At 35.6% G+C, this 144,179-nt stretch overlaps 2 protein-coding genes and 1 long non-coding RNA gene across 6 annotated transcripts; 2 read left to right on the top strand and 1 right to left on the bottom strand.

The window, feature by feature from the left end:
* Positions 1-46,852: 46,852 nt before the first annotated feature.
* Positions 46,853-48,263, bottom strand: LOC142340109 (uncharacterized). Its single transcript, XR_012759051.1, has 3 exons — positions 48,077-48,263; positions 47,870-47,947; positions 46,853-47,107 (listed from the first exon to the last, which is right to left on the bottom strand). It is a non-coding gene; the product is annotated as an uncharacterized LOC142340109 (long non-coding RNA).
* A 12,536-nt stretch (positions 48,264-60,799) lies between these two features.
* Positions 60,800-123,953, top strand: LOC142339483 (netrin receptor UNC5C-like). 4 transcript variants are annotated; one of them, XM_075389528.1, is made up of 15 exons: positions 60,800-61,352; positions 97,077-97,271; positions 97,623-97,757; positions 100,340-100,510; positions 107,680-107,796; positions 110,415-110,657; positions 111,021-111,317; positions 111,972-112,019; positions 115,951-116,413; positions 116,831-117,075; positions 117,437-117,758; positions 118,091-118,391; positions 118,620-118,832; positions 119,213-119,394; positions 123,102-123,953. In XM_075389528.1, the coding sequence occupies exons 1-15, from the start codon at positions 61,205-61,207 to the stop codon at positions 123,274-123,276; spliced, it is 3,255 nt and encodes a 1,084-aa protein (XP_075245643.1). In that variant the 5' UTR covers positions 60,800-61,204; the 3' UTR covers positions 123,277-123,953. The 4 variants fall into 4 exon arrangements, with proteins under 4 accessions (XP_075245643.1, XP_075245642.1, XP_075245645.1 ...); XM_075389527.1 differs by having other exon boundaries at positions 115,951-116,422; XM_075389530.1 differs by lacking the exon at positions 111,972-112,019 and having other exon boundaries at positions 115,951-116,422.
* LOC142339482 (uncharacterized) lies at positions 81,741-95,209 on the top strand. The gene is made up of 2 exons (XM_075389526.1): positions 81,741-82,421; positions 92,316-95,209. Exon 2 carries the CDS (start codon positions 92,316-92,318, stop codon positions 94,680-94,682), a length of 2,367 nt encoding a protein of 788 aa, XP_075245641.1. The 5' UTR covers positions 81,741-82,421; the 3' UTR covers positions 94,683-95,209.
* Positions 123,954-144,179: the final 20,226 nt, after the last annotated feature.

Genomic DNA, 144,179 nt, shown 5'->3' with positions numbered 1-144,179 from the left:
AGTTTAACTTAATTGTTACAAGAAATCTATGCATCCACTTTTTCCGTATTACTTGTGATATTGAATTAAGCTTGTTAGATGTTGTAAAAAACACATAATTCATAATTCATTGACTTCTCTGCAATTTTAATACAGAAGTTATTCCGAATATTTGCTGCTTCGAAAATTTCAAAAAATTGAAATTCATTCTGTTTTGCTTAATTTTTATTTGGGTCAATTTGGATTTTTAATTCTTGGCTTTTTGCTAGTTGCAATTTTTCTACCATTTTAACGTCAATTTAAACGTTTCGCCACAAATATCTCCACTGATATTTTCTTTGAAATCAAAGAGAAAATGATTTTCGCATCTGATATTTTTGGTAAAACGAGTGGAGCGTTGAATAACAATTTTAATCTAAATTCTCGACAATGTGCCCCTCAAATAGTAAGCGTTGAAACGTAGTTGTCTTTGCAATTCAACTCATTTCGCACTTAATTGCGGAAACTAATATCTACCAGGGAATGCTTAACGTTCAAAACATTGTTTAGCTCGAGCATATGGGTGAAAATACATTGCACTCGCCAGCATCAATAAATGCCCTCACAATGTTCTTCTGAAAACTTTTTGAAGCTGCATGGCAATTTCTATTTGTTTTGATTTTTGCCTACAGTCAGTTGCAATAATTAAAAAGTACCAAGAAAAGTTGCAAGTATGTTGAGAAGCTGTCGCATCCCTAATGAAATTTCTTGATTTTCTCGCCTCTTTTCCTTTTTGTCCAGAACAGAACTCCTCTGTAATAGTCAGCTGTTAAGTTAAGTGACATTTTAATTTTATTTAATTAATAGCAATCCGTTTGACGTTTTTGTTTAAGAAGTTTGATTTATTTAAGACTAATTTTGAATACAATGGTGAGTTATAGTTGTTTTCTATTGATATTTTAGCAGTTTTTGCATTTTTTCTGATTTTTGCTTTTGAAAATAATAGATGCAGATAAGAGATGACACTTGAATGCTAGTAAGGGCTGTTGGCACTGAAAAACTATATACAAATTTGTAATTTTTCAACAGATTGTCGTTACTCGCCTTCAATTAAGTATTGTTGAGTTATCTCTCCGTCAGGTTGTGGTTTGTTAGGGCAGCAGAGGTGTTCATCGGTTCTCGCAATTGTCTGAGAGTTTCGCGGTTTTTCACTGTATGCTCAGTTTATTTTTTTTTTCAAGCAGTTGGAAGTCGTATAGTGAATGAAAATTGTCTGGATTGCATGGTGTTTGGTAATTGCTGCTCTGGAGAAAAAAAAAACTCGTGAAAAAAATTAATCAGATATTTTAGCAGATTTCATCAGCTGTTTATCTGATTATCTCATGTTGTTTTTTTCGTTATTTTTGTTTCGAATTGATTATGATTAATGAATTGATTAATGAAAAGGATCATTTTAATGAACATCTGGCTGGGGCTTGTGTGAATGTGTACTTCAAATCGGTTCCCGTGTCTTCCGGTTATGTTTTTTGGATCTTTTTCGTTTGTGCCCCCAGCTTATTGCGTGCATTTTATTTGCTGCCCTCAAAGACGCGTGTCAAATTTTTGCATAATTAATTACTATGAAATGACAGGTGCTCTGTAGCTAGCAGAAACGAAAATGTCTTTTTCTTTAATTCGTCGATAATAATTTTATAACGACAATATGACTTCAGGCTCACTTCAAAACTGCTTTTTTTATCATTACGTCACGCAATTTCAACTGAATTGCGTGAGTGATGTCATTGCTCTCACTTGAATAACTTGCCTCACTCTCCAATTAATTTTTCCTCTCTCTCTCTAAAATTGATTTTTGCTGACTTTTATTGGAAGAGATAGGGTCAACAGATTATATCTTTTGCTAATTGAAAACTAGTTGAGGGTAGCTGATAGAAACAACGAAATAACAAAATTTTTATCAAAATCAAAATACGAAATCTAAGCGTTAGTTAAAAACTGGAATTTCTCCTAAAAACTGTAAATTCGATAAGGTTTTGAGGATGATTTGAAAGAATTTTAAACAGCAGCAGATTCGTTTTTTCGGAATGTTTTTACTCAACTGGCTCAACTGGTTTTTCATTGAATTTTCTGAGTTGCAGTTTTTTTTCATAAGATAGGTGAAATCACTTCAGTCACATTCCTAAACATTTATATCATTACATTTGTTCATATAGGAAATAACTTTCTCCCCATGAAGGAAATAGCAACTCTATTACGGATATTCACCTTGTATTCAACAATATTAGCTTTATTTAAAACCAATTAAGAGCTTTACACATTTAGTGAAGTTTTAAGAGCAAGTTGCCAGCACACACCAGGAGGCGAACGAGGTCACCTTTCATGTTCTAAAGAGGAACTGAAATGACAGTTATTATGTGGAGAAGCTAGTTAATAAACTATATTAACCAACGACCGGTTAGATTAAAATGCGATCAAATTGTTCTTTACGCGCGTGCATATAACACCGGAGTGAAGAAGGAGGAGAGGGGAGGGGAGTTGTGGAAAAGTTTTACTGACTTTTGGCGTTCGGGGGGTGGGGGGGGGGGGGGGGTGATTTGGTATAGGACATGGGGGTAATTTTTATATCCCATAGAGTGAGAGGCATGTTTGGGGGTTGAGAAATTTGAAAGAGCAGATTATAATTGGCATTTATTGGGTATTAAAAGTCAGAATATGTTGGGGGTAGTTTAATAAAGGACTAATAAGACTCGAGGGGTTTAAATGGAGTCCCAGTTATTGCAAAATATCTCCAAATTAAATTATCTGATACATGTAGCAAAGTGAAGATTATTGACTAGAAGCTCTTCTTCTGCAGAAGTGAACTCACACTTTGCGTTGGTAGTTTCAAGTTTGAGAAAATATGTTTTGTCTTATATCAACTCCAAACGGTCGTATGGTGATGGCAATATTGATCGAAAGGCGGTTTAGCCAACAAACAAGAAAAATTTTGCCGTAAGCTTAGTTTTCATTCGTGACAAATCTGAATAGTCAAATTATCACTAGTTTGTCAAACCTTTAACTTCTGTGCCGTCAGGTTGTCGGCTTAAATTATTGATTTTTTCATTGTCGGCTAAAAGAGCTGTCGGTCAATTGGGCAATCACACGGTCGCAGCTACTATTCGAGACTTTAGGCTCATATTTTGGCGCCAAGTATACTATTCCCCTGTCCGCCATGACAAAGATGTGAGTGGAAACGCTTCTGGTTTTCCCTAGTGCAAAATTCTTTCCAGTTAAACAATTAAGTGCATATTTTTTGTATTAGAAGTGTCTGCAATGGTAAGAGGAAGGCTGCACCTTGAACTGGTTATAAATCCCTATAATGGTTGACAAAACAGAGATATTGAGGGGTTGTTTTGACCAGCCGGACAGATTAACCCTATTTGACACGCTAGTTGTGAGCATTGTGTGCATAATTGCGTCGGGTGATTCATTCTTATGGTGATTCAAATTTTTGAAAGAGGATAAATAATTAATTGTTCCGGACCTTCTTGAGCGGGGGGGGGGGGGGAGGAACTATAGCCTCAAATGGGTTTTTTGTTCAGAAAATTTTGACCGATCGATATATTCATCATTTCTCTACGATGATCTTTTCTCTATCGGTAAATCATTTTCTAGAGGGAGTTATCGATGTTTAAAATTTGTGAATATGAAAAACAATTGCGTTGTTTTTATTCACATTTTTGGGAACTTTTTTGAGCTAAATTTTCATGTATCTAGTTTTTTTCACGAAATATTATAGTACTTTAAACTTTTAAAAATGTTTGATTTTTAAATAAACAACGGCTTATTGAAATTTGCCACAGTTTTTCTCTTAATTTGGTCAACCTGTAGCTAAGCGTGAGCAAAGAAAGAATACTTCTTCTTCCTTTTCTCTCTACCGAATTTAAATATAAATTTTTTAGCAGTTTGACACGTTAAGTTATGGTCTTCTGGCTTTGATACTACCAGATTTTACAATTTTTTCCTTTTAGGCATTTGATTTGCCCATTTTTCACGTTTTCTTCTCTTTTGTCACACTATCACATTTTTTACAGTTGAAATAACACATGTTGGCGTTCAAAACAAAACACAATTGAACATATTGAAATTTTTGAAGATATGGATTATGGTTTTAACGGCTTCGATACCACTTTCTTGGAGAATTAAATTGATTTTTTTATTTTTGTTTTTAACTGTCGTTTTTATTTTGTTTTTTTATTCATGTTATTTTTCCTGGATGATGAAAGATTTCACTGGTTTTCATGGAAGATAAGATGAGCCGATATTCTCATTTTAGTAGATAGGTGACGGCTTTCAAAAAATTGTTTTCAGAGATAGAAGACATTTTTTGAGTAATTGATTAATTGTTTGCGTCTATTTGTGTCCTAGTCTCACTAATTAGAGTTCATATATGACATCTCTGGTGTCAAGAACAGGTGCACAAAAGACTGGTGGTGTCTGAAAAACTAATTCTTTTAACAATTTTTTTTTACTTTATTGGATTCGACACGGATTTTTCCTAAAGCAATTTTTGATTTTTGTCATAATTGACGTTTTTTTTGTAGACATAAGACAAATTCTTAATCACTACATGTCTCAAATGCTTTTCGTGGACAAATATGTGAACCTATTGAACTATTTCTTTTTGTAGCTAATGGTTTTCTTGACTTTGAAAATAATTGTTTTCGAAAAACACAAAGTTTTTCTTGATTTTGCCACTTGTTCGCTTTTTGTCATATTTTGACCTGATCTTATTATTGGGAGGTCACATATCATATTTTTTCCGTTTGAAGACGGCGCATTAGATCATATTTTGAGGGGCAAAATGAGGCGCTTAAGGCTTCCACGGCGTTGTTGTCTTTAATTATTGTTCTTTTTGTAAACGCATAAAAAATGAATAGTGACAGGTCTTAATGTCTTGCTATAAAAATACAGGTAATCATAAATCTCTGGGATGTTTTCAGTTGATTTCGAGTGGTTTTTCTTACTTTGAATTTGTTCTAAGGAAAAATAAGCGGATTTTTTGAACTTCAATGTTATTTTTCAACCTAATTTTGTTTTTTTTTTGTCTAACGGTCACCGAGCCTTTTTATGGACTGGTCGCACATTTTTGATAGTGAAGTTAATTTGTTTATTTTCAGCTTCATCTGACGCTATTTTGACTTTTTTAATAGGTTTTTTTTTAAATCGACATGAATTTTTTGATGTGATTATTGTTTGTTGTTGTTGTTCGATTTTGCTCTTCGTCTTCACTTGGTTTCTTAATAATAGCCGATCTCATCAATCTAACGGGGCATTGTTTACTCTATTGAGTTATTTGCTTTGGAGGCAATCTTTCAGTTCATACACCATTTTTTGAAAAGATACTTGTGTTATTGGGGGTTTTCTAACCGTTCCTGTTTTGGCAGACAGTAATGCCAAAATTGTCTATGAGCGGAGTCGCATCTTTATGTGAGATCGCACAATAACGAGCTTCTTTGTTTAATCAATTTTTGAACGGAAGTCTAGCTATGTTCTGCTCCAACGGTTTTGATCCTTCGCCTTAAACGATTTCAAAGCATCTCAGCACTATCACAGAAATTCTGTATCAAAGAGTTCTCTTCAGCTTTGAAAATGGATAAAAACTTGCATTCGAGAAGTTGCATCAGTTGATTTCAAACAAAATTATTATAAGTTTTTGATGTTATTACTCTCGAAATCTAACTCCAAAATTAATTGTTGAAAAAGTGTGAAATTTTGTAAAATGGTGTGTTGTGACAAATGCGCATATTTTCCAACTTTTTTCAGGTGTTGAATTTTGTAAGGAATGATGAGAAAGTGTTTGAATTTTCATATATTTGTGCGGAATTTATAGAAGAATTGCCCTGAAAAAAATATTTTTATTCTTCTAACTGTGAGATAAAAATGTTCCGTTTATCCTTTTAGAGCCTAAAAATTTCAACAGATGGATGGTCTTTCCGGATCGAGAACTCTGATCAAATTTCAATTTAAGGAAAAAAAACAAAAATTAACCACACGTAACTGAACGCTCACTGTTACTTTAGCGTTGAAAAATAGGCAAAAACCAGAAATGCAAGTGTGACGCAAGGCTCCTACTAACAAAAATTTAAGAAGGAATTTTTCATTTAATTGCCTGTAAACTTCAACAGGGAGTACGTAAAAACAACAGCAAAAAACAATAATTTGATCACCATCTAATCGTGGTTTCAGCAAAACCTAATTATTGAGATTCTTAAAAATTTTACTCAAAATGTTGATGGATTCGAATGCACCGTTGTCGGATCAAAATTGACTGCGATCGGAAACTATTTCGCGCGATTGATCAAAAGAAGATCTGCGAGCTCGACATTAGAATGAAAAACCACCCTCTGGCTGAGATCAGAAGTTGTTTTGAAGAGAAAGATAATATAATCAGAGCTGTGATCAAACACACTCACTACAAGTATGGAGTTTGTACTTCGTTGAGATCAGAGTTGGATCAGACGACATAGCGAAACAAACAAAATTCATGTTATTCAGACCAAAGATCTTCGCTCGGCCACCTTCTTCAGTCTGCTTTATATTTTGATTATCAAAAATTGAAATTAGCTGAACTTTGGGGAAAATGTGTATCCAAGTTTTTCAATTTTTCATCATCAGATTTATTCAATCATATAACCAAAAACTAATAATTTTGACTAAGGCTCACCTCTGGTCTGCCTTTCTCGACAATTGCGACCTCTAACGATACTTTTGATGTATTTTTTTCTTATTTTCCTTTCCAGTAAAATCATGCGTCTTCTGTTCATCAGTGCCGTATAAATTTCGTTTCCGACATTTTCTGTGCAAAGTAATCTTGTGCGGCTTATTTTAATTGCACATGAAAGTTTAATTGTTCTGAAAATTTTCCTCGATGGCAATGAAACTTTGTTAAAATCAAGCAATGGTGACACACTTTTTGTTGACATTTGACAGCTTCAATCAATTAGTTGATAGCGACACTTGAGCGTTCTAAAACTGTTTTTCTTCTGTCTCGAAGAAACTGCATCATTTTTGAACTTGATCTACCCAAGCCGAGGTGTGCGCTCGAAACCGCCCTGGAGCAGACCATTTCTGGCGCCCGTCTGCCTATTATAGCGCTTGTGTCTGATCAGGGGTTTTTCGGTCTGGAGCGGTCTGATAGGAGGCACTTTTGGTCTGGGACGGTCTGGACCAGTACGACTTCGAGCGCACGCCTCGACCTGGGTATCGGCCACCCAGCAAAGACTTCATTGGACAGGGGGAAGAAGTTAGCATCTTCTCATTAAAAATCTGCTTTACGGGAGGCTACTTTACAATTTGTCAATAAAAACAAATGCATAGTATGCTGCATGCTCCACATTTGCAGTTGTTGATGATTGCATGGATTGCCACAACTAGCTCGCATGGTTTTGAGTCCTTTTTCGCACTTTCTGTGGAACACATAACCATCAAAAATTTTTATTTGAAACGTTCAGGGCTATGTTTTTTATTCGCTTGTCGACAGCAATTTGAGGATTGATAGAGTTTCAACAATTCCGGTTCTCTAAATGAAGGAGGTTTTATTTTAAAAAACGATCATATAGCGTAACATCCAAAGTGCATTTGGGTCAGCTTCAAAACATTGGGCTAAGTATTTAAATACAGCGGCAATAGGAAATGTTTTCAACCACGTAAAGTTGCATCTGTAATGAAAGAGACATTATTTATGATTTTACCCTGCTCATTTTTCTGCTGGATTGAGAAGAGCGTCAGTTGAATTTTTGCCCAAAACTTCTCGGATTCTGCTCTCATAACGCTTTCCAACAACCGTCAGGCAAGACCACATTTTGAATAATGCGTTGCTAATAACATCTTCCACCTAATTTAACTCCGATACCAACTAGTATGTAATGCCAAGTCAATTTTAGTACTGACAAACCTTATTACAAGTCTCATTCCATTACTGATTCAGAGCTATAATCATGTCAGTTTTTACACATAGCAGTATAAATCCAAGATTTGGGCAAGACTTGCGAATCTAAATCAAAGTCCGGCAAAGGCTTGACAAGTCTGAATTCAAGTCTTGGCCCAGATTTGGCAAGCCTAAATCCAACACTAAGTCTATATCGACCAACAAAGGTGCAAAAAACGCAAAAAAGGATAAGAAATCGTCCAAAAAAGGCGAGAAAAAAATCAAAAAAATAGTCAGCAGACCATCCAAAATAGGTCCGAAAACGCGAAAATTAGCCTCGGCAATTCGTTCAAAGTAAGTTGAATGACTTTTTGGCTTCTATACAATAAGCTCTGAAAACACTCATTCGAAACTAATAGAGGGCAATGAGGGCTGATGCACCAGTTGATAATAGGGCACCGTCATTGCCGAATTACTTCCATTTTCATCATTGGGTACGATGGCCCTGTTTCGGGATTTATTCCAACAATAAATTGTCACTGGATCCACATTTGCAATATTTTGCGTCTTTGTTTTTTTTTCCTTTGTTGCTCGGGACCTCTTTGTAATTTTTTCCTGTAGAAATGTCAGACATGATCTGAAATATACTTCAAATTTAGCCAGTTTTTGTGAAATTGGGGGCTGAAAACAGCAAAACTGGGCTGAAACATCTGAAAAACAACTGAAAACGACAAGTAACCGCCTGAAAAACCATCAAATTAACCAACTATAGATCAAAAACACCCTGGGAGCTAATTTACTGTTTGGTATGCAACTATGGCTTCTTTTATAGCACCCCGGCTAAGTGGACAAAATTAATGCCAAAATCAAAATCCCGGCACGTAACGATATTTTCTGGAAAATCACTTTTTCACGCGAAATTTTTGGAAAAGTTGGTTTTGACTTAGGAATCAACTTGCAATTATCAAAGTGTTGGCCATGATCTGTCAGGTTTGTAATTCAATATCGCACGAAATTTTTCTCAAAAAAATTGAAGCTTACGGTTTTTCAGGAGTGCAGTTGAATTATTTGCTTCATTTCTTAAAAACAGACAGCAGTGTGTTAAGATAAATGATGTTTACTCAGAATGGTTGGAAACAAATCATGGTGTTCCACAGGGAACGATTTTAGAGCCACTAGTTTTTCTTCTCTATATTAATGCTTTTCGAGAAAAGGTACAAGGAAACTTCAACATAATTCAATTTGCTGATGACACAAGTTTCCATTTTAGCAGAAACAATGTCAGCGAACTGGAAAAATGTGTTTCTGAAATATTGGAGAAAACAGATAATTATCTAAAGCAAAACAAATTAACCATGAATACCGGTAAAACTGAAATTCTTTGCGTCTCGAAGGAACATGAAAATTTTGATCCAATAGTTTTTCGGGGACAAGAAATTAAACCACAAAGTCACTGCAGATACTTGGGTATAATAATTGATTCTAAACTAAATTTTCATGTAAAACTCAACAAAGTCCTATCAAATATGGCCACAGCGATTAGATCCATATACCTTTTACGTTATCAGTTAGCTCTGGAAGCACGATTGATGCTATTCAAATCCCTAGTCCTTTCTCATTTAACATTCAGTGCTCTATTTTTTCAGAACTTGAATTTCTTTGCAATGCAGCGAATTAATCGACAAATCAATTGGGGTATTAAAGTTTGCTATATAAGAAAAAAGTTTGAGAGATCTACAGATCTCTTAGTAAAATCTGACATTTTGCCTGCAGAACATTTAATAAGCCAGATGAGTGTTTCAAAACTTAGGAATGATATTTCATTATTGAAAACAAACGGCACTAAGAGTTTTTTTCTAAGTGGTAATATCTTAGTAAAAAAAACAACCGAACTGAACAGCTAATTCTCTTAAGGTCGAGCAGTCGATCAATACAAAAAAGAAGCATCCAAAAATGGAATAAACTTCCGCGTGAAGTCCGGACTATCAGATCACGCTCAAAGTTCAAACGCATGTTAAAACAGCATCTGCTCCAACAATTAAAACTTGTACCGTTGGAAAGGAATGTTGGTGGCTTCAAAAGTTATTTTTACCGTTAGAAAACGGAACCACTAATTTTGATTTTTAACAGTGTACTAATTTTGTTTATATAATTTTAAACTTGTAATATTTAACCCCTGGGTTATATTTTCAATTTACTTGTTTAAAAAAATTAGACTTGCCCATTACTGAGAAACAAAACCAGAGATGCATACAAACTTTCCTAATTCTGATTGTCTTAAGTTTGGTCCGGGATTGAACTTAAGAAGGCAGTGTGCTCATGATTGCTCTGACTTCCTGAACTCATGCCTACATTATGATACGTTGACCATTTCATTAATTACAATTGACTCTCTTTTAAATAGTTTTTTAGCAATATGGAAGGAAACAGCCGGGCTGAGTTTGCAAAAATTTAGAATAGATTCCAATACTTATTTTAAAGGTCCCATAAGCTGCCAAACATAGTCATCATGGTTGTGTTTAAGTTATTCTTGTTTTTGGTAAGCATTGTTGCTGCTTAGAAAATTTACGTAAAAAACCTTATAACGCACTGTTGTAAGGCGACGGGTGGGATGAGTTGTCTTTGCTTTGGGGCGATTTTGGTGAAAACCTAGGTTCTCCTAATTGTTCTCGTTAAACGGCACGATTGCATCTAAGCTTCATTTTTTGGCCTGGACCTTTTTCCAGTAAAACTGTTACAATGATGCACGGCACTGTAAAGGAATTTGTCTTAAATTTATCTGAATATTTTATGGGGTGTTATGGAACAATAAGCTTCATTCCAAAAGGCCGCTCTTTCACCGCTTTCTCCCAACACAATACTCAACAAAACGCAAATTTTGCGATATTTGGATTTATCATCTCCATGTTCAGCAGTGCGCAGAATCCATTTTAGGAAGCCAGCAGACTAATCGGGTTCTGATTTTCTGCTGAGATTATCCGATATTTTTCCCCAATTTTCCGATGAAAAGTTTCGACCAAATCAATTGTGTTTCATTTGGGGCATCATTTCAGGCTGAATATCGTCAATAATTGTTTGAGTTTTTGGAAATTATAAGATTTTACTGACCGGCGGATATCCGAAGAGACTTATGTCTCATTGAGTGCATAGCCAGGACATTGAAGGAGACCCAATGCATGTCAAAAAAACTTATCTACTAAGTTCTGATTTTCAAAAACGGTAAGAAAAATAAAATTTTTGTGAAGATGTGTAAATGATGGCGGTCAATTTTTGCTGTTATTTCAATAATTAGGGTGTTTTCAGCTGAATAAATTTGAACCCATCTGAGCTGCCGTTGAAATGGATTTTTCTTTTTCTCAATGGAATAGTTTGCTCAGTAAAAATTATTAAGTTGTGTGTCAACTTTCTTGTCTGACGAAAAGTTCATCTTTTTTAAACAAGTCAAGCTATGAAAAGATTTGTCTGCGAGCTGCAGAAATTGTCTCAAAAAATTTCTGATCTTTAGAATTCTTTTAACTTGAGCAATTTAAATTTGCTTGTTTTTCGTGTAAGGGAACGGAATTTTTGTTTGAAAAACAAATGTAAACGTTTTTTGGCAATTTAAAAACTTCGTTCAATGCTGCTCTTGATCAACCGTAAACTAATAGACCATAAATTATAAGACCTGTTGCAAAATCGTCTTAGAAAAGTAGTATTTGATTTTTGGTAATTTGGTATCTTGCTTTGCACCAAACTCAGCAAAAGTTGCTCCTCCTTTTGGTCTCTTGCACTAAAAGATTTGTAATTTTATTTTCGGTCTATATTAAAGCGCAAAAATTCGTTTATATTCTGTACCCTCTCAGATAAACCATCTTTCTTCAAGTTTTCACTCCCTCTGGAACTCATTAAGCTGCATTTTTTTGTCGTTAAATGTCAGTTTATGCTTCTCAAGCAGGCTCTGAGTTTGGGTAATTCCACAACATTATCAGTAGAGTAAAATGTAGCATCATCTGCAAACAGACACAATTTATATATTTTACAATTGTTTAGGGGGTCATTAACGTATAAAAGGATAATTATTGGAACCAAGACTAACCCGTAGTTCGCTTTAGTTCGACTGAATATTGAAATTTTTGAGGGATATAATTGTTGTTCATATCAAACTGTTTTTGATTTTCAAAAAAAAAATCAATAAATTCAAAACATTCCTGAGGAAGCCGCTTTTTGTGAGGAAACTAATCGTTCTTTAAGGCAAATGGTATCAAAAACTTTTTAACGTTAAGTTTCAGTCTAGGGACTCCCTTAAAGTTTGGGTAAAAGAGATCAAATCGTTCGTGCACGAATTGTCATGCTGATTTTGATTCTTATCAATTATTTTGTTATTTTTGCTTGAAGACATCATCTTCTTCAGTAGTTTTAATTCATAAACCTTCGATAACACGTTAAAGGGACTGATGTGTTGGTAGCAACTGTGGTAAGCCTTTAGACCATTTTAAACCAACCTTTTATGGACAAAGATGTACATCGAGGAAAAAACTAAATGCTCTACAATCATTAAACAAATCTGTTAAAGGATGTACAAAAAACTGAGAAAGAAACCTTGATCATTTTGTTACTAAAGCCAAGATTATCCAACGATGTTTCGTTTTTCAGTAATTTTTCAGCCGCTGAAACCTATTTTCTTTGAAATTTATACTGAGACACCTTAAAATTACTTCCCTAAAAATTCGGTAAAAGAGTTCAGTGTTTGTGCAAAATTTCTCATGCTGAAAATGTTTTTTTCCACATATTTTAATAAATGCATCATCTTCAGTAATTTTCAATAGTTTCACTGACTGAAGGGTTGGTAACAACAGAGGTCAGCCTTTGAACTGTTTTGAACCAAAAATTTTTCTCAAAATTCCATAGCTTTGTTAACGAATATCAAAATAAAGAGAAAGAAGTTTTCCCATTTTCCTACTAAAGCCAGCATGGCCAGACGATGTTTCGTTTTTCAGTGACCTTTTATTTCGTGAAATGACTTTTCAATAATAGGTGACGTAACAGAGCTGAATATCTTTTACCTACTAGGACTATAAATTGTTTCGCTGAACCGTGAAGCTAAGGTGTTGCCTGTGTCAGCAAAATAATCATAAAAATCTTGGGATTTTTTTGCAAATCAACAAATTTTTTGCGAGTGCAAAGTCTACTGAACTCAGCAAAATGGCTTCCGCTAGTTTCTTCCTATTTTTCTTCTATTTGGATTACCGTCACAACCAGGATATTATTTTGTGCTATATCTCTGCACAAAATGTTGTGTTGTCGCCGAAATCTTTGTGTTCAATTTTTGGGGAACGTTTTTTTTGAAATACAGCAGTTTTGCAACTTGCGTAATTTTTTCTTCTTGATTAATTTTGAAAAGCACACAGCAAACACTGCTGCCATGCTACTATCAATTTTCGATTTGTTCTTTTTGTTATCAGAATTCTCTATCTATTATTGCCCGCCATAGTTAGTTCATGTAGATGTCAATTCTTTGAAGACGCTTTGTGGTATAGACTTTTTGAGGTGTATATATTGGCTATTGACAATTTTCACAGGAAGTATAGTGAGTTTTGCCATTATTTTGTTCAATTTTTCGCAAAAGTTTAATTTCACTGATTTTTTTTTATATTTTATCAGGCGTCCAACCAAATTTTTACTAAATTTGCGGATGGATAGTTTAGTTTTAACAACACGGTAAAATTTTTAAAGTCAGTAAAAACCAAAAGATTTGCAGATCTTTTCACTTTTTTGTGCATATTTTTCTACTTTCTATTTGTTTAATTTCTATAACCTGCTACTTTCTGTAAGCATCATTGTAAACTCATAGTTTTTATGCTCTTTGTTTTGTGTAGCCTGTAACAAGAGAATTAACGAAAACTTACTTTTGAAAAAAAAAGCAAAGTTAATGCTATTGGACTTTCAATTTTCTAAATCGTTTTTTCGGTATATCTGTTTGGGACTGAAGAACTCAAAACAATTTCTCAGACGGGAATTAGATCATCTGAAGTTGAATATACAAAAATTGTTGTTTAAAATGTCAGTTTTTTAAAGAAAAATTGCCAAGTTTACGTTTTTCAAATTTTTGATAATTTTTGACAAGAGTTCTTTGCCATTGACGTTATTCATAGTTCATATAACACTTGAAAATTCTATAAAATTGGCTTTGGAAACATGGCGATATATGTTTTGTTAAAGACTATTATTTTTTGATTTTTTGCTCCTTTTTACAAATTAAGGGTTGAATAACTTTTTCAGAAGAGTTTATGGGTGAAACTTAGTAAAGTAAATAGATGGAGATGACAACCAGGTTATCTCGAATGTTCAAACCCACAAATCAAGATGCATTTTTGAAAAGTTTGATTAAATTCCAAATGTTTTTTACGTCAATTTTTTGTTTCAATTTTGATCAAGCCTTTCAATCGGAGACAGTTATATTGTTAATATTATAAAGGTTTTGCAAAGTATAAATTTTTTTAACTAGGACCATCTACAAACTCCGATGACCCGAAAAAATCTTCAAAGTTCAAATTACAACCTTCAATCATAAGTAGTTAACAACAATAAGAAATTCGGAAGCACGGAAGTGCTAACGGAGCATCAGATTTACGAAAAATGTAAACAGTCATATAATTTTAGTGGCAGAAAACATAAGACAAACTTGAGAAAAGCTTCAAAAGCTTCAAAGAAATTTGTGATCGGAAAAATGCTGAAATGACTCAAACTTAGGGCATAATTTTCCTCCAATTTCATCACAATGTTTCGTCAAAACCAATAAATGTTGGTGAGAGATATTCTGGAATCTTGACTTAATTGAAACTAGACCAATGAAAAGCGATGGAACCGTTCAGGTTCCAATAGTTGTATATAAAAAGCTTACATCGCATCAAGTTAAATCACTATATGGATGAAAATTGCGTTTAAAACCGCAAACGGTGGAAAAAATGCTCACTAAAGTCTCCGTGTGGACTACTGTACATAATCAGAATCTTGTAAATGAAGTTGATTAGTTCACTGCATTTCTTCCATAGATCATTGCAACAATGGCTTAGATCATTTGTTTTTCCTTTCGTGGACTATGTTGCAACAATCTGTGCCACGCACAGACTCGCACAAGCCGTCTTGTGAAAAAAAAGAATACTTGAAGGAAGAATGTCCAATATTGGATCATCTACTGTTTTTCTAAGAAAAAAAAGAATTTCCGAACAAAAACATTTTTGAATAGTTTTAATAAAGTTATTGAAATCGAGAACCACCAGTTTTTTATCAGGAGCAGTAGAATATAATTGCTGCACAACTCTCAAATCACAGAATTTGAAATTGGTGGCTACTAAACTATTTATTGCACGAAGATCAATAATTTGATGTCTGGATATTTTTCTTCCCTCACAGTTTCCTGATCTTTTTTAGATAGAGTTTCAAAAAGTTTTGTTTTTTTTTCAAAAATAGAAAATATTTAGTACACATCCACTCATTCTCCCAGATTTTTAAAAATAATTGCGATTTGAACCGGTTTTATCCTTTCATCTTCTGTCGTGAACTGTGCGTAAAAGCAATTAAATAATTTTTTTTTGTTTTTGAATACCTCTCGCTCTTGAATATTTTTTTGCTCTTGCTCTTGAGTATTCTTTAATTTGTTTTATTGTTTTCGTAATCTTGATAAACGTTTCATATCATGATTATGTGAACAACTTTGTTTTTCTTGATTTAAGAAAATGGATCAGCACTCGGTGTCATCCGGTCAAATTGCTGTTTCGAATAAAACATTAGGCTACAAAAACCGCCTCCTACCTTCCAAAATGAACGCTTCTACAGAAAAGGACTGTTTATCTTTCTCTAGTCATATATATATATATATATATATATATATATATATATATATATATATATATATATATATATATATATATATATATTTGATAGAAGATAATTAAGTCGAATGACATACTTAAACTTAGACTTTTTAGACTTACATAAAAAAAAGCGGCAGTTGATTCGACTGGTCGGAAACTGTACTAGGAAATTGGGCCGAATGGTAAATTAGCCAAATAGAATATTCGCCGGAAAAGAGACAATCAATCAGATTTGCGTATCACTTGTTTTCATCCTACAGTTATCTCTACCTATTATTTCTGCTACTTTTGACTTTTTGGGCTAATTTTAACGTCCGCTAATAACTACAATTGTGCTTGGTTTTTTCAAGGCTCCGATTAGCCTCTAATAATTATACAATAATAACCGACCAGTTAACGTTAGTCTGTTTCAGCAAGTGGGTCTAATTGCACCCGTAACATCACAGAGCAATGATAACAGTACTGTCTCGATAGAGTAAATTGTGAAGTACTAGGGCAGGGTGGCAAACAATTGCGAAAACAACCTCTCGAAAACAAACAAACAAACAAACAAACAAAATGATGATACATCAAAGCACATTCGTGTGGACTTTTTAGCTGGAAGACACGTTGCAGCAGAACTCTGTGGCGCTGGTTAAATTATCCTCAGTTGGTGTGTCAGATAACCGAAGGTCCAGGAAAAATAAATGAAATGAGGAAATTTAATTGTGAAAATGGATCTTGTCCATTTGTGTCCCCTCCCTGCAAGGCAATTTGGGAACTCTTTTTAATTAAAGCCTCAATTTTTCGTTTCGCTAGAACTATAGGGGATCCATTTTGTCCCCCAGCTTAATGTGCATGTAACTTTTACGCCCCGCAGGCTCACGTTCTATTTTTACATATGGTAATATGCTATGTAACCATACATAAATTGTAATTGGGGCCGTAAAAACTCTGGGTGGGGGGTTTTGGATACCTGATCCTTCGGCTATCAGATGAGCTGGTGTGTGAGCCGAACAATTTCTGCAAACTTTTGAATCAACCTGCACTAGATGTCAAACTATGCAGATTCAGAAAACGCAAATTTTTGGATCAGTTCTGAACCAGAGCTCGATATTGTCTTTCAGACCTTTCATGTCTTGATGAGTCATGTATTAATCTGTGACAATTACCGTGTTGAACTTTACCCCCCAAAAAATGATGTAAGATTAGGGGGTAATCGGGGGGAATTTTTAGCAAATTCCCTCAAAACTCTTACATCTTTTTGGGGGGTAATGAGGATTAATGGGTGTCCCGCTTTTTCACCCCTATTTATTTAAACCCCTATCATTTAACCCCGATTTATTCACCCCTCTATCATTTAACCCCTCTATCATTTCACCCCGATTTTAATCTTTTGTAAAGTAAGGACTATTTAATTAGCAATATAATCATTTGGCCATACCTTGCGGTTCATGGCCATGTCTCAGCGGCCCGTGGGACTTGATATGAAGCTATCACAACCGAACGTGGGATTAAATTATCTACTTAATTATGACAAAGTATGCCTTTAATGTCGACTCCTAATTGGCGGATGAAATGATAGAGGGGTGAAATGATATAGGGGTTAAATGATAGAGGGGTTAAAAGATACGGGGTTAAAATATGCGGGGTTAAATGAATCGGGGTGAAAAGAAGTAGAACCTATTAATGGGGGGGGGGGTAAAATGGAAGAGTAGGGAGTTAATTCGGGATATCCCCTAGGACGCCCTAATCTTACATTGCTTTAGCCCCCATACTCGAAGACTGACAGTGCTGAACCAGCAATTTTTAAATTTTCTTCATGTGTTTGAGCAATTTTCCCTAATCAGCATTTTAAGAATTATGTATTTTGATTATGTTCTTTCTGACGTTAAAATGTTATGGTTTCCTGAATTTTAAGTCCTATGCTTGAAGTTGTCGTTTCTATCTGTGACAATGGTACATATAGCTGTTTGACTACTTTCACCAAAAAACCTGCAAAGTGATCAAATTTATTTTTTTTTAAAAAAAGTCAAAATAATAGCATATGTTAAAACGGTCCACGATAAATTATCCATTGACAATATACCCATGGTGACAAGATACCCAAAATAAACTCAACATTTTAACCTAAATTTTATCAAATAGAAATTAATAGAACAAATAATAATATTTAGTTAGTCAATTTGGCCATGCCTCGCGGGCCTTGACCATACCTCAGCGGCCAGTGGGACATGATATGAAACTATCATAAACGATCATGAGATTAAATTGCTTGCTTTAGCAAAACATAATTGAAAAGCCGAATGCTTATTTGTAATCGGAATAATCAACGAAAAGATCTAAGGGAATAACTTGGGTATAATATTGTCTCATGCATCGGACTTTTTTAAACTTTAAACTCACCAACAAATCAATGCAGCATTAAATATGGGTTAGACCAAGTCATTTTTCTACATTTCTAAAAGTAAGTTCCATAACAACCCTAAGACTCGACACTCGTTTTGAACTATCATAATGTTGTAGTTCATGACAACAGAGCCAATTTTTTATTGATTTTACCCTGTTGTCAGGTTGAAAGCGCTATAAGGAAGACGGAAATGTTTTTAATAGAACGACTATTCTGAACCATTATTATCTGAGAAATTGAGTTTTTACACAATTGTTCTATACTTCTCCAGAAGAATCTGTACATCGGGTTAAAAAAGTTTGCAAAGATTTTGTTCGAAAATGCTGAATTAGTGGTGAAAACAATTTCTTTGCAATATAACCGTAAAATTAATTAGATAGCGTTGATTTAGCGCTACAAAAGCAAGTTGAGCGATATCTTGGATTTTGTCTGGTAAAACTCAAAACTCTTCCCAAAATTTTGTGCAATTTGTTTCAGAAAAACACGCTGGTCCTTTCGAATGGAACAACTCTATCGGTTGAAGAAAATGACCTGCAGTGCACTTGCATCACTATTTCTTGAAATGAGAGTTCTTTTATTGCTTAAAAAAGCGCGTTCCATTAAAATAAGAAGCGGGTTTGAAGAAGAGCTTGAAATAATTTGCCATGAAGTTCAACTCACTATGAAAAAATTGGGAGACTGTTAATTGAATTGGGTTTAAAAATCAGGGTCTTTCCCATTATAGCCCCCCAGCTTAGTGGGCATGTAACCTATAGCCCCCCCCCCAGATGAAAATTCATAACCACCTCTTTAACACAAAATCGGAAATCGATGTAGGCGAGCCACTGAAATTAATAACCACTTCTTTAACACAAAATCAGAAATCATTGTAGGCAAGCCGCCGGATGGTGACATGGGCTTGCCCATTATAATTGATTTTAGTTGACTTCTCATAACCGCATTTCAGCTGCTACAGAGATAATACGAAATGGCTCCTAAATAATGACGGCGATTGGAAAATTCCAGCATTCGATACTGGAACAAAACAAAAACTTGTAACCAACAATTGTAAGCATAAATGATGAATTTAATTGTATGCTATAACTTGATTTTTGGGGGGGGGCTATAATTTTCTGGGGGGGGGCTATAATGGGAAAGACCCAGAAATCATTTACGGCCCGAAAAATTGGGATAAGAACGCACAATTATCACTAAGTATTTGCAAATTAATTAGCAACAATACCAATTTAGTCTAGGTGCTCAAAGTAGCGCTAAAAAGCATGGAAAGCACTGAAAACAAATAGCAAGCTTATGGGGATTACTTGGATGCAATTCCTAAAATTCAATAAGTATTTGGTTTTTGTTAGTATCCTCAGTACTACTCCCTCAAAAATATCCGCTGAGTTAGTGATAGCCTCTGGGATAGTGGCCTATTTTTGAATTAAATTTTGCCACAGAAGAAGAGACTCTGATAGAAAACAAGCCCTAATGAAGAGCCAATGTTATTCTTGCAGTATCTTAAAAAGAAATGACAAAAACTCTTAATCTTGCAAAACGATAACAATGCTTTGACATATCTTTCAGACAGCCGACCCAAATATTAGCTCAATAGCGCAGAAAATGCTTGCATCAAAATCCGCATTGAATATAGATGTTCTTCAGAGCATTTTTGGCTGCCTTCTTTCATTACTGTTTCTAAAAATTATCTGCTGGTCTTTTAGAGTTAAATTTTAATTTTAAAATTTATTCATATGCTAACGATTTCATATCAATAATAATAAAAATTTTTTGCACCATGACTTGGCAACAAATAAAAGTGATTATTTTTTCGTGAGCTCGTAAACCTACCAATTTGGCCCGGATGTCTTTTAGAATATTAACCGTTCTTTCATTAGGATACAAAAAAATGGGGAAAAGTGTTATTGAAAAGATTTTTTGCTGAAGAACAATTTTCGATTAATAATTCTCCGAGAAATAATTTAACCACAATTTTTGTGAACTAATGTTCAACTTTTTCCTGTTTTTTCTTACCTTTATGCACATAAAAGAATTTGAATCATTATTAGAAAAAATTATACTCTTGCTTTCACTCAATGTGGAAAATAGAAGAAAAAATCAACCTACCGTTTATGAGTTTTCTGCTTTTTGAATTGAAAAATTAATAAATTTGTTTGAAAACTATCCAGCAAGGTTTTAGTTTGTTTTCCAGTAAGTTAATTTAATAGAGAAAATCTATTATCTTTTTAATGAGAAACCTTTTTTCATGTTAAAGCAGAAATTAAATCAATTGTGGGAAAACTGAAAGATTGTGTTAAGATGATGAGGCCTTAATTTTTCGGCTTAAATTGAGGTAAATTAAACCAAGTGAACGTTAGTAACAGAAAGCAGATTTACCATAAACGTTGAGGTAAATTTGTTGTTATGTGTTCAATGGTTGATTTTAATCTATGTCTCTGCTAATCAGTTTTTAAACATATTTTATCTTAAACTTGCTCTCAATGTGGTTTCCTGTGACTAAATTGATATCTCTCCAATTTGCAGTTGCGAGTGCTGGTTTAATACTTAAAAGTAGACCAGTTATATTTTTAAATTTCTAGAAAAATTTGAATGTTTATTTTCAAATAAACAGAGCACTCGGTGTCATCCGGTCAAATTGCTGTTTCGAATAAAACATTAGGCTACAGAAACCGCCTCCTACCTTCCAAAATGAACGCTTCTACAGAAAAGGACTGTTTATCTTTCTCTAGTCATATATATATATATATATATATATATATATATATATATATTTGATAGAAGATAATTAAGTCGAATGACATACTTAAACTTAGACTTTTTAGACTTACATAAAAAAAAGCGGCAGTTGATTCGACTGGTCGGAAACTGTACTAGGAAATTGGGCCGAATGGTAAATTAGCCAAATAGAATATTCGCCGGAAAAGAGACAATCAATCAGATTTGCGTATCACTTGTTTTCATCCTACAGTTATCTCTACCTATTATTTCTGCTACTTTTGACTTTTTGGGCTAATTTTAACGTCCGCTAATAACTACAATTGTGCTTGGTTTTTTCAAGGCTCCGATTAGCCTCTAATAATTATACAATAATAACCGACCAGTTAACGTTAGTCTGTTTCAGCAAGTGGGTCTAATTGCACCCGTAACATCACAGAGCAATGATAACAGTACTGTCTCGATAGAGTAAATTGTGAAGTACTAGGGCAGGGTGGCAAACAATTGCGAAAACAACCTCTCGAAAACAAACAAACAAACAAACAAACAAACAAAATGATGATACATCAAAGCACATTCGTGTGGACTTTTTAGCTGGAAGACACGTTGCAGCAGAACTCTGTGGCGCTGGTTAAATTATCCTCAGTTGGTGTGTCAGATAACCGAAGGTCCAGGAAAAATAAATGAAATGAGGAAATTTAATTGTGAAAATGGATCTTGTCCATTTGTGTCCCCTCCCTGCAAGGCAATTTGGGAACTCTTTTTAATTAAAGCCTCAATTTTTCGTTTCGCTAGAACTATAGGGGATCCATTTTGTCCCCCAGCTTAATGTGCATGTAACTTTTACGCCCCGCAGGCTCACGTTCTATTTTTACATATGGTAATATGCTATGTAACCATACATAAATTGTAATTGGGGCCGTAAAAACTCTGGTTGGGGGGTTTTGGATACCTGATCCTTCGGCTATCAGATGAGCTGGTGTGTGAGCCGAACAATTTCTGCAAACTTTTGAATCAACCTGCACTAGATGTCAAACTATGCAGATTCAGAAAACGCAAATTTTTGGATCAGTTCTGAACCAGAGCTCGATATTGTCTTTCAGACCTTTCATGTCTTGATGAGTCATGTATTAATCTGTGACAATTACCGTGTTGAACTTTACCCCCCAAAAAATGATGTAAGATTAGGGGGTAATCGGGGGGAATTTTTAGCAAATTCCCTCAAAACTCTTACATCTTTTTGGGGGGTAATGAGGATTAATGGGTGTCCCGCTTTTTCACCCCTATTTATTTAAACCCCTATCATTTAACCCCGATTTATTCACCCCTCTATCATTTAACCCCTCTATCATTTCACCCCGATTTTAATCTTTTGTAAAGTAAGGACTAATTAATTAGCAACATAATCATTTGGCCATACCTTGCGGTTCATGGCCATGTCTCAGCGGCCCGTGGGACTTGATATGAAGCTATCACAACCGAACGTGGGATTAAATTATCTACTTAATTATGACAAAGTATGCCTTTAATGTCGACTCCTAATTGGCGGATGAAATGATAGAGGGGTGAAATGATATAGGGGTTAAATGATAGAGGGGTTAAAAGATACGGGGTTAAAATATGCGGGGTTAAATGAATCGGGGTGAAAAGAAGTAGAACCTATTAATGGGGGGGGGGTAAAATGGAAGAGTAGGGAGTTAATTCGGGATATCCCCTAGGACGCCCTAATCTTACATTGCTTTAGCCCCCATACTCGAAGACTGACAGTGCTGAACCAGCAATTTTTAAATTTTCTTCATGTGTTTGAGCAATTTTCCCTAATCAGCATTTTAAGAATTATGTATTTTGATTATGTTCTTTCTGACGTTAAAATGTTATGGTTTCCTGAATTTTAAGTCCTATGCTTGAAGTTGTCGTTTCTATCTGTGACAATGGTACATATAGCTGTTTGACTACTTTCACCAAAAAACCTGCAAAGTGATCAAATTTATTTTTTTTTAAAAAAAAAGTCAAAATAATAGCATATGTTAAAACGGTCCACGATAAATTATCCATTGACAATATACCCATGGTGACAAGATACCCAAAATAAACTCAACATTTTAACCTAAATTTTATCAAATAGAAATTAATAGAACAAATAATAATATTTAGTTAGTCAATTTGGCCATGCCTCGCGGGCCTTGACCATACCTCAGCGGCCAGTGGGACATGATAAGAAACTATCATAAACGATCATGAGATTAAATTGCTTGCTTTAGCAAAACATAATTGAAAAGCCGAATGCTTATTTGTAATCGGAATAATCAACGAAAAGATCTAAGGGAATAACTTGGGTATAATATTGTCTCATGCATCGGACTTTTTTAAACTTTAAACTCACCAACAAATCAATGCAGCATTAAATATGGGTTAGACCAAGTCATTTTTCTACATTTCTAAAAGTAAGTTCCATAACAACCCTAAGACTCGACACTCGTTTTGAACTATCATAATGTTGTAGTTCATGACAACAGAGCCAATTTTTTATTGATTTTACCCTGTTGTCAGGTTGAAAGCGCTATAAGGATGACGGAAATGTTTTTAATAGAACGACTATTCTGAACCATTATTATCTGAGAAATTGAGTTTTTACACAATTGTTCTATACTTCTCCAGAAGAATCTGTACATCGGGTTAAAAAAGTTTGCAAAAATTTTGTTCGAAAATGCTGAATTAGTGGTGAAAACAATTTCTTTGCAATATAACCGTAAAATTAATTAGATAGCGTTGATTTAGCGCTACAAATGCAAGTTGAGCGATATCTTGGATTTTGTCTGGTAAAACTCAAAACTGTTCCCAAAATTTTGTGCAATTTGTTTCAGAAAAACACGCTGGTCCTTTCGAATGGAACAACTCTATCGGTTGAAGAAAATGACCTGCAGTGCACTTGCATCACTATTTCTTGAAATGAGAGTTCTTTTATTGCTTAAAAAAGCGCGTTCCATTAAAATAAGAAGCGGGTTTGAAGAAGAGCTTGAAATAATTTGCCATGAAGTTCAACTCACTATGAAAAAATTGGGAGACTGTTAATTGAATTGGGTTTAAAAATCAGGGTCTTTCCCATTATAGCCCCCCAGCTTAGTGGGCATGTAACCTATAGCCCCCCCCCCCCAGATGAAAATTCATAACCACCTCTTTAACACAAAATCGGAAATCGATGTAGGCGAGCCACTGAAATTAATAACCACTTCTTTAACACAAAATCGGAAATCATTGTAGGCAAGCCGCCGGATGGTGACATGGGCTTGCCCATTATAATTGATTTTAGTTGACTTCTCATAACCGCATTTCAGCTGCTACAGAGATAATACGAAATGGCTCCTAAATAATGACGGCGATTGGAAAATTCCAGCATTCGATACTGGAACAAAACAAAAACTTGTAACCAACAATTGTAAGCATAAATGATGAATTTAATTGTATGCTATAACTTGATTTTGGGGGGGCTATAATTTTCTGGGGGGGGGGGCTATAATGGGAAAGACCCAGAAATCATTTACGGCCCGAAAAATTGGGATAAGAACGCACAATTATCACTAAGTATTTGCAAATTAATTAGCAACAATACCAATTTAGTCTAGGTGCTCAAAGTAGCGCTAAAAAGCATGGAAAGCACTGAAAACAAATAGCAAGCTTATGGGGATTACTTGGATGCAATTCCTAAAATTCAATAAGTATTTGGTTTTTGTTAGTATCCTCAGTACTACTCCCTCAAAAATATCCGCTGAGTTAGTGATAGCCTCTGGGATAGTGGCCTATTTTTGAATTAAATTTTGCCACAGAAGAAGAGACTCTGATAGAAAACAAGCCCTAATGAAGAGCCAATGTTATTCTTGCAGTATCTTAAAAAGAAATGACAAAAACTCTTAATCTTGCAAAACGATAACAATGCTTTGACATATCTTTCAGACAGCCGACCCAAATATTAGCTCAATAGCGCAGAAAATGCTTGCATCAAAATCCGCATTGAATATAGATGTTTTTCAGAGCATTTTTGGCTGCCTTCTTTCATTACTGTTTCTAAAATTTATCTGCTGGTCTTTTAGAGTTAAATTTTAATTTTAAAATTTATTCATATGCTAACGATTTCATATCAATAATAATAAAAATTTTTTGCACCATGACTTGGCAACAAATAAAAGTGATTATTTTTTCGTGAGCTCGTAAACCTACCAATTTGGCCCGGATGTCTTTTAGAATATTAACCGTTCTTTCATTAGGATACAAAAAAATGGGGAAAAGTGTTATTGAAAAGATTTTTTGCTGAAGAACAATTTTCGATTAATAATTCTCCGAGAAATAATTTAACCACAATTTTTGTGAACTAATGTTCAACTTTTTCCTGTTTTTTCTTACCTTTATGCACATAAAAGAATTTGAATCATTATTAGAAAAAATTATACTCTTGCTTTCACTCAATGTGGAAAATAGAAGAAAAAATCAACCTACCGTTTATGAGTTTTCTGCTTTTTGAATTGAAAAATTAATAAATTTGTTTGAAAACTATCCAGCAAGGTTTTAGTTTGTTTTCCAGTAAGTTAATTTAATAGAGAAAATCTATTATCTTTTTAATGAGAAACCTTTTTTAATGTTAAAGCAGAAATTAAATCAATTGTGGGAAAACTGAAAGATTGTGTTAAGATGATGAGGCCTTAATTTTTCGGCTTAAATTGAGGTAAATTAAACCAAGTGAACGTTAGTAACAGAAAGCAGATTTACCATAAACGTTGAGGTAAATTTGTTGTTATGTGTTCAATGGTTGATTTTAATCTATGTCTCTGCTAATCAGTTTTTAAACATATTTTATCTTAAACTTGCTCTCAATGTGGTTTCCTGTGACTAAATTGATATCTCTCCAATTTGCAGTTGCGAGTGCTGGTTTAATACTTAAAAGTAGACCAGTTATATTTTTAAATTTCTAGAAAAATTTGAATGTTTATTTTCTATGCAAGAACTAGAAATTCTTGCCTAGCCGTGAATTTTTCTTCGTTATTTGACTGGTTGATCATCCAATTAGGTTTTCGTATAAAAGTCAGCAGCTATTGAGAGCTATTGTTTTACCTAATTTGAAAATGTTACATGCCGCCTGTCAATCGACATTAGTACAGTAGTACAATGTCATTACATATGCCGCCTGACCAGTTTTATTTGGCACTGGACGTTTGATAGGATGAAAAAAATTTTTACGGAACTTGCTTGAACGTATCATCAAAAATCCTTTGATATCCTTAGAGGAAAACCACTAAGATTAAAAGGTTTTAAGGAATTTACAAAAATATGATTTCCTGAACCTTTCCTAAACCTCGTGCTGTTTTTTTAACAGATGCTACAAGATGCCGAGCAATTATTAAGTTAATTATCTGGGCCGTAAACCATTAATAGGAAAGACTTCGGAGCGAGAAAAAGCCTAATACCTCGAATTGTTTTTCATGGAAGGTAGCGAGAGTGATTCCACTGTTGATTTGAAATTAACTGATTGTAAGAACAATGATCGGTTGTGAACCAAGATTTTATTATTTTAATTCTTCCTCGTTCTAAAAAAAGTTTGGGATTGGGTATCTTAATTATATAAAGATGCATCCATGCATACTTGTCAAGTGGACAAGTTTAGGGTGTGTCTGTCTGTTTTGAAGGATTCTAATTTAACAAGGCATTTCGACCTTTAGCAAGTATGGTTAAAATTACAACTATTTATTTGATATCTTTCGGTCGATATCTGCGTTGCTGTCGCCTTAGTTAGCAGAGAAAGTGCATTAATATCCTGAATCTGATATGCCTGGATCTGTTCAATCTTACCTCCCGCCTGCCACACGAGGGAAAAATCAACTCTGGTAATAAATTTAGAGATCATATCTCCGCTTGTTAATATCCGGCTTTGTCACAATGTTACCCACCACTTACCCAATATAACCACTTGGGCTCTACAATAAACTAGTCGCGCTTTTATCCTCTTGTCGCGCAATTTGAAACCAATTTGATCTTTTTAATCTCGAGTACCGCGACTCCTAGCAAAAGAATTCCCGCTTGCCCAGCTATAAAACCCACACACACTTGTTGTAAAACTCTGTAACTTGGAATGGAATGAAGATTTGTCGACTTCAGATCTGCTGTTTTATATCTACATAACCTCAGCGTCTTTTCCGCCCGGTTGAATTCCTTTCAACATTGTCAAGGTTGGGTTTGATCAATTTTGAATGTGGATTAAGCCAACTTGTTCACGATTTCTCGTAAATCTTTGGAAATCTGTTGATTTGAAAGTTTTTGATGTCAATTGTTTGATTCATTTTGTCTGGTGTCGCGTGAACAAAGTTTAAAATGAAGTGAAATATTGCACTGATTGTTATCTCAAGCAAGTTAGACTTGGCCTAGTCATATCAGGACGCAGCCAAAATAGGCGGACCCTATCAAAGACCGCGCTCGCAAAAGTTAGTTTTGACAATTTATAAGAAACGCTTTCTGCTTTATTAATTAATCGTTACAGTTTGAGAAAAGTTATGCTCATTTCTTAAACGGGGAAAATGGGGATATACCTCCGCAGAGCACCATTCGTGCCCAGCAGAAAGAGACGCCAGTGTAAGCGGGCAAAACAAATTTCTGGATCAAACTTCGGATAACACGTTTAAACAAAATTTTTCAAGAAAAAGAGCTCAGAGATCTATAACGATCTGGCGAAATAGAAGCAGAAAACGAAAACGAAACCAGATCTAAGATTCAGACTGTGGTATCTGATAGCAGTTTACTGCGACAGATCATCAAACGTGTGGTCAAAATTTGCACTGTGATCAAAACTGGTTTTTAAACGCAATCATAATCAGGTACAAAGAAGTCGCAAAAACCACTCGCTGCCTAGGGTTGGGTTCAGCTCATTATCGCTCTCAATGTTCTAATACAGCTCCTAAAACAGCATGGCTAGCATCACATACTAAACGTATTTGTTTATTAAGATCATTAAATTTTTACAAGCGGAAGCTTAACTTTTATCAGTTTGTATTTTTATAGTTTCTTACCTAGTATATATTTAAATGCTGAAGTCGTTTCTGCTAGGTTAGGCAAAGATGGTTGCGAACCCTTTGGTTTAGCTGATCACTGTTTTGAGCTGCTAATGTCTTGAATGCTTCCAATTTTAATCATACTTCACTTTTTGAGAACTTTAGCTGATTCTATTGCGTGTTAATTTCTATCCTAAGCATTAGATTTCGTGTTGTAAGTATTTACATTTAGTTTTAGGACAATGCCGGTGTTGTCTTACTTCTTGAAGATTTGCTCAACAACCTTTATATACGTTTTCTCATGTCCTTTTGTTAATTTTCGGATATCATCGGTTTCGTAATAGGTCTTTTGCTAAGTGGATATCCTGTATTGAAACATCATAAACTTGAGGAAATTTTGCCAACATTGGCGTAAGTGCATAAGAATTTGTTTTAAATGGATATGTTATAATTTCACTCCACTACCATTGCAAAAATTAAAATAAAAGTTAGTATCGCTATCCAGCGCTAGTTGCCCGCAGGCATATTTTGGAACGATGTTTGAAAACAAAAACCTTGTTGATTCGATGTTATGATCGGGCTGATGCTGTTCATCAGGTCCTTAAGATTTAATATTTGGTATTAGTTCTGCAATATTTTCTCGCTCAGCTCATTGAAGTCTGGTGCAATTTTTCTAACCATATTTTTGAACTTTTTTCTCGGTTGTTAATATTAATTGATTATCTACGCTTGTTTACTTTACGAAAGATTTGGTCTCTAATCAACAGTTTGAATCAAAGTTCAAATTTTTTTGTTCCGATAGAGGCACTCTTCTTCAGTTTTGTAGACTGCTTCAACGGGTTTATTGAAGTCCACTTTGATTTCTAAAACTTTTATATTGAAATTCTGTTGGACAACTAACAGTATAATCCACTGAAAAGATTGTGCCAATTGCTTTCAACATCATATTTGTGGTTCATTTTGCATTTTAAGCACCAATTTTTTGTAGTGATCACACATTCCAGACCTTATTAGGGTTAAATTATCCTCAGTTGGTGTGTCAGATAACCGAAGGTCCAGGAAAAATAAATGAAATGAGGAAATTTAATTGTGAAAATGGATCTTGTCCATTTGTGTCCCCTCCCTGCAAGGCAATTTGGGAACTCTTTTTAATTAAAGCCTCAATTTTTCGTTTCGCTAGAACTATAGGGGATCCATTTTGTCCCCCAGCTTAATGTGCATGTAACTTTTACGCCCCGCAGGCTCACGTTCTATTTTTACATATGGTAATATGCTATGTAACCATACATAAATTGTAATTGGGGCCGTAAAAACTCTGGTTGGGGGGTTTTGGATACCTGATCCTTCGGCTATCAGATGAGCTGGTGTGTGAGCCGAACAATTTCTGCAAACTTTTGAATCAACCTGCACTAGATGTCAAACTATGCAGATTCAGAAAACGCAAATTTTTGGATCAGTTCTGAACCAGAGCTCGATATTGTCTTTCAGACCTTTCATGTCTTGATGAGTCATGTATTAATCTGTGACAATTACCGTGTTGAACTTTACCCCCCAAAAAATGATGTAAGATTAGGGGGTAATCGGGGGGAATTTTTAGCAAATTCCCTCAAAACTCTTACATCTTTTTGGGGGGTAATGAGGATTAATGGGTGTCCCGCTTTTTCACCCCTATTTATTTAAACCCCTATCATTTAACCCCGATTTATTCACCCCTCTATCATTTAACCCCTCTATCATTTCACCCCGATTTTAATCTTTTGTAAAGTAAGGACTAATTAATTAGCAACATAATCATTTGGCCATACCTTGCGGTTCATGGCCATGTCTCAGCGGCCCGTGGGACTTGATATGAAGCTATCACAACCGAACGTGGGATTAAATTATCTACTTAATTATGACAAAGTATGCCTTTAATGTCGACTCCTAATTGGCGGATGAAATGATAGAGGGGTGAAATGATATAGGGGTTAAATGATAGAGGGGTTAAAAGATACGGGGTTAAAATATGCGGGGTTAAATGAATCGGGGTGAAAAGAAGTAGAACCTATTAATGGGGGGGGGGTAAAATGGAAGAGTAGGGAGTTAATTCGGGATATCCCCTAGGACGCCCTAATCTTACATTGCTTTAGCCCCCATACTCGAAGACTGACAGTGCTGAACCAGCAATTTTTAAATTTTCTTCATGTGTTTGAGCAATTTTCCCTAATCAGCATTTTAAGAATTATGTATTTTGATTATGTTCTTTCTGACGTTAAAATGTTATGGTTTCCTGAATTTTAAGTCCTATGCTTGAAGTTGTCGTTTCTATCTGTGACAATGGTACATATAGCTGTTTGACTACTTTCACCAAAAAACCTGCAAAGTGATCAAATTTATTTTTTTTTAAAAAAAAAGTCAAAATAATAGCATATGTTAAAACGGTCCACGATAAATTATCCATTGACAATATACCCATGGTGACAAGATACCCAAAATAAACTCAACATTTTAACCTAAATTTTATCAAATAGAAATTAATAGAACAAATAATAATATTTAGTTAGTCAATTTGGCCATGCCTCGCGGGCCTTGACCATACCTCAGCGGCCAGTGGGACATGATAAGAAACTATCATAAACGATCATGAGATTAAATTGCTTGCTTTAGCAAAACATAATTGAAAAGCCGAATGCTTATTTGTAATCGGAATAATCAACGAAAAGATCTAAGGGAATAACTTGGGTATAATATTGTCTCATGCATCGGACTTTTTTAAACTTTAAACTCACCAACAAATCAATGCAGCATTAAATATGGGTTAGACCAAGTCATTTTTCTACATTTCTAAAAGTAAGTTCCATAACAACCCTAAGACTCGACACTCGTTTTGAACTATCATAATGTTGTAGTTCATGACAACAGAGCCAATTTTTTATTGATTTTACCCTGTTGTCAGGTTGAAAGCGCTATAAGGATGACGGAAATGTTTTTAATAGAACGACTATTCTGAACCATTATTATCTGAGAAATTGAGTTTTTACACAATTGTTCTATACTTCTCCAGAAGAATCTGTACATCGGGTTAAAAAAGTTTGCAAAAATTTTGTTCGAAAATGCTGAATTAGTGGTGAAAACAATTTCTTTGCAATATAACCGTAAAATTAATTAGATAGCGTTGATTTAGCGCTACAAAAGCAAGTTGAGCGATATCTTGGATTTTGTCTGGTAAAACTCAAAACTGTTCCCAAAATTTTGTGCAATTTGTTTCAGAAAAACACGCTGGTCCTTTCGAATGGAACAACTCTATCGGTTGAAGAAAATGACCTGCAGTGCACTTGCATCACTATTTCTTGAAATGAGAGTTCTTTTATTGCTTAAAAAAGCGCGTTCCATTAAAATAAGAAGCGGGTTTGAAGAAGAGCTTGAAATAATTTGCCATGAAGTTCAACTCACTATGAAAAAATTGGGAGACTGTTAATTGAATTGGGTTTAAAAATCAGGGTCTTTCCCATTATAGCCCCCCAGCTTAGTGGGCATGTAACCTATAGCCCCCCCCCCCAGATGAAAATTCATAACCACCTCTTTAACACAAAATCGGAAATCGATGTAGGCGAGCCACTGAAATTAATAACCACTTCTTTAACACAAAATCGGAAATCATTGTAGGCAAGCCGCCGGATGGTGACATGGGCTTGCCCATTATAATTGATTTTAGTTGACTTCTCATAACCGCATTTCAGCTGCTACAGAGATAATACGAAATGGCTCCTAAATAATGACGGCGATTGGAAAATTCCAGCATTCGATACTGGAACAAAACAAAAACTTGTAACCAACAATTGTAAGCATAAATGATGAATTTAATTGTATGCTATAACTTGATTTTGGGGGGGCTATAATTTTCTGGGGGGGGGGCTATAATGGGAAAGACCCAGAAATCATTTACGGCCCGAAAAATTGGGATAAGAACGCACAATTATCACTAAGTATTTGCAAATTAATTAGCAACAATACCAATTTAGTCTAGGTGCTCAAAGTAGCGCTAAAAAGCATGGAAAGCACTGAAAACAAATAGCAAGCTTATGGGGATTACTTGGATGCAATTCCTAAAATTCAATAAGTATTTGGTTTTTGTTAGTATCCTCAGTACTACTCCCTCAAAAATATCCGCTGAGTTAGTGATAGCCTCTGGGATAGTGGCCTATTTTTGAATTAAATTTTGCCACAGAAGAAGAGACTCTGATAGAAAACAAGCCCTAATGAAGAGCCAATGTTATTCTTGCAGTATCTTAAAAAGAAATGACAAAAACTCTTAATCTTGCAAAACGATAACAATGCTTTGACATATCTTTCAGACAGCCGACCCAAATATTAGCTCAATAGCGCAGAAAATGCTTGCATCAAAATCCGCATTGAATATAGATGTTTTTCAGAGCATTTTTGGCTGCCTTCTTTCATTACTGTTTCTAAAATTTATCTGCTGGTCTTTTAGAGTTAAATTTTAATTTTAAAATTTATTCATATGCTAACGATTTCATATCAATAATAATAAAAATTTTTTGCACCATGACTTGGCAACAAATAAAAGTGATTATTTTTTCGTGAGCTCGTAAACCTACCAATTTGGCCCGGATGTCTTTTAGAATATTAACCGTTCTTTCATTAGGATACAAAAAAATGGGGAAAAGTGTTATTGAAAAGATTTTTTGCTGAAGAACAATTTTCGATTAATAATTCTCCGAGAAATAATTTAACCACAATTTTTGTGAACTAATGTTCAACTTTTTCCTGTTTTTTCTTACCTTTATGCACATAAAAGAATTTGAATCATTATTAGAAAAAATTATACTCTTGCTTTCACTCAATGTGGAAAATAGAAGAAAAAATCAACCTACCGTTTATGAGTTTTCTGCTTTTTGAATTGAAAAATTAATAAATTTGTTTGAAAACTATCCAGCAAGGTTTTAGTTTGTTTTCCAGTAAGTTAATTTAATAGAGAAAATCTATTATCTTTTTAATGAGAAACCTTTTTTAATGTTAAAGCAGAAATTAAATCAATTGTGGGAAAACTGAAAGATTGTGTTAAGATGATGAGGCCTTAATTTTTCGGCTTAAATTGAGGTAAATTAAACCAAGTGAACGTTAGTAACAGAAAGCAGATTTACCATAAACGTTGAGGTAAATTTGTTGTTATGTGTTCAATGGTTGATTTTAATCCATGTCTCTGCTAATCAGTTTTTAAACATATTTTATCTTAAACTTGCTCTCAATGTGGTTTCCTGTGACTAAATTGATATCTCTCCAATTTGCAGTTGCGAGTGCTGGTTTAATACTTAAAAGTAGACCAGTTATATTTTTAAATTTCTAGAAAAATTTGAATGTTTATTTTCTATGCAAGAACTAGAAATTCTTGCCTAGCCGTGAATTTTTCTTCGTTATTTGACTGGTTGATCATCCAATTAGGTTTTCGTATAAAAGTCAGCAGCTATTGAGAGCTATTGTTTTACCTAATTTGAAAATGTTACATGCCGCCTGTCAATCGACATTAGTACAGTAGTACAATGTCATTACATATGCCGCCTGACCAGTTTTATTTGGCACTGGACGTTTGATAGGATGAAAAAAATTTTTACGGAACTTGCTTGAACGTATCATCAAAAATCCTTTGATATCCTTAGAGGAAAACCACTAAGATTAAAAGGTTTTAAGGAATTTACAAAAATATGATTTCCTGAACCTTTCCTAAACCTCGTGCTGTTTTTTTAACAGATGCTACAAGATGCCGAGCAATTATTAAGTTAATTATCTGGGCCGTAAACCATTAATAGGAAAGACTTCGGAGCGAGAAAAAGCCTAATACCTCGAATTGTTTTTCATGGAAGGTAGCGAGAGTGATTCCACTGTTGATTTGAAATTAACTGATTGTAAGAACAATGATCGGTTGTGAACCAAGATTTTATTATTTTAATTCTTCCTCGTTCTAAAAAAAGTTTGGGATTGGGTATCTTAATTATATAAAGATGCATCCATGCATACTTGTCAAGTGGACAAGTTTAGGGTGTGTCTGTCTGTTTTGAAGGATTCTAATTTAACAAGGCATTTCGACCTTTAGCAAGTATGGTTAAAATTACAACTATTTATTTGATATCTTTCGGTCGATATCTGCGTTGCTGTCGCCTTAGTTAGCAGAGAAAGTGCATTAATATCCTGAATCTGATATGCCTGGATCTGTTCAATCTTACCTCCCGCCTGCCACACGAGGGAAAAATCAACTCTGGTAATAAATTTAGAGATCATATCTCCGCTTGTTAATATCCGGCTTTGTCACAATGTTACCCACCACTTACCCAATATAACCACTTGGGCTCTACAATAAACTAGTCGCGCTTTTATCCTCTTGTCGCGCAATTTGAAACCAATTTGATCTTTTTAATCTCGAGTACCGCGACTCCTAGCAAAAGAATTCCCGCTTGCCCAGCTATAAAACCCACACACACTTGTTGTAAAACTCTGTAACTTGGAATGGAATGAAGATTTGTCGACTTCAGATCTGCTGTTTTATATCTACATAACCTCAGCGTCTTTTCCGCCCGGTTGAATTCCTTTCAACATTGTCAAGGTTGGGTTTGATCAATTTTGAATGTGGATTAAGCCAACTTGTTCACGATTTCTCGTAAATCTTTGGAAATCTGTTGATTTGAAAGTTTTTGATGTCAATTGTTTGATTCATTTTGTCTGGTGTCGCGTGAACAAAGTTTAAAATGAAGTGAAATATTGCACTGATTGTTATCTCAAGCAAGTTAGACTTGGCCTAGTCATATCAGGACGCAGCCAAAATAGGCGGACCCTATCAAAGACCGCGCTCGCAAAAGTTAGTTTTGACAATTTATAAGAAACGCTTTCTGCTTTATTAATTAATCGTTACAGTTTGAGAAAAGTTATGCTCATTTCTTAAACGGGGAAAATGGGGATATACCTCCGCAGAGCACCATTCGTGCCCAGCAGAAAGAGACGCCAGTGTAAGCGGGCAAAACAAATTTCTGGATCAAACTTCGGATAACACGTTTAAACAAAATTTTTCAAGAAAAAGAGCTCAGAGATCTATAACGATCTGGCGAAATAGAAGCAGAAAACGAAAACGAAACCAGATCTAAGATTCAGACTGTGGTATCTGATAGCAGTTTACTGCGACAGATCATCAAACGTGTGGTCAAAATTTGCACTGTGATCAAAACTGGTTTTTAAACGCAATCATAATCAGGTACAAAGAAGTCGCAAAAACCACTCGCTGCCTAGGGTTGGGTTCAGCTCATTATCGCTCTCAATGTTCTAATACAGCTCCTAAAACAGCATGGCTAGCATCACATACTAAACGTATTTGTTTATTAAGATCATTAAATTTTTACAAGCGGAAGCTTAACTTTTATCAGTTTGTATTTTTATAGTTTCTTACCTAGTATATATTTAAATGCTGAAGTCGTTTCTGCTAGGTTAGGCAAAGATGGTTGCGAACCCTTTGGTTTAGCTGATCACTGTTTTGAGCTGCTAATGTCTTGAATGCTTCCAATTTTAATCATACTTCACTTTTTGAGAACTTTAGCTGATTCTATTGCGTGTTAATTTCTATCCTAAGCATTAGATTTCGTGTTGTAAGTATTTACATTTAGTTTTAGGACAATGCCGGTGTTGTCTTACTTCTTGAAGATTTGCTCAACAACCTTTATATACGTTTTCTCATGTCCTTTTGTTAATTTTCGGATATCATCGGTTTCGTAATAGGTCTTTTGCTAAGTGGATATCCTGTATTGAAACATCATAAACTTGAGGAAATTTTGCCAACATTGGCGTAAGTGCATAAGAATTTGTTTTAAATGGATATGTTATAATTTCACTCCACTACCATTGCAAAAATTAAAATAAAAGTTAGTATCGCTATCCAGCGCTAGTTGCCCGCAGGCATATTTTGGAACGATGTTTGAAAACAAAAACCTTGTTGATTCGATGTTATGATCGGGCTGATGCTGTTCATCAGGTCCTTAAGATTTAATATTTGGTATTAGTTCTGCAATATTTTCTCGCTCAGCTCATTGAAGTCTGGTGCAATTTTTCTAACCATATTTTTGAACTTTTTTCTCGGTTGTTAATATTAATTGATTATCTACGCTTGTTTACTTTACGAAAGATTTGGTCTCTAATCAACAGTTTGAATCAAAGTTCAAATTTTTTTGTTCCGATAGAGGCACTCTTCTTCAGTTTTGTAGACTGCTTCAACGGGTTTATTGAAGTCCACTTTGATTTCTAAAACTTTTATATTGAAATTCTGTTGGACAACTAACAGTATAATCCACTGAAAAGATTGTGCCAATTGCTTTCAACATCATATTTGTGGTTCATTTTGCATTTTAAGCACCAATTTTTTGTAGTGATCACACATTCCAGACCTGTCGATCACTGCTATTTTGATTGAGACCAGCCATCAATTATATTTCGCAAAAAATGCAATTTTTCCAAATTATTTTGAGTTTTTTCCAGAGAAGTTTGTAAATTTCTGATCTTTTTCAGTTTTCTCGTGGTAATTGCTGAACCTATGTCTATTCAAATTCCCGCATAGTTATCAGTGTAGCTTACGTCTGGTTTGCGGTCGATCTACTGGTTTCAGTGCTGTATGTAACCATTGGCATTATGGTGAATGTAAGTGCAAACTGCTTGTCATTATCTTGTTTGATTAATTTGTTCTTGTGCATCTAGCTGTTCATTTCTCAAGATCCTTGTAGCTTTCAGATTTTGAAGTTTTTTGCGCATTAACTAAATTTCTCTCAACAAACACAGCATTTTTTTTCTGATATTTTTTGCAAACAGTAAAACAAACTTTTAACAGGTATGCTCTTCCTTCGTTGTACTTCCGAATATAAAGCTCTCATGCCCCTCGGTTTTATCTCTTGGATCCCTCGAAATCCTCCAAGCAATACCTATGACTCGGATCCAACTCTATTGTTACCCCAGGGTATTTTTGGGACCGGTTAACCTTCCTAGCGCTAGTTGAGTTTGTTTTTGCTGTAGAGTTCTCCGAAAGGCTTGCTATGGTGAGAGAGTTATTATAAGGTGTCCCTGGTCTTCAGCGTCCCTCATTTTGTATACAAATACATCTTGTAGCATTGAATACTCAATGATCCCATAGTTCAAATTTCGCGTTTAAGCCACTGGGTTTCTGTTGGTTTTATTTACATTCTCCCCAATTCTCCCCAAATCTTTGCTTCCGTGATGGAAACCTGAATTGTTTGTTCGCTAAAAATCTTTGCTTCATTCGAGTACTAATTTCACGCCTATCAGTTTGTCGGTATGTCTTTCTATGCTCTTGATATTACCAAGTGTGTTTTAATGGATTTAATATGGGCTCTGCTTCTGTTTCTGGTGGTAAGTATAGGTTGAATTTGGTCAGCCTCACTTGATACAACTGTCGCCCTCTAAATCCTTTTTTATGATTTTTTTCACCGTCGCGAGGTGAAAATTTGACAACCTGGTTGCGTAATAATGTATCGGTAAATCTAGTGCTCTTTAGAGCCCCCATAGAATAAAATTATTCTGCGTTATGTACCTGCATCCCATTACCTTTGCAAATAAATGAGTTATGCCGACGGCCGCCGTGTACTTAGTCCAAGAATAGCGCAAAAATTTTTCTGCATCATTTAGAGTGAACATTGCGATTTTTAACCTAATCGTTGTATATCAAAGAGCAGTAAATTTTGTGTTAACTAGTTGTCAAAAGATTAAATTACTGATAAATGCGAGAAGTAATTTTTCTGGAGACAAGGGTAGAAACCCGGAATTTTTCACTCAGGTTGCCAATTTTGCATTGCATTTATTGAAATGAATCAGAACAGCCAATGTCAGAAGTTTGGATATAGACGTTAAAGAGCAGCCCAGCCCGATGAAGTGTTTTTTTGTTGACTCAAAAGAGAGATGCTTTTTTCAAGCAGTGGTACGAAAATTCTGAATTACGGTTGACTTTATTGTGGCACGTAACAAGCAAACAGTTGCATACTCAAAATTCATTTTGTAGTAGTTTTCTTAAACAAGTTTCAGAAAATTAAGTAACCAGTTTTTTGAAAAGGATTTTCATGTACCGGTTTTTCAGGTACATAGATCCGCTATTACAAAAGATACAATCATATATGTGAAAAAAACGATTCCGTTGAGTTTAAACGAAAAACAATTTCACGAGTACAAATCAGGCAAGAAAATAAATTGCTAAAGAACGTTTTTTTATTCTAATCACGGGAACTTCAACAAACAAACAAAGGAACAAACAAGCAATCAAACAAACAAACAAACCTCTAAAGAACAAGCAACCGGTCAAACCAGCAACGCATTGAACCGCTGAATGCTTCTTCGTGTACACTTTGATTTTCTATGCTGCTAGAATAGGACGATCTTTCTACCAAAGTATCTTGTTCTTCTTCAAAAATTCCTCATTTTCAAAAACTATTTACATTCAGAAATTTTGCTGCCCTTAATCAACCAACAGAACCCGATCACTGGCTGGTCTTCTCGCAGTCACAGAGATGATATTAAAAATCACAGTGAAACGTTGCAATAATGAGACGAATTTCTTCGTTGAGCAAATGTCTGGCATATGACAATACTTATCATTTTTAATTGGATTTAAGCAACACTTTTTGTTTGAGAAACTAAAACGGATAGTGAAACAATCAATCAAGAGTTTCCTAACTTTCTTTGTCAACAAGTCACTGTGTGTTCATGCTCAATATTTTGTGGCTGACGCGAACTTGATTATGGTACTGCAATGAGGAGTGCGTCGAGGGTCCGATCACAAGACGGGAGGCACTTCGATGGTATTAAAGCCAAGTTCCACTCAAAATATGATACTGGTGCTGGTAATAGTCTCTACTGGGAGAATAATAGTTTCCAACAGACCACGGAACAGTATTTTGTATCAGTACCAGAATATCACATAGACAGAGAATTAGAAAGAAATCTTTAGACCTCAGTACTACTCATATGCCTATTGATAACTTACCCCAGGCAGTCGTGTATTTTTCGAAACAAAAATTAAGGAATAATCAATCGCGAGTACAATGAGAATACATTCACAAAGCCTACTGAACAAGCGGCATCCAGAAGCATATGACAATTTGAAGTGACATCTGGTGTACTTTCAAAGGTGTTACCTAACTCTGATTGTAACGGCTGATCTCCTTGTGTTTCACGAAGAAAGGTTTACACCGCCCAGTCCGTTCTTAGTGGTTACAAAATCTGTCCGGATGCTTCGTTTATGCAGTTTGCTTTTGTAGCTGTATATCCGCTCTGCTTTACTTACCGTTGCATTAATTAATTTAACTAAATTAGTTTTGGATTTTTTCTTAAGTGAACTGGGTCCACAGATCACACAATACGGGATCTCTATATGTTTACCAGTTCAATCCTTTTGATGAAACAGATCTAAGACAAAAATATATGCCCGAAAAGTGTTCAGAAAAATTGGTTTCTAACTTAATTTTAGGTGTGTGTGTTGCGATTTTCGCAGAGTACTCACGAGTTGAAGATTGGAAATAAAGACGCAGAAAATTGAATTCACTGTTCGAAACTTTTTCGATACAAGACACATTATTAGATAGAACAATGCTCATGACAAATTTTTGGTATCAAGATACAGTATCAATTTAACAATTATACTGCTAAAGTGTTTGGTTTTGGCAAGACGCAGTAACAAATATACTGTTCAAGACTATATTATTTCAACAACTTTATTGCTCAGTTTATTTGCTAGCTCGAGTTGCTAGGCTGACAAAACAACTTGTGAGTTCTTATACCTGTTCAGTTTGTTAACAATTTTTCTGCTGACGTGGCATACGCGGCTGTTTCTTAATTGCTATACACAGTTTCTTCGCTAAGGGGACGGATAATCCAGATAAAAATAGCAGACAGTAATAGTTTTCGTCCTACGCCTTTATTTGGATCTGTTTTGAATCTGCGCTGAATTTTGACTTCCTAAGCAATTTTGTTATTCCTTAAGCTCAGCTCCAACACCGCCGGCCCTGTTTTCCTTCGTGAAAACGTCATCACCAGTTAGTAGTACCGGAGCGAGTTTCACTACTGGCTTCTTGTAGCATCTATCTTTCGTTCGGATTTTCGCTGACGGAATTTGTCCAGATGATGTTTGCGTAAGCTTGTGTTTGTCGGAAGAGCTTTCTATAATCAACAAACTGCTCTGCACCTGATAGATACGGTAAACTAAGGTTCTTGTTGCCAAGCAGGAAATGGTTTGGAGTAATAGCTTCCAAATCGGTAGCCTCAGAACTGACTGGTGTCAGCGGTCTATCATTCAGCGTCTGTTCGACAAGACACATCGTGGACAAGACAGAACATCTTCCGTGACTGATCGACTGCCCAGCACTGCGTGCATTGCCTTCTTGCTTCCCCTAACCAGTCTTTCCAACACTCCTTCAAGATGTGGTGCTGCAGGTGGGTTGAACTTCCATCTGATGACTTGTTAAATCAGATGTCTTTCAATTTGCTCTTTGTCCATGCTGCTATATACTCTGCCAATTCTGTTTCAATTCCAACGAAGTTTGTCCCGTTATCACTAATCGTTTTGACCGGTTTGCCTCTTCGAGCAATGAATCGCGTGATTGCGTTAAGACAACTATCAGTGTCTAGTTTTGGTACAATTTCTATATGTACCGCTCGTAGAGTAAGGCATGTGAATAGACAGCACCAACGCTTTTAGTTTCGACGACCAATCTTTACTGTGAATGGTCCGAAATTGTCCACGCCCACATTCGAGAACACTGTTGATGCGACTAATTGTTCTTCAGGTAGATCTGCCATTACTGATGCCTGTTTTGGGCTCTTCCCTTTCGACATCTAAGGCATTTGTTTTTGATCGATCTCAAAGCATTTCGTATGCCTAGGATCCAGAATTTCTGCTGAACTGTGTTTCTGACATGTTCAGTACATTCGTGATGACTATTCTCATGTTCATATCGCAAGAATAGTTCAACTACATGGTGCTTCAATTTAGCATGATTGGATGCTTGGTTTCGAAATTCAATTGACTTTTACCTATTCTGCCTTGAGCACGAATAAGTCCTTGCTGGTCTACGAATTGTGAAACAGGAGGATTTTGCTGTTTTTTAGAATTTTTTTTTCAATCATGAGAGATTTCATCTCTTCAGCAAACTGTTCTTGCTGCAGCAGTCTGAAGATGCCTGCTTGTGCACCCTCTTTTTCTTCAACACTTAGTGTTTTTGTTGCCGGTTTGTGTTTTTTGAACACACGTTTGTGTTTTCAAAATACGCGCTGTACGTATGCCATTTTATTTACTAGTCGATTGAAATTGCTGAATCGTTCCCACTGAATCATCGACTTCTTCTCTTCAACCTTTGCTGAGAAGACCATCTGGTCGTTTTGTTCGTCTGAAGCAAACGTTAAATTCACCTGTTGAGGCCAATCGTTCTCTTGGAGCTTCAACCAGGACGGCCCAGTGAGCCATTCACTTCTCTCAAAATCGTCCACATTGATAGCTCGTGTCCCGATGTCAGCTGGATTGTTAAAACCACTCACTCACATGATTCCTCTGTGAAACATTAGTTGTATCCAAAATCTCAGCCACTTTGTTTGCAACAAACACCTGTTGCTTGCGGTGGGAGCTATGAATCCATTGCAGAACAGTAGTGGAGTCTGTCCAAAAGTTACAACTGTGAATCTTCGTTTCGTGTTCCTTCACTATCTGTTCTTTAAGTCTCACCGGCATCGCTGCTGCTTGTAGTTCCAAGCGTGGTATGGAAAGGTGTCGCATCGGTGCAACTCTGCACTTTCCGATTACAAATGCTAAGTCTGCTGAGTATTCTTTGGGTTTTGAACGTAGGTATGCCACTGCGCACATTGCGTCTTCAGATGCGTCGGCACACACATGAAGTTCCCATTTGTCCTTGGCTGTGCTGAAGTATTTTCTATCAATGCTGCTTTCTGCTACTTCTGGAAGCTGGTCTCTCCATTTCAGAAACTCCTCTTCTTCGTTAGGTTCCACTGAGTTGTCCCAATGTTGTCCATTTTTGACCAGATGCTCTTCAAGAGTCGTCTCATATGGACACTGAATGGTGCAAACAGTTCAAGAGGATCAAACACTGTAGAAACTAGAGATAGGATCTTCCTTTGGGTGATTGGATCCTCAACTTCTTTGCTTGTACCTCTACAAACCTGTAGACTACCATCGGTAATCGTCCACTGAAGCCCAAACACGGAAGAACCTTCCTTGCCGGGTTCTACTTCAACCTGCTTTGTGTTGCTGATTGATCTCAAGTCCTCTGGGATTGCGCTGGTTACCACATCGTTGTTGGTGATCCACTTCTTCAGTTCAAACCCATGTTTTGAGAGAAGAGTTTGCAGTTGTTTGAAAACTTTGATTGCTTCTTCAGGTGTTTTGACTGACTTAATGAAATCGTCTATGTAGAAATTGTTTTGGATTGTTTTTGCTGCAATTGGGAACTCCTCCTTATCGACGTCCTCGTTATCGATGGCTACTCACTTCAGAGCGTAATTGGGACATGTTGGTGAACTCTTTGCTCTAAAAACCTGACGTTGATACTCGTAAATTTGCACAGGTTCGTTCATCGTTGGTCCCCACAGGAATCTCAAGCATTTTTTACCCAGTTCAGGAAATTGCACTTGCAAAAACTTTGCTTCCATATCTGCGGTTAGGGCTATTGGTCCTTATTGAAATCTGAATATTGTTCCGATCAATCCATGTAATAGATCGGCTCCGGCTAACAACTTGTCATTTAGGCATATATCCTTGTATTTCGCTGCAGCGTTGCCAACACGGCAAACTTTACTCGGTTTGTTGGGGTTTAGTACTGGATGGTGTGGCAAATACCATTCCTTTCCGAAAGTACCGTTGACTTCCAATTTAACTAGGATATTCACAAATCCCTTTTCAATTTTCAATATCTGTATCAATTGACTGTTGATACAATTCTTTTAAATTTGTGTTTGTGTTAGAATCTTTGTTCCAGAGAGTAGAGCTGACCGAGGGGTGATTTCTTTGCAAGATTGGGTACTACTTTACTCCAGAGCATGCCCACTTCGTACCGTTTGCCTGTAAACTCTGCTGTGCTCTCTAGAAACTTCTCAGCTTGCTGTTCTTTCTTTGATTGACTTACATTTATTTCGTAAGCATAAGTTTCTATGTCCCACCAAGATTGGATTTTTTCTGCCACTTTCACATCTTCTATGGAGGTGAAATGACAAACATTTTCACTTTTATTCCTGTCATGGGACCACTGACTACCCATCCTAATTCTGTTAAGACGGCGAAACGCTCACTTCGTGTTCCAATATTATAATCCAAAGGACGTTGAATTTCGTAGGCATCTTGTCCAAGTCAGTTCGTAGGCAGCTTCCATCAGGTTGAATGTTCTGTTAGTGAGAACATTCAGGTGTCTGAAGTTATTCTTCAGTTCCTTGTAATCATATGTTGTGTTTTCCAACGAGATTGATGGGTGTGCAAACGCTTCAATCGAATGCACCTTTGAATGTAGTCCCTTTATTGTGATAGGAACCTTCTCTGTCCTCAAAGTTTGCGTCCAATGTAACCCAGCTATGTTCAAGGTAACGTCCGTGCCTTTTGCTTGTAGTTGATCCTTGACACTTTGGTAGATGAATCATACTGTTGACCCACTATCGAGCAAGGCCTAGGTAGTCAACTTATTACCACCGCTCTGAACCGATACCCTAACTATTTGAAGAAAACTAGTAACTTGGTTACTCTGGTTGATTGTTGCTGCGCTTACGTTAACTGCATGACTACCCTCGTCCCTTTAGTTTTCTGAGTGTAGCAGTCTGTTGTGCTTTTTGATACATCCATTTATAACATAAGCGTTCTTTTCTCACTGCTGCATAGTGTTCGGTGACATTCATACTCTTAAACATTGGACAGTTCCATATTTTACGAGTGACATCCTCTTGTGGACAGTTGTTGTTTTGCATTTGCTTCGTTTCGTTCGCATTCGAACTCGCACTAACATTTGACGACTTTAAGAATCGTTTTTCATTGTTAGCTTGTGGTCGATCGTCTTCCTTTCGTTCGCTTTTGGTTGATGGCATTCCTTCATGGACAAAAACTATTTGAGCTGACCACTTTTCAAGGCGAGTGAGATCAGGTCTATCTTCTTGACACTCGTCAAGGAAAAAAACCACTTTTCTTTCAAGTTTGGGGCCAGTTTTTCAATTGCCGCTTGCAGTGTTGAACTTGAACGCAGGTCGCCCTCAAAATTGTATTGCTTTAGTTTATTAACTAGCTTGCTGATTGTTTTTGAGTAATTAATTATAACCGATGAGTCGTGCATTCGAATTGGTTGTTGTTTGCGCAATATGTTAAGCTGAGCGTCGACAATTAGGTAAGGTCCGCCAAACTTCCGTCCCAGGAGTTCCCACGCTTGAGTATAAAACTCTCCCGAATAGCCCATTCCTGATATAGCTGACTTTGTTTTACCTGTCAACAGAGTTTTCAAGTGGCTCATTTTCTCTCAGTCAGGTATGTCGCGATGGTGAACAGTTGCTTTGAACATATTTGACTACTCTTCGACCACTCTAGGGGGTTTCCGTCGAATCACCTCAACATCAACTTCGGTAGTTGACTGCTACTGCTTGGTTCATTGCGCTTAAACTTGACTTGTTCCCGGGCTGCGCTGGCACACTCTCCAATTGGTGACCGTGACTTAAGTACACCATCGCGATTGAAGCTTACCCTGGGATAATTGTTGTCGATCCTGGTTTTCGCATGCTCGAAACTATAATCCTGCAATTAGGAGAATTTATCCTAGTTATCGAGCCAACCGGAAACATCTTTGTTCTTCGGGGTTTTCCAATTGAATGATGATTTGATTCAAATACTAGGGGCTGTACTATCATCAGAATCAGATGCTCTTGCGTCAAGAGCTTCTTTCTCATATCCTAGTTTCAGTGCACCTTCTTCTTCAAAAAGTTGCATCTCCATTGCTCTTTCCTTTTCAATCCGAATTCAATTTTCTGCAACCTTATATTTGATGCAAAGTCTTTCTCTAAAGCTGCAAGTTTTTTTGCTTTCTTAGCTCGTTTATCAGAGGAGGCCTTTGAATCATTGTCCCTGTTTGGGTTTCCATGTTCAGCAGTTCGTCGATAAACTCCTAAAACAGACTGTGAAGAATCAACGGCAGTTGGTTCTGCATCGCTTGTCAATTGTGCGGTTTGATTCTGTTGATCCGTCATGTTTGTTTCTCCGTGAATGTATGGTAACCAATCTGCGAATAATGTTCGTAACAAATTTAGTCTTTGAGCTTCGTAATGTTCAAACATTTCGGGATCACGAAGAATATTTGCTCGCTTCCGCAGAAGAATGCAAAGGGAGTCGACTCTGTGACGGAGTCACTTCGTTTGTACTTTGCTACTACAGCTTGAATCTCTACAGTACTTTTGTTTATTTGCTTTAGTTAAGCCTTGCTATTCAACTTCTAATGCACATTGCCTAATTGGCGTTCGGTCGTTGAATTGCATTTTGTGCTGTGTTTTATTCGTTGATGCCTTTGGCACTTCACTTGTTGAGTTGGACAGCAGTTTATTCCATTGTCCAGGTTGGCGGACCAAATGTAACGACATCTCTCCTTGTGTTTCACAAAGAAAGTTTTACAAAGTTCATTATGAGTGGTTACAAAATCTGTCCAGATACTTCGTTTATGCAGTTTGCTTTTGTAACTGTATATCCGCTCTGCTGTACTTATATTTGCAGCAGTATATTTGTTACTGTGTCTTGCCAAAACCAAACTCTTGAGCAGAATAACTGTTAAATTGATACTGCGTCTTGATACCAAAAATTTGTCTTGTGCATTATTCTATCTAATATTGTGCCTTGTATCGAAAAGGTCTCGAACAGTGAATTCAATTTTCTGTGTCCTGATATCCAATCTTCAACTCGTGAGTACTCTGCCAAACTCGCAACACACACACACACCTAGAATTAGGTTAGAAACCAATTTTTCATAACACTTCAGCAGAGCTCATGCTTGCGATTATTCTATTTCCGAAATTCTATTTTCGCATAGAGGATGAAATAAGAAATATGCCTCCTCATTCATGCATACAACTTTTAATCAGAACCACACACCCATGTTTCAAATAAAAATTTTTCTTTTATAACTTTAACATAATTGTCAACTAATTAAGAGGTAAAAAAAATTATGCCTGTTTAAGAATGGCAATATGGGTTGACCTGTGCTGCTATCCTGGAACGGAGCTTTTTTGTTCGTCTTATTTGATTTCGTTTTTCAATGGACTTTTTCTTGAACAAAAAACTGTTCAAAAACACCAAGGGGATTATTTTTGCGTTGAAAAATCAGTTGAGGAGCAATCGGAGACGCAAAAAGTCAAAAAGTCAAGACATCATTAAAACAGTAACCTGGGTAGCATTTTTTGGTTAACTGCTGATATATTGTTGTGTTCCTTACTGTTACTAAATTAACCCTTTTGCGAACCCCTCCCTTAGTCAAGCGGACAGCGTATAACAAAGGCATTCATTTGACATAATCAATGGAGGAAACAGGGCTTTTATTTTAAAATTTCTGCTGTTCTGGGTTTTACATAACACAAATCCAATCTTGCAATTCTCCTGAATAGCGCTGATTGGACATCTATCAATGAGCATCTGTAAAATTTGGGTCACTGGATCTAGCTTACTGCTGACTATGCTACTGGCAGTTGAACAAGCAATTTATTTTCTTGTTGCTTCTGGTTGTTCAAAGCGACATTTTTTGTCGCTGCATTTTATTGATCATTTTCATTAGAAGGAAACGGATTTCCATCAGAATCTTTTTGTTACGCGAGCTCCCAAACCAACTGCGTGCACTAAAATGCGGAACAAAAAATTTTTGAACGGAATTACCACTTGTTTGATACGTTTCTCGACGTAATCTTGATCAGTTGTCGTTGTTTTCTGAAGGACTTTTCCTTAAGGATGTTTTATCGGCGTAAATATAGCTGTCTTTTGTCGAGTTTTGGTACGAACATGAAGAAATTCTCTACAGCAAGTTAGGCATTCAAATACCTGTTATCTTTTCAGAATGAACGCTGCACTCTTCGTATAACGAATGAAGAAAGAAACTGCCACTAGGAAGTTTGTTCGCCATAACCGTTGCAGGAAGTTGGCATCAATCAGTTGTGCAGCTTAGTATTTGCTCCGCTCTTGTTGTGATTTTTATGTGAAGAAACTGGCTTTTTCGATTTCCAACTGAAAAATACGCAGACCACTTCTAATGCTGGTTGGGATGGTTTTACCCTAAACGATTTTTCTCTGTTGAAAGATTTTTCTTGTGTTAGCCTTCTGATTAAAAAAGGCTGCTGAGATATCAGAAATTGACAGACCTTGCTAGAGCAAACAGGTTGCTGAAGAATTGAAAATGATTCAGACCAAGGCCTTTGCCTATCTCGAGTCTATCCAAATCTGCAAAACTTTACGTGGAAATTTGAGAAAGCATTTTTTCTGAAAAGCAAAAAAAGTAACTGCTCTGTTCCAGCGGCTCTGTGGAGGCGCTATTGCTACCAACCGATACGCCTGGTATTTTGCTTAAGTTAAAGGGTTTTTAATAGTCAATGTATGCCAAGCGCATGTTATTTTCAGTGGTTTTGACAGAATCAAATTTGTAGTTAGGGAACACCTCACTTTTCCTAATTGATGGAACTATCCTACTTGTTCCAATTTTGACACAACAATTTTAGTTTTGTGTTAAGGATGTCAAACTGGCTCGTTTTATATCGTTAGTTACGGTTTCGCTTCGATCGCATCCACAGTTTGTTAAAGGCCAACGCACAAGAGGATCATGCTCTTGTAATTCAGAAACAATTCGGAGCGTTTTTCCACATGAAGAACTGTCTCCTGACAGCTCCGTAAAATAAGTTTGTCTTGCATGCCCAATTGCTGATTTGCTATCAATTTTTTCCAAATTCCTTTGTTAGGATCAAAACCCACTTGACATTTTTGCCGGTATCTTACTTGGTAGTCTTGTCACAATTGCACTCAATCACAACAATGTTTCTGGCTTCTCCTTGTCACCAAAGAAGAGTCGTTGTTCTGAAAAACTATCAGATGTTATTTATTAATTTCACTTACCAAATATAACTAAGCAGATTGACCAGAATTTTGAGGTTTTAGAGTAAAAAATATGCGTGGATGGTGAGATGTTGAATTGGAAATACGTACTTAGTTACAGTCATCACTGTCTAATATAGAGAATAGTTGTATGTACTACTAATGTGAGGAAATAAGATAAGCATTAGCTCTTACTGCTCGAGCTTTATCAATAAGCATTTAGCCTACGCGCTCAGCTGAGCTTGTTGTTGTTTGCGGCTATTCCTCTGCTGCTGGGCTTGAATAGCCAGCCAGTGGATTGAATCCTCGCAGAGTGGGAAAAAGTGCTTCTACTGCAAATTCAATGCTTTTTATAGTGGTGGTTTATACTTTTTGCCAGCTGGCATAATGTGATTGGTTGATTCACTATGTCGACAGAGACTACAGCAATAGCACAGATATGAGAGCATCAGATAGCACTAAAAATGATTGAGTTTTGTATTGTATGTAGCACTGCTACAGAGGTTACAAGTTTAGTGCTAGCTAATGAAATTGGAACTGGTTTTGATTGAACGATCACACATTGTCCAAAGGAATGCATTATTAGCTTGCATGTTTGCTACTGCAGTTGCCAAAATAGCAAGTTCTGTGCAATCCAGTTGTTGCTACTTCGGCGCTTTCCAATTGTTCACGTTCATTTGATTTTTGACGCTAAAGAGCATCTGCGTTTTGTTGTTTTGCTCCGGGTCAGTTGAATTGTTGAAAATCGAATTTTTGAATACGTAATTTTTTCTGTTGTTCTTTTATCAACGTAATGCCCAAACAGCCACTGCAAGCTTTCGTTATCGATTCTCAGTATTAAAAGAGCACCAAACAAATCAAAGTGGAGCCATTTTGCTTCTAAGACAACAACCCAACACTCTTTTTTGGGAGAGTAATTGAATTCTGTGTGTTCCAATAAATGAATTGCAAATGATGAGTTTCTGTATGTTTTCTGCGGATTTGGGAGCTTTGCAGCAATTCCAGTGTTGCTAACGTTTGTATCCAAAGCACGTTGTTCGTAATAGTTTAGTTGAGCATTAACTTTTGGTTTTAGCATTAAGTTTGTGGATTACCACTCAAAACTTGAAATCTCATAGTTGTTTCTAAATAAGCTCACATGGCAATGCATTCGGTAATTGAAGTATTTCGATAACTAGTTAATTTATTAAAATAACGTCTGCATGATTTTGTCTGAATTATTTTGGCCGGGTGACAGCTTGTTTGGTGATCGCCCGGTGACCAGTTTTTTTGCCATTGTCAGTTCAAATCGCAAGGCTAACTCATTTCTCGTATTTGGCTAATGTCGCCCAAAGGGTATGAATGATTTGTTCCACTGCATATATTCCTTTGCTGTTTCTCTGTTCGGCTTTCAGGATCAGTGCTTAGATTATTTTGTTTGCATCAGAAATGAACCAAGACACCGAGTTTTCAGATAACGGCGCAGAAAATCTGTTTACAAAATTTGCCGTCACTTTAACGAACATCCAAGTGGAGTAATTAATCGCCTCTTGAAGAGGAAAAGATTGGTTTTGATTTTATCAAATTTTATTTAAAAACGGTAAAAAAGTGATTTAAAAAATAAGCACAAACGTCAGCCACAACTTAAAAATGCGTGGAAGCTTCCAAATTAAGACATACAGGTGAAATAAATTCTGCTTATGAGCAAAGAAAAACAGGTATTATTATAAATTTTGCGCTAATTTGTCATCTGAGCTGCTTTACGGCGCTATTTTTTGATTAGGGGAAACAAAAATTCACCCAAGTATGTACCGGAGCAGGCAAATTTCCTTTAATAAAATGAGAGGAGCCTAAGGGCCACAGAGCCCATATTTGTTTGTTTGTTTTTCTAAAACTTAAGCTTTTCTTTAGATGAATTTGTTTTTCATAGCAGTTTCAACTGTCTGTCATAACAATATTTGCTTCTAACAATTATTGACCATCAATTTTCATTACATTTCTATCTGCAGATACAATTGTTTTCGATTCAGCAAAAACAGGTTCTTCTAATCCTAAGCAAAACACAATAAAAAGTTGCTGAATCGACACAACCCTATTTACAGATGACGCAAAAATAAAAAGTTTAGCTGGGCCAGAAGTCTTTGTTAGCAAACAAGGACATTGAAAACAAAAATTTAACAATTGGTTATAAAGAAAGAAAACTAGTTCAAAAACGTTAGAATTTGTGAACACGCTTACACGATATAATATCCCTGAAAAACAATACACAATCATTTCTCATAATTTGTCATTAGATGGTTGGATTTCTTTACAGTTTTCTTCTATAAACTTTTCAATATGCGGTCTCAATTTGAAGAAATTAGTTGCTTTGTTTATTTGTATTTGGATCCTAAAATTGTATCATTTCACAAGAATTACATTGATATTCAAAACTGTAACTCACTTTTTGAACTGAGGAGAGAAGGAGAAAATATAGATTTCTTTCTGCGAGTGCTGCATTTGTATGGAGGTCTTGAATTCTCTTCAAAATTAAACAAAACTGAACGCGTAGTGTCTCAGAACTTGTTCTTTTTAAAAATTGCTGCAGCAAAACTATTGGCTAAGAGAAGAAAATGGTGGGCAGAGACTGTTGTGATTGAAGATAACTGATCAGCAGGTTGCAATGCAAGATTTTCAAAGTGTCTTACATCCAATTTTATGGTTCATTAAACGTTGTTTTGGTCAAAAGAATCCTGCAAATGACAGATCAACAATATTTTAACAGTATTTTAAAAACACAAATCAATGGCAATCAAGATTTAAAAAACTTTTTTCCTATAAGAGTTTTATATTTAAAACCCATGCAATCAAAAGAAAATTTCAATCTTTTTTTTTCAACAGAACTGGATTGTAGTTCAAATTTGGTCTTGTTTTCTTTCATATTACCTTCATGTATTTCTCGACAAACAGTACTCAGATACTACCATAGAAATAAGCACCCGAACGCGAATCAAATGTACTACTTTTTGTTTCGTTTGCATGTACATATACTTGTATGCATAGTAATATCCCTGTATGAGGTGTGCGAATCAAGGGAGCTCAGATGAAACCGACTAGCGTAGAACAAGGGGATAAACCCCGATCATTCTAGAGAACCTGGCAGGACTAACTACTATCTGAAGAGTCTGATCAGTGATCCCCGCCCCGAGTTTTGATAGTCTGGTCAGCGCTCTATGTACGGACTGGGAAGTCTGATCAGAGCCCTGCCCGAAGTCTGGATACTCAGATCACAGTCAGTGTTTGGTCTAGAGTCTGAATCGTTTCGTGGTACGAATTCAATGCGAGCAAAACCTTTTCAGAGCCTAATCGATCTGATCAGAACCTAGTCCACAGTCTGGAATATCTGCTCAGGAACAAGATGTCCGACTGTGACAGCAGTCAAGCACACGGAAAAACCGTAAGTTTTTGCCAAAGACTTTTTCTCAATTTTATTCGACGAGCATCAAAGACCACTCCAAGGACTAAGTGTTGGTAATCTGTGTTGAGCGGAAAATTTTTATTTGTTTGGATCAAATGATTTTTGTCGAAAAAATTTAAAACCATATACATAAAATGCTTTCTATATTTCTGAAAACAATCCATTATATCAATGTTTACTGATAATTCAATGCTTTTAAGTGTCGTTCGGGTTACTCCCAGTGTGTGACCCAAGTGCGTCCTGCATCACCACAGCGCGATCTAATTAAGTGCGCGACCCAAGTAGGTCTGATCAGAGCTTGGGCCGCGCTCTGAGTCGCGCACCTCATCTTGGCATAGGAGTGGGGGGGGCATGGCAAAAACGGAGATCCGTCCTGAATTATTTGGTGTCCCGTTGCCTTTAAACGCACGAAAACGTTTCCGATATCTTTAAATTACAGAGCCGATATTGAAAAGCTGATTTTGGATGAGAAAGAGTCGAAACTGCAAATTATTGTTTTTTGCACATTTGGGTTGCTGCCATTTTTGCTACCAAACCTATGCTAGATTAATGCTCGTAAGACCAAAGGTGAAAAAAAAAATGGGTATATCTGAGTATTAACTAAACAAATGAACTAAAAATATATCTAATCTCGGAAATTATTGAGTTAGGACCAACGCAAAGTTTGTCTTTTATTGAACCATTTCTTCCTCGGTGCCATTTACGCCCTTCTTTACGCATTAACGTGCTGTTATTTTATCCTCTGATTACTTGTCTTTTCAGAGCTGACGTCCTCATTTCCTCTCGCAAAAGTTAATATTTAAGCACCATTGACAATTTTGATCCATGATGCTTCTTGTGGGTCGATGTCGGAGATCGTGTTGAATTGTACTAATTTATCAGTAATCTTTTACACTTCCTTAATTAGGGTTTGACGTGCGGTCTGCGATTGATTAAGCGCGCCAACTGTAAAGTGCTGCTTGCAATTACGCCGTAAATCCGCTTAAATAACGCTATGTTTAAACACAGCTAATTTCTCTCTGCGCTCTGATTGGCTAAAAATGGAGCGGTGAATTTATTTTGTCTATTTTCATATTTTGTCGTCTGAGCGGCTCGAAGTAAATTTAAAAACGCTTTTCTAAATTTATTGGCGCGTCACTTGTAAAAAATTATCTCACTTTGAAAATAAAGCAAAGTTAGAACATTCTCGTGTAATTAATAATTGTTCAAGAACCGCTTTTTTTTTCTCGTTGATCGCAAAAATTAGCCTCGCTTCTTTAGCTTTCTCCCCAAATTGAGCACAATCTTAGCATTACTCGCGCTGTTCTTTATTATTAAAGATTTTCTTTTTCTATGAATTAATGTATGGTTAATTATTTCCTTTTCATTGTTACCGTTAAATTTTGTTGATCTAAAACGTTAATTGGTATGTTTTCATTGTAGGTGGTTGCTCTTTTGGACGGAAGAATTTGAAAAAAGCAATTATTATATTTTAACCAAAAGATGACCCAAAGAGTAAATAGTATCAATATTATCCCTCCATTAATTTTTGAAATGTTTGTTTCCATCCTTGTGGTGTGGCTGAGCTGTTTGGGACATGACCGAGTGGTGTCCGCTGAGGAGCCGCCGATTAACCAGAGACCCAATAGAGGTAAGTTGAACAAACCCTCGGATTATATTTTACTCCTATGCTATTGCTTCCTCCTTTTAACAAACTGCAATTTGAACAGACTGTGTGAGTGTATTCCAAAACATAGGGGGGCTTTTCTCAAAACGCTTTTCTGCGACTTCGTATAAATTTTTTGTTTCCGCCACCAAGTTTTGCCTTTTTCGTGGGTGTGTTATAATATACAACGAAAAACTGGTATTTTTGGCTCAGCAACCCCCCCCCCATTCCTCGCCCCTGCGTTTCTTTTGCTAAACGAACACTTCATTTTATCAACATCAGGCATAAGTACTTTTGTAATTCAATGTTCCACCCACTGTCAATTCTGTCAAATGTTTTCTCATTACATTTTCCATTTAGAAGCATCTGTTTTCCCAAAGATCATCAGAAAAAGGAATTCAATTATAGTAATTTTGTTCACTTTTGTACATTCCGTGGTCAGTATTTTATGTCCCACTTTCCCCTCCCCTCACTTGCTGCAATTACATGTGAACAAACACATACGTTTCTTCATCTTTTTTTTCCTGCAAACAGGTGTTAAAGGGGCCGAGCTCCCAAACATCTATTGTCCTGACATACGGATGCAAATTAACGTACATCAATACCGCACACATGTCTTGTTTAAGAGCAATGCCTTCTATTATGGATTAACAACACATCTATTTGTGTATCCCTCCTTACTCCCAGGAATATAATTGAAATATTGATGATGAAAAATTGATCAAGTGCTTGTTAAAACGTCTGTTCGCGAGTCGGCCTGTCCGGTTGTAAAACGTACAGCGCACAGTCCCTAATTTATGTTTGTCCCAAAATGTAAGGAGTGTTTCCGGATTTAAGCGGCTTTTGCCACATTATTGTGTCCTAATTAGTCATTTTTAGCAAAAGCGGACATTTTCTGATTCATTATGTCAGAATAAATTAAGCTGTTGTGTCAAGATAAACTGTCACATTTCTTATCTGGCAAATTAGGTATGAGAGAATAATTTGAGCCATTATTATGCGTCAATTTTTAAATAACCGTTTTGTGTGTCAGTTTTAGGCATCCGCCCGATAACTAATAACTACAAAAAAGACCAAATTGGACCCTTCAAATCTTTTCCACTTTTTTTAAAAAAAAAATTGTGTGCTGATTGCAAACGGGTTGTGAAATGTTGTGCACCACTCTATCCGCATCAATCAGTCTTTCCATTGTGACTCGATACGACTGCTGCTGCACTCATTTTGGGAAGAAAGTGAATTATCTTCCAAAAATCTTGGAAAGTTCCGAGGCATTTTGAGTCCATTGATTCTGGCAGGTAATAAACGGATTTAAGTTCTTTGTTTCTTTCTGTTTTTGGGAAAATCCATCTCAAAGCCCCCAAAGGATAACTTTTCTGTAAACAGAGAAATTTGCTGATGTTCAAATTCTTATACATTGAAAAATTGGTCTTAAGAGTCTTGATGTAGACTTGGTTTCCTGAAGTAATATCGGAAGCATAGATCCGATATTTTTGTCATGCTTTTGACGTCTCAATTTGCTTTGTTTATAGATACGATAATTGAGACATCTTTTTTTCACGGCCAGAAAGTCTTTCAAAGCCTCGGTCTTTGAATAGATCATTGGTGTCTGTTTCCGATACGTCATAAAGAAGTAATCAATCATTGACATTGAATGCGTCAAACAGCGCAATAATTTTCTACAAATTGGACTGCCGATGCCATTTCAAACCGGCCAAAGATCTCGAATTTCAAAATGACATAATTTTCTCATTGTTTTCAATTTTTACTGAGAGTAAAGCGATTGACAAAAAGAAAGCTATTTCATCTGATCCAGATTATAATAATCCTTGACTCAGTTTTACCATTTTGTGTTCTGATAACTCTTGGCAATCATTTTTGATTATGTTGATGAGGGCGATCTTTTGGCAGTTATGTGAGCATTATTTGTGCTGTGTATTTGTTTCTGGAACCAGCTGCTTTGTAGCGTATATTCTTTCACTTGCAGTGGCAACTAACTGCCCTTTGTGTCTTGACAATGGTATTTTGGTGCTCCAGCTACAAGCCTTTTCCACTTACACAAAGACATTCCCCAATCGCACGTGAATCAAAGAGGTACTATTTTTTGTTTCGTTTGAATGTACATATATTTGTATGCAATGAATATGTGAATAAAGTTTGTTGTGGTTTTGGGAACAGAAAATGAACAATTTCTTATATTAAAAAATTCGGGCTTTGCAATCAGACTAGTAATATCCCAGTATTAGGTGTGCGAATCAAAAGAGCTCACATGAGACCAACTAGGGTAGCGCACATGGATAAACCCCGATCTTTCTGAACAATATGGCAGGACTAACTACTATTTCAAGAGTCTGATCAGTGATCCCTTCCCCGAGTTTTGGTAGTCTGATCGGCGCTCTATGTACGGTCTGGGAAGTCTGATCAGAGCCCTGCCCAGAGTGTGGACAGTCAAATCACAGCCAGGGTTTGGTCTAGAGTTTTGATAGTTTCGTGTTACGATTTCTATGCGAACAAAAGCAATTTCAGAGTCTATTTGATCTGATCAGAAACTAATGCACATTCTGGAATTTCGGCTAAAAACAAGATGTCCGACCGAGACAGCAGTCAACCGCACAGAAAAACCCTAAGTGTTTTTCTAAAAGTTTTTCTCATTTTTATGCGACGAGCATCAAAGACCACTCCAAGGACTAAGTGTTAGTAATTGATGTTGAATTAAAATTTTTTATTTGTTTGGATCAAATGTTTTTTGCCGAAGTAATTCAAAACCATGTACATGAAATGCTTTTTATATTTCTGAAAACAAAACATATGTTCAATCAATGTTTTCTGATACTTCAATGCTTAGAAGTGTCGGTCGGGGTACTCCCAGTGTGTGACCCAAGTGCGTTCTGCACCACCACAGCGCGATCTAATTACGTCTAGCATCTCCAGTGCGCGACCCAAGTAGGTCTGATCAGAGCTTGGGCCGCGCTCTGAGTCGCGCACCTCAACTTGGCATAGGAGTGGGGGGGCATGGCAAAAACGGAGATCCGTCCTGAATTATTTGGACTCCCGTTGCCTTGAAACGCACTAAAACGTTTCGATATCTTTAAATTACATAGAGCCGATATTGAATAGCTGATTTTGGATGAGAAAGGGTCGAAACTGCAAATTATTGTTTTTTGCACATTTGGGTTGCTGCCATTTTTGCTACCAAACCTATGCTAGATTAATGCTCGTAAGACCAAAGGTGAAAAAAAAATGCGTATATCTGAGTATTAACTAAACAAATGAACTAAAAATATATCTAATCTCGGAAATTATTGAGTTAGGACCAACGCAAAGTTTGTCTTTTATTGAACCATTTCTTCCTCGGTGCCATTTATGCCCTTCTTTACGCATTAACGTGCTGTTATTTTATCCTCTGATTACTTGTCTTTTCAGAGCTGACGTCCTCATTTCCTCTCGCAAAAGTTAATATTTAAGCACCATTGACAACTTTGATCCATGATGCTTCTTGTGGGTCGATGTCGGAGATCGTGTTGAATTGTACTAATTTATCAGTAATCTTTTACACTTCCTTAATTAGGTTTGACGTGCGGTCTGCGATTGATTAAGCGCGCCAACTGTAAAGTGCTGCTCGAAATTACGTAGTAAATTCGCTTAAATAACGCTATGTTTAAATACAGCTAATTTCTCTCTGCGCTCTGATTGGCTAAAAATGGAGCGGTGAATTTATTTTGTCTATTTTAATTTTTTGTCGTCTGAGCGGCTCGAAGTAAATTTAAAAACGCTTTTCTAAATTTATTGGCGCGTCACTTGTAAAAAATTATCTCACTTTGAAAATAAAGCAAAGTTAGAACATTCACGTGTAATTAATAATTGTTCAAGAAACGCTTTTATTTTTTTTTCTCGTTGATCGCAAAAATTAGCCTCGCTTCTTTAGCTTTCTCCCCAAATTGAGCACAATCTTAGCATTACTCGCGCTGTTCTTTATTATTAAAGATTTTCCTTTTCTATGAATTAATGTATGGTTAATTATTTCCTTTTCATTGTTACCGTTAAATTTTGTTGATCTAAAACGTTAATTGGTATGTTTTCATTGTAGGTGGTTGCTCTTTTGGACGGAAGAATTTGAAAAAAGCAATTATTATATTTTAACCAAAAGATGACCCAAAGAGTAAATAGTATCAATATTATCCCTCCATTAATTTTTGAAATGTTTGTTTCCATCCTTGTGGTGTGGCTGAGCTGTTTGGGACATGACCGAGTGGTGTCCGCTGAGGAGCCGCCGATTAACCAGAGACCCAATAGAGGTAAGTTGAACAAACCCTCGGATTATATTTTACTCCTATGCTATTGCTTCCTCCTTTTAACAAACTGCAATTTGAACAGACTGTGTGAGTGTATTCCAAAACATAGGGGGGCTTTTCTCAAAACGCTTTTCTGCGACTTCGTATAAATTTTTTGTTTCCGCCACCAAGTTTTGCCTTTTTCGTGGGTGTGTTATAATATACAACGAAAAACTGGTATTTTTGGCTCAGCAACCCCCCATTCCTCACCCCTGGTGTTGAAAAGGCCGAGCTCACAAACATCTATTTTCCTGACATACGGATGCAAATTAACCTACAGTCAATACCGCACACATGTCGTTTAAGAGCAATGCCTTCTATTTTGGATTAACAACAAATCTATTTGTGTATCCCTCCTTACTCCCAGGAAAATAATTGAAATATTGATGATGAAAAATTGATCGAGTGCTTGTTAAAACGTCTGTTCATGAGTCGACCTGTCCGGTTGTAAAACGTAAACCGCACAGTCCCTAATTTATGTTTGTCCCAAAATGTAAGGAGTGTTTCCGGATATAAGCGGCTTTTGCCACATTATTGTGTCCTAATTAGTCATTTTTTAGCAAAAGCGGACATTTTCTGATTCATTATGTCAGAATAAATTAAGCTGTTGTGTCAAGATAAACTGTCACATTTCTTATCTGGCAAATTAGGTATGAGAGAATAATTTGAGCCATTATTATGCGTCAATTTTTAAATAACCGTTTTGTGTGTCAGTTTTAGGCATCCGCCCGATAACTAATAACTACAAAAAAGACCAAATTGGACCCTTCAAATCTTTTCCACTTTTTTTTTTAAAAAAAATGTGTGCTGATTGCAAACGGGTTGTGAAATGTTGTGCACCACTCTATCCGCATCAATCAGTCTTTCCATTGTGACTCGATACGACTGCTGCTGCACTCATTTTGGGAAGAAAGTGAATTATCTTCCAAAAATCTTGGAAAGTTCCGAGGCATTTTGAGCCCATTGATTCTGGCAGGTAATAAACGGATTTAAGTTCTTTGTTTCTTTCTGTTTTTGGGAAAATCCATCTCAAAGCCCCCAAAGGATAACTTTTCTGTAAACAGAGAAATTTGCTGATGTTCAAATTCTTATACATTGAAAAATTGGTCTTAAGAGTCTTGATGTAGACTTGGTTTCCTGAAGTAATATCGGAAGCATAGATCCGATATTTTTGTCATGCTTTTGACGTCTCAATTTGCTTTGTTTATAGATACGATAATTGAGACATCTTTTTTTCACGGCCAGAAAGTCTTTCAAAGCCTCGGTCTTTGAATAGATCATTGGTGTCTGTTTCCGATACGTCATAAAGAAGTAATCAATCATTGACATTGAATGCGTCAAACAGCGCAATAATTTTCTACAAATTGGACTGCCAATGCCATTTCACACCGGCCAAAGATCTCGAATTTCAAAATGACATAATTTTCTCATTGTTTTCAATTTTTACTGAGAGTAAAACGATTGACAAAAAGAAAGCTATTTCATCTGATCCAGATTATAATAATCCTTGACTCAGTTTTACCATTTTGTGTTCTGATAACTCTTGGCAATCATTTTTGATGATGTTGATGAGGGCGATCTTTTGGCAGTTATGTGAGCATTATTTGTGCTGTGTATTTGTTTCTGGAACCAGCTGCTTTGTAGCGTATATTCTTCCACTTGCAGTGGCAACTAACTGCCCTTTGTGTCTTGACAATGGTATTTTGGTGCTCCAGCTACAAGCCTTTTCCACTTACACAAAGACATTCCCCAATCGCACGTGAATCAAAGAGGTACTATTTTTTGTTTCGTTTGAATGTACATATATTTGTATGCAATGAATATGTGAATAAAGTTTGTTGTGGTTTTGGGAACAGAAAATGAACAATTTCTTATATTAAAAAATTCGGGCTTTGCAATCAGACTAGTAATATCCCAGGATTAGGTGTGCGAATCAAAAGAGCTCACATGAGACCAACTAGGGTAGCGCATATGGATAAACCCCGATCTTTCTGAACAATATGGCAGGACTAACTACTATTTCAAGAGTCTGATCAGTGATCCCCTCCCCGAGTTTTGGTAGTCTGATCGGCGCTCTATGTACGGTCTGGGAAGTCTGATCAGAGCCCTGCCCAGAGTGTGGACAGTCAAATCACAGCCAGGGTTTGGTCTAGAGTTTTGATAGTTTCGTGTTACGATTTCAATGCGAACAAAAGCAATTTCAGAGTCTATTTGATCTGATCAGAAACTAATGCACATTCTGGAATTTCGGCTAAAAACAAGATGTCCGACCGAGACAGCAGTCAACCGCACAGAAAAACCCTAAGTGTTTTTCTAAAAGTTTTTCTCATTTTTATGCGACGAGCATCAAAGACCACTCCAAGGACTAAGTGTTAGTAATTGATGTTGAATTAAAATTTTTTATTTGTTTGGATCAAATGTTTTTTGCCGAAGTAATTCAAAACCATGTACATGAAATGCTTTTTATATTTCTGAAAACAAAACATATGTTCAATCAATGTTTTCTGATACTTCAATGCTTAGAAGTGTCGGTCGGGGTACTCCCAGTGTGTGACCCAAGTGCGTTCTGCACCACCACAGCGCGATCTAATTACGTCTAGCATCTCCAGTGCGCGACCCAAGTAGGTCTGATCAGAGCTTGGGCCGCGCTCTGAGTCGCGCACCTCAACTTGGCATAGGAGTGGGGGGGCATGGCAAAAACGGAGATCCGTCCTGAATTATTTGGACTCCCGTTGCCTTGAAACGCCCTAAAACGTTTCCGATATCTTTAAATTACATAGAGCCGATATTGAATAGCTGATTTTGGATGAGAAAGGGTCGAAACTGCAAATTATTGTTTTTTGCACATTTGGGTTGCTGCCATTTTTGCTACCAAACCTATGCTAGATTAATGCTCGTAAAACCAAAGGTGAAAAAAAAAATGGGTATATCTGAGTATTAACTAAACAAATGAACTAAAAATATATCTAATCTCGGAAATTATTGAGTTAGGACCAACGCAAAGTTTGTCTTTTATTGAACCATTTCTTCCTCGGTGCCATTTACGCCCTTCTTTACGCATTAACGTGCTGTTATTTTATCCTCTGATTACTTGTCTTTTCAGAGCTGACGTCCTCATTTCCTCTCGCAAAAGTTAATATTTAAGCACCATTGACAATTTTGATCCATGATGCTTCTTGTGGGTCGATGTCGGAGATCGTGTTGAATTGTACTAATTTATCAGTAATCTTTTACACTTCCTTAATTAGGGTTTGACGTGCGGTCTGCGATTGATTAAGCGCGCCAACTGTAAAGTGCTGCTTGCAATTACGCCGTAAATCCGCTTAAATAACGCTATGTTTAAACACAGCTAATTTCTCTCTGCGCTCTGATTGGCTAAAAATGGAGCGGTGAATTTATTTTGTCTATTTTCATATTTTGTCGTCTGAGCGGCTCGAAGTAAATTTAAAAACGCTTTTCTAAATTTATTGGCGCGTCACTTGTAAAAAATTATCTCACTTTGAAATTAAAGCAAAGTTAGAACATTCTCGTGTATTTAATAATTGTTCAAGAACCGCTTTTATTGTTATTTTCTCGTTGATCGCAAAAATTAGCCTCGCTTCTTTAGCTTTCTCCCCAAATTGAGCACATTTTTAGCATTACTCGCGCTGTTCTTTGTTATTAAAGATTTTCCTTTTCTATGAATTAATGTATGGTTAATTATTTCCTTTCCATTGTTACCGTTAAATTTTGTTGATCTAAAATGTTAATTGGTATGTTTTCATTGTAGGTGGTTGCTCTTTTGGACGAGAGAATTTTGCATAAAGCAATCACTAAATTTTAACCAAAAGATGACCCAAAGAGTAAACAATATCAATATTATCCCTCCATTAATTTTTGAAATGTTTGTTTCCATCTTTGTGGTGTGGCTGAGCTGTTTGGGACATGCCCGATTGGTGTCCGCTGAGGAGCCGCCGATTAACCAAAGACCCAATAGAGGTAAGTTGAACAAACCCTCGGATTATATTTTACTCCTACTACTGCTTCCTCCTTATTCCAAAACATGGGGGGGGGGGGGGGGGGCTTTTCTCAAAACGCTTTTCCGCGACTTCGTATCAACTTTTTGTTTCCATCACCAAGTTTTGCCTTTTTTCGTGGGTGTGTTATAATATACAACGAAAAACTGGTATTTTTGGCTCAGCAACCCCCCCCCCCCCCCATTCCTCGCCCCTGCGTTTCTTTTGCTAAACGAACACTTCATTTTATCAACATCAGGCATAAGTACTTTTGTAATTCAATGTTCCACCCACTGTCAATTCTGTCAAATGTTTTCTCATTACATTTTCCATTTAGAAGCATCTGTTTTCCCAAAGATCATCAGAAAAAGGAATTCAATTATAGTAATTTTGTTCACTTTTGTACATTCCGTGGTCAGTATTTTATGTCCCACTTTCCCCTCCCCTCACTTGCTGCAATTACATGTGAACAAACACATACGTTTCTTCATCTTTTTTTTCCTGCAAACAGGTGTTAAAGGGGCCGAGCTCCCAAACATCTATTGTCCTGACATACGGATGCAAATTAACGTACATCAATACCGCACACATGTCTTGTTTAAGAGCAATGCCTTCTATTATGGATTAACAACACATCTATTTGTGTATCCCTCCTTACTCCCAGGAATATAATTGAAATATTGATGATGAAAAATTGATCAAGTGCTTGTTAAAACGTCTGTTCGCGAGTCGGCCTGTCCGGTTGTAAAACGTACAGCGCACAGTCCCTAATTTATGTTTGTCCCAAAATGTAAGGAGTGTTTCCGGATTTAAGCGGCTTTTGCCACATTATTGTGTCCTAATTAGTCATTTTTAGCAAAAGCGGACATTTTCTGATTCATTATGTCAGAATAAATTAAGCTGTTGTGTCAAGATAAACTGTCACATTTCTTAACTGGCAAATTAGGTATGAGAGAATAATTTGAGCCATTATTATGCGTCAGTTTTTAAATAACCGTTTTATGTGTCAGTTTTAGGCATCCGCCCGATAACTAATAACTACAAAAAGACCAAATTGCACCCTTCAAATCTTTTCCACTTTTTAAAAAAAAAATTGTGTGCTGATTGCAAACGGGTTGTGAAATTTTGTGCACCACTCTATCCGCATCAATCAGTTTTTTCATTGTTACCCGAGACGACTGCTGCTGCACTCATTTTGGGAAGATAGTGAATTATCTTCCAAAAATCTTGGAAAGTTCCGAGGCATTTTGAGTCCATTGATTGTGGCAGGTAATCGAGGTTAGACTAGAAAAAAAAACGGATTGAAGTTCTTTGTTTCTTTCTGTTTTTGGGAAAATGCATCTCAAATCCCCCGAAGAATAACTTTTCTGCAACAGAGAAACTTGCTGAAGTTCAAATTCTTACACATTGAAAATTGGTCTTAAGAGTCTTGATGTAGACTTGGTTTCCTGACGTAATATCGGAAGCATAGATCCGATGTTTTTGTCATGCTTTTGACGTCTCAATTTGCTTTGTTTATGGATACGATAATTGAGACATCTTTTTTTCACGGCCAGAAAGTCTTTCAAAGCCTCGGTCTTTGAATAGATCATTGGTGTCTGTTTCCGATACGTCATAGAGAAGTAATCAATCATTAACATTGAATGCGTCAAACAGTGCAATAATTTTCTACAAATTGGACTGCCATTGCCATTTCAAACCGGCCAAAGATCTCGAAATTCAAAATGACATAATTTTCTCATTGTTTTCAATTTTTACTGAGAGTAAAACGATTGACAAAAAGAAAGCTAATTCATCTGATCCAGATTATAATAATCCTTGACTCAGTTCTACCATTTTGTGTTCTGATAACTCTTGGCAATCATTTTTGATGATGTTGATGAGGGCGATCTTTTGGCAGTTATGTGAGCATTATTTGTGTTGTGTATTTGTTTCTGCAACCAGCTGCTTTGTAGCGTATATTCTTCCACTTGCAGTGGCAGCTAACTGCCCTTTGTGTCTGGACAATGGTATGTTGGTGCTCCAGCTACAAGCCTTTTCCACTTACACAAAGACATTCCCCAATCTTATGCAGCTATTCACTCTATCTCCCTTGCCTCAAATCTGAACAGCATTCCGGTCATGAAAGCGAATTTGCCAGAGATAAAAATGGAACTGTAACAAGAGAGAATTTATCTGCATGTTGCTTTCATGTTCCGACTAAAAGAAGACAAGACAAAGCCATGATTGCATCTATAAGGCCATAAATGCTGCCCTTCTTTCCATAAAACATGCACCTGTTCTGTCTTTTGGTCTAATCTGAAAAAAGCGAGGAAAAACCTCCATTCCGTTTTAGAATTATTCTCTAAGATGGTAGTTTGTTTTTGTTTCCTTCCAAACTAAGGAGGAAAAGCGTTTAAAATGTCTCAGACAAGATGTCGCGCCTGGTTTTGTAAATTTGATGACAAAGTTTTCCTTGATCAGCAATGATCGTTCCTTAGATTCTTTAGTCGAAAGAAAACTCAAGTTTGAAAGAATACAAAGAGATATTTTTACGAAGTTTTATCTTAGAGTTTTTGTAGATATTAATGAGATGCTGCAATTTATTTTTCCATTTTTTGCGAAAATATCAGAGGCGCCTGAATTTTCAGTGCAATGCCCATGACTCATGTTTGTGCCTCCCTTACCTTGTAAAACAATAAATAGTTTATTTGTTTATTACAAAAGGTTAAAGCTCTGATTGGGCCTAGTTAGAATTCCAAACAGATTGCATAAAATATAGAGTCTTGCAACTCCTTGAGGGAATTCAATATTGTAATGAGTTGTGAAAATATTATAATTTGTTCACTATGTCGCCGCACTTAAGGCGTTCTTCTTTTTCGGGTATTTAATATTTTGTTCATATTTTTAATATCTGTTCACGCCTTCCCCACCCCACTGGCTTCATTTCCATAAATTTCCTTTTTTCTTCATGAGTCATCCTGGTTTTCCCTAAAAACCCTTTCAGCACTTTCATCCCTGTTGGCGGCTAAGATGCAAATCTTAACAAGTGAGTTTGCATAAATTTGCAGACAGATTAGAATGAATTATAAAACATCTTTGACTGTTGTACTGCAGCCGTCACAGATTATAAAGATTACTGTGGTTCTCTAATGAAAATTTGGGACACTGAATGCGAATAGGTTATGAATAATCTTATCATTAAAGTGTGTGAAATATGTTGGCTGCTTTTGATTACGCCTTTATTGAGAAAGACAACATTTTTCTCAAAATGATAACATAACGATTAAAAATTTCCCACTATGCAAAATTATTCATGCCTCCTCAAAATTTCTACTGAAATGTTTTGTGAAATCTGTTATTTTAGATTAATATATTCGTGCTTTTTGGTTCAATTTGATACGATCTGGAGTGTCAATTATATATTCAATTTTAAAGGGGACGTCGTTAAATGCAAAAGTTCCGCCTTTTGTCCATTAAGATGCATCAAATTTCACTTAACACCTTTGTGTTAATATAGTTTGGCTATTTCTCAAATTAATTTTTTTAATATTTCAAATATCGGACATAATTATTGTCGTCAAATTGATTTATTGACAAGCCAAAGATGGCCTAAATACCCTTTGAATGCTTAAATCCTTGAAAACGAACAAGCAAATGAGTTGAGACGTTTATTTTGCATTATAGAAATTAAGACTTTTAAAAGGGAGATACATTATACGAAACAATGAGTGCATTTTGTATCGATCTAACCTAATTGTGTTGCATCCAGTTTAATAATTAGAATCGACTGTCAGTGAAAGCGGATTAGAGCATTAGGAAATTGGGGGACAGACAATAAAAATGGGAGACTTTTTATTGATTGGACTCCCGGAGATGGTCCGGCGTTAGTCCAGCCGTGGTTGTAATAACATTATTGATTGCCAATTCCCATTTGTGTCGATTTGTGCAAATTTTGGCCACGGATTTGAGCTAATCTGTTTATTGCATGTCTGAAAGCGAGCTGAATCATCGGCCACTGCTTATTTAGTTTTACAATTGAATAAAAATGGCTCACTTCAGAAATTTGCTGAGGTTCAAAATTGAGCGGTAAAGAAATAAACTACCCCCCCCCCCCCAAAGTTCAAGTTTTTATCCTGATTTTCAAAAATGTCACACAAAATGTCTTTTAAGTTTTAATCCTGAAAAATGTCCCAAAAATTTAAATGTTCACAGACAAAATGAATTTTGAGCCATCTGGGTTTTTTTTGTGTATCTCAGTGACAAACTTCTCAACAATGTGGATAACTTTAAAAATTGCAAGTTTTTAATTAAAACTGTGGTTTCATAATGCTGTAAAACCTGTTTGTAGTGTGTCGATATGTATCTGTGTTGAATTAGTTCACGCCTGAACATTCCAAAATAATCCAGTCAAATTGATCTGGAGAAGTCGTTCACCTTTTGCCATTTCTCTCCTCCATTAAGCTCTCCCTATTTCTCACAGGAACAATCCCCACGAGCTAATGCTTTTTTCTAACTACCTCCAAGCTACTGAAATCAACCCCCTCTCCAACGTATTTTCAACACTGATGTTGTAACTCCCTTTTTTAACATATAAACTATGGAGTCTTCGATGCTTGATTCCACATAATTTTGTGGATCAGTGATTTTTTTTTGTAGTTTTCTTACAATTCATTGTCGTCTATAAACAGGGCATTAAGTTATCAATTTATCATTTAGTTTGCTTCCAGCATTCACTCCCCAATGGGAGACTTTTGAGATGTGTAATTCCCTGACGTCTTTGCTCCTCATCGCTGGCCTTTCACTTGATTGGTCCGAGGAAATCTGGCTGGCCTTTTAGCGGCTGGCGGTTGAGGATTTACGGCTATTATGGACAAATCCCTAATCTAATCTAGATTAGGGATGCTAATTTTATTTGAAGCTGGAAGCAGTAAGCTCTTTTTTGTTGAGATCAATGGTCATTTTTGGGAGTCAAATGATTTGAGCTTACCATCATCGTCAATTTGATTTTACGAGTTCAGATTTGTTGACCAATAAAACTCAACTCAAATCCTTATAGTTTTTGTGATTTTCGATTGTTATGCTTGATATGGGGTTGGACGGAGAAGAGAAGGGAGGGGTGGGGGGGGGGGGCGGGGGTTGGTATGAAGGGCTATTTGTTTTTCAGCCTTTTTAAACTCGTGAAATAATTGTTATCTTCCTTTGAAGCCATTGAAACACCATTGCATTTGGGTTATGATAATAGAAACGAGGTTATGCTTGATATAAGTCAGTATCATTGGTTTTAAGTAAGCCGCGCCTTGATATGAAGTTTACTAGTCATTGTTCGGATTAGTATGCACTGGGGTCCCAATGTCCTAAAGGTAAATTTGTTCACAAGTCTGGTCATGGGCACACTATTGGGCCATGTTTGTAGCGTGTACAGTCTTAGTAGACTCAACTCAGTTGTTGTCCCATATAATTTATTTGTGTGACAACGGGGAGTTTATTAAATATTAATTGTAACACATAAATTATGCATTCTGAACTCAAATTGCCCGATCAGAATGGGTAGTCATAGCCCTGTGTGTATTATTTGCTTGAGAACAAACATTCGTATTTTTCAATTGTTTTGCTGTGAAATTTATGACCCAAGACCAAGCGCAACAGCTTAAGTGGATTAAAAACTATCCACGTGTATATAGCAGTTGACCTAAAAAGTTCGACCCTGCAAATTTTTCGTGTCAGAGTTCTTAGGAAGCAATTCAAAGGCAAATTTTACCCATTAAACTTAGGTTTTCACGGCCGAATTTGACTTTGTACAGGATCATAATCTAGTGGAAAATCTGGGATAACTTGGTCCGATATAAACACAAAAGTGGTACAATTTATCAAACCCATATCTTCTGACTCCAAGGTCAACGCATTGCAATTGTATACTTTAAGCCTAGATTTTAGGTTAGGTGGTAATGATTATTGCACTTACCAGATCTCAATATGTAAGAAATTAATGGTTTGGGGTTAAAATCAGGTTATATGGAGTATTGTTGTTTTTCTAGCCCAATTGCATAATTCGCGATTACCCTCGACACAATTTGAGCTTGTAATAGTTCTAAAATCAATTCAGACACAGCTTGTACTTAATCCTTGTTACCAAAAGGTTGATTTCCTATCAATGGTCGTGAACTATTCAGAAATAGGAAATTGGTCAATTTTGTGCAATATTATGGCAAAGATTTTATTGTATGCCGTTCCAACATTTTTTTAAAAAAAATACATTGAATTAGTTGCACCTCAGTAAAAAATTGTTTCCGAGTGCAGACCAAAAGTTAAAAATGTGAGAATCTTGTAAGATTTAACACCGTCTTAAGAATCTAACAAGATTGACTTTTCGCTTCGGCTCAGGTTTGGTTTTTTCAAAAATAATTTTGCGAAAATTTTTACGTTTTCGAAAACCTGTACACAAACATTTTTTTCGAATCTTCATATGATCAGATCTTAAAATCTTATGATATAGTAAACTTCAATAGTTGGTTGTAAACAGATCAACTGGCAATTATTAATTAGTTTAATGAGGTAATGAAGAGCTGGCCAGGTGATTAATTGGCTAATTGCTGATTGGCAGCGTAAATGGGCCACTAGAACTATTTCGACTGCTTATCACTGTCAAATATGTATTTACACTTGTAGTTCTTGTCAATTGGCTACTCATCATCCAAACAATATCTCTTCATAAAATGTTCGCAAGTTTATTTGTTCACGTTTTGTTTTGTTCGCTTTCGTGATTTGTTTTATGAGCTAGTTATTTGTTGAGCAAAGATAACATGAGAAGAGTTCCCATAGAAAACAGGAATTTTGTTATCGGATGTTTGGAAACCCGCGGGGAGCTTGGGTGCAAATGAAACTAGTATCTCTTCTTGAATTTTCAGTTAGTTTTAAAAACTTGCAGGTTTCTTAAAGGTGTTCAGCCTTTAATTTATTTCCTGCCTCGTGAATAATTTTTATGTCTTTCTTGGCGTGCATGAACAAACTAATGCGAATTTTTCACTTTTAATGGTTTGTATCAATTATGGGGCTGTAGTCATTGCAAATAATTTATTTAGGATAATATATTTAGTTCTCAATCACTTTTGTAAAGGTCGCCAAGAATTCGATTTCTGAAAAGTTGCCATTTGAAATTTTCTCTCTCTGAGAAGAATGCTACATAAGGGGGAGGGTGAGAGGTTGCGCGTGTTGGGGCGGGGGAATTGTGTACCGGGTTTATTTTTGGGTTAAGTTTCTGTTTGGTAGGGGACGGGGGGGGGGGGTATTTGAAGTTGTGATGAGATAAGTAAAACGCTGTGAATGATCCGCAATGATGGTGGTAGTACATGTATGGTTAGAATATCTTTGTGATAGACGATGACCACGACGCAAGGCAGTCTGGTGTGATTTATGAGCTGTACAGCTTCTATTCATTGCTCTCTTACATGTGAGTGGGCTCTTTCTCTCAATTAGCCACCGGAGAGGACCTCTTCTGCTCTACCTGTGCGAGCACTGCTAATTAACTCTCACTTGATTAATTGCATAATTGGCCCTGTTGCCAACTTAATTGCTACCACTCTGCCTTTTCAAATGCACACCTACCCCTGCACCAATAAATCACATTCTTACTCAGCCGAACAACATAGCAATAGACTCAATCACGCATATATTTGTCAATTGTCAAAGTTTAAGACTGCATGCGGAAAGCATTATCCAAAAATAAAATTATCAAAAACACCAAGTCAAGTAAAATGATGTATAAATCAAATTTGAATCATTTAATGGTTTGGTTACAAAAAAATGTTGTCGGTCTTTTTTCAACTCAAATGCTGATCAAAGAAAGATTTCTTAAAGCCACAAAGATTACAAAATCGTTATGACAGAAATATGGTCGAAAATGTAATCATGTTTTCCTATCACCCAAACGAAATTTTATTATTTTCTATCTATAAGATTGTACGGTTATCACGTAAATGGTATATTAAAAATAGTATATCGACTGATCTGCGTTAAAAATAGTTCTGCCAATTCTACCTTCTGCCACTGTGAATCTCTTTGTTTGGTGGTATAATTGTAGCACAGAGGCACTACAGCTTAGTTCGCACTTCTAGCCTCGAGCTACTGAATCGGGGCTCGACTTTCGGTCTCTTGAAAAACGAAGATTCTTAATTCATAAGTGCACTTTAAACAATACAACCAAACAATGCCGCTGTGATATACCTGTTCTGAAAGTAATCAAAAGATTTTCTCTTATTATTCGATCACTTTTTTTCAAGTGCTCGAAGACTATCAAGTTGATATTTTGGATAAAACTTCACAAATGCTTGAAAATTTTATTTTATTATTGGTAACGTCATGATTTAGACTTAAAGTTCCATCGCCTATGTGAAACGTAGTATTTTCATTAACAAGTGGCTTAGTTTTTAAAGCAATTAAAAGCGTATTTATTTGCAATTAAGCAATCAGTCAAACATGCAACCATGTATTTTTCAAAGCGGTGAAAAAAGGTATCAACTGTTAGCTAAACACCATTACATGCTATCAACTCAGACTTTTAAAATATGTATCGTGTTTTATGGAGCCTCTTTAGCCCGTGTTAAATTGTCTCTGATCAATTCTAGTATCGTTGAGAACATTTATGTAGCAATTAACTACATTTTTAAATATGTGGAATGTTTTTCTTCTGATATAATTGTTCTGACGAAAGTTGTCCAGTTTCTCGTAAAAGTCGTCCATCTATGTACAAATTTTTAGTGAGCAGTTAAGAATGCATTGAAGTGTAGAGCTAATTGATTTTCAAAAGTAACTTAGAAGAATTGGAGCTTTTCTGCTAGCACATGGATCCACCAAGTTTCCAATTCCCTAAATTTTATAATTTGGTGGCAGGTTTTACCCTATCAAAATTCGACGCATTATTTTATTTTTTTTTCATTTAAGATAAAGTTAAGTAGTTCAATCATAGTATATAGCTGGAAAGTTTTGGGCTAAATTTAACCCTCAGTCAGCTTTGATTTGTAGCTTTTTTGTGCAAAGAATGTTTGCAACTGAAATAAATGGTATTTACCTCTATGCTGCTGTCAAAATAGAAGATTTAAAGATGATTATTACGCAACTGAGGATGACATTGCGATTAATAGTCTGTTTACATTCTAATGCTGGGAGGATATGATAATTTACTATAAACAAAAATGAGGTACAGCTCTGGAAAAAATAGTTGACACCTCTATTTCTGCTTTAATCTATGCAATCCGAATATGTTAATTATCTGAATACATTACATTCACCATGTGCGGTGTTTGGCCTTCAGTTAATATTGAATGTTTAGTGTTGGTAGTGCTGTGGCCGGACGTCAGATAATCAAACTAATCATCTTGCTTCACTGACGCCAGTGTTGGTGGTGTTTAAAAAGAGACCCTTGAGTTATAGTTACTTTGGCACGATATGCCTGGGCTACCCTTTGCCCACTGTTGTTCCTTGTCAACAGTTGAGAGTTTCGTGAGATTTGCTTCGCAAATCTTCTTTTGCTACCGTGAAAAAGTCATCCATTTCCTAACCATTGAATTACATCTATATAATCAACATTATGACTTGGTGTTTCTCAAAGTTACAGTTTTTGGCACGTGCCTCCTGGTACATACCATTATTGTGCTTGGCCTTGTAATATAGAATTTTCTATTGAAAGTCATGTAAGAAATGAAAAATAAGGTTTTACTTAATTGTTGTTACCATTATACAACGTTTTTCTTGGTAACATTGCACAATTTTATAACAAGTGTTCGTTTTCAAATTTCGCTGCATTTTCAGTATGTAAAAGAACTTTGCGCCGAATGTTATTTGCGTGTATTAGATTTTGATACAAAATATACGATGAAGCACTACGGTCTTCGTAAGTTTGGTCAACTTGAGTTGGACAAACCGGAATTTTCTCTCGTGCATCACGCAGTATAGCTTCTTTACTTTTATTTTTCGCCTGAGAACGAATTTAAAAGTGCATCAAGTCAAACTATTAGGATATTTGTTTTGTATATCCTAATCAAATATCATTTTGGTTTCATTTGTTCTCAATTTATGAAATACTTACCTGCAATCTCAGTTGATAGCTGAAAGTTTTTTATTACTGTAGCTAACACACGGCTCCACCAAGTTTTAAATGCCCTAAATATTATAATTTTGTGACGGGTTTGACCGAATGAAAATTTGGGGCATCATTTTTGTTTTGTGCGTTCTCAAATTAGGATAAAGTTAGGTGCAATCATAGTGCATAGCTCAAAATTGTTGGGTTAATTTTACCCGTCAGTTAGCTTTGATTTGTAGCATTTTAATGCAAAAATGTTTTCAACTGAAACAAACTGAAACAAATGCTGCGTATTTCTCTGCAGCAGTTAAAATAAAGGATTTCCGGTTGACTATTAAAATGAAGCAGAGGATATCATTGCGATTAGTAGTCCGTTCGTTCTCTAATGATCTCACGGACTGAATTATTTTAGAATACTGTCGGATTTACAAAACACTCTGGAAAATAAGAACTTAGTTAAAAGGCTGCATAAATGGGTGAACATTTTGAAGCTCAATTGTGTTATAGGTAAATGGTCCGATCAAGACAGTTATCCTGAAAATTGTTTAACATAATGTAACAGTCACTGCTGATTCAAAGTGAATCATTCTGCAGTTCTCAATCTGTAGCGGAGCTTTAAAATGTATTTATTTGCTGGAACATAATCGTATAGTTAATGTTATAAATATGATTTATAATTTTCACAATGAAGCGTCCAAATTTTTATTAGGTTAACGCCCTCTTTCCACTTTGTTCTTTTTCCACTCTGCTCAATCTCTTATCATCGTTTCATAGCTACGCTTAGTGCCTTATGAGTTGTTATTCAAGCTACACAAGTTAGATAATTTTCCACTAATTGGTTTAAGTAATTTTCTGCTTTGTGAGTCAGGTGTGTATGTGTGTGTTATGGTGGTCTGTTTTGCCTTTGAGCACTTTTTAATGTCTTTTTCAGGAAACGGGACCAGCAAGGAGCAACCAATGGTCTAGATCCTAATCACGTTTACTTTTTGGGGTTCTGTACTTAGGGCTACTCATAAACAATTGTAATAACTGTTTAGAAGCTATTTGCCATTGAACGTTAATTTTATGACTCCTTCTAGGGAAATGTCCTAACTGCTTTGCCCTGCAGTTAGCGATATTAAAAAATAAGTTTTATTTTCAGAGTTTATTTCGTCATACAAAGTACTTGTATTGATTTACGACACGAGTAGATAAGTTGAGATGTTTTAAGCACGTGAACGTTGTTTAGGATATTTATGTTACCAAGTGGCGTGTTTATTTAATTTAACCAAACATACTTGGTTATAAATTTGGATATAACTTGGGAAAATGGAAGCGCAAGTTTAGAAAGGCGTTAAATGGAGCTAATCAGCTGAGAAATGGTTTATGTTACCACTTGCAAATTTCCCAAAAGTACAAAAGGCAATCTCAACTTTGAGCTAAAGATTTGTTTAAAGCAGCACACTTCAGCTGTAAAAAACTTAACAACTTCCCCCAAAATTTTGGGTCCTACAAACTACTTTCTTTCGGCCGAAATGTTTCCTGTTTGTTCACGCAATCTTATGCGCAACATATTTGAGGCTTCTAAAAAGATGACAATTTCTTCAAAATGTGACTAAAATAACGTCCATAAATGTGAAAATTCAGAAATTTTTACGAAAATAGCGTATTTGTTATTAACGTCATAAGGTGCTGAAGAGTCAAATGTTAGTATGTTTAACCTAGCATTTTTTGTATAATATTGTTGTTATAATGCTAAGTTGAGGTTCTGCTAAATTGAATAGTTTGGAGGGGTTTGGGTATTTGGGGGTTTTAATAAGGAGAGTTGCCTTTGGACTTGTATGCAGCTTCTTCATATCTTGCCTTCCTTGTTTTATTGGCTTACAACTTAGGATTACCAACTGCTTGAAAGACCCTCTCACGCAGCTGTTAACTGCTTCTCTTTACTGTCTCCTTTATAAATACTAACTTGCCATGTTATAACCAAGGCGAAATTTATAACACACTTTACAACTAAGCTAGCTACAAGTTCCAGCCATAAAATGTGGTAAATTGCATGTATTTTAAGTTTCACCAAAATTTTTGCCCTCCGAAATTTTGAGTTTCAAGATTGTATCCCACGTAGGGTATAAATTAGCCCCAGGTTTGTTAATAATTTATATCAGGGCCAAATAGTTTCCATTTCCGATGCAATTAATGTCTTCTGAGTTATGCGAACTTGTCGCAACAGTCTCCCCACGAAGAGACAATTTTAGGTTTATCTCAAGTTTCATTTACGACACGTGCCACGGTGTGATCAATTGTGAATAATCTGTGAAAGGATTTAAAACGGGTTTCAGCAAAAATTTTGTTCTAGGAGAGATCAAATTTTCCAACTCGATGACATGAGTTGATATTTATGGAATGGCTATTTCTGGGAACTTATACTGAGTGCGCAAAACTGGGCCCCAATGTGACCTCAAAATTACTAGACTAGACCAACTGGCGTGAAGTGCCACCCTCATTAAATTGAACCACAAAATTCGATAATGTGGAGGCAAATTGTTGCACAGAAAAATAAACAAAATCGCCTGATAATAGAAACAATGCGCCAAAACACGAGTCAAATTATCCGGGAAAAATCGCTTGATGTGATACAAAACTTAGAAACATATACGAGATACTTAGAACAAAAACAATTATGAAGATATATAATTTTCATATCAAGGAAACGCTACTGTGGAAAACTGTGGATATTGGGTCGGTATAATACACAATTGTGGGGAAAAATCAGCACAAAAGACCTCGGATAATTCGGCATTGAAATTAAATCATTAAATAGTGGGAATTTCTTCCTTGTGAAAGCTGAAAGTGAATCTTAACCTTCAATTTCAGCTGAAGAACTAAAGATTTCCTTCACTCAGTTCTTTTCACACACTCTTCACCCAATTAAAATCAATGAGGCGTGATATAAGAGGGGCGCTGTCAATCAGGGCGCATCAAGGTGAATTATAGTTGGGGTAGACACAAATGAGGGCTTTTCTGTCACCCTCCACTGATTTCTCTCCTCCCTTTCACCCCATTTTATAAAGCATCAGTTGTTCACACTACTTTCTATTTTGTTCACACCAGTTCACACCTCTCGTTCACACCTTCACATTGCACTTGTTACTGACATACATGTTTTACACACGTTCACATAGCATAATTTTAGAATGAACAAAAATTGGATTAAGGAACTCTTATGAAAGCCGAAAAAAATTGTGGAAAAATTCTTTGGTTTTGTTGAGATGCATATACGCAGAAAAATTTTTTTGCGGGTCTAAAAATGACCAAAGTCAGTCTCACAAAATTCTTGAGACAATTGAAAATAAATCTTCTTTGAAATAAGTTCTGGAATCATTTAAAGAAAATTAAATTTTATCACAAACAATTGCTGTTTGCTTCCTGAGCTGTATGCTGTATATCACATCATGTGCCTATGCGATGCGCCCATTATAATGCGAAAATAAATCAGCAGTAGCAATTTTGAGCGTTATATCAGACATTTTTTTTACTTTACATTCAACTGAGCCGCCTTGTGTTGCATCATAAAGATGCACCAATTTGGGTTCATTATTGGGGTGCTGGGTTGCCTGAAAAATAATATACTTCAAACAGATTACAGAGACTACAAAGCAGAAAGTATTGTAAAAACTGAGGAAATATCAGATTTATGAACCAGGAAGGTATGACAAAAACATATACACTCCTTGCTAATGTACTGAATTCAAGATAATTTTTGCTCCTTAAATGAGCCTTGATGTTCTGCTGTATCAAGAACCTTGATAATTGAATAGCAAGGTAAGCAATATGAAGTCTAAAATATCAAACATACACATATTATTTCGATAACAATTTCTTCGCACATGTGGCTATAATTGACAACTTAACTTTGTGGGTTTCGGGCCTCGATTTTTGGGCTTTTGTTGTGAAATTTTTCACGAGAATCATTTTAAGCTTTGACTCGAACGAATCTGCCTCTTATTTCTAATCTTACATATGTTTTTATAATATAATTTGAGTTCTCTTGGTTTTCCTATGCTAAAATCTTTTCCAATGGAGAAAATCTGATACGTGAAAATTGTGAAACGTGTACATCATGATTAGCAAAACGAGTAAATATTAGACAATAGAAACATGGAAAAATTTTCACGGTGTGTTCTGTTTTTTTTTATATCGGAGACCTATTTCTATCCATCAGTTTACGGCACAGTAGATAGAAAGACCCAAAATTTTCTTTCCGCCTTCGGGCAAAAGTTCTCCTCAATTATGTTCTTCAAATTGGGTCTTCACAATTGACTCCCATTATTCTCTCTTCCTGCTCCCCTCCATTTTTCGGGTCTTAATTTTGCCCAAGGCGCTGCTTGTGATTTCATAATCGCCCAACTTGTCTGATACTGTTTCCAATACCTTCTGTGACGTAATACAGGCAACAAATTGGACAGTTGAAGATTTTTTTTCAACCTCTACTATGTTTAGTTCCTAATATCTGATATTTTTCATAATTGGGCTATTGAAGAGATGCAATATAAAAGCGTCTTAAAAGTATCTTTAGCTGTTGGGATCAGGTTTCGGAACTTTTACCGGTTGCCCACTGCGACTGTCTCATCTTTTACCTTGTAGTACTGTTTGCAAATTTCAAGGTCACGAAGTTTCTCTTGGAGCTCATCTGAATGTGATCAATAAGATCATGAGAATTGCTTGGGGGGGGGGGTTGGAGGCACATCGTCTTAATTTTTTTAAAACAAAAGCAGCCAACTTTTAATATTTTCCAATGTACGATTTGAAATTAATTATTTTCAAAAAAAAATTTTAAAACAGCAATATTGATTTTTTTAAAAGTGGCCAATGAATTGAAAGTCTTTGAAAGTTTTTTTTATGTACTCAGCGATTTGATTTTGAAATTAAGGAGCAAGAATAGAACAATTTATGGCGCTTTTTTATGGTACTTTTTTTCAAGCTTGACGAAATCTGCTTGTTTTCCTGTCCCAAAATACGCTGACTCAGCTTGGGCAAATAGAAGCGCAGCAGTTTTAAATGACTAAATCACCGTATTTATAGTTCTTTTTTATTCAATTATTTTGAACTTTTTCAAATTTATTATTCTTACTAAATTTCCATTGTTGAGCCGAGACGTATCAGAAAATAGCTCAATAGTTGCTAATGGATTTTGCTATAAAAAACTAATGTTTTATAAATTGCAATGAAGAGCGTAAAAGGTGCAAAACTTCCTGCAATTAATGACCTGAGCAGAATATCTTGTTACATGCCAATGGTTACACGCCAATATACCGAATGCCATTATACATAAAACCAATATACCCAACGCCATTTTACCCAGAACACTTTGATATCTTCGTTCAATAATCCGACTACAAAATAGCCTCGGCTATTAAACGTATTTATTTAATCCCATGTTAATTTAATCCCATGTTCGGTTTTGATAGTTTCATATGAAGTCCCAAGTCCCGGTTAATTTAATCCCATGTTCGGTTTTGATAGTTTCAGCAAGTCCCACGGGCCGCTGAGGCATTGCCATGGCCATTAAGTACGAATAGCGACTTGTAATAGCAACTCCTAATTTGTAGTCGGATTAATAATAATAGTAATAAACTGTTTCCAGAGATTAAGAGAACAAAAATATCTTAATTATGTGTATTTACATCGAGACAAAATCGTTATCAGTCTGGGAGAGCACTATTGGGCCCGAAAGGCCTGTTTTCAAGTGTCTCAAGTGGAAGAGAAATGACCGTGGTAGTTTCTGATAAGAAAAACAGGAAAATTACCGCTGTCGAAAAAGGCTGAATTAATTAATTTTTATTAAACTTAAATAGTAACCCACAATTGTCTATGATATAACTATCAAGGATTTTGTGGCAAAAATCTTTACCTTGAATGTTTGCTTTAGTCCGATTGTTATCTACAAAGTTTGGAAAATATACTAATAAGCAGTTTATCATTTGCCCGACGTTAGGTCTTAGATAAATTGCCATCTTGTTTTTGAGTGGACAAAATTTTCTAGATCTCGTATGACCATTCGTGATTTTAAGAAACTCTTCTTCGGAAAATAAATTTTCTAGACATGAGACTGAATTTTCGCTCCTTATTGTTTTTGGCTGTTTTCAAAGTTTCATAGAGGTGTAGCCTTTCTCCTGCTTGCTGACATGGATTCATAGTTCTTTTTGAAAGTCAAAATTCTTGCAATCATGTTCAGTTTTTCGTCATGTTCAGTGGTTTGAGAATTTTGTACTTTGCACATCCATGAATTAGAACTTCATTTTGAGCGACTGGCTGCACATATTTTTTATGAACTGTCAAATGAATGAAACGAAAAATTAATGAACAAAAATATCAAAATGTATTGGGTATAATGGCATTGGATATAAGGGAATTGGATATATTGTCCTGAAACCCTTGTCGATGATTTTGGTTTCCCAATCATTTTCACTGGTTCTCACCAGTGGTTTCACTCATTCTGCTAGTGTTAGAAGATACAGATTTATGAACAGATATGCTTGGCCCAGCATTAGCGCTTTAGCGTTCCAGAGTCATATTGTCTAGAGGAGCATGGATTATGCTGTGTGTCAAAGCTCCAGTAATTTGCATATAAAGAACTTAATTTGCAGGTGGAATTTTTGTAACCGGGCTGATGTGACTTTCTTTAAATGTTAAGAAGAGTACATTTATTGAAAAACATGACATTTTAGGCGTATTTATTGTTTTAACCGTAATCAATAATTGTATGTTGATTTGACAATTATTTTGAGCACGGCAGTAAAAACTATGGCTTGCTTGTATTTTGTAAACTTTATTACTAAATTAGGCCTATTGTGTCTTGAAATATCCGAAAATAAATATGGATGAATTTAAGTTTGAATTGTTTTGAAATTGTTCAGGCTTGATTGATTACTTTGATTCATCAACTATGTTTCAGTGGTGAGCGTGCTAAAGAATTAGATATCCTTTTTCACTCTGTAAGATATCCTTGATGCTACTACTAATAAGCTACCAACTTCAGATGCATATATAGCAATTATGACTATATTTTAATAATTTGTCTAGCAAATATCTGTTATACATTTTCTTTGCATTGTAAAAGAATATTTGAGCTTTGAAATGTTAATCATTCGTATATGTTCTTACTATCAAGTTCAATATCAGTGAGCCGGTTGTTGTTCTTGTCTAATTTCTAGCAATTTTATGTTTGAATTATGTCTCAACAATTTAAAAGTATATTCTAGCTGGAAAGTCCCAAAACTATTATCATGCTCTTCATTTGTTCTCTCGAACAATTACTTGCTGGATGCTCTGGAGATTCTTCGAAGATTCAATTATTCGAATGGAAGAAAAAACTAGCTGGTTGTATATACCTTCAAGGTCTCACTGGTTTAATAAACAGTCTCTTAGAAAAAATGATTTCAGTTGATGCTATTTCAGTTGAGACAATATCAGGTGATGCTGCGAAAGCCTACAAACCTCCTTCTACATGTTTAGTAGATAAAGGCGCATCTAATTGGGTCCAATGTTTTTTCTTTCTCTCTGATAGTATGCGTTCTAGTTAATTGTCTGGTTTGCATAGATCTAAGTGGAAAAATTAAACTGGCCTTTTCAAGTTTTATATTGAGTCGTTTTTTGTTTTATGCGCAAGATGAGTTTCTAAAATCGTTGAAGCACGGAAGTTGTATTTCAGAGGAAACCGTTAAATGGTTTTATTCATAGTTAGCGGAAACAAAAAGCTTGTTGAATTGTGTCGGAAAAGACGAAATTGTTCTTTTATTGCGTGTGATGGTGTACCAAACTACGTGCTAAAGAACTGAAGTTGAAAGTAAGGGTTTTAATTTGTAGTCCTGCGTAGCGTGACGACAGTTTATAAGGTGCAGTAAATATGGGTTTTTGTGCGTTACCTTTCTCTCTATTGACAGGCTACGTTGATAGTAAATAAGTAATCATCCATTGCCGTTTTTACTTTTCCATTTCTTGATTCTCTATTTTCCCTCTTCCACAACTACACCGTCTAAATTCGAACTTTCGCTCCCTGGGGAACTAATGGTCTGAATAGAAGCGGAGAGTGTGTGCGTACGCGGCATGAATGAAAAGTAAAGTTACAATTACGATGGTAAATATTTGAATACTTCCTTCATGCGGATGTGTTGTGTTGTTTAGAATTGTGCGGGATTAATACCCCCTTAACGGTCGTAATCTAACCATTCCACCGTTTCAATAGATAATTGACAACCTTTTCACTGCCAAAGCTTGTCGCATGCGTTTCATTGTTCTGAGATTAACCTCTTAGCAAATTGTCATATTTTATTTTTAAGACTTACATTAAAGAATGAACAAAAAAACAAAAATAATATCCGAGAAGTTTGCGCGGAATTGCGCTTGCGCAGAAAACGTTGAAGTACTTTTTTTCGAGCAGTTGGAGGTCGGACGGATAAGGCATATTTCAACATACCCTGGTCAAAATGCGCATGTCAAGATAAGCCCCTAATTTGCAAATCAAATCAGTATACCTGGATAAGAGAGTGTAAAGTTAGGCTGCATTACCTACCTTCCTTGTAACATAATTGGGCTTGTGTATATTTTGACAAGGTGTAATTACAATTTGATTAAGAGTCTTTCTTTGCCTATTACAATGTAATATAGTTTGTCGCAAAAATGACTGCTTTCGTTAATGGCGGTAATAAAAATTTGCGGTACGAATTGGCGACCCTTTTTTTGATAAGAATCTAAGATGACTTTGACTTTGTGGATGGTTTTGAGTTTTTTTTGAAAAATCTGGCATATGGCACTGAAATTATATTAAATCATATTTTGCAGTTTAGAGAATCATAATTTTATTGTTTGCTGTATCTGCGTCATAGTTTTAAATATTGTATTGATGTTTCGATGAAATAGCTCTTGGGCGGTGTAGATTTTTAGAAATTTAAGGAAGTCAAGTGTGAACAACCTGTGGATGAATTGACGAAGGAAGCGGAAAGGGTGGGGTAGAGCCAATGAGTGTTTACTTTTCTACCGCTTATCGATTGTTCCGCCTTTTGTTGGAAATATTGAATGGAATAAAACTGCTCTCTTTCTGGGTCAAGTACTTTTTCTTACCTATTGATCACTGATTGTAATTTTAACACGGAAATGCTTCGGCTCTTAAAACGAAACCTGATCTTCATTTTAAGAAAGTTCTCGCTGACTTGATGTGTGGTGACCACAGTATCTATTCTGACTTTCATTTTTTTTCCCGGAAATCTGTTTTGTTCTATAAGAAATCATCATTTTTCTGCTAGTTTGGACTAATAGTTTTGATGTTAAATTTGATACATAACCAGCTCTAGTTTGGCTATTGAGGTCAATTTTCATAGCGATTTGTCATTTTGAAAGCTTTCAAAATGTCATCATAGTGTCATTGATAACACTCAAATTCATCAAATACGTATTCTTATGCTACATTTATGACATCTGTTCAGCTTGCGCACGTATAGGCTAGGCTATGTGTAATAAATACGCTGAGTATTGTTTTTTCCACTTTTGAAAGCAGTGTGTAAGAGGAATGATGCTAAACTGCATTCTTAATCCAAGATAATGCCTCAAAGGAATTATTAGGTAAAATTTTGGCGGTGCTGTTTTGTTACGGTAATAGCATGGTATAAATGGAAATTTGAAGCTGCTCTTAGATTTGTACGTATAAACATACTCCTTGAATAAGGGGTTATTTTTCCTACTTTTTAAGTATTGACGGATAAGCATAATGTAAAGCCAATTGCGTGTGCTAATAAATTCAAAACCCTCTCAACGAAATTTACCCCCCCCCCCGCTAGCCAACTTCACCCCATCACCTATCCCTGCACCGTTGAATATTGAATTAATGCCCTCTTGGGACTGTCTCCAATTACCCTGCTTGCCGAGAACGTAAGCAAGTTTTTTCCCTTATAATAGAGAAAGTGGAAGAAGGAGCCCCTTGTTTCCTAGTATCCATCCTGTCCTTAGTTGCCAGGTCATTATGACACAGTAATTTGATATTTGAGCTTCCGCTCTTCAAAAAAATAGATTTGAAAGCAAATATGTTGGTTGTTCAATTATAGTTGAACGCGGTTCGGAAATTTGCAGGAATCACTTTCAAAAGTATGAGATCTATTCATTTTTTCGCGTGCAAATGAGCGCCATTTTTTAAAAATTGAAACTACAGTTATTCATTTGAAAACGTTTATGAAATTGGCTAAACAATTTAATTATAGCTTTCTAGTTGAGAGATTTAGTGCCCCATTTTTCATTTAGTTTTAGTTTCATTTTTAGATATACTGAATATGAATCAATAAAATGACATATTTTGTCAAAGAGGCAGGTCTTTCTATTGTGATTGTAATATCAGATTCTGTAGACTGCATTGACAAAACAGACTAGGTGAATAAATTATCTGATGATAATTTATTACACCTCAAAACTGATTGTGACGGTCCTTAAAATTTCGAATCAATTAAACTGATTTAAACATGTACACATTATCAGATAGAATATTCTAGATTGATGCAAGCTGTAACTAATATTTGCTTAGTAAATAGAGAGAGCTAATTTGGTAGTAGCAGAAAGTTAACTATTTTGAAACCTCAAATTTTGCTAATTTTGAGAGAATATACTTACTCAATAAGAATATATAGAAGTTGTCGATCCACAGCATCAGAAGACAAACCGCTCAGCTGAAAACCTAAATAATCAAAACCCATTTTGGAAATTGTGCATGCACACACGCAAACAACTTGATTAGTACATTCATGCAGTAAATCTAACTACCTCGTGCAACAAGAAGATAAGAATTCAGCACACCACATGGTGACAGGAAGGAAGACAACTCCAACAGCAGACGATTGGCTAAAAAACAGATCACGGCAGTATCTGGTCAACAAGTCAGCACCTAGAGCAACTTAACCTACTACACCACCCGTGCTAGAGAAAGACGAAAAGGCCGAAATTTCACAGGTGCCATCAAGAAGCAGCTCTCCAAGGGTTCGTTACAAAATTCAGATTTTGCAGTGAATTTTAAAATGCTCTAAACTTGATGAACGCTCAATCACTTTCAATTGTTTGAAATCATCAGTCTGATACCAAACAGTATGATAACAATCACAAATTGGAGCGTGATAACTGATAACTTATAATGATGTTTTTCATATTTCTCCAAAAATATCAAGCTTTTGATTGACCACATTAACCTTAAGTCGGAATCAGAGGCATAAAACATAGTTCTAAGTCAACAACGAACTTGAGCCTGAGATAAGATGTAACTAAGTGCAAGATAGTATAGAAGGCTATGAGTTTGAGAACCTAAGGTACGCAAAAATCTACTAACACAAAAATCAGGTTGATCAAAATTGACATAAAAATCTTAGGAAATTATTCTACTATTTGCCTAAAGTTATGGCAGCTAACCCAAACATTACGTTGAAAGCCTATGGAGGGAAAGAAAACGAAAGTTTTAATGAGTTTGAAAGACTTCTACGGAGCATAATAGGTGTAGCAGCAATTCCAGGTGCACAACAGGCAAACTTTCTCTCTATACACTTGAAAGACGACGCTTTGCGTTACTTTAACAATTCACTAGACGACGCTACAAGAGCTAACTTAGATCTGAGTTTAGCAGCACTTAGAAATAATTTCTGCAACCCTCAACTACAGGAGCTTCATAAAATAAAGTTAGAAGGAATTAGGTTTGACCCGAAGAAAGACACACCAGAAAATTTCTTAGTAACACTGAGAGACATGGCGCTCAGAGCATACCCAGATCCAGAGCCAACGCCAGTGCCACCAGCAAACCCAGCATTAGACGCAGGTGCAGAAGCCGCGCGCATCGCGGCCGCTGACGCACAAAACGCTCAGAATTTGCTTTTTACTCAAACTGAACGGGCAAATCAAATTAAAAGATATTTTAAAAAATGCATGCCAAGTTGGTTAAGAGCAAAACTTTTAGAGCAGCCTGATAATAACACAGTTGACGACTTATGTTTGTTAGCGAGACGACAGCTGACAATTCATAATCTATGCCGAATGGACGACTATACTGAAGGTGCGTTCAATGAGATGAGTAGCACAATCTCAGAAAATTTAGTCAATGCACTCTCCAAACTGACACAATCACAGGAAGCAATGGACAATAAGGTCAGTGAACTGTCCAAACAGTTTGAGGAGCAATCGCAAATAAATCAGCAGAATTTCCGAAGTTCAAACCAAAACTCCGGTAATAATTATCGTGGTTTTTCAAGGGGGAGAGGACGAGTCAGAGGTAGCGAACGCGGCTATCGTGGCAGAAATAACTACAGAGGAAACAATTACCGAGGCCGTGGTTATTATAGAAATAACTACAGTCTGCCGGTTCATCAACAACACTTTCCAGTACAAGTGAATCAACAACCCTTGCAAGAACAGGCAGTAGACCAGACAGTAGTTCAAGTTACTCAACCTGACCCACAGAACCATATAGAGACTACGCAATACGCTAGTGTTTTCTGCTATAAATGCGGATATCCGAATCACTTAGCTAATCAGTGTTCACTCAATAGTCGTGGAAAGCGTAGAGGTGCCGGAAATTTCCCATTTCAACGATCAACAAAAAACTACTAAAGCCACAAGTTCCACTAGAGTCCAACAATAGTTTAGACAAAACTCACTCTAATGAATCATTAGTAAACTGTTTAGAAAGTGATGATAGCGTAAACTTAGAAAAAGAGCTTTGCGCAGTAATACCCCTAGAGGGTGAATTCTTATCGTACGTCCATTTGAATTTTGACAATAAACTTAAAAGAAAAGCACTGATAGACACGGGATCGTGTGCTAATGCGATTCCAGAAAAACTCTTAGGTGAGATGCAAATTAGAAAGGTCAAATTATCATTTGTAGAACCTCGTTATAAAAGTGTAAAAATGGCGTCCGGTTCACCAGTCGTAGTTGATAAAGCCGTGAGATTGACACTTTATATAGCAAATTACCAATTCACAGACGATTTCCTTGTATTGCCCACAATGAACTCTGTCATACTTGGCAACCCCTTTTTTAAGAAAAACTCAATTTGGATTTGCCCTTCGAACAATTTACTGAAACTACCAGATATGACAGTTCAGCTTAATGAAATTCGACCCAAAAACGAAAAACCCAAATTCCTAAAAAAGCTGAAGAAAATTCCAATTTTCCTTAACAAAAAACATGCCATACCACCTTATTCACACGCAGTTCTTGAATGCACACTGAAAGAAAATTCCGATAGTTTTTCAGGATGTAGTGGGGTAGTAATCCCTAATGACGAGTTTGAAAATTCTACTGAAATTGCACTGACATCCTCACTCAGCTCAATTGATGAGCACGGAAAAATAATGATTTCTGCTGTCAACATAACAGAACATTATGTTCACGTTAAGGCGAACACAATGGTCGCCTCCTTTGAGATTTTGAGCCAGTCCCAGGCAGACCAACTTATCCAAATTGATCCGCAATTGATAGCTTTGGCTAAAGTGCAAGACCCAAATAATCTCGAAAACGGAATTAACCAGTTAGTTCAAATGAATTGCTCCGAAAAAATGTCTTCCAGGCCTCCTCCTGAATATGGAAAATTGTGGTTTCCAACACCTGAAACATGCTTTAACCCTGAATCATTACCGCCACTACAGCGTGAGATTTTTGATCAAATAAAACATTTTCAGACACTTGAAAGCATAAACCCTAAATCGAGTCACGATGATCGTGAAAAATTTCTCGAAAATTTTAAGTGGGAACAGTCAATTTTAACACGTGAACAGAAGTCCGAAGTTGAAAACCTCTTGGTGGAATTTTCTGATATATTTGCTAAACACCGTTTTGACGTTGGTTACAATACCGAGCTTAAGATAAAGTTGACTCCGGAACATAATTTACCAGTTTACGTACAAAGTCCACTCACGCCCATACATTTGCGAGATGAACTAGTAGTTGAACTTGCTCTCATGCACTATTACAATCTGATAACAACCTTATCGCATTCTAAATATAGCAGCCCTGTATTTGCACAACGAAAGTCATCCGGTCGCTTGAGAATCTTAATTGACTTGAGGCGTATCAATCACCTGCTAAGGAATGACTATATAAACAGCAATTTCCCGATATCAAATATGAGTGATGCAACAAACCATTTTGCAGGAAAGAAATTTCTGAACAAACTCGATTGCTCACAAGCCTATCATTGTGTGCAAATGGCTGATGACCTTTCAGTCCAACTGCTTTCATTCAACTTTGCATCCAGAACGTACGCCTACAAGTGCTTGGCCCAAGGTCTTAGCAAGTCAGTCACAGGGTTTAGTTCCTTTGTTAGACACTATCTTGATCAGTGTCTAGCCGCAAACATTTGCACACAATACATGGACGATATCGGAAGTGGAGTAGAAAAATTTGAGGAGCTGGTGCCAAACCTCAGGAAAATATTTGAATGTATTAGAAAATCAGGACTTAAGCTATCACCAAATAAATGCCAATTTGGAGTTTAACAAATTACGTTTTTAGGAAAAGTAATTACACCAGCAGGTATCCAACCAGAGCGGGAAAGAATTAAAAAATTTTTGAGTAAACTAACAATGCAAAAAACTGTTAAGCAAGTGAAAAGATTAGTTGGTTTCCTACAGTTTTGGAGAGACTTCATACCTAACCTAGGCGAAAAGCTTCTACCCTTCTATAAACTTTTGAGAAAAAACGTAGAACATCAAATTACCGAGGAGCAGGAAAAAGCATTAGAAATTTTGAAACAAGATCTACAGAAGGCAACTGATTTAACGCTCAGACTAGCAAAACCAGGACTTCAATACGTTCTTTTATGCGACGCAAGTTACTACGGAGCAGGATTTGTTTTAATGATAGAGGATTATATCAAAGATCAGAAAAACAGGCAGAAGAAAACATATGCTCCAGTTGCTTTCGGAACAAAATTGTTTAACGAAGCACAGTTGAAATTTTCAATTTATTATAAAGAGTTTCTTGGACTATACTTTGCCTTAGAGCACTTTTCTCATTTCATCTGGGGTACAGAAAAACCCGTTATTGTGTTAACCGACAACAAAAGTTTAACATCGTTTTTCCAATCAAAGTCAATACCGCCATCTTTATGGAACTTTCTTGATCGACTTTTATCATACAATCTTGTCATAGCACATATACCCGGAAGAGCAAACTATGCAGCTGACTTCTTATCACGTGTTCAAACAGACCCTGATCAAACAATACAATTGAAACTATCAGATCGTATTCCAGTTCAAGAAATTGAGGTCGAAACAATTGCAAAATCACCTGATGTGATGCTTTGCTCAATTGCTAATTTTAGCAACCTATTCGATAATAATCGTGAACAAACAGACCAGAATATCATATCCTGAAAGCAAACTGGATTAGATGATGGATTGCTGTCCCAAGTTGAAAGTCACGTTAACAAGATAAACGATCAGGCGGAAATACCAACAACAGTTCGCATCATTAGTAAACCAACTCAAGTTAATGCAGTTTTGATGAATGACCCCAAGGACAGTTTAAAAAACATATCAGATAAATTAGAGCCGCTAAATTTAGAAGCCGAGCAACAAAAGGATCAAGTCATTAAAAAAGTTATTGAATGGATAAAGAAAAATAAAGTTGACGATTTGAAATATGCCTCCTTTGAACTAAAGAAGTACGGAAAGCAATTCAATCGGCTAAAAATTCAGAGTAACATCCTATACAGAGAATTCTATGATCATTCAGGAAAAGTAGCCTGCTTACAATATTGCCTACCAAAACAGCTGTGGAAAGAAGTGCTTTACCGCCTTCATAATTCAAGGACAGCGGGTCACATAGGCATCTTGCGAACAATCAGAGAATTTAGGGAGAGATTCTATTTCCCAGGTTTTACTGAGTACTTTATTCAAATGATCAAAAATTGCCTCACGTGCATTCAACAAAAAGCAATATCAAACAAATCGCTAAGAACATTTTTGCAGCCAGTCTCTTCTTTACAGTCGTTCCCAGGGGACATGATGCAAATAGATATTGCAGGCCCGTTTAGAGGATCATCACCCTACAAATTTGTCCTAACAGGAATTGACGTTTTTTCAAAGTACCTGTTTGCTACACCCTTAATTTCGGCTAACGCTCAGAAAATAGCACAGGAACTAACCTCAATCTTTTTCAAGCATAGCTACATTCCAAAAACAATAGTATCTGACCTTGGAACTAATTTAGTTGCAGAGTTGATGCATGAGCTCTCCAAACTCTTGGAGGTCAGAATCCGGCATGCCACACTGAAGCATGCGCAAAGTGTAGGCGTTGTTGAAAGATCACACGGAGCATTGAAGAGAATTCTGAAGCTAAACACAAATGAACAATGGTCAAATTGGCAGCTGTACGTACCGCTTGCAACGTATATCCACAACACTTCATATTATTCATCAATAGGGTGCTCACCGACATCAATTTTTCACGGCAGAGAACCAATTAAACCACTTGACGTACGATTCAATAAATCTATCAAAACTTTAGATCTGAAATCAGATTTTGTCACTGAGATACAGGACGCAATGCAAAAATTATTTTCTGAAACGAAAATCAACCTAATTCACAGGTATCATCAATATCGCAGATACTTTGATGAGAAAGCAGCAGCGCAACCGCTAAAATTATTTTCATTTTGCCTAATTCTAAACCCAAAACTTATGAACCAAAATGGTTTTGGAAACAAATCAATGAATGTTTGGATACCCCTTTATAGAGTTGAAAAAGTTTTAACACATTCCAATTATCTAATTCGGAAAGTTGGAACGAATTACACGCAATGTTTACACAGAATTCGACTAAGACCATATGAGCCTCTTGAATCTCCTGTTGATTTACAACAAATTGACCCAAAGCTGTTTGTGCCAGAGCCAGCGTTAGGAAAATATAGACAGGAACCAGAGTTATTTGATGAACAAATACCAAACCTCTTAGATCAAACGTTTGCAGTGGATGCACCAGAACAGGAAGAGCAGGAGGATGATCAACCAGTTTCAACTACACTTAGCTACGAGATAGCAAGACCACCAGGACCACCTGATCAAGCACCAGGAGCAATAGCAATACCGCTTCCTGTACACCCACTTCCACCGCATTTAATTGAACCAGAAAATCGTGAAATCCTTGTTGAACGTCAGGTTGCTCCACAGGATGAAAACATAGAACCTCAGGAACAAGTGAATGTAGAAGGTGCACAAGGAAATGACGAAAGGGAAGCGCAAAATATAAACCTCGATCAGGAAAACGACCATTTAAGACTTCTACATGAGGAGGATTTTCCTTTCGCTAATTTCCCAGAACCATTTGAGATGGATGCAAACACAACAGCGCAATCGAACCAGAGGATTTCACCGAGAGTTAATTTACCAGTAACAACCAGAACTCAGGAAAAACAAAACAAAGGTCAAGTTACACCACTTGAGACACCGATATTAGCCAGAAACACAAAGAAGCGAGTTCAGTTTCTCCGAGATGTTGACAATCATGAAAAATCAGTGAAACCAAAAAACAGAAGTTTCAGAACGGTTGAAGTCCCTATGCTCGAAGAAAACTTCACAATACCAGGAGCCAGATTAACAAACACTGAAAAACGTAAAAACATCATAAAATTTTGTCGAGAAAGCACAGAGAGGTTAGCATATAATAGGGGCCCATCTCGAGCAACAAAACTGGATCTGAAAAGAAGTCAAACAGAATTTGACAGAAATCAAGAACAAGATCTGACGTCTTTGCCAAGTTCAAGCCAAATGTCTCCGAAACAGCCTTCTCCATTGCTAGATTTGGTAGTAGGCGCAACAAGGCGAACACGAGTGCAGAAAGAAAGGCAGAATACAGCTGGTCAAATGAAAGCAATCTTTGGACCCGATTTCAAACTCTTCTATAGTACAGACGATATTCAAAACACAAAACATTCTATCGTTCAATCAGTGTCGCGTGAATCACCACTGGAAGGCCTGGCGAACTTCAGTTGCAACCTATCTAGAAACTCAAAAAGTGAAGAAATTGGAGAAGGCTCTGTCGTTTCGATATTTGACAAAAACAACCAACGCTTTGTTTATAACCTAGTCACAAAATTAACAAAAACTGATAAAGCCTCGTATTCAACCCTGAAAACTTGCTTAGTAGGCCTTAGAAAGCATGTTCAGAACCATAACGTTCAACGAGTGTCAATTCCACAGCTTGAATGTGACAAAAACGGCCTAGATTGGCCAATGGTTTGCAAAATGATCATTGATGTTTTCAAAAATGACAAAATAGAAATCTATCTGCATGTAGGAAAAAGGTTATCTTACCAGAGAAACGTCCATGTAGATGCCGAATGCTCTCACAATTGAATTCTCCACAGAACGCAAGGGAGCAAAGTGAAATCAACAAAAAAGGAAGAAAAAACCGTATTGTGGTCAAAAATGGCACAACAATTTTTGAGTATTTGTTGACATAACTTTAAAAATAAATGAAACAATCTAAAGGACATACTGTCTAAGAAGCCATTAAAGCAAACTAAAGTCAAGCCGTTTTAATCAGGTATCGTGTTGAGTACTAAACAACTGAATAAGTAAAAATTGGGAAAAATGCCAAAAAACAAGTCAAATTCCTGTCGGAAAAACCCAAATAACATGTAAAATATTGATTTCCGCCCCAAAAAAGGGGGGGTTGGGAATCATTACTCACCAAACGGGATCAAATGGTACCACTCTCTATACCCAGTTTTTTCATTCATTTTGCGACTTGACCCTCCCCCTAGGGAGTAGCTAGTGTCAAGAAAAAATATCGAAAATCAAATTTTTGTTTGAGTAGATTGGTCACCAGAGACTTTAAAAGTACAGAAGCAAAAGTATAATGTCCTCAGTTACAGCTACTGTCTATCAAAAGACAATGACTCGATAGGAAAGTTCAACAATTAGCACAAATTTAGAACAACCTGCAAATGAAAGCAAAGTTTTAGTACGCAATTCTGAGTTTATTTCAATACCAGAAGTTTCAATCGCCTCGCAAAACTTTGGCAGCACGCGGGCAGATCTCACCATTAACTCCGAAAGAGTCAAATTCATTCTGTGAGCTAAACATTTCAAAAATTCAAACCATAAGAAAATGTTACGCGTAAAAGAGACAGAATTTCTCGTTAAGCTGCAAAAATAACAAAATGGAACACTCAAAACAGAACATTAGACTTACTGTTCGATAGGGATTTCAGTTATGGGCTCGCAGTGGTAGCCAATTCTATTGCCATTTCTCTTTATTTCGTTGTAAAGAAGCAATGCTCCACCACGATTTTGAGATGTAGCAGAATGATAATATCTCACCCAAACAGAATTCTCATTATGATACTCATAGTATACACACAAGTCCACACCAAGCAGATAAGCAAGGCCAAGACACTAGAACACGTTAACAATGAAAAGTTATTATATTGCAAAAAATTATAGTAAAAAAAAACAGAAAATAACCCACCCAGTGGTCACCAACGGAGTTGGCACTGTCCCTCGATTTACATATTTCAAAAGGAGAACACAGATATTTCAGTTGCTTCAAGCATAGTTTTATGAACTCAGGTTCAAGCATCTTTTCACCACACCTTCTGCGAATAACCTGACAAGGTGATTTTGTCAATTTTCCACCTTAAAACAAGAGTAATGAAACTCATTGTACAAGTTGTTAACCAGAAAGTCACCAAAAACTACCTGATTTTTTTCCAGTAAGAAGGTAGTAAATGCTTGAAAACAAGCATTGCCCAAAATCCTCAGACCTTGGCAAAGGTTTTTCAGGTTTCCCGAGCTCAGTAGATCCCAATACAAAATCTACGGGATCCCTTTCGAAATCAATCCCAAGCTCAGAACATAATTTCCTTTTCACTCCTTCTCTTATTCCATCGATAAAAAAGCGATCATTTTTATGATCTTGCTTATAACAGTAGGGACAGGAGCGACAAAACCTAAACACACAAAACACAATCAGTTTTGATGAAAACAGTTAAAGCACAAACACAAAAAACTTACTCGTCAACTACACGTGTGAGACCTCCTAAGTAACTTGGCATCCGAAAGCCAGCATTCATCAAGGCTTTTCTCAAATAACGTTTTCCCCGTCTATGACGATCAAATTTATAGTGGACTTTGTCAAGTTCACGCTGCACCTGCTCCATCGTAGGCACAACTCCACCAGAAAATAACAAGTCCTTTCCATCAAATTTGAATTCGGAAAACCGTTTAATAAATAACTCTCGTTCATCGTCGAGAAAGTCAATGTTTTTGTCCCAATCATGATGATTATTGAAGGCAATTATTGCCGCCATCAACTTAGGCTCCATTGTATCTTAAAAAAAATTCTTACTTAGTATGAGCGTTCACCAAGATTCTTAGAAAAACAAAACGCAGAAAGTAAAGAAGTCAAATTAAGTAGTTGTCAAAGGTAGTTGAGTCTAAGTAGAGTCTTGAGTTTATTCTTCAAGCAATGAGTTTGTAAACTCCATAACAGAAGGAGAAGAGAGAGCACTTGCAACAGCAAAGAAAGGAAATGATAGCCAGCGCTATCATTAGCCAATCAACCTCTGATCCCTCTGAGGAAGCACAGGAGAAGGGAGACGACTCACTCCACACTTTGTTGCCTCCAACGACAACAAAACTGCCATTTTGGCAACAGTTCACGATGTGGCCACGCCACTCAATTTGCTGACAGCCGAAGCTGACAGCGAACAAAAGAAAGCAAAGTACAACTTTCAACATTTCAACTGAAAACAGCCTTCAGCTAACTTACCTGCAAAACAGACTTAGTTTACCTGAACCTTTCTCAGCAAAAGAGAAAAGTGATGAAAATTAAATCTAAAACAAATCAGAAGGTTAAATAGTTCAAAAATCCATTAATGTTTAGATGAGGCTTGCATCAACCTTGAATATCCTACTAACGAGTATTTTATCAATCAAAGCAGACGACCCGAAGAAAACTTACGACGACGTATTACAAAAAGGAATCTTATTTAATGAAGAATCAAAAATATTATTGGCAGAAAAATTTGTCCCAGTCCAGTTTTTGGTTCCTTTCCCAAAGTACAACTTCAGCGTGAAGCCAGAACTGAAAGCACTTTTACGAAACTTGAATGAGAAATGGAATCTACCATCAGCATCTTGCCCACTGGATTTTTCAACAAACTTTCAGGCCAATACCTCGTCTTTTAATGTAGATTGGTTACTAAGAAAAGTCGAAAATGAAGTAAAAAAATCACAAACAGACGTTGATCTTATTAGAAATGAAACAGCTACATTCCTTAAAAATGAAGACAAACGACCATCAAGAAAAAGAAGGGGAGCCCACGTAGGAGCCCTTGCAATGGCTGGAATTGGGCTCTTTGGATCAGGGATGATGGTCGGAGGATCAGCCAATTGTGGACTGACAGGTATCTTTGGTTCATGCCAAGATCAGGCAAAAGAAAATGCAGCAAACATTGAACATTTGGGCACAGTTACTACAATTCTAGTCGACCACGTATCGAAAATGAAAACAGACAACGACGCAAAATTCTTCATTGTAAGCAATAAATTAGCGGAAATAGAGGAAGCACGAAAACAGATGACAGAAACTTTAAATAAGAACTGGCAAGTTGTACAAGAACAATTGAAGGCCATTGAAAATAATTTTCATATATTGAGAGATTGCACCCAATTGTTGTTTTCAAATCAACAACTGAATTTCAATTTTGACACCACAGCATCACTTCTGTCACTGTTGTACGCTGATGTTAAAAGCTATAGAGCCGCGGTGTACACTTATCGAACAAACATCCTAAATTCGATCTCGACTTTACTTGAACAGCATCTTCCAATGTCGATCGTACCAAAAGCTTCTTTAATGGCTATTTTACAGTCTGTCGCCGACGAGTTAATTCTTTCTGGAAGCAGACTATCTTTAGCCATACCTCCAAATTCCGACATACTCTCCTATTATGACTCCAAACTTCTGCGTGATGTTATTACAGTCAAAGAAGGGTTGCTGTTAACCCTTGCGATTCCGTTAGCTTCACGACAGACAGTTTTTACTACTTATAGCGCAAAAGTTATTCCAATGCCTCAGGACGAACCGAGAATGTCAATTAAATGGGTTATTGAGGACCCATATCTTGCTATCTCGGAGGATCAAATGGAGTCAATGACACTGTCGCAAGTCCAATTTGATAGTTGCTTAGGCTCATCGCGGTATCGCATTTGCCAGGAGCCTTTGGCATCTCAAGCAAATCATCCCTCATGCCTAGCAACGCTATTTTTGAGCTCACCACTGAAAGCTGCCGAAACATGTGACACGGAAGTTCATTACCTACCGACTCAAGTACAGGCAGACAATCTTGGATACGGCATATGGCTCATTACCTCAGCGACAGATGCGTACGAAATGAGAGAATACAGTCTCGCCTCGAAGCACAAGTCATGGAATCGTCTAATTCCAGGTTGTAAGATCTGTATTATGACAGTGGATTGTGACTTTCAAGTAATAATAGGCGACAATATAAAAATTCGATCAGACTTGGAAAGCTGTGACAAGATTACAGCTAAGTTTATAGATGTTCAACTACCAGACCCGCTTGCACATCTGATGGCATCCATTCCAGACGTTGAACAGCTACCATATTTCGAGTCACGCACCGTAGCAGGCGTAGACTTACTCAGAAAAGTTAGAGCAGAATTATTGTTCAGCCCAAAAGTAAAAAATAGTGAAGACCTAGTCACCGTTGCAAAACCTTTCACTTCTGATATGCTTATGTTAAAGCCCACATTAAAATCTCACTTGAGCGAATATGTTCCCATAAAGATATCCTTGTCCTTGACTGTCATTGTGTTCATTCTCAACCTGGCCTTACATGTGCTGTTCATCTGGTTCTATCATAAATTTAAATTTGTTCGTAAATACTTGCCTAAGTTCTTGACTGCTGATCAACAAATTGAAGTGGTTCATAAACCTATCGCCATCATACACAGTAATGACCCAAATGAGATAGAAGCAGTACATAATATACTGAAAGAGAACAATCATGTTTTTTCATGCGCTTTTAACCGATTAAAAGAGTTGAAAAGTCTTGACGAGGACGAACTAGGACCAAGCTCAAATAAGTCTATGACCAGATCCCAAAAAAGTCTATACCCCAGTGCACCAAATGTCACTGCAGAGTCTATTAACAATCTTGATCGATCATATTCTGTTCAAACTGTTAATCATCCGATAAACCCCTATTCAACCGGTGCAGTTTAAAATTTGTAAAATACTCTTGCAGTACAATATACCGCAGAAACGATGGACTAACAATTGGCAATCAATTGACAAATCAGGTGGAACCAACTATGATACGATCAACTTTCTATGGCCGTAGGAACAGCATCATCAATAAATTCTCAATTATTTATTCTTGGACTTGAATATTCAAATTTGGATCTCGGATACAATATTTTTTACTCGGAATTCTATTGGCCCTTTTGGCTCTTCTTTTCTATTTCGACTGATAACAACTGGACTGGAACAAAGTGGCAAAACTCGTAAAGAAAACTCAATTTTGACCGTCAAAGAAAAATTGTAGTAAGAAAACTTTTGTGCCCGGAAGTTTCCTGAAGTGGGGGAGTGTGACGGTCCTTAAAATTTCGAATCAATTAAACTGATTTAAACATGTACACATTATCAGATAGAATATTCTAGATTGATGCAAGCTGTAACTAATATTTGCTTAGTAAATAGAGAGAGCTAATTTGGTAGTAGCAGAAAGTTAACTATTTTGAAACCTCAAATTTTGCTAATTTTGAGAGAATATACTTACTCAATAAGAATATATAGAAGTTGTCGATCCACAGCATCAGAAGACAAACCGCTCAGCTGAAAACCTAAATAATCAAAACCCATTTTGGAAATTGTGCATGCACACACGCAAACAACTTGATTAGTACATTCATGCAGTAAATCTAACTACCTCGTGCAACAAGAAGATAAGAATTCAGCACACCACACTGATCTCTTTCGGTTTTTCACACCATCAGTATGAATACTTCAAACTCAACACATGACCAGGTTCACTACATTTTTATAGTTCAATTTGACAATTGACTCTATAAATCTGTAAAAGCAATCAAAAACGTTTATTCTCAAGTCACAGCAAGTTGTTCATGTTTGCTGAATGAATGAATGATCGTTTCTTCGTAATTGTAAGTTGGCGAAAATTTAAAGCAGTACTTCGTTCATACATGGTAGATTTAAATTTTAGGAACGGGGCGTATTTGTATAACCCGGTTTACTAAATATTATTTCACCATTCGTGTAAGAGTGGATGGGAAAATTTGCAACTTCAAGGGAGTTTTACTAATTGAAAAACGCCTAAGTTATTAAGATTTTATTAGCTTTTGTCAGCATTTTCTGTAAAAAAAATTCGTTTTCGAGGCCACTAGTAACTATGTTTACAATAGTGTTCTGCTAATTATGAGTCATTTGCCGCAATTAGTGGCGGAACGTCTAGCCTCCTCCATCCCGTGGTCTGCAAGTCTGAACAGAAAGGGAAAACAATGATCTTTTTGCAATAAAAGTTGTTTACTTAGCATGGATTTTGTTGTTTGCCTACTTCAATCAGTAGTGAATTGTCCCAGTGATGTAAGTAAGCTGTAATAGTCTTCAAAAACGAATCAGCTGTTTACAGAAAAAAATGGACAGTTAAAATGGATATTAAAATGTCTAAGATCTCTTTGTTTGCAAACAAAAATTATTGAGACCCTGAAATTAAATTTTTACAACATAAATGACATCAACAACAATGTTCAAAGATAGCAAAACGGTCCAATTTTTTGAAGTATTTTTTAGTGATTGATCTTTTATAGAGTATGGCAAAAAGAACTTAATCGGAGCACAAACCGGAATGGGCTTTGTTTTGTTTTCATTCGGTTTCGCTGCTTTTTAGGATTAGCTTGGATTATGTTAAAAGTGCAATAAGTTTCAACTGAATGAATCGAGCGTAACAAATTGTTTTAGAGGAAATGGTTCAAGAAAGGCTTTAAAGTTCATTTTTATCGGAATGGAACCTTTTAATCAATGAAAATGTGAACTCGTGAAGAGGGAAAAGCGAAAATAATGAAACCGTTCCTAACCACCCATTTTGAAAGGGTTTCTCATTATTCAGTGAATGACATTTAAATCTATAAATTAATTCGTGTGACTCACGGAGTTGTTTTAATTGGTACATAAAAACAATACTTCGTTGAAACTTGCGATTGTATGATGTTTTTTAATGATGAAAAGAGGGTTTTTATGTACAGATGCACTGTATCTTTTACCCTTGAAAAACGTCAATTGCGCCTTCTTTGTGACCACTATCGATTTCTATTTTGGCTCAACAATAGCTGTATGATGGAGATTTTGCCTTACTAGCATATATATGCCTAATATTGGTTCAATAATTAGTTTGACTGCCGCGAAATCTGCTTCTATTTATTTCTTGTGTTAATTCATAGTAAATCCAGGGGTGTCTAATCTAAATGCACACTATGAAATAAACACAAACACGTGACTTAGATTCGACAGGTCATCAATAGGGTTGAGAACCCTAGTCAAGCGATTTAAAATTGTTTAGCTGAGACGCTTTGGTCAAAATTGATAAGTCATGATTCATTTCAGGTGGAGAGCCAAAAATCCTGTCAATGACGGAGTTAGTGTATGTTGACGAGCAGAACCCAGTGAAGTTGACTTGCACAGTAACCTCTGACCCAAGACCAGTCCATCTGTCCTTCCAGTGTGGGGAGAGACACTATGCAATTGAGGACATCAACAAACCAGATCTCAAGACTGCCGAGTCCAGTTCTTATAGTATATGTGAGTTCAGCTTTTATGTGTAGGCAGTTCACAAAAATATTATCAAAAGCAAAGTTTGATATATCAGTTTGCTTAGGGGTAAATAGAAAACAAAAATAAACCCAGTCCAGTTTTTGAAGTAAAAAAATTGTTTTCAAAAAGTTAATGATCAAAGTGTATATGTATAATTTCATTGACCAAATTTTTAGCAAAGCAAGCTGTTAATGTGTGTTTTTTTTCGAACTCTTCGCCAAATAAGTTTTGACTTGAAACTCAAAGGTCGTTATTTTTTCACGCTTTGCATAAATGAAGCAAATTATTTTCTGTGAAATTTAACACCTTGATCGGTTTATATATGTTGATATCTTTCAGCTTTCGAGAACAGTGTGGTGCGTGAACTAATGGCAACATCTTCTGCAACTGGTGACTCTCTCAGTTGCATCTGCAATATCTTCAGTCGGACTGGATCTGAGAGCATTAGCAATCCTACCCTTATCAAAAAAGCCAGTGAGTATTTGCCACTCCACAAATTTCTCTATTTAACCTCTGGCCAGTTTTTTAGCATTTGACTTTTATTTTGCAAATTGACCGTATACAACTTTTTGAAAGTTTAGGAAGGATTCGTAATTCTAACCTTGCTATAGTTTAGCATAATGTATAATCTAAATATTGTAACATCAAATAATTTAGATTGTTATTTTGTTGGTCTTTATATTGCGTGAATAAAAGTGCTCTAATTTCAATTTCAAGCAGCTGTGATCGCAATTGGGCAGCAAATGTAGTTTCATTTAGCAATTTAAATCTTTTAGCAGTCGTAAAATAAACTTAGCACTACCATTTCCAACTGTTCAGAGGAAAGATTTTAATCAAGTTTTAGTTCAACTCCTCGGTTTAAGAACTTTTTGTCCGAAGTTGACCGAACTTGTAAAACATTAATTCAATCATTTTTTTTCATTTAATTTTTGCTTATTTGTCGAATAAATTTTACTATTAAGAACTCCGTTTACTTAAACATTTGTGGATGAATCTAGGTGAAATCGTCTCGCGGGAGTAATTTCGATTAATGTAATCTATGAAATTTGATTTCTTTGTTTTTCTCTTTTAGTTTATCGGCATATCTGAAACTGGTTCAAGTCTTTGTTGACTTCTTTTGAGTTTGTGCGATTCAGTTATCAATTGGTTAAACCCATTTAATTTCAATCGGTGTCTGACCGTTTCTTGACCCAGCCAGACGAATTGATCTGTTTGACAATAAGTCATCAGTTTATTTGATCAGCTTGTTTCTCTGTGCTCAATTACTGATAGATTTAAAACTCATCTGCAAATATTGAATTGCGATTACAATACCGATAATGGGTGTGGTTTGTGGGCATATTCGTTGCTTAAGGTGGGGCTGTGCTTGATTTTCGAACTGGTTGAAAGAATGAATTTGTATAGCCGGAGAGCAGATGAAAATACCGCTAATTTCATGCGCTAAAGACTTGTCTAAAATTTAACTCAGTATTTTTGGTACTGTACTGTTGAATAATTTGTCCGTTGTTCGGATCACTTCTATTGCTCCATCTCAATAATAGATTTACTTTGAGTGATTGTACTTTAGCCTGAAATTAATGTCTGAGAAAGCCAACAGTCATGGCTACACTTGGAAAAAAATGATGTCCATCGGATTAAAAACTTAACAATGATTGACGTTTAGTGTTAATAAAAATCCGTTTTTAATTCCAAAAATGACAGACTTCACTCTGGATTGAGACAGTCAAGAATTATTATAACCAGAGTTACAACTAGTCCGGTTATGACTAATCAGAATATCCTACTTCAAGGTTACTACTTTAATTCCATCTTCTCTCATCGCCCGATTCTTTTCCATCCTTTGTAATTTTTGATTTTCCTTATGTGCTTTTAATCACGCTCGGTTCCGATTTCTTCACAGCAAAAATGAAGGACAACAGTTAGCTGTTTGTTCACGACGCTTTGAAGTCGGAACTGCTGCAAAATTGTGTATTCTGCAGCGTGAAAAATTTTAAATGGCTTTGTACCGCGCGGCAAATAACGTGCACATTTTATGACTTTGATCAGCCGTCTGTTCGAAATCAAACACCAATTACACAAACAATTTAATTCTAACAGTTAAAAAGTAAGACTTGGACTTGTTATAAATGTGAAAGAATCGTCATCTTTAGCAGAATATATCTAATCAAATTTCAAATAAAAATTTAAGAAATTTTTAGCCGAAGGTAATCCACGAATAATGGCTATCACGTGTGTAAGATTTATTATCAAAGCCCGTATTATTCCAAAGTAATCAAAACAGATCGCTAAGCAATAAACCGGCAATGTTCAAAGGAATATGAGGCATCATAAACAGAGGGTTATTTTAAATAAACGTGATAACTATCGTTAAATAGGACACACAAGCTCATTTGCATAACTTTTTTGTTCAAGTTCTAAGTGAAGGAGATATTAAACATAACATGACCGATAAAGTGGACAGATACTGACAGTTGATCTTGAATTAGTCATATTTTTTGATGGATTTACCTTGTGGTTAATTAAGTTAATGTAAACAATTGGGTTTTTGTTGACATTAAATGCATTTGAATATTAAATGGTAGACATAGTTATGATTTTGGGTGAAAGATGGGCCAAACCATTCAGTTCCTTTTCAAAAGCTGAGTCAGAACATTATCCATTCGAATCTTTCTTTGATTTCTTTGTTTTGTAGAATAATTATAGTTAGCAGCAACTATGATCAAAACTGTCTTATGAATAAATATTTTTCTTTAACCTCGGTATTTAATTTGCTCGAATGTGTAGATTAATTTCAAATTTTTATTATCGAAGAGAAAAAGTGTCTCTGCACCTTATTCTGGACTTTGCTTGTAACAACTGAGATTTTTTGTTGGTTTTTCCCTGAAATTTCTTAAAATTGCGTTGATAATTGCTGTCTCCTATTGAAAGACCTTTCTTTGCTGAACCAATCAAGAAGTTTGATAGATTCAAGTTATTTCCAATTCGAATGTTTGTGTCTCTCTGACTTAAATTGTGCATATGTTACTCCTCTTGACCTCTGTCACCTTTGATTTCAGCCCTGGGCACCTCCTTCTTCTACGAGCCCAAAAGCCAGATGGTAAAGAGGGGAGAGAATGCGATGCTGAGGTGTGACCCCCCAGTGGGTGACCCACAGCCCAGACTGAGGTGGGAGAGAAATGGACAGCAGATAAAACAGAAACGGGACAAGTATCAGTTCTCCGAAAAGGGTTAGTTGAAAATAACTCCTTGTAATAAACAAATTTACTTTCGTAACGTTAGAATTGCAATAAATTTTTCTTCACGCGTGGCAATGGCGCAGTACTGAGTTGATGCTAGTGGAGGTTATGCCTGTTTCACCACTGTTTAATAACTGTTCCAGCCTATCTAACAGCAATTGAGTACCCGGGTTCTATTGCCAGAGTAAATCAGTACTGAATCATTAAAATTCAATAGTAGACGGAAGATTCAGTACTGATACATGGTGGCGGAAGGGATCTCCATTGTGCATTATGTTCAGTTCAAATCCAGCGTCCATATTTTATGAAATTTATTCTGATTTTGTCTTCCTTTATGTTCGTTATAAAATCAAAAAAAAATTAAATCAGAAAAAATAGTTAATGCAGGTCACTCCAATAAATAAACTTTTCTCTAGAAATCTCTACTAGCCATCATTTTTTACTATTTCGTTAGTGCAATACAGAGAAAACTCTAACGCAATAGTTTACTTTATTCAGTCTTCGCAAATTTGTTTTCGCAAATTTGATTAGAGGTATTTTCTAATTAAAAATCCGGAATTGCTAAAAATTTCCCGCGCCAAATTTTCTGCTTTTCCTACAAAAACTGCGTCAAAAACCAAGCTAATTCACCAATTTTAGTTTGCAGTGCTGATTTTTTTTTGAATAATTTTCAATTTAAATATCATGAACAACATAACGCTGTGTGACGAAATCAGCGTTCTGTAAAGAAAATTTGTTTTACGGTTACAATTTTCATGTCATTCAGTTTTTGATGTGTTCAGCTTACATGAGATCTGACATCATTCCTAGTTTTATGTATTCTTTTCCCACAGTTTGTCAATATAGGCCATTGACCTTTTCAGTCATTTGCATTTCGATCACGCTTCGTTTCATTGTTGTGCTAAGTGGTTGAATGGTTTAAGAACTCCCTGTTTGTTTTCATAACTGGCGCTTATTTTGATCCAAGGCGTCCGTGCTACCCCTTTCGCCCGGGAATAAACAAGACCAAGACTCCATTGTTCTTCCATCAAAGCTATAGTGCTTTAGTTGGAAATGGCCACAGGGCGCAAGCGTTAATTTAGCTTAAAGAAATGAATTCGAATTGTAAGAATGCGTAGGCGTCCTTTCTGGGTTCTTAACTGTCTATTTCTTGGTATGTCCAATTTCATGGAAAAAGTTTCACTCTAAATGAATTGTTGTATATGTTAAGCTCCACAGAATTGAAGGTTGATACAGAACGTGGAAGAAATCTTTATAAAAATATATCTTTTTAAATGGTAGTGAAATTTTGCGTCTCAATTATTCCTGGTTTGCCGCAGTCAACAAGGCCTTGGAAATTGTTTCATATTCAGTTTTCCGCAGTGAAGCGTTGACTACCCGTTATTTAGCAGCTGCCGCTGTGCTATTATCAGTATCACAACATTAACGTATTTTCTCAATCTAACTACTCTAATCGTTTAAACACCCTAACTTATGGGGGTAGTAACAATTCTTCAATAACAGCTTAGGTGCCACCACACTATGGGGGGTTGTCATGTTACGGTGTGACTAGCAGTCTCAATAATTGACAAGATACAACCAATCGACTATCATGCATGTCAATCTGGGACTGAAATAGTTGACATTTTCGCAATTTACTTCTCAGATATTTATCAAGTGTTCTGACAGATCCTAGAACTGCTACTGCTAATGTATCTCAAGGCAGTTTCTTCACTTAACTTGCCAATAAGTTACTGTGCAAACACAAATCCTGTTTTTAATATCAAGTGTTACGTTGACGTTGTCTTAAATATGTTCCATTTATTAGCTCAGATGTTTTGGACTTAATGGAAAGTTACTAGGGCATTGTCTATGTTTTGTTTGCTAATTTTTCAATGTTTTTTGCAACATTTTTTTAGATGTTTGTTTGCCGACTCTGTTTTTTTGGAGATTTCTAATTTATTTGTTTGCGTTATTAATTTATTAATATCTGCTCCTAAATTTCGTAAGAGACATTTATTGAATGTTGTGGGTGCTACATGACTCATTAACTTTTGTTGTGTTTTTAAGGTCTTGTTCAAAACAAGTTTTGCAAATTTTGGCGAATTACTGAGAAAATGTTTTTTCATAGTTCTGTCAGAATCGGTGTAATTTTGACAAATTTGATGTTAATGTTGAAACTGATTCCCGGAAATAGCACTAATAAACCCAGAGCTTCTTAAAATGTCCAGATTTTGCTGGGAAGATTTTGGGTTCAAATTGTTTCTGCTGTTGCAAGTCTGGGCTTGTCACTTGGAGAGATTTTATCTTCCTCCAAACTGTCAGTGTTGTGCCCCCTCTGTGGAAATAGACCCAGGACACAAAGGGGGTTGGGCACATGTCTGTGCGACCACCCTGCCAGCAACTGTCATTAAATTGGGCTTTGTTACATCATTTGATCTCGAGACATTGTCTGGCTATAGCGTTATATTTTAAAGCCATAGAGGTTTAGAGCCACGAAACATTTGTTAAAGGTATAGGATTCTTTCTGGCGGTAAGACAACGCGTCCAATTGATAGATTTTTATTTGTAAAGCAATAGATGCAAAATTTTTGAGGGTCAGTTACGCATTTCTGTAATCTAAAAAGGACAGCTGAATATTCGAAGAGATTTTTCGATTTTTTAGTTTTTGCGATAACTCTTTCGATTCGTTTTATTTGTTCGGTGAAAACAGTTGACACAATTTGAATTCCTAAAATCGAACCGACTATTAGGTATAATATTCTTTTCATGTTTGAAATTAAAAACCTTTTCATGAAAATCAAGTAAATTGCTATCTATAGGAGACCAAATAAATGTTGAACAGAAGTCGTGGGAAAATGCAGGTCTTTTCATTGTAAATGCTCTGATGAAATTCCGGTTGAGGGGACTGAAAACTTTATGGAGTGAATGCTAAGCAGAGGTAGACGTGGCTTTAATTGAAGGGCTTGACTTTTGCATCCTGTTCAGTCGGAAGAGACTATTTTAAGCCCTATTTTTGAGGAGAAATGCGTTGATGTTACTAAAATTACGCATTGAGTGATTATGGACGGCGGGCTAATGTTTATCAAAAAAACGTCTGATTATTGGCAGACATGGGTTACAATTTCCTAATTTTGCAAGCAAAAATGGATGACTAACATATCCTTTATTGTGGCGTCGTACATTTGTAAACGTCATTTCAATGAAAAATATTTTTCTCTGTTCTTTTTTCTTGAAAGAGTAGTTAGTCGAGCGTAATGATTGAAGCAAATACGCGCGTTCTTTTTTCGAGCTGTGATTTATGACCGGTCTGTCACTAGGATGGACAATTTTATTAAAATTTGCCAATTTCTAGGCACTTTTAGGGTTTGGCTTCTTTTAGTCCGAAAGTTTTCTAATAAACGCTGCTCTGAAAATGGTCACGTCTGAGACAATTTTGTAAATATTATCTGTTTGCTCTTTGAGATCCCCCTTCTAACTAATTAATTTTTTCTCCAACTCCCATCCCATTATTGTTTTATCTGACGTAGCAAGCATTGACATGAATCTCTCCGCTGATGCAATATACTGGGACTGCCTGCTAATTTGTTAATCCCTCTCCTTTGGAATGAGGGAGATTTGGCTCAAACATCGGCTAACTGTTTGCAGAACAGATGTAGTTGTTTGCTACTGCAATGCACACGCTGTTAGCCAAACTGACGCCGTTTTTGCATTACTGGTAGAAAACTGATGTGGCCGCAAAATCAGAGCTAATTATAAGTATTAAGAACGCAGTTTTTTCCAGAAACGCACATTTACATAGCATTGAAAAAATTAGTCTTTATAGAAAAGCGTAATTTTCACGCACATAAATAAATGGCATCTATTGAGTTGTTTTGTTACATTAATAACTTCTTTTTCAAATTAGGGAAGGAAGCAGATTTTTGCACTTTTAGTCTTTTAATCAAATGAATTTAATAAAAAAAGAGAAAAAATTAGCTGAATGGATAACTCAAACAATATCATCTCAAGTTGTGGGTTCTAAAAAATCTCATTTCTTTGGACAGTCGGATTTAACTTGTCCACTACAAAAGGTTCATCGAACTTGATCTGTTAACCAAATATGACACTTCGTTTATCCCTCCGATTAGCACACTAGTCATATTATACCCAATCCGACTGATGAAATTTGATTCCCTCCCCCGGTGTGACTGAAAAATTGATACCCCGCAGATTTTGCCTAACAGGGAGATTGCGAAAGTGGAACTGGGCTAATTTGATGCATGTTGAAGTACGACAAGGGAGGGGGCTACGGGGCTTGTGAGTGTTATCTTATTAAATTAAGGCTTTAAAAGATCACAACAAAAGTTGAGATGACGCATAAGAGGTACTTCTAATAAGTGAGTCAGGCAAACTTCACAAAGGAATTTTATCAATTCGATTGTACAAAATTTGAAAATTTGAGTAGTAAAAGTTAGGCTTACACTTTAAGTCAACTCAGTGAAAAGAAATTTTGACGGTTTCTTCATTTTTGTGTCAACATAATTGCGAAAACGCGAAAAAAATGACGGCGTGTTTTTCAAACAATTTAAAATCCAAAACATGCGATTTTTTGTTCTGAACATTGTTTTTGTTCATAGAAGTAAGTCGGTTTTTGTCCTAAAATGTGACAACCTGAAAAAGGTGAACAAACAAAAACGGGTTCTTTGAAGCCTGTGATGAGGATAAACAATTAATTCCTGACAATCGTTTTCCACACGTTTTCCCTATTTTGTCTATATCTATACAGCAGAAAACACCTTTTGTTGATTAGATGCACGTCTTTCAAGTTACGCTAGATTACACGCGTCACCAAATTGATAAATTGTTCACGCGTATTGACTATGAGACACTGTCGTTCATTGAACCACCTGCTTTAGGGACAATTATGTAAAAATTACCTAATAATTGCGCAATAATAACTTTTTTATTGATGAGAGGCGGCCAATATTTGGAAACAATGACCTCATTACATCGTGATAGAATGCAACGGAGAATTCAATACTTGCATAATTTCCTCTGCAAAATTAAAATTTTCAACTTAAGGTTTCGATTTCTTCTCAAAAATTTCTTTAATTTTGGGAAATAAAATTCTCTTCGCTTCCTGTAGTGATTATTTTCAATACGCATTTTGATTTGTCAAAAATGTACGCATTGCAATTAAGTGTTTCACATGTAGTTTGAATAGGCAACAATAATGTCGGAAAGCCTTGAAACAAAAACGAATATCTTTGCCTTTGTGTGGTTCAGAAATTCTAAGAAAAACTTCTATGGTCTAATTTTTCGACCTTCATAATCCCTTGTGAAATCTTGTCTTGTGAATTTAGGGACAATTTAAATCATAATTTAAGCTCTGAGTTTTACCCGGCTACCTTTGAGCTTGGGTCGCGTGTCCCTTGACAACTGAGTGACAGTGCATACTATTGTGTTATAAATAGCTCACAGCTTAATTGGAGTTGTCATTTGCGTTTGAACACCGAGGAAACGCACTCAGAATCAATCAATCGCCAATTCTCTCCTTACAATTCTCTGAATCTAAGTTAGAATCCTAAATGCGCTGGTTGTGAATTAATAGGGAGAAAAATCCCGCATTAGTCCCCCCCCCCCCAACTCGTTCTAAATGTACACCCAAACCCCCCTCCATCCATCCCTCTCTCACTCCCTGAAAAAACCTTAACCAACTATAAATTTGAATCCTTCTCTCAGTGTAAATAGAAAATCAACTCCACCAAATCGAATTGACAGTTTCGACAACCTATGATTGGGTGCTTCTCTTTATATAATACACAGCTTGATTTTTGTTCAATTCGCAATACATAAAACAGAGCTTTTATAGTTATTTGTCAAAGCTTTTTTGAAAATGCTTTATTGAAATAATAGTTTTTAAATCCTTTAGAAAATGATAATTGAGTGTTTTCTTCAATGGTTCGTGAAGCTATTAAGTTTATAGGCGAGTGGTGCTATTTTCCATATTGACAGGCTTTTGAGTTGATAAAAGCAGATTTTGCTTTTTGTCTTCATTTACTTTCACAATTTCACCGGTAATTTTTCAAATTTATTGCTCTGCTTAATGCTTCCGAAAGCTTGCAAGAGTTCTTAATCTCAAAAGTGGGCCGTGCTTTTTGTTTTGTTTTTGAAATTGGTGGTCCTGTTAAAGCGATTTCAATACCATAATAGCTCAATTTTGTTGAAGCCTTTCTATTTTCTTGGCTTTTTGTGCTCTTCGTGTGTATTGTGTACTTATCGTTTCGCAGCTCCGCCATTTTCTAATCCCTGGGGGAGGAGAAAAGTGTTAAATTTTTCCATTTGTATTGTGCAACTCCTTTTCCCCTCCCAGAATAGGGAAAGATAACAATAGCATCAAGTGCCAATTCACTCTCTATGCGCCCTGTCATTAGAACACAAAAGGCCTCCAAGAAAGACGAATAATGCTTCACTACCTTACGCTCACCAACTTACACGCATTTGAAAAATGGTTATTAGGGTTGTAAAATTGCGCGCAGTGCACCCTAAAATTGCTCCTGGTGCTCCATGGAAAAATGGTTGATGGAAGGGTGATATTCGTGTGAAGAGGAGGCTGAATGACTAATTGATCACGCGGCGTGACGCTTGTTCAAGTTCAGGATTTCCTACGGCTGTCCGTTCTTGTAACCGAAAGGAAACGCCAAGCGGGTTATTTGAAAATAATAATAATCACGAAAAGGTCATAATTGAGTACTGATTATACGACTTGTTACCCAGTATAATCAATAATACTAATCAACTGTTTGATTTTAAGCATTGACCTGTTAGCTTGGTTATTAAAGGTATCAATTTGAAGGAAAGTTGAGTTAAGATCATAGATTCTTCGAATCATTTGACGTTGATTTGGGGTGATTTTCAAATTTCAGACGTAAATTTTGAGAATTTATTTAATTAAGATACGGCAAATGGCTGTGCAGGGTTCACGAAATCATAATGCGGTCTCATTATTCGCAACTATCAATTTTGACATTTCAAGTCAAAATGTCATTTGTTATCAGGCAATTATTCATAATGCTGACATGAATAGCTCTGTAAAATATTTTCTCCATATCTGAAATTTAAAGACTATGTTCACATTTGAAAGTAATTGAAGCGAGTATTATAATAATGGCGTAGTTGATTGTGGGCTGTTATTTCAGAATCGGTGCTGAAAGTCATTAACTTTGTGGAAGGGGACGTGGGCAATTACACGTGCATTGCTTACAATGTGCTCAACAAACCCCAAAGCAGCAAACCGGCCAAACTATCCATTGCTTGTAAGTATCATGTGAAAAAACCCGAGTGGAACACAGAAATTAAGATGTAAGTTTACTGTAAATGCATTGTGTCTGCCAAACTCATTTTGAGGTTCATCGTTTTAAGTAGAGAAATTTGACCATTACCGACCTGACGAGAAATGACACCAAGTTAATTTACCGATTCTATTTTGGGAGCATCTTTACCAATTAACACTTTTAACCCGTATTAATTGTTCGAAATAATATTAGCAATATAAGACCAAGAGTTCTTACTTGACGTTTTTGAGGAAAGAGCGTGAAACGGCAAAAATTTGGGGGTTTCTAAAATTTCTCCTTCTCGGGAGTTTCTCCTGTTTTATTCTACTCACATAAAGTAATTTTAGTTATTATTGGACGTGATGACGAGCTTTTAGGCCAAGTTATTGTAAACATCAGTCCAAAAAAGGTGACCGTTTTCTCAGTATAAGTATGTCATCTATTCTAAAACTATCAAGGATAAAATAGGCCAAGTTTAACTGAGGACAATTAATAGACAACGCTCCTTAAGGTGAGCTGTTAAATTGTTTGTCATGGATGTCTTTCTTTAAATAGACGCACCGCGGGTAAAAGAAAAAGCTAAGCTGTGTTTTGTGATAATCTCAACAAATTGACAATTTAAGGGGATGCTAAATCGTTCTTCCATTACTATCGTTAATTCAAACCCCCGTTCCTCCTTGTTTTTCACCCATTATTGTTTTCATACCCCCTCCATTTCTCTTTCTCCCCTTGTGGGTTAATTCATCGCAATATAATTCAGCTTATTTTCTCCCTTTTAATGGAAAGCTCTCCTATTTCACTCAAGGTGTGAGTCATTTGCTTTTTGCTTTTATTCTTAGGATTATATCATGAAAACAATATCAGCGACCTTAAATTGTTTCAATGACGTTGCTTTGTGTGAAAACTTAATTGTGTGAATATTTTTTTCTTCAATATGAAAATTCATGCCTTTGCTTATAGCGAAAAGTGAACTTGCTCTCAAAATGGTTGGATCTGGCTTTGGGTTGTAAAATGTGGAATTTTTCAAATCAAATCGTTTTCAATTGCTTGCTAAGTGTTGTTGAATTATAGATGTTAAAATGATGACTTGTGATTGAAAAACGTAAAAATTTCAGTTCATCTCTTTTAAGAAATTACTATTTCAAAAGTGCTTCCTGCCATTTTTATTTGTAATTGTAACTTTACCTAACTGCAAAGATTAAGGAAATTGTCAAAAAAGGAACAGGAAATTATGTGGAACCGCGGTTCATTTCACGAGTTGCAAAATTACTAAAAAATGCAAATTAGAGAATTGAGTGATTTCTTCTTATAAGAACAACTATCAGTTTTTGAAGTCTTTTGAAGAGCTATTTCAAAATAGTGGCGGATGAGATGCTCGTACATAGAATCCTATCTCGTTTTACAGTAATGAAAATTTGAAATGTCCCTTTGAAAACGCTCTTGAAAAATGATTAAGGAAGTAATTTAGCACAAATTACCACCTAAAAGGTACTAATTTGTACCATGAACAGAGACTACCCTTGCTTTCCCTCAAGCGGTAATTCCTCAAATCAAACGGAACGTAATTGTGACTTTTTAACGAGGAATCTTCAAACGAATATCTTGTGATTTTTAAAGATGAAGAGATTTTTTGGAGATCTCATTAGAAGCGTATTATTTCCTCTCTCGAATCAAAATTGTTAGACGCGCTTTATCAAAATAGATAAGAAAATGGTAATCCACTATTTGCGCATTGTTCCCTTCAGAAGATTAAAAACGCGTGAAATTGCTTAAAGGTTCCTTGATTCTCTGTTGCTGATGTTTCTTTGATCTCTTTTCATGCAAAAAAACTCATTGTTTGCGGTGTTTTTGAGTAATAGGCGGTTATTTAAATTGGGTATTAGAATTCGCAAGTCTGCAAATTTTATAATCTGACGCATTCACAATTTTTAACTAAAATGTGCTGAAGGAACAGATTTTGCATATTGCTAAGTTGGAGTGAATAATAAACTTAAAACGTTTTGAACCTATTTTCCCGATAATTATTTAAAATGGAAAAAATGCTAGTGCTTTAAGTGTTTCCATTTTAAATAAACATTTGTATAAACTGGTTTCAAATTTAAGCTACGCTCCCAGCGTTACAAATACTTTTCCCTTAACAAACAATGGTTGCATGAATTGAATTAATATCGAGGGTCCCAGATAATCGATGACTTTTTAATTAAGCTTTCTACTTGGTAATAACGGCGTTTCATGTTTGTAGTTAATTCATTCAGAAAATCTATTGATCATTCAATTTGCTTATGCATTATTGATACATTTCAGTATCAATTGTTCCAGCAATGCATTGTCTTCCGCTTAGTATATCAAAAAATGTACACCGTACAATTTACACCGTATCTTATTGGTCGATTCATTTTGAATAACAAGAGTCGAGAATTGATTTCACTGACTTAAAAATGCAAATTTTAATTTCAACTTTATGTGAACGAATTACTTGACCAAATCAGGAAATTTTCTTTTAATAGATTACAATGGTACTGGGTCGAATATCAGAATGGGTACATACCAATTGAGCAAATTGCAGTTGGATATTTTGTTATGTAACACCTCCCTTTCAGATCACGAGTCCTGGACGGAGTGGGACGGGTGGGGTCCCTGCGACGCCGGCGAATGTGGACGGTCTGGGTACCGACTGAGGTACAGACAGTGTTGGAACCAAGACCTGGACAGGGAGGGCAATGGGTGCTATGGCCAGCGTGCCGAGAGTGAGAAGTGTGAGGGGTCATGCAAAGGAGGTGTAATTGGTGGTCAGAATAAAGGCGGAAAGGGAGGAAGTGTTAAGGACAAAACGAACAATCAAGGTAAGATTTAACTAACTCTATAACGATTGCGTGGGTTGCAAATTCAAGATGTGTTAAAATGACAATTTGATCTGTTCATGATTGGAACTGATTAGAATTTTGCGATTAACTAATGTCATAAAGAATGTCTGGCTAAGAAGCTATTTTAACTTTAACCTGTTTTTGTTTATGTTTATTCCTGTACTTAGAAAAAGACTGAAGAATAATCAAGTAATTAAAATTTTCCTAGTACTACTAATTAGCTTTTCATTTTTTGTCGTTTCTATCAGTAACGTAAAAATGGATTGCTCGTGTTCTTTGGAGAGTTTAGCTGAGAACCAAAATTAATCGAGTGAAACCGATGTAAATACATCTGTTCTGTAGGTTCCAACAAAGGAAACGGTGTTACTATGAACATCGACCCTAGCCAGAAGGGGGGACAGATTGGAGGCAACAGTGAAGAGGTAGAACTGCGCCGACGACGAGACCAGGCAGTCATGGTTGGAGTGATCTGCTCAGTTGTGATGTTTGTCATTGTGGCACTGGTCGTGGTTCTCGTCCTGTACAGGAAGAGTCGAAGTGTAGCATTGCACAAAGCGTACCCGAGTGGACGAATAGGTTCTGCTCATTTGCCCTCTGTTTACTCTCCCAACAGCATAGTCGTGTCCAAGCACGGAGAAAGTGAGTTATACTATAATAGACGCAATACGCAAACTTTGAATTGAAGTACGTTTCAAATAAGACCTTTATTTTCAGAATTAACAGATTAAAGTGAAAGTATAGGTTCTTAACGCATTTTTTCACGTATAGCTTGCTCAATGTTTCATATAAAATTAACCAAAATTGTAACTGCAACCATTTCGAAATTATCCGAATTATTAATTTTTGAGAAGTAACTTATTACAGAGCATTTTTCTGAAGAATAGGAATTATGGAGTGTAAATGTCATCTGTTTACCGCTTTGTGACGTGCTGCTCTATATCAGTTGGCCTTGATGGCTGTTTACTTTATATTAAAGATTGCATAATAATTTCATGTTAATAATCTGTTTGTGGTCAAGTTTAGAGTGCATCAAATTGATATTAAGGTGCAAATGTCTGAGGTCATTAATCTGAAATCTAATATTACCAAGCTCGGTATCTGGCTCAGATTTTTGTTACTGAATACTGAATTATTATAATTTTTATTTTGATTGCAATTCTTACTCGCTATTGAATCTATGATAGCATTTGCTTCACATGTTAGGGCTGATCAACTCACTGTTCATGATTCTTAGTTTTTACCATTTTGCTTTGTCGTGCAATGTTTGACTCTTGGGTTCTGTTCTTCTTTTAGCCCAAGTTGCCCGTCTGCTGGACGATATATACCACTATAATATATCGCGTATGTCATCTTAACAACAGTATTATACACCTTGACATAGATATTTTGGGCAGTTTTCAGTGAGCAATATTGAGTGAAATTTTTAACATTACATATCATGATTAACATTTTTAAGCTATCATAAAAATAGGGAAAATTAACTCTCACTTCTGATAATGTACTGATTTCATGTTAGTTTATCTATAAATTTTATCGACGTTAAATTGCATGGTGTGATAGTAAAGAAAATCTACAATGCCATATCGGAGCACAAAGAAATCTGCCCAAAAATTTAATGAGCAGTTGCTTTTGCTTAAGTTGCTAGAAATTGACTGTTTTGTTTTCCTGATTGCTGATTTTTTTTAGGTTCCAACTGATCCTTTGTTTTCGGAGCTCGAGTTTATCTGCCTGTTTGGTGTATTCTGTTTTCTGCTATTGAGGCTACCTATGTACCGGATGCATAATGAGTTCAAAACATGCATTGTTTAATATAACTGGTGGCATCTTGTCACAAAAAGATGCTAAAAAGCGAGATAATGCGTAAATTTCTTATTACAGAGAAGGCGGCTATAACGGTAGCGTTTGGCAATGCCTCTGTAGATTTTGTGGTTTAATGTAGTTTTTTTAATAAAATAACGATGACGAGAAAAAAGCCGATGCAAATGTTATTTTTTTTCTACCAATTTACCAACACTTGAATGATGATTTCGAACGCCGAAACAAACAAACTTACTTCAAAGTTGGTCCTACAAAAGTCTGCGTGGTTGGAAATTTTCCGGCATTTATCAAAGGATCTTAAAAAAATTTTGAATGAAAATATTTTGAAAGAATAAGTACTTTTTAATACTAATTTTGCCGTCCATCAACTGCTGTATGTAACTTTTCCACCATATTTAAAATTAGTTATTGTATTTTTAAATGCAGCTGCAAACTTAAGAAAAAGCAAACAACGAAGTGGTTTTTATGCGAAATTGAAATTGTTGCTACCCTTTTAATTGCTTGCAAAGGAAGTTTGTGGCAATTAATTTTATTCCTGTTGGTCTTTTTAGGTACTTTTTTGGTACCGTCGATTTTTCATTAGACCTTTTTGTATTAGGCCCTAAAATGTTTGACACCTCGTTAAGTTGCTGAGTGGTTTTTTAAAAGCCGTACGAGTCTTTAAGTTTGCGATCAACCGAAACTGCTGAGGACATAGAAATTCAAAATGTGAAGAGCATTTTTCCTCCTCCACCCCATCCCATGGTCCAACAACCCCCGAAGATTTGTAGGCGTTAATTTACGGCGCAAGGGGCAATTATTGTTGTATGGAAACCTGTTCCTCATCTATGCGAGAACAGGTTTATTGGAAGAGTAAAGTTTTTGGGGGAATAAAGGACTTTGTGAAAAGGGGTTTTCAGTATCAACGTATTCTCTAACCTCGACAGTTAAGTGAACTCAAAATTTTCAGTTTATAAATCATTGCGTTTTGCAGAAGTGACACATCACAGAACTCAAATCAAATTGAAAATTGAACTGCTGTAGATTGCATTGAAAACCATTATTTGGAAAAAATATAGAAAATTTGAGACAATCTGTTTAATATAGAAAATTTTGAAATCAGAGCGGGATATTAATGATTTTCATGAGTTGTTAAAGTTATGTTGAAAGGAAACCGCATTGCTTGTTACGAAAAGTTTTGCGTTGCAAAACTTAATATAATTTCAATATCAACTGGTTCTGATTTTCTTTTGTGTTTTTTAAAACTGATCATTCTTGATTGTGAAAGAAAAGATAGTGGGGTTTAAGGAGAGAAAGAGAGATTTTGCCATATTCAAAATATCATTCTTGCTGATCAAATTGATCGTATGCAGTCTAGACTTTGTTTTGGACGGACCAAAAACTGCTTGATCAATATTTCACAGGCCGTTGGGTTATGGGTTTCCGCAAGCGGAATAGACAGCGTTTTTAACTAAGTAGAAAAATTAATTTCTCAAAATGATATTTTACAGTAGAATTTAGAGATTTACAGGAGAGATCTGATTATTAGATCAAGATGGTAATTTGATTTTGGGGATGAAAAGGCTCAAAAATCAGCTGTATATATAGCCATTATCGGTGCGAGAAAGTCAAGATACAAAACTAATCTTAGAACCGTGATTTACTTTGGGGGTCGCAAGGGTTACCCAATATGGTTTGCTTCTGCTTAGATAGTATGCATTTACACTTTTCTAAGAATTTGTTCATATTTCCGGTGATATCATAATCATTCAATACTATTCTTTAAATCTAAAAAAGATGGAGCTTTCCCATAGTTGACTCACATTAAGGTTTGAAACTTCATCATAGAGTACTAATCTGTGGAATTATTTGATGGGCATATTGTGTAAGACACAACCGGAGTGCCATGTTATGTGCTCTTGGGGAAAATTATTTCTTTCTGCAAATTGATTGCCGAAAGAGTTTCAATGGTTTCTTTATATTAATTTTGTTAATTGGCATCCATTAATTTTGAAAAAACTGAATCGGTTTTTTTGTATATCTATGTTTCAAAGATTGCAATGGGGACACTTTCTGTTACTTTGTAGTGACCTAAACTGATTGCGTTTAGTCATGCTTGCTTGTTCTCTTGTTCAATGTTTATTTCTGTTGCCCAAACCCAACAAACAAAGAACGTCGATCACGTGAACTCTTAAGTTCTCCGCAGTCGAGTAAATATGAATAGTTTTCTGTGTAGGCTATGGCCGAGGTAGTTAGTTCTTATGGGTGAAGTGGAAATAGGAAAAGAAATGATTTGAGGATTTGAGACTAGAATGCTTCCTTTTATGAAAATGAGTTTTATGTCATGGAATAAATGGAACGAGTTTTAACTGTATTTATTAGCCGGTGGCTTGCTGTGAAGCTAATATGTAGCCTATACAGTTAGCGCTAATTCCAGCTACGGTTTAATTTAATCCCCAATTTAAAAGTAGCCTGACTCGAGTTATTTTAAACTCCCCTCTCGCTTAAGTTTAAGTCGAAAACTTCACTTTTGGCGTGTTTTGCCTTCACTGTAAGTGACAGAGCTTTTACCGTAGCTAATGCCGAAATATGTATTCAATTTTAAATTGAGAGCGCCAACTATATTTTCGGAAGAGTTTTAAATTGAACGAAATTGACTCATTAAAACACCATATTGAAACGCATTGCAACTAAATCATCCGACAATTGTTGTGTCAAAGTTTCCAATTTCCATGTTAAGAGGAAAAACTTGACTCAAATGCAGAAAGTTTAACACGCAATGTTTCCCACTTTCCCACCGAATGCTGTTAAGGCACTTTTAATTAAACCCCAAAATGGAAAGTGGATTACACTGCGTTGGGAGTTTGAACCCCCTGGGCTGAACAACGTCAGGGCATAGAAGTTGTAATTGACTTTGACACTGGAAATATTTCAAGTCAAATTTGGTGTGAGGATTTATGAAGGAAAAAGGAGAATTTTGAATGAACGTCTGTGTAATTTTTTGGGTTGATTTAACCTTGCGCTATCTGATTCACTGTTGAATCACATGTAAATGCAAAAATTTACCAATCTCTAAGCTTTTTCGTGAAAAATTTCGTCAAAATCATGAAAAAATTTTGATCCCAAAAACCAGTTCTGTGTAGATTAATGAACCTCGATTGCTATACGGTCGAAATTTAAGAATTCGAGACAGTTAATTCTGTGAACTATTAAGTAGTTTTAAGTAATTTTGAATTTTTTCTCGGAGCAGTTGCGCTTCTTCGTGGACTTTCTGCTAGCGTATTCGGATTTTCTGGAATATCCGTCGGCGCATGTTATATGTGGTACCTTGATTCTGTTGAAACTTTTTTTGCTGCATAACTAACTAGTGGACTGTTTTTGTTCATTGTAGTATTTTACCCAATTGGTGTTTGTTTCGCTGCTCAAATGCAAATTTCTTATCGATGCTTCATAGTAATGGATGTTTCCTTTTTAGCTGAAATCATTGCAACGATGCCCCCATGTAGCCAGTCTCTAATGTCAGGCGGTCCTTACAATACATCACCAGGACAACAAATGTACTTTGTCGACCCTAATTCGAGTTCAGTTTACAAACAACAAAACCCTACTACAACTGCAGCGCCCATGTACCCGGCTGGGGCTATGAACGCCCTGAATGGATCCATGTCACCAGGGTCGGCTGAAGTTATGGTTCCTATGATGCCCATGAAGAACCATAATGGTATTATGACATCGGGTGTGCCGCAAGGTTACCCTATTGTAAACCCGAATTGTGTGGGTAGTGGTGACCATTACTCGTCCATAGCCAATGACGTCAGGGGTAATGAAAATGAGTACCAATTGGACGAGGAGACGGCGACTGGCCAATCAGAGTGCTGCAAAGGGAACAACAACTCTTCAGAGCCGAGTGGAAGCACGGTGTCACCGAATAATAAAAAGTATGAAAGGTATGCATAAACAACTGGTATCATTAATTAGAATTGGCTTCGTGAATTAGTAATTTTTTTCGAAATGGTAATTTGTGCATCTCTGAAGTTCAACCTTGAATCTGGAGCAGATGATCCAATTGCAGAGCTTTTCAACTTTTGCCCGCAAGTTGCCTGATTGCTTCAAAACATTATAAAGTGCATAAAAATCATGAAATGTGAATGCAGTTGCCAAATAGTGCTAGTTGATGTCATTTTAACAAAGTTTGGATTAATCATCCATAAAAGACAATATTGTTGTAAACATAAATCAAACCTGATTTCATACACTATACTAATTAGAATTGAGTGCAGCTAAAAACGAAACCTAATTGCGGATTACATTAAGTGCAAGTAAAAGTACGGATATTTGAAATTGATCTCGTTCAGATTGTCCAATGACAGTCCATGCGATTCGTCTTCAATGGCTGGTGCGACCAGTGAAAACCCAAACGCACTGGGAGGTGGTCGATGTCTGATTGCTTCTAAGAGGTTCTATGAGAGTCAGAACGAGATCCTTCAGAGTGTGAATGATGAGAAGTTCGTGATGGCCACTTTTACTTCTGCCGGAGGACGCCTCTGCTTGCCAAGATCTGGGGTGTCTCTTCTCATACCCGAAGGCGCCATTGCTCCAGGTAAACTATTTGGTAGTTTTCTAAAACGGCGCTTGTGTGTGCGTAGCTAAGACCACTCGTTTTTGGTATATCATTTTGAATGATTGCGCTTCAGACAGCGAATTAGTGCGTCGACATTTTTTCTGTGATAAAATCTACTGCTGAGAAACATAAGCAATAAACATTGAAGAACGTTACTATCGCTAGCGTTGTTCATGCCATGATTTCATATAACTGGAGCTATTTTCATTTTAGGAGCTCCTAACATTTGTAAATGAATTTCTTTTCAAAAATAGGACCCCAATTTAGGATTGCGGTTATATTTTTGTATTGAAAGAGAAAATTTCACATTTTTCCCTATAAATGTATTTATGTTTCCTAGGAGTAAGCCAAGAGGTGTACCTGGCAGTGTCCAACGAGGACCGAGAAAGACCCAAACTTCCAGACGGTGGCACCATCTTGAGCCCCATCATCGTCTGTGGACCATCCAATGCCCACTTCTTGCGCCCGGTGATCCTAAGCTTTGCCCACAGTGCTCTGAACCCTCTAAGTGAGTGGACCCTTAGTGTGTTGCACGGGACTGTGCTGACCAGGAGTGCATGGCAGAATCTGTTGTCTCTGGGAGAGGAGACTCTGAACTCGGCTGCCTTTTGCCAAATGGATGAGGATAAATGTCACATCATGGTGGACAGTTTGCACGATAAGTACGTAATAGCCTCAAAATCCAGATGCGTTATATTCTGAATCAAATATAAAGATTCAGAGACAGTTATATCAACGCGGAAAATTTAAGGTTAATAATCAATTTTTGCAATGATTCGGGTGTTTGATGTTATTTATGTTTATCTCGATTTGACTTAATTTCATCCGGAAATAATTTTGCGCCCTGTTTGATGTATTACACGGAGAACCGTAGCTGATGATATAAATTTACTCCGGAACGGTAAACACTGTTGTAAATTAAGCGCTTATTTTGATAGATATTTGTTATTCGTTAAATTGAATTTATTGTAAGTGAAACATTTGAACACTTCAGATACTGCCTAGTGGGCAAAAGCAAATCGGGTAAGAGCGCAGTCAAACGACTTCTACTCGCTGCATTTGCACCTGCGGCTCTGCGCACCCAAGAGTACAACATCAGGATCTATTGTGTGGATGACACGCAGGATGCCCTGGAACACGTGATCCACGTGGAGAGGAAAACGAGTGGGGGAGTGATGATGGACTGTTGCAAACTGATGCACTTCAGAGACAGTCCCTCCGAGCAACACGGACTCAGACTCGCACTCACTGAGTTGTCGATGGGGTGGAGGTGCAAAGTACCCAATCATCAACAGGTGAGAAAGAGGACTACATTTTTGTATGATTGCATTTTTGCTTCGTCACAGCAAAAATCCAGTACAAAATGATGGTTAAAAAGACAGAATGTAGTTCATCAAATTCTCAATTATCGAATTCAACCAAGAATAATGCAAAACATTTTTTGTCTATTCATTAGAGAAGGAATGGCTATAAATGAACTTGCGTTGGTTCTGTAATATAAAGGGGATGTTTTTGTCTTTCAGAATGTGCCGTTTAACCATATCTGGTGTGCAATTCAAAGCTCCCTTCATGCCTCCTTCTCCCTAGAACAACCCAACTCCTCGGGAGTAGGAGGACGTGGAGGAGGGGCAACCGGAGGAGCCAGTGGTGGCAGTGTCAACTGGCTGGAGACCAAGATTGAGGCTTGTCAGATGGCCTCTTACGATATACACAGCTTCACTATCAGACTTTCAACCGTAAGACTTTCAACCTCATTTTCAAGATTTGATGAACATTTTTGTCTGAAAGGTGCTTGTAAGTTATCAAAATGCGTGGAAGAATGACTATGTTCTGAATAATTTCTTGAATTTTGACTCTTTCGCAGTAGAATATAGACCGATAACTGTATTACCCAGCTGGAAGTATGTAAAAGTGAAAAAATTGCCAATTCAGCTGTGCTCAAGAGTACTCGATATCAAGCCATTATTAGGTTTCAAGCAAACTAAAATGGATTATTGTTTGTTCCAGCAGATATACGGAAATAAAAAGTTGTTCATATGGGAAAAATAAACAAAGCTAACTATGCTTGCTCCATCTGCATGATGATTTTTTTTTAACTTGGTAGTCTTTTTTGCAGAATGACTCGACACTGTTGCGTCGCTCGATGATGGACCTGACCCCTACTGGAGTGTACGACCCCCCTGGTCTGGTGTTCCGTCTCTCCCCCCATCTGAGACACAGCATCTGCGTCACCATGGACTGTCCCTCCTACTCCACACACGAGTGGGTCCTATTCGCCAAAAAGCTCAACTTTGACAGGTATGTCATGTCACTCTTCAAGTTTGCTAGTTATGACCTCATATTTTGAATTCATTTACATTAGAGTACCGCTTTATCATAATAATGCTAATATCAATGCTTATATCATAAGATTACATTGTAACATTTTAACAGATGTTCACAAAATAAGCTGGCTGTTAAGAAAGCTGGATAATAATTTCATAGTTAATTTAGGGCAAGATTTTTTTGGAAATATGCTGTTGAATTATTGGGATACTGTTGTTTGCATATCTCACTCTGTGGGTTCACCTTCTCTGTGTCTATTGCAGTTGTTTCAGTTATCTTTTTTGCTGAGGCACCCCAACCCCCCCCCCCCCCCCCACCTCCCCCCGGGACATTACGATATTGTTTCTGAATGCTCTCTCATATTTAACATTAGGAATTACCGTTCGAACCGATCTACAGTTTTTTTTGAAACGTCAAAAATACCAAAGAATGAAGTCTGCTTGTAACTAATTTCCCAATGTTGCGAGCCAAAGTCTGGATCAAGGAAAACTATTGTCTCGATTTGTGTTTTCATTGTAAATATCTCTTCATATGAATTTTTAAATAGTTCTCAAAGAGCTCGAAAACTTTTTAAGATTTGTGACAGTTTTGACGATACTTTGATTTTGCTTATGACAAAAAATTACTCAACTAAAATTTTGACGCTGATATCTTTTTAAAAGACTGGGTCGCATGTTTGATCCATATTTGATGGACCGCGTGTAGGCTTTGAGATCGAACAATGCCTTGTAATTAGTATGCCACACAGCGTATTATCATTTCAAAGGAAATCTACAGACTATTGTGACCCAGCAGCCGATTGATCAAAGAGCCGAAATTCCCGATCAATCATTGCCGTATTTGCACATCACATTACGTGATTTTAATGAAAACCAAATCAGCCAGACATGAGGAAAATTGATCTCATATGTGGTTCTTTATAGTGACACTAGAAACGATTTTGATTCTTTAATCTGTTCGGCTATTTGCACGATTGATTAGTGTGACTGGTTTTTGATGAGGAGGGCAAATACTCTTGAGGCATTGTGGAAATGAAATTTGAAGTCTATTCTTTCGCTTTTTATTCATATTCAAATGTGACAGCCAAGCAGTATCGTCTTCGACATGTGTACATGAATGCCGACGTCACGTCCTATCTACTGCAACGACCACCCACCCCTTCATTTGTAACATGGTAAAAACTGTCTCCGCAGCGCTGCAAAATCGTCAACCGCTCGATTTTATAATTTGATCAGATGTTTTTGTTAATTTCACTGAAGGAAAAGAGAGTTAGCTCAGGATCAAACTGCTGATATATGCAGGCTGTTTTGCAAAAAAAACAAGAACGATTGGAAAATGGAAAGTTAAAATAATCGAAAATTGAATGTCTTCTGAGGAACATAGTTTTTTACGAACGATAAAGGTGAAAGCACGCAAATCATCTATTGGTATTGCAAATTTGTTACTTAATCCGAATTTTACTTTTTCAGATTGTTCTTTTTTGTATGTGCTATAGTTTTGCGTTTATTTGGATTTTAAGCCTCGGACAAAACTTAACTGCTGTTGGGAAATAAACCCTTGTTTTTGCTGCATAAACCTGGACCGTATTGAAGAAGCCCTCAAGAATACTGCGTAATAATTTATTTTCTCCGTTGGCCAAGTATTGTGAGATGAACCAGGCTAATTTGAGGATGTCCCTCGATTTTGTCATTCGACATTTTTGGGCGTTCTCTTAATAATTACTATTTCAGTGTCCTTCCTCAAATTTCCGTGGAGTAAATTTAGCAAAACAACCGACTAACGTCGCGCGAATTGCCTTCACACAACCGGTGAGAGGTTAGCTTCGGTAGTAGCCAGCTAGAGCTTATGGATGTTAGCATTGGGGTGGGGGGGGATGAAGCGATGGGGGAGAGAGGTTAGGATTATGAGGGCTGGACGCGAGGGGGAGGGGTCCAAATTGGTTCAAATTAGTTTGGTGGAGGGGGGTAGTTTAGGAAGGTGATGAGTGGATTGCGGAGGTTGTTGGCTGAGGGGGTGGTCAAACGTCTACGATTAAGAGCCGCCCTTCACGCCATTAAATTGTTACCTGTTTATCCCATTTTTGAGGACGAAAAGTCAAATAGGTCAAGTTAAACCGGTCGAGCGAAAGATCACGAAAAGAAAGACCACATGTCTAGTATAATTGGTGCAAACTTCGTTTGAGAGCAATTAAATATTGCAACGGATGGACAAATTGTACTATTGTGCTTTCTCAGACACTCAGACAAGCGATGTAAGTTTTTGTAAGAAGCGCCACATTGAGCTATCTGCGAATTGTTTGAATTTTGAATCGACAAAGGAGTTTTTTTGCACAATTTGAACATGAGATGATCGAGTTGATTTGATTTCAAGTGGGACTCAAATATTCATTTCTGAACTGAAAAAGATAATCAGGATTATCTGTTAGTATAATATATATTTTTGTTTCTACAATAAAAACATCAACGCGTTCAATATATACATATAAAAAATAATTAAGGAATATATTTTTGAAAACATTTAGGGAATTAAATAAGCAATTTGAGTTTAATAACAATTTAGTGACATTATTAAAGTTGAGCTCATGGAAGACTAGACATTAAAATTGATCTCAGAAATTTAGTGCAGGATAGATGTTACATTTTTTAATCCGAAGCACTTCTTTGTTCAAATATCGTGTTTTTGTTCACGCATTAATTTGAACTACTTATTTATCAATTTACCTTTTGTCTTCGAGAGTGTCTCGCGGGTGACTATTTGAAGACTAGTTCTCTTCACGCGAAATCCATCATTTTAAAGCACACGCAAACCACCTTAAAGACGGGCAGCTAATGCAATAATGGAGGAATAATGGCTTGTATGGGAAGAATAGAGCGGGGAGATTAAATTTGAAGGGAGAGCTTTTCAAATTGAATTTGCCTGTACAGGTAAAAGCGACGCCCCTCGGGAGTTGAGTGGCCAGTCTTTTGAGAAAGGCAAATTGTAAAAGGGAATCAAAATTGCACCAATAATGGGTGGCTGTTACAAGAAGAAGACTGTTGAAGCAGTTACATGCTTTCGATTAGATGAATTTGTACGAATTTTTGTTCAATCTAGCAGCTTGAGCTGAATTGTTGGCATCAGACTATTATCAAGGAAAGAAAATTGATCTTGAAAAGTAAATAGCTTGAAGAGCAAAACTTTTTTTTAAAAAAATGGAGTTTATGCTTATCAATAAAATGGCGAAGATATTTCTCTTCGACGTAATTTTCTTCGCAATTTTGATCAAAAATTTCAAATTAATTATAAGCCTCAAAAAGAATACAGAAGTGTTGAAATTAATTTTTCTCTTTATATTGAACCCCTATAACGTTCATATTATGGTAATACTGGCTCGTATCTTTGGTTATCAGCCATTCTGTTGCTAAGTGAAACAGCGATCACCAAAACTTAGTGCACGTACTGACGTTTATTATCCTCTATTTTGGTAAATTTTGAAGCATTAAAGATTGTAAACATTGTTGGTCTTAGACTTTGATCCCGCTAGAACTCGGGGTACTGGGGTTAAATAGCAGGTGACGCTATATGAGATCCTGCCATTTTTGGCTGAAAGAAAATCGTTCATGGTATCCATATAGTAAGTTTAAATGCCTCTGCTTCAGTTCCAGTGATGGTTTATTCATTTGATGGCTTGTCTGTTTCAGATACATCAACTACTTTGCCTCTAAGAGCAGCCCCACTTCGCACATCCTGGATCTGTGGGAAGCCAGAAACAGACAAGACAGTGCTGTGCGTGAACTCATCTGTGCAATCAAGGCCATGGCCAAACACGAACTCGCTCATCTTGTCGAATCCGAACTCGCATCACGAGTTGCGTAACAACGCAAACAAATACGAACATCAGTCTCACTGTGACGCAATATTGATTAAATCATCGTACACTTGTAGCCTCTACGCTTGTCACCTGTTACGCAATACAAGTGAGGAAATATCCGTCTAAAACGATGCATAGAGCCGAAACTTGACTCGAAAACCAACAAGCAAAAACAGAAAGCTTTAACAGATGAACGGCTTTATAGTTTCGATAGTGAGTTCAAAAGTACGAATTATCACTCGAAAACAAGCAAACTACAGATGAAAGATGTTTCTCGGAAAATTTTGGGCCAACAAAAACTAGCCAAAAGTCAAAAAGCACACTTTTGATACGAATTATTTGCAATATCTCCCATCATATAATAGCTATTACGCAATATAATTTGGTGTTTAACAATTTATGTTGAACAATAAACGTTTGGACCAACATCACAATTCAACGTGAATGGACAATACAAATGACCCATTTAGACCCAAAAAAGGAATAGACGATGTCAATAGATGTTACATGATATGCTGACCTCCTAAATCAGTAGTTACAAAACTTGGAAAACTTCAAATTTGTATTCCTTTAGTTTATGCTCAAAACTTATTTGTGATAACTAACTCAAATCTTTAATATAATTCTTTATGTATTTCTAATTACCAGCAGTTTTGAAAATGTCAATTTTCGTTCTGTCAAATTTTCAGCAATTAGTTTTAAAGCAATCATAATCTAACAGACCTTAGCTGCACGTTCACATCCAAAAAAGTTTAAAAAACAAAATGGTATCAATGACTTACAGTTCAAATTTTTCAATGACAGGAACTACAAAGGCTTTAAGGTAGACTTCAACGTCGGTTTTATGATGCTGTCGATCCATACTCTTCAGAGAGCTAATATCGCTTTGGGCGCTTCCCATAAAAACGTCCATGAAAAGTCTGAAATATTAATCGTACAGCGTGACGAGTAGTGAGCTGGAATTAAACAGCATGAGATAAAAGTTTGGTAATTGCATGAACTAGTTCTTTTATTGGTGACAGATACGTCACCCTTCCTCCGAAACCGAGTAACGCAAACGAGCGCTCGTATGAGTTTGCTCTGCTCAGAATATTACATCATATATCAAACTTGTTAATAACATAATTTACCAGAGAAAAGATTACCGTAGAATCCTAAGTCAACTTGCTGGGAAGTTATCAAGCACGTTGTTCTTTTTAACAATAACTAATATAACAACCAATTTTACAGCATTTTGACTCAAAAAATAATGCGTACTTCCCCCTTTTTGCTATCACAAAGTAGTTCATCATTAAAAAGAACTTAAAACAGAAACCTAATCTTTCTAAACAGCTGAAAATGAGAAAACCAAGGAAAATTGTTCCAAATGAATTCAAAGTGAAAAATAAGTCTGAAATGCAAAGTAATGATTATGCAAAGTACATGCACTTCTGATAACATTTCGTAAAATCAGAGATAAAAACCAAACGCAAAACCAAGATAATATCGACATGAGGCGTTTCTTAAACTTTTTATTGAAGCCGATACCCCATGCAACAGAAAATGCTCATCATCTAAAGAAAAGACCCTATCTTTTTAACTATTAATTGACTGATGAGAAACGCTTATATACGTTCTCATTTTGCAACTAGTATATTGGAAATTTTTTCAACAAAGAACCTGTGAATCGCAACAGAAATGCATTATATCCAATTCGGGGCCGAGGTACAAAATTTGTCACTATATGAAATAAATTTTACCAGAATTATGGCAACAGCTACATTTTTTATCTCAGGTGTTTTAAGAATAATGAAAAGCATCAATTTTTCGTCTTAATGTTTTTTAAAAAGTTTGATCGTAATAGGAATGATTGGACTTTCTTGTTTGCTAACAGAAACCCCTGCTGAAACATGTGTATTGTATCGACCCCCCTTATTGGAGAGGGAAGAATTATATACTCAAAACGGCTTTTTTGTTCACACATTTTTGGCCGATCGATATATCGTATCCACGGTAGAGTTGGGAGTGGTATCATTAAAAATAAGGTTTATCGTACAGATTTTCCGAATTTCTTTTTTACAGGGAGTTATCCAGGCTTAAATTTTTGTAAATATTGGACAATGTGTATTAATATTTTCAGTAATTGTTGCTGAAATTTGGCACAATCTTGCTAATATAATGTAAGGAAAGTTAAAATTTTTAAAAGTAGAGTGTTATTGTTACTGTTAGATACAGAAGAGCATTGCTGAATTGTTTGATTGGAGTTTTTTTGGCTAAATTTATCAATTAAATTTTCCAAATTCAGTCATTTTTCATCAACCATTGAACAAAATATTTTTTTCGTCCAATTTGTTCAGTTTTGCCAAATGTGAAACCGCTGACACAATCTCTTTATATTCCAAAAGATTTTTTTAAAACTCGGCTTTCTCTAAATTTTTCTGGAATTAAAATTTTGCCGTTTTGTATAAGTTTAAGTCAATAATAATACAAAAAACAAGTTTTTCTTTTAATATTTGAGGTATTTCACTCAACAATCCGCCTAATTCGCAAACATTTGGAATACTTGGATTGTTCGTTAGGCGCGTGGTCAGAATCAGGGTTAGGTTGGATGGATTTTGTCGTGGATTGGCGCATTAACAAACTTTTTGATTTCTTTTTTGGTGCTGCCTTTTTCAAAAAATAATTAGCTTTTGATTTTTTTAATTAAACTCCGGACAAAATTTTTTATTCACGGCTCTACTAAAGACAGACCCTTTTTAATTCAAAAAACGGCCAAATGTAGATAGAGGTAGTTGTTAGAGAACCTAATGGTTTTTATGGCTTTGAGGATGAGTTTTAGTAAACTTTAACTAAGTTCTTGGGTTTTTTTTTAATTGTTATTCTTTTTGCAGTCTGATAACAAAGTCTAACCATTAAAAGACCCAATTGGCTTCCTAAAAAGATGTAAATGAACTTCTACCATGCTTTCGGTGTCTACCTAAAGTCTCCTATATCATTGAAAGTGTTTGCTTCAAGAAAATTTCAGTGATTTTTTGAACTTGTGAATTTTTTAACTTCCTTTCAACTATTCAACTTTTTCTCTCAACTTTTAGATTTTTCTCATCCAATACAGGTGAAAAAAATCTTTCTGGTAGAAGAAAATAAATTTTTTGTTGCGGATTGTTTTAAAAGAACGGTTTCTTGGCTTTAGTACTACGAGTTTTCATACAAATCTTTGTGATTTCTGTGCATAATTCTCAATGTTTGCTGATGGTTTTTTTTAGCAAATTGTCACATTACTCAACAATCAAATTGAAAAATTTTTTTAAAAAATTGCTAATTATTTACAAATTACTTTTTTCATAACATATGGTCTTACGGACTGCGACACCGTTCCCTTGAAGAATGTGGTTAAGTTTTATAATTTTGCCCTGTTTTTGTTGTTAATGTTTTCTTTTCGAATTCCAAATATTGTGTAATTAAAGGTCTATAGATATATAACTGATTTTCATAACTAATATCAGTTTATAGCTAAAGGTTTTATTGCTTTTCGAAAAAGTTTCTTTCAAGAAAATTAAAAGTATTCGTCAACTTATCCCAAAAAAATTTTGTGAGTTTTAGATACTTTTCAATTTTGTGGTTCTTTTTGTTGTCATTTTGAAATAGTGGTTCTACAAAAAGACTTTACCATCTTCAAAGGTGACGCAAGTTCAGATTTAGCTTTCGGGCGGTTAATATTTTATAAAATTAATGGCTTCATTACTGTGGATTTTTGAAAGTTGTTTGATGTTTTTTTGTCATGCTTGTATTTAATGTTGTTTAATAGTCTTATGACTTAGTCCCTCTGATAACAAGCATAATTTGTTTTCGAAGAGGTTTCAAGATGAACTATTTTCTTTTTTAATCGAAAGTTTATCTTTGCTACGATTTTTGAAATTATTTGCTTCTTAAAAAATACAGCGGATTTCTGAGATTCGCCGATCATATTTGTGTTAATTTGTAGCTTACCATGTCTATGGACAAGTAACATTTCTTGTCTATTGCACTATAAATTGTTCTTTATGATGGTTTTTTCCTCAATTAGTCTTTAGTTAAATTTTCATAAAATTTTCGTGCCTTTTACATATTTGCCCAATTTTTTTGGTTTTTGTTTTCTTTTCACAGTATCACAATAATGGGCAGTACTCTCGTCACTTGAAAAAAAAAGCAATCAATTGTTAGCTGAGACATGGTTTTCGTGCAAATGTTTTTGGGCAGTTTTTTTGCCTGTTTTTGTCGTTCTTTTTTTGTTGTATGGGATATCCTGGTTCATGAAAGGTCTCAATCGCTCTCTTTGGAGGTTTTAGAAAAGGCTGTCAATCATTTAGTTTGGATCAGAACGTTTTTTTTTATCAATTTGACATTAATTCTTTTAAATAAAAAGCAGCGTTTTATTTAACTTTGCCCCTTTGCTCATTTGTTGTCGAGTTGTTACCAAGTCAAATTGAGTAAAAGTCTAATATATTTTTCCAATTAAGTGCAGGTCAATCTTCTTTAACATACGTTTTTTTCTGATGCCATTTTGATTTGATTATTAATATTTTTCGAAAAGAGGGACAACGAGGTTTGGTCGTAATTAATATTTGTAATTATTTGATTTTTATCGCCGTCTTTTCTGGTAGTCATATTATGGTAGTCATAAATCTCATGGGCCTCTAAGGTACACTGTTTCTTTCATTTAGTAGTTTATTGAACGATATAGTAATTTTTTATCCCCTCCTCGTTTGGTAGACACTTAAATGAAAAATGTGAATGAGCCGGGTCGGAAATTTATGTGCAAACGCATATTAAAGAGCTTCCTTGATTCATGTGTCAAATCGAATAAAAGTTTCAGTTTTAGCTACTGCAACAATTAAAGTTGCTGAAGCAACTGACGGTTAGTTTCAAATGTTTTCAGAAGAACGCGAGTTTTTAGTTTCTTTTCCCCAAAAAAACAAGATTAGCGGGTACAGCCTCTTGATTTTTGACAGCAAAAAAACAGAGTTTCAAATCGGTTGATTGGAAGAATCATAATCTCTTTATTTTGTTATTTTCAGAAAACGGAGGTTTTAAATAAGTTTTGGTATCTTTTTCGTGGCATCAATCAACAGCAGAAACACAAAAACTATAAACAGGCTGCTGGGTATTATTTTCGTGTGTTTTTATCCTCAACGGCAAAAACGCAACTGAGATTCTTTACAGACTAGAGACATTAACTGAATGAAATCGGAGCAAAATACGGCAGCAAATTTCAAACAAAATCTAGCAAAGCGACATAAAACTGGCCCTCGAAAAAAAATTTTAAGATGCAAAGCCAGCGCAGTCTGTGCTTTTTCGAGCTCTCTTTACTGTCCAAGACGACAAGAAAAATTGTGCGATAGATAGAACACTCATTAATCTTTTTTATAGAGCGCTCATTAAGTCACGTTTAATCTACAGCACATTGGAGAAGGTACCCAAAAGGGCAAAAAAGAAATAACGAGGCAAAGATCCATATGCATCATAATTTGTTTCTGGTCTACCAGAGTCTTTTAACTACTTGAACGAGCCAAAGTCTGGATCATGAACTTGTTTAGTCTTTGTGAGTCTTTTCATAAAGTGAACGAGCCAAAGTCTGTTTCATATCGTATTTTGGTCTGGACAGGTCTTTTCATAAGCATTTTTGAACGAGCACATGAACGCACCGAAAATTTGAACGAGGCAATGTCTGGATCATAAGCATTATTGGTCTGCCTGGGTATTTTCATAGGTAAAAATGGTCTGGATGGGTATTTTCATAAGGACTTTTGAACGAGGACCTCAACCTGGGCCCAAATTATTGTTGAGTACTGAAATAACTTTCAGCCGTTCAAGCTGGCTTAAAATCAATGGTCGACCTCATATGCTACTTAACCGTTGGTGAAGGTCTGGACCTTTATATGTTTGAATTTTAATTCGACTCCAATTGGCCGATGCAGTTATCACAAGCAATTATTTAGGAGCCAGGGGAACGTAAATACATGGTGATACAATTTTTAGCAGTTTTCTTAAAAACAGTTAGTCTGTTCTTTTGTTAAATTGATTTAAAAACTTTAAAGAAACTGAAAAAATGCAATTGTTTTATTGAACAGAATAAACCGATTACTGGACAAACTAGAAAAACGGAAAGTAGGCAACAAAAGATCTGGAGTTTATCTGGAGTTCATTCGAACAAAAGCTGAGCGGGAGGGAGAAAAATAAACACTCACTTCTATTGTCGATTCTAAAAAGAACAAGAAATCTCGATAATGTGCGTTTGCAAAAAATGTTCCGACCTCATTCATGATCAATTTTTGCCTAATTGTCTAATTGTCGACCAAATGAGGAAGAGATAGAAATTTTTTTTAAAATCTCGCATATTGATCAGATATAATTGTGGTATGAAAAAAATGCTTCCAAACTCAAATCACTTGCTTAAATAAATGATGTCCCATTAGTAGTCCGATTAAACCTGCCGCTTTTAAGACTACGACACAAACGAAAAAATCAAATAACATCAACAACTTTTAATCCATTTTCTGAAAAAAACTACATAACAACACAGTCAAAATAATGTAAAATAAAACCCAAACAAAACAAGTTAGTTTATACTTCACCATAAAAACATGGAACCAGCATCGGATGAGACTCAATATCAAGCGGACAAAAAGAAGAAAAACGGCAAAATTATAAAAATAGCTTTAGTTTATGCTGAAAACAAATAATTTCTAATATCGAACATCTCTAGATTTCAATTCAAATATAAAGATAGTTTTTTGTTTATGTTCACTAATAACTCAAGGTGAAGACAAAGGGACCCGAAAATGTTAAATGTCTATTAAAACAAACGACAAATTCAGACCAAAAAAAGTACTTTAGGTTTTGCAAGAAAATGGTGTCGAAGCCGTTAAAACAACAATATGTTCCCTAATTAACAAGATATAATTGTATTCGCTTTTTTGAACCCCTTATTTTATAGTGAGATGTCTGACTTTAAAATAAAGCAAATAATGAGACTAGATAACAAGTTTTAAAAAAATCAAAAAAAGGGAAAGTTAAGAAAAAACATTAGTATTTTTCGGATAAAATTAGTTGCAAAGAAATAAAAACGTCAGCTTGCAAATGAACCTTTTCAATAGGTTTTTTTATTTCTCAAAGAGACCTACTTTTGCACAGGATGTGTCATACGTCTACAAACAAATAGACAAACAAATATCTAAAATTTTGCAAAAAACCGGTATCGAAGCCGTCAAAACAATAAACAATGCACTAAAAACCTTAGATATGCACAATTGTTTCATTTCTTCAACAGCAAAAAATGTCCATGCGATCTGTACTACGATACTTTGTAACAGGTAGAAAGAACAACAAATTGCAAATAAGAAAAAAACTTTGAATCTTTTTTAAATTATTTGATTTCAATTTCAATAAAATTTTTAGCTGTCATCGATTATCAGTGATTAGATTATTTTGTTTTTCCTTAGCAAGTCCTTATGACTTTCAATTATCCAGAAAAAATTATTCAATTATAAAAATAACGACAAATAAAGTCAAAAAATTTCGTTACAATCTGCTAGTAAACTTGTCGAATTATTTAAAACCATAATTTTTTCACCAAAAAAGTGATATGTTCACCTGTGATTTAGAAAACAAAAAATTGCGAAACATTCTCAAGGCTCCAAAACCTCAATCTTTTTGTTTTTTGATAATATATCTTTTTAAAAGCTAAAACGATCATGAGCTTTCGAGTAAAAATTAGGCACTTCTCTTCGAGCCTCCAGGAAGCCAATTGAAATTGTCATTAGTGTCATTAATACGCCTTGATTGGAACTGTTATTTTTAGAACCTAACGCAAATTGGAGCAAATTGCAAAATTATTCTAAAAAAACATGGACTGCTTTTGATTCGCTTTTTTGTGGAGTTTAAGAAACAATGATGCAAAGCCAAAACATTCCAAACATTACTGTTTGTCCAATAAGAACTTGTAATTGTTCCGAGTTTTATGTATAAATACAATTTGACAAAAAAGATCAACCTATGAAAATCAAATAATGCATTTTGTTTAACTATCGAGTTAAACTAGTAAAGAAATTAGCAAAAATTTTTGCAAAAAAAAGGGAAAGTTAAGAAAAAAACATTAGTATTTTTCGGATAAAATTAGTTGCAAAGCACTAAAAACATCAGCCTGCAAAGGAAATTTTTCAACCAGTTTTTTTTGTTTCTCAAAGAGACCTTCTTTTGCGCAAGATGTGTCATACGTCTAGAAACAAATAGACAGACAAATATCTAAAATTTTCAAAAAACCGGTATCGAAGCTGTTAAAACAATAAACAATGCACTAAAAACCTTAGAAATGCACATTTTTTTTCTTTTGTTCAACAGCAAACAATTTTCATGCGATCTGTTTTACAAGACTTCGTAACAGGTAGAAAGAACAACAAATTGCAAATATGAGAAAAAACTTTGAATCTTTTTTAAATTAATTGATTTCAAACTCAATAAAATTTTTAGCTGTCATCGATTATCAGTGAGTCGATTATTTTGTTTTTGCTTAGCAAGTCACAATGACTTGCAATTATCCAGAAAAAATGTTCAATTATAAAAATAACGACAAATAAAGTCAAAAAAATTTCATTACAATCTGCTAGTAAATTTGTCGAATTATTTAAAACCATAATTTTTTCACCAAAAAACTGATATGTTCACTTGTGCTTTCGAATACAAAACATCGCACTTAGTAAGATATCTAACCTGTCAATAATTTGACAAGACCAAAAAAAGAACCTCATTGATGGGAAAAGTTCGAAAAACACAAAAAACTTTGTGACATCTGGTAGCATCAAAGCAAAAAAAAATTTAACTAAAACGTAAAACCGCATCAGGCATTCAATTTGAATCAAATAGCAGGCCACCTGTTTTGTTGGACTTAAGCAGCAACTTCTCCAAAAATGGAAACCATTCTATAAGCTCCAAAACATTTTGTTTATTTCGATAATATATAGTTTCAAAAGTTAAAACGACAATGAACTTTCTAGTAAAAAAAGTAGGTACTTCTCTTTGAGCCTCCAGGAAGCCAAATGAAATAGTCATTAGTGTCATTAGTACGCCTTGATTGGAACCGGTTTTTTAAAACTTAACGCAAATTGGACCAAATTGCAAAATTATTCTAAAAAAAACATTGACTGCTTTTGATCCGCTTTTTTGTGGAGTTTAAGAAACAATGATTCAAAGCCAAACAATTCCAAACATTGCCGTTGGTCCAATAAGAACTTGTAATTGTTCTGAGTTTTATGTATAAGTACAATTTGACAAAAAAAGTCAACATATGAAAATTAAAAAATTCATTTTGCTTAACTATCGAGCTAAACTAGTAAAGAAATTAGCAAAAATTTGATTCCAGAACATTCTCGAAGGCCGCACAAGTAAAACTAGCTCTCTTTTAAGTTTAAGAAGATTGTTCCATCAGTTTTCATGTGTGTTAATTCTGCAAACAAGGACTAAAACAGCCTATGAAGTTTTTGATGAGAGAAAAAAGCTGAACATTGAAAACCTCAGTAGAATATTTATCCTAAATATTGAATCAAACCGATGAACAACATTTTTTTTGCTCTTAGAGGTAAAACCATGAACACTATCATTATCAATTGTTTTATGTTTCAAGCAGAATTGAAAAAAAATTGGAAAAAACAACGAAATTCAGTCAAATGTTCACAAAATTTAAACTTCGACAAATCAATAGAAAAAGACTAAATTCAAAAAAAATTTTAGTGATTTATTCTACGAAGGACAAAATTTCTAAAGATAAGCTCCACAACCCTCTACTAAGAATATTGCGATCGGACGAAATAGATTGAACAAAAAAACAGTTGAGTATATAGTTCCTCCACCAAATAAGCGAGTCGGAACAATTATTCTCTATTGTTCATGAATCTGACATTCATTGAAATCTCCACGTTTGTAAAGTACAAAGAAACTGCTAATGGGCAAAAATGGTTCGTTGTCTTTTCTGTCTTCGGAAATATTAATTACTGTTTATCAGCATTCAAAAAAAACTGATCAAATCCAAAACCATTTTTAGATAAAAAAGTCCATTTTTAGGTTAAAAAAAATTTTAGATAAAATAGAGTTTTGAAAATTTGTTACAAATGTTCTAACATTTTTTTTATTTTGAGAATCTCAAGTTTTGATTAAATCAAGAATTTGCTTAGATCGAAATCGTTTGAATTAAAAACTGATTTTTAAATCAACTCAACTTGCAATTGAATTAAAATAGTTGATTTATATTGATGTCTGTAAAATTCTAATAAAATAGTGGATTTGACGATTTTTTTTTCCACATTGGTCCTAGAGCACATAAAACTCTTTGGATATCATTTTTTAACCGTATGGTCCGTCAAACGCCTACTTCTATCTTGCTGCAGAAAAAGAATTTCCAAATCTTCCTGAAACATCCAAGAAATCAATCAACCTTTGATATGAAAAAGCAATCCCTTGTTCTTTATTTTCTAATTTTTTTTTATTTTTTCGACAATTCCCAAATAGATTTAGAATGCCCAGTACTGAAATTGAATTGGCGTTAGGTCCGGGTTGTTTTATTTTTATTGATGAATTTTCATAAAAGATAGATACATGTAGTTACTTTAACCTAAATCATTTTTGACGCTTTATTGTAAACCAATTCCAATATTTTCTAATATTATTAAAGTGTTTTAGAAGGCAGACTATTAGCCTTAAAAATTCCTGAAAAAAATTTGTTCTGAATTCATTTGATTACGGTTTTTTCTAATGAATAGAACTTTTTTCAGGAAGCTTTATAAAAATGTTGATAAAACGTTGTTTGAAGCAGAAGCTAAATATCAATTGCAAAACAAAGCGTTAAAAAGTTGAATCGGTATAAAGGCTGTTGTTGAATAACGCAAATGAAAAGCAAGAGTAGGGATTACCAAAAAATTTCTCCTGCTTGAACATAAAAAACTAAAAACATGAACAAATTTGTAAAAACTCACAATTCTGAGAACACCACATTAAAAAACGTACACATTGTCTGTTTGAGAGCTTTCTAAGTGGTAAATTTAATTTTAGAACATCAGCAATTTTTGGAACGCAACACAAACAGATTTTTCTTCACATTGAAAAAAAAGACGGCCAAAGTTTAATCCGTTTTGAGCGACACTGAGTATCAATGGCTATCAATAGCAAATGCAAAAAAACTCGACGATTCATCCAGTTTATAGTGAATTTTTATTTAGTGACATTGAATTTTTCTCAAAATTATTGCCTCTAAGCTCGTTTGAATAGTTTTGCTTTCAACCGTGAAAGTAAATTATCTTATTTCATTCACCTTAAACTATAGAAAACCAAACCTCGGCTCTACAAAAGATCACAAACAGATGACAATTTGCATCAAAATGTCTCCATATTTGTTTATCGCCCTTGGTAAGTATATTTGTAATCCTAATTGCCCTTTTTAACGACAGTCCAGATTTTTTGTTGACTGCTAGCTTAGGGAGTATTTAACTGGCAAGACCTTCATGCTAAAATCCAAGACATTATACTTGATTGGCACCATCTGTATAATTTGTATGAATCTTTTTGAATCGTTAGAAAAATTATAGTTACTCCAAAGTTTCGCAATTGATAATTTTAATTCATTTAAGTTGTGTTTTCTGTTTTTAGAAATATTATTTACTGTTTATCAGCATTAAAAAAACTTGATCGAATCCAAAACCATTTTTAGTTAACAAAATCCAAGAATAAAAGACGCAACAAATAAAAGTAAATTATTTGTTGCGTCTTTTATTACTTTATGTTATAAAAAAATGATTTTTGAACCCCTTACTTGATAGTGAGATGTATGACTTCAAAATAAAGCAAATAATGAGACTGGGTAACAAGTATTAAAAAACCAAAAAAGGGAAAGTTAAGAAAAAACATGAGTATTTTTCGGATGAAATTAGTTGCAAAGAAATAAAAACGTCAGCCTGCAAATGAAATTGTTCAAGCAGTTTTTTTATTTCTCAAAGAGACCTTCTTCAGGATGTGTCATACGTCTAGAAACAAATAGAAAGACAAATATGTAAAATTTTCAAAAAACCGGTATCGAAGCGGTTAATACAATAAACAATGCACTAAAAACCTCAGAAATGCACGATTGTTTCCTTTCTTCAACAGGAAAAATTTTTCATGCGATCTGTTTTACGAGACTTTGTAACAGGTAGAAAGAACAACAAATTGCAAATATGAGAAAAAACTTTGAATCTTTTTTAAATTAATTGATTTCGAACTCAATAAACTTTTTAGCTGTCATCGATTATCAGTGAGTAGATTATTTTGTTTTTGCTTAGCAAGTCATAATGACTTGCAATAATCCAGAAAAAATTGTTCAATTATAAAAATAACGACAAATAAAGTCAAAAAATTTTCATTACAATCTGCTAGTAAATTTGTCGAATTATTTAAAACCATAATTTTTTCACCAAAAAACTGATATGTTCACCTGTGCTTTCGAATACAAAACATCGCGACTAGTAAGATATCTAACCTGTCAAAAATATGCCAAGGTCAGAAAAAGAACCTCGATGATGGGAAAAGGTCGAAAAACACAATAAACTTTGTGACATCTGGTAGCATCAAAGCATAAAAAAAATTTTACCTAAAACGTAAGACCGCATTAAGTATTAAATTTGAATCTATTAGCAGGCCACATGGTTTTGTTGAACTTAAGCAACAACTTCTCCAAAAATTGGAAAACATTCTCAAAGCTCCAAAACCTTTTGTTTATTTTTATAATATATAGTTTGAGAAGTTAAAACGACCATGAGTTTTCGAGTAAAAAAGTACGTACTTCTCTTTGAGCCTCCAGGAAGCCAATTGGACTTGTCATTAAGGTCATTAGTACGCTTTGACGGGAATTGTTTTTTTAAAACTTAACGCAAATTGGAGCAAATTGCAAAATTATTCTAAAAAAAAACATTGACTGCTTTTGATCCGCTTTTTTGTGGAGTTTAAGAAACAATGATTCAAAGCCAAACCATTCCTAATATTGCTGTTTGTCCAATAAAAACTTGTAATTGTTCCGAGTTTTATGTATCTGTACATTTTGACAAAAAAAGTCAACATATGAAAATTAAATAATGCATTTTGCTTAACTATCGAGCTAAACTAGTAAAGAAATTAGCAAAAATTTTAGCAAAAAAAGGGAAAGTTAAGAAAAAACATTAGTATTTTTTGGATAAAATTAGTTGCAAAGAATTAAAAACATTAGCCTATATATTGAATCAAACAGATGCACAACATTTTTCTGCTCTTAGAGGTAAAACCATCGACACTATCATTATCAATTGTATTATGTTTCAAGCAGAAACGAAAAAAATCGGAAAAAAATAACAAAAATCAGTCAAATGTTCACAAAACTTAAACCTCTATAAATCAATAGAAAAAGACTATATTCAAAATATTTTTAGTGATTTATTTTACGCCGGACGGGCTTTCTAAAGATACACCCCACAACCCTCTACAATGAATATTCCAATCGGCCGAAACAAATTGAACAAAAAAAACAGTTGAGTATATAGTTCCTCCACCACTTAAGTGAGTCGGAACAATTATTCTCTATTGTTCATGAATCCGACATTCATTGAATTCTCCACGTTTGTAAAGTACAAAGAAACTGCTAATGGGCAAAAATGGTTCGTTGTCTTTTCTGTCTTCGGAAATATTAATTACTGTTTATCAGCATTCAAAAAAAACTGATCAAATCCAAAACCATTTTTAGATAAAAAAGTCCATTTTTAGGTTAAAAAAAATTTTAGATAAAATAGAGTTTTGAAAATTTGTTACAAATGTTCTAACATTTTTTTTATTTTGAGAATCTCAAGTTTTGGTTAAATCAAGAATTTGCTTAGATCAAAATCGTTTGAATTAAAAACTGATTTTTATATCAACTCAACTTGCAATTGAACTACAAAAAATTGATTTATATTGATGTCTGTAAAATTCTAAGAAAATAGTGGATTTGACAATTTTTTTTCCTCATTGGTCCTAGAGCACATAAAACTCTTTGTATATCTTTTTTTAACCGCATGGTCCGTCAAACACCTACTTCTACCTTTCTGCAGAAGAAGAGTTTCCAAATCGTTCTGAAACATCCAAGAAATCAATCAAATGTTGATATGAAAACGCATTCCCTTATTCTTTATTTTCTAAATTTTTTTTGTTTCGTCAATTCCCAAATCAACAAATATCAGGGGAGTAGATTTATTTGAATTTAAAACTTCATTTCTGATTATTGGTGAATGCAGGTTTTTGAGCAATGTAACAATATAGCTTGATTATTTGAGATGTCTTCGTGAAACCTAAGCTCTGCAATTTTTTTAAATCATCTGCCAAAAAATTAATTCAATATAGGGAGAATAACTGATTAAAATTTGCTTAAAGTTCGCACAAAGTAAGCAAAGTTGATGTTTCCTCAAAATGTTCATTTTTTTCGGCTATTTTTGACGTTTCCCCGGCTATTTTTACGTTCTTTTCGGCTATTTTTTACGTTTTTTTTCGGCTCTTTTTGACGTTTTTTCGGCTAATTTTGACGTTTCCCCGGCTATTTTTGACGTTTATTGCGGTTATTTTTGATGTTTTTTTCGGCTATTTTTGACGTTTTTTCGGCTATTTTTGACGTTTTTTCGGCTATTTTTGACGTTTTTTCGACTATTTTAGACATTTTTTTCGACTATTTTAGACTATTTAGATTTGCCATGTCTTAAATCAGACTTGGATTTAGACTTGCCAAGTCTTAAATCAGACTTGGATTAGACTTGCCAAGTTTCAGCACAAACTTGGATTTAGACTGCCAGTAAAAAAAGTGACATGATCATAGTTCTGAATCAGTAATGGAATAAGACTTGGATTTAGACTTGCCCAGTACTGAAATTGACTTGGCGTTAGGTCCGGGTTGATTTATTTTCATTGATGAATTTTCATAGAGGATAGATACATGTAGTAACTTTAACTTAACTCTTTTTTGACGCTTTATTGTAAACCAATTCCAATTTTTTCTAGCAATTTTAAAGTATTTTAGAAGGCAGACTATTAGCCCTGTAAATTCCTGTAAAAATTTGTTCTGAATTCTATTGAATACGGTTTTTTCTAATGAATACAACTTTTTTCAGGAAGCTTTATAAAAATGTTGATAAAACATTGTTTAAAACAGAGGCTAAATATCGATTGCAAAACAAAGCGTTAAAAAGTTGAATCGGTATGAAGACTGTTGTTGAACAACGCAAATGAAAAGCAAGAGCAGGGTTTACTAAAAATTTTCTCTTGCTTGAACATAAAAAACCAAAAACATGAACAAATTTGTAAATACTCAAAATTCCGAGAACACAACATTAAAAAACGTACACAATGTCTGTTCGAGAGCTTTCTAAGTGGTAATGCTAATTTTAGAACATCAGCAATTTTTGGAACGCAACACAAACAGATTTCTCTTGACATTGAATAAAAGGACGGCCAAAGTTTAATCCGTTTTGCATGACACTCAGTATCAATCGCTATCAATTGCAAATGCAAAAAACTCGACATTCATTCAATTTATAGTGAATTTATAGTTAGTAACATTGCATATTTCTCAAAATTATTGCCTCTAAGCTCGTTTGAATGGTTTTGCTTTCAATAGCAAAAGTAAATTATCTTATTTCATTCATCTTAAACTATAGAAAACCAAACCTCAGCTCTACAAAAAATCACAAATAGATGGCAGTTTTTATCAAAATATCTCCGTATTTGTCCATCGCCTTTGGTAAGTATAATTGTAATCCTGATTGCCCTTTTTATTGACACTCCAGATTTTTTGTTGACTTCTAACTTAGGGAGCATTTAACTGGGAAGACATTTATGCTAAAATCCATGACATTAAGGTTACGTGATTGGCACTATCTGATATATGATTTGTATAAATCTTTCTGAATCGTTAGATAAATTATAGTTATTCCAAAGTTCCGCAATTGATAATTTTAATACATTTAAGGGATCTCTGAATTAATTAGTTGCTTGGCAAACAGCTGTGTTTGTTACTCTTCGTCTTTGTCGCCATTATTTCGTCCCTAATTTCCATTTTGCATCACTGTTTCCAAGTTTGAAAAAAAGGATAATTGTATCAGATGATCATGACGGAAGTTCGACAAAATTTTGAATAAGTGTTGTGAAATAATGAAACCATGCTTGATTAATGAAAAGAATTTAGCTCAACTTTAACAGTGACGCCTGGCTGACTTTTCATTTCTGTCCGCAATTCCAAGTCTAAGGGCTTTATCATTAATTAGGTTTTTTTTCAGTCGTGGTTCTCCTCTGCGTGTTGGGTTTACCAGCCCAATTGGACGTTCAATAAATGAAAAAGATGGTAGGCGGTTAAATGTGGTTAAATATAGAGTGCATAAAAAAGGACTTGTGAGAACAAAAAAAATTAACGGATTGAACTTTTTAGAAGCTTACAAGTTAACCGCTTTCAATTTATGAGCTCTCAAAATTTAGAACTGCAGCCTGTCATGCACTCCAATCTGACGACGTTTTTGAACGTTAAACCATCCTTTTTATGAAACTTTATATAGGATGTTTAAGATAACCAACCCTTCTTGCCGTGGAGAATCAAAAAATATTTTGGTTGACATAACTTACTAGGGCGATGATACTTGGGTCAAATGTTTCTCTTTAAAAAATTAATCATTGTCAGACCATATCATTGTTTTTTTTTGCAGCGCTGAGCTATGCATCATCTACTACCGGACTCTTATACTTTTTAGGAAACTAAAAAAAATGATAAAAATTTAAAAAGAAAAAAATCAAAAGAGAAAGAGACGTTAAACATTCTACAAATAAAGTTTCCAAAAGCAATCGCGCATTACTAGAGGCTGGCTCCATAATGGCCAGAAACACCGTCAAATATTTTGGTTTTGATTGCGAAGTGTAAGAGAGCGTCATTGACAATAGTTTCTATTGAGTAGAAATACCTGGGAATATCGGTCACATTTTTTGTACATACCCTGAAAAAATGTAAAATATCAATATAAACAAGGGCAGGTGTGAGCAACATAAAAAAGCTGGCAGCTAGATTGATTTTTGACACCGCTGGCCTAATTTTTTTTATTTTATTTCACAAAGTTGTTTCGATTTTGAATGTTATCATTTTTTGTTAATAGAGTTCCATATGGCTCTGGAGACGTCATCGCTTTTGCGACGGATTTTTTCCAGGACCATTTATTATCAGCCAGTTTTTCTGACAGGGCTCGGAGTCTATATCACTTGCCAAGTATGTTAAGTGCCGACTAAACAAACTTAGATGTAAGATATGTGTAGTAAACTGAACTACTAAAATTATTTGCAGTGCACAGCTATCTGGCCATAAAGTTGGCGGATTATTACCGTCTCTTCAAGGGAAAGTCTTTTCTTCAAAAAAAGTGAAAAACAAATAATATAGTGCGGCAATATTCTCGTTGAGTTTTTAAATTATGGTCTCAGTGAAAATTATTATTGGCCTGAAGACTTGCTCCACAGTATAAGAAACGGTACTTTTACACAAAAAAAACCAAGAGTATTTTCCCATTCCCAAAATGGCTGCAAACATAAGAGCTTGCAGAACAATAAAAAGAAAAAACTTTCATCACAGGGTAGAAGAAGAAAACTAGCGTATTTGAGTTGGTTTAAGTGCAAACGACTCAACTTTTATGAGGGTTTAATAAGCTTGTATTTCCTATACTGAGGGTTGCCAGTCACATAATATAATCAAACAGAGACAAAGTGTGGTTGAAAAACATACAAGAATGAAAAAGAAGAAGGTCAAATGAAATATTGCTTGCTTGGTTTTGTTGTGGTCGACTTTTGGATTGGATCAGAAGCTAGTAACTAAATACTGTTAGAAGCAGTTTGCGGGTTACACAAGAAATGATTTTGTGATCGAATGAGAACTTCGGTATCGGTATAGTCTTCAGGAAATAACCCAGATATATTTAGTTCTCATTTTAGAAATGGATCACTCATGTCAAATATATCTGGTAAAAGATTGTGGAAAGTCACAGCTTTTTGATGATACTCAAGCCAGAAACAATTAACTTTGCTAGCGTTTCTGTATTCTACAGTGCAGAGAACGAGAAGGATGTAGCGCCAACAATTTTCAAAATTAGGAACACCAAAATGTTTGAACGCCACCTTCTGAGTTAACCAAGCAGGAAAACAATTGAACGGTGGTACTAAGAGGAACGGTATTATATATTTTTAACGAATGAATTGATCATTTAAGGACATTTTGGAAACAATTGTTTCATTATATTATTTTTAAGCTCTGAGGCCTAGATCTCTTGATTTAATCAAAGATTTTGACGATTCATTTTCTGTGCAAAGTTTCAGAGATAATCATTAATGCATTTTTGCTTTGAGAACAAATTTGAGCAGTGAAATTTGGAGTGAGATCTAGTTCCAATATGCTATGTAGCAAACGGAAAAGTTGTTCTTTGAAATGAATAGTTTGCTAGAGAAACTCAGACTGAATTACAGAGTTTATGGCATTTAGTGAACTCAAGAAAGTTAGAATGAAAAAATGAGCAGAAACCATGATTCGGTGTGCTAAAGTTGGACAAACGTTAAAACTGATAATCTATCAGCCAAATTGTTGTGAAAAATGGTGGTGTGTTCCTTGTAAGTAACTGCAATTTTGGAGGGGCAATATGGTGAATATAACAGATAAGATAGAAGATATAAGGAAATTTAAGAAACAAAATAAAAGATCGCAATAAAAAATCGAAAAATTAATTCGCCTTTTTAACAAACTTTGAATTGTTTGCGGAATTCTGCACAACAATAAAAAAATATTTTCTCGCCATCTAATTATTAACATCAATATTTTAGAGACCACGAGAAAAACTAGGAAAACTAAATTTGCGTGTCTAAAAAATTTTGGGTTGTTTTTGGATTTCTCCACGAAATCAGAAAAAGATTTGCTTGCCATCTAATGATAAAATAAAATGAATAGGCAGAAGCAGGTCAAAAATTAATGTGAAGAACCTTTAATGCGGGAAACACAATGGACACTTTATGCACAAATTGAATTAAACATAGCTTCATTGTTGGCATGCTTCAAGCAATAAGTTTTTATCATTTAAACTTGATGCCAAAATAGCGTAATTCTTACTGTGTATGGCTTCTGGGTTCAATTGTACTGAACGCCATAATATAATTAAACAGAGACAAATTGTGGTTGAAAAACATGAATGAAGAAAAAGAAGAATCAGAAGTAAAGTATTTGCTTGGATCAGAACCTGAAGTAAAGTATTTGCTTGGATCAGTATTGTTTGCTTGGATCAGAACCTGAAAACCAATTACTGTTAGAAGCAAATTGCGGTTTAAATGATTTTGTAATCAATGGCGAGTTTTGTGTAATAACCCAGATATATCTAGTTCTCATATCCGAAATGCATCACTCATGCCAAACAAATCTGGTAAAACTTTGGGGAAAGTCACAGTGTTTTGATGATACTCAAGCTAGCCGCAATTAAATTTACTAGCGCTTCTGAAATTTTACAGTACAGAGATCCAAAAGAATGTAGCGCCAACAATTGTCAACACTAAGTAAACCAAATTGTTCCAAAGCCATCCTCTGAGTTGGCAAAGCTAGAAACAGGAAAATATTGCTTAGAAAGTCTTCTAAAACTCCATTGAAAAAAGAAGCAGAAGTGTTGATTGAAAGTTTAGTGTTGGAGAGAAACTCATTTATTGGAAAAATAAGCGCCTCATTTTCCACCACTACCCCCGCCTCACAAAAATCCCAGTAAGACGTACGCCCCACTCGTCTCAAAATTCAACTGTTGACTCCTGGCACAATTGCGTACGCAAACAAAAAACAATAGTCAAGAAACTTTTTCTGTTATTGCCAAGTTGGCAAGTACCCCTTTAAGTTAAAAACATAAGACCTGTTTGCACTCCATAGAAACAAAAAATTGAAAAACTGCCCACACCCAAACAGTTAAATCTGGCAGCTCATTTTTCTATTCATATGTTATCGATTGTTAAAATCCTACAAGAAATCTATGGATTTTGTGGTTTTCTCAGTCATTATTGTTTTCAAAAATTTATTTCAACAATACAACAAAATCTCGGCCCATTCTACGTACAAAAACACATAAGTGTAGGACAAAAGAGTTCTTCTAATCGCAAAACAAAGCAGAGGAAGGGCACGTAAGACGAGTATGAAACTTCAGTTTTGGTGAATTGTGAAATAACCGAATCAAATTGAATCACAGATCTCCTGTCAATTTGATCGAATGTTTTTATGCTGTCGAGAGAACAATTACTTTGGTGACAGTCAAAACACTCCCAACAAGCAGATGAACCACAACACTCCTTTTTCCGAATGTTGGTAGCGCTCTGGTGGCTAGCCAGTCTCCATATAAAAAAACTTCAATTATAGAAAAACTCAATTTTACGTTGGAGCTCCGGGAAGAATATTCCTGTCAACAAGAGAGATGCACTACAATTTTTGGACGACAGGAAAGTGAAAGGATTTTTGCGAGACCGACAGTTACGCACAAAGCTTGTAACCGTATCGATCAATCAGTCTGAGGAACATATCGAGAATATTCAAAAAGACCATGCGCAACTTTACGGAGGAAGGGAAAACAATAATAATTGAGTAAGAGAGACAATATTTTTTGATGGAGACCTTTACTTTCAACGAATTATAGTGATTTTTGTTTCAAAGGTCCTGGCTGATCGCTATGGTGGAAGTAAATGAGCAGATTGATTAAGACAATTAATCAGAAAAAAACGTAAATGGAGCAGCGATAGAAACCTAAGAGTAAGAATGGGAAATGAAAGCTTTATCTCTGAAAACAAGGGCAAGATTTGGTCCAGTGAAACGTTTCCTCTCTCTCTCTCTCTCTCTCTCTCCTGGATA

Source organism: Convolutriloba macropyga, chromosome 5 (assembly GCF_964194025.1).
Source record: "Convolutriloba macropyga chromosome 5, txConMacr16.3, whole genome shotgun sequence".
Taxonomy (NCBI): domain Eukaryota; kingdom Metazoa; phylum Xenacoelomorpha; order Acoela; family Convolutidae; genus Convolutriloba; species Convolutriloba macropyga.
This window is presented reverse-complemented; position numbering and strand designations above follow the sequence as displayed.

Coding starts and splice junctions, on each gene's coding strand:
- LOC142339483 (XM_075389527.1), top strand. CDS start 61,205: ATGACCCAAAGAGTAAACAATATCAATATTATCCCTCCATTAATTTTT. Junction 100,511..107,679: donor GTATCAGTTCTCCGAAAAGG/GTTAGTTGAAAA, acceptor CTGTTATTTCAG/AATCGGTGCTGAAAGTCATT. Junction 117,759..118,090: donor GTGGACAGTTTGCACGATAA/GTACGTAATAGC, acceptor TGAACACTTCAG/ATACTGCCTAGTGGGCAAAA.
- LOC142339482 (XM_075389526.1), top strand. CDS start 92,316: ATGAGGCTTGCATCAACCTTGAATATCCTACTAACGAGTATTTTATCA.